At 46.9% G+C, this 141,329-nt stretch overlaps 10 protein-coding genes across 12 annotated transcripts; 6 read left to right on the top strand and 4 right to left on the bottom strand.

The window, feature by feature from the left end:
* The first annotated feature begins 16,941 nt into the window (after positions 1-16,941).
* LOC120966777 (uncharacterized) lies at positions 16,942-18,550 on the top strand. The gene is made up of 2 exons (XM_040393307.1): positions 16,942-17,016; positions 18,305-18,550. Exons 1-2 carry the CDS (start codon positions 16,942-16,944, stop codon positions 18,548-18,550), a joined length of 321 nt encoding a protein of 106 aa, XP_040249241.1.
* A 4,889-nt stretch (positions 18,551-23,439) lies between these two features.
* LOC109781691 (tRNA ligase 1) lies at positions 23,440-29,225 on the top strand. Of its 2 annotated transcripts, none has more exons than XM_040391765.3 (17): positions 23,440-23,528; positions 23,598-23,852; positions 24,143-24,193; positions 24,328-24,410; positions 24,485-24,584; positions 24,979-25,057; positions 25,253-25,376; positions 25,847-25,953; positions 26,077-26,202; positions 26,959-27,023; positions 27,126-27,290; positions 27,441-27,601; positions 27,844-27,875; positions 27,991-28,157; positions 28,352-28,431; positions 28,597-28,662; positions 28,750-29,225. In XM_040391765.3, exons 1-17 carry the CDS (start codon positions 23,508-23,510, stop codon positions 28,937-28,939), a joined length of 1,872 nt encoding a protein of 623 aa, XP_040247699.1. In that variant the 5' UTR covers positions 23,440-23,507; the 3' UTR covers positions 28,940-29,225. The 2 variants fall into 2 exon arrangements, with proteins under 2 accessions (XP_040247699.1, XP_040247700.1); XM_040391766.2 differs by having other exon boundaries at positions 23,443-23,528; positions 25,847-25,926.
* A 9,151-nt stretch (positions 29,226-38,376) lies between these two features.
* On the top strand, positions 38,377-42,754 carry LOC109781690 (protein trichome birefringence-like 12). 2 transcript variants are annotated; one of them, XR_012186773.1, is made up of 4 exons: positions 38,377-39,629; positions 41,380-41,510; positions 41,861-42,110; positions 42,193-42,754. XR_012186773.1 is itself a non-coding variant. In XM_020340286.4 (3 exons), exons 1-3 carry the CDS (start codon positions 41,341-41,343, stop codon positions 42,478-42,480), a joined length of 708 nt encoding a protein of 235 aa, XP_020195875.4. In that variant the 5' UTR covers positions 41,249-41,340; the 3' UTR covers positions 42,481-42,541. The 2 variants fall into 2 exon arrangements, 1 of the variants encoding a protein (XP_020195875.4); XM_020340286.4 differs by lacking the exon at positions 38,377-39,629 and having other exon boundaries at positions 41,249-41,510; positions 42,193-42,541.
* A 9,116-nt stretch (positions 42,755-51,870) lies between these two features.
* LOC109781679 (protein trichome birefringence-like 12) lies at positions 51,871-55,226 on the top strand. Its single transcript, XM_020340274.4, has 4 exons — positions 51,871-52,489; positions 53,591-53,728; positions 54,265-54,514; positions 54,599-55,226. The coding sequence occupies exons 1-4, from the start codon at positions 51,972-51,974 to the stop codon at positions 54,884-54,886; spliced, it is 1,194 nt and encodes a 397-aa protein (XP_020195863.3). The 5' UTR covers positions 51,871-51,971; the 3' UTR covers positions 54,887-55,226.
* A 4,779-nt stretch (positions 55,227-60,005) lies between these two features.
* On the top strand, positions 60,006-69,250 carry LOC109781702 (uncharacterized). Its single transcript, XM_020340300.4, has 18 exons — positions 60,006-60,359; positions 61,260-61,384; positions 61,587-61,653; positions 62,118-62,207; positions 62,287-62,374; positions 62,502-62,639; positions 62,927-63,058; positions 63,620-63,840; positions 64,203-64,263; positions 64,764-64,903; positions 65,347-65,757; positions 66,474-66,598; positions 66,726-66,792; positions 67,334-67,423; positions 67,494-67,581; positions 67,720-67,851; positions 68,118-68,249; positions 68,718-69,250. Exons 1-18 carry the CDS (start codon positions 60,219-60,221, stop codon positions 69,047-69,049), a joined length of 2,580 nt encoding a protein of 859 aa, XP_020195889.2. The 5' UTR covers positions 60,006-60,218; the 3' UTR covers positions 69,050-69,250.
* Positions 69,251-70,403: 1,153 nt separating this feature from the next.
* Positions 70,404-72,455, bottom strand: LOC109781689 (putative receptor-like protein kinase At3g47110). The gene has a single exon (XM_045230280.1). The coding sequence runs from the start codon at positions 72,453-72,455 to the stop codon at positions 70,404-70,406; it is 2,052 nt and encodes a 683-aa protein (XP_045086215.1).
* Positions 72,456-72,489: 34 nt separating this feature from the next.
* Positions 72,490-73,119, bottom strand: LOC123494311 (uncharacterized; the record flags this gene model as incomplete). Its single annotated transcript, XM_045229604.1, has 1 exon — positions 72,490-73,119. A coding segment is annotated over one exon (621 nt), but the record flags the coding sequence as incomplete, so codon positions are not given.
* An 8,915-nt stretch (positions 73,120-82,034) lies between these two features.
* Positions 82,035-86,039, top strand: LOC109781699 (UTP--glucose-1-phosphate uridylyltransferase). Its single transcript, XM_020340297.4, has 21 exons — positions 82,035-82,108; positions 82,231-82,278; positions 82,394-82,485; positions 82,585-82,675; positions 82,752-82,812; positions 82,897-82,974; positions 83,081-83,131; positions 83,218-83,291; positions 83,390-83,462; positions 83,542-83,599; positions 83,697-83,743; positions 83,983-84,048; positions 84,165-84,197; positions 84,313-84,365; positions 84,446-84,521; positions 84,642-84,698; positions 84,788-84,871; positions 84,946-85,044; positions 85,149-85,253; positions 85,488-85,559; positions 85,862-86,039. The coding sequence occupies exons 1-21, from the start codon at positions 82,050-82,052 to the stop codon at positions 85,886-85,888; spliced, it is 1,404 nt and encodes a 467-aa protein (XP_020195886.1). The 5' UTR covers positions 82,035-82,049; the 3' UTR covers positions 85,889-86,039.
* A 152-nt stretch (positions 86,040-86,191) lies between these two features.
* LOC109781700 (peptidyl-prolyl cis-trans isomerase FKBP18, chloroplastic) lies at positions 86,192-87,780 on the bottom strand. The gene is made up of 6 exons (XM_020340298.3): positions 87,438-87,780; positions 87,097-87,167; positions 86,943-87,029; positions 86,700-86,849; positions 86,534-86,593; positions 86,192-86,444 (listed from the first exon to the last, which is right to left on the bottom strand). The coding sequence occupies exons 1-6, from the start codon at positions 87,685-87,687 to the stop codon at positions 86,382-86,384; spliced, it is 681 nt and encodes a 226-aa protein (XP_020195887.1). The 5' UTR covers positions 87,688-87,780; the 3' UTR covers positions 86,192-86,381.
* Positions 87,781-88,314: 534 nt separating this feature from the next.
* Positions 88,315-94,260, bottom strand: LOC109781698 (glutamate receptor 3.1). Its single transcript, XM_020340294.4, has 7 exons — positions 94,053-94,260; positions 91,862-92,200; positions 90,422-91,770; positions 90,069-90,346; positions 89,807-89,838; positions 89,300-89,706; positions 88,315-88,969 (listed from the first exon to the last, which is right to left on the bottom strand). Exons 2-7 carry the CDS (start codon positions 92,124-92,126, stop codon positions 88,529-88,531), a joined length of 2,772 nt encoding a protein of 923 aa, XP_020195883.1. The 5' UTR covers positions 92,127-92,200; positions 94,053-94,260; the 3' UTR covers positions 88,315-88,528.
* Positions 94,261-141,329: the final 47,069 nt, after the last annotated feature.

Raw genomic sequence — 141,329 nt, 5'->3', positions numbered from 1 at the left:
CCTGTCGAAGACTACGCTTCAGGCCACCTCCATCTTGCAGCATGTAGAAGAGAGTAGATGGTAAGTTCACCAAGTAGCATCGCATAGCATAAACCTACCCGGCGACCCCTCCTTGTCGCCTTGTTAGAGAGCGATCACCGGGTTATATCTGGCACTTGGAAGGGTGTGTTTTATTAAGTATCTGGTTCTAGTTGTCATAAGGTCAAGGTACAACTCCGGGTCGTCCTTTTACCGAGGGACACGGCTATTCGAATAGATAAACTTCCCTGCAGGGGTGCACCACATAACCCAACACGCTCGATCCCATTTGGCCGGACACACTTTTCTGGGTCATGCCCTTCCGCGGAAGATCAACACGTCGCAGCCCTACCTAGGCACAACAGAGAGGTCAGCACGCTGATCTAAATCCTATGGCGCAGGGGTCTGCGCCCATCGCCCATTTCACACCTGCACGTTGCGTACGCGGCCGGAAGCAGAACTAGCCCCCTTAATACAAGAGCAGGCTTACGTTCCAAACCGGCGCGCGTCGCTCAGTCGCTGATGTGACGAAGGCTTCGGCTGATACCACGACGTCGAGTGCCCATAACTTTCCCACGTAGTTGGTTAGTGCGTATAGACCAAATGGCCAGACTCAGATCAAATACCAAGAACTCGTTAAGCGTGTTCTTATTAAGTATCCGCGGACGCCGACCAGGGCCAGGCCCACCTCTCTCCTAGGTGGTCTCAACCCGCCCTGTCGCTCCGCCACAAAGTAACAGTCGGGGGCCGTCAGGAACCAAGGCCCACCTCTACTAGGATGGAGCCACCTGTCCTTTCAGCCCTCTCATCAGAATCACTTGCGGGTACTCAACGAGTGACCCGACTTTAGTCACCACATGTGTCATGTATATAAAGTATATAGTATATACCCATGATCTGTTGGAAATATGCCCTACAGGCAATAATAAATGGTTATTATTATATTTCTTTGTTCATGGTAATTGTCTATTATTCATGCTATAATTGTGTTATCCGAAAATCGTAATACATGTGTGAATACATAGACCACAACGTGTCCCTAGTAAGCCTCTAGTTGACTAGCTCGTTGATCAACAGATAGTCATGGTTTCCTGACTATGGACATTGGATGTCATTGATAACGGGATCACATCATTAGGAGAATGATGTGATGGACAAGTCCCAATCCTAAGCATAGCATAAAGATCGTGTAGTTTCGTTTGCTAGAGCTTTTCCAATGTCAAGTATCTTTTCCTTAGACCATGAGATCGTGCAACTCCCGGATACCGTAGGAGTGCTTTGGGTGTGCCAAACGTCACAACGTAACTGGGTGACTATAAAGGTGCACTACGGGTATCTCCGAAAGTGTCTGTTGGGTTGGCACGGATCGAGACTGGGATTTGTCACTCCGTGTAACGGAGAGGTATCTCTGGGCCCACTCGGTAATGCATCATCACAATGAGCTCAATGTGACTAAGGCGTTAGTCACGGGATCATGCATTGCGGTACGAGTAAAGAGACTTGCCGGTAACGAGATTGAACAAGGTATTGGGATACCAACGATCGAATCTCGGGCAAGTAACTTACCGATTGACAAAGGGAATTGTATACGGGATTGATTGAATCCTCGACATCGTGGTTCATCCGATGAGATCATCGTGGAACATGTGGGAGCCAACATGGGTATCCAGATCCCGTTGTTGGTTATTGACCGGAGAGGCGTCTCGGTCATGTCTGCATGTCTCCCGAACCCGTAGGGTCTACACACTTAAGGTTCGGTAACGCTAGGGTTGTAAAGATATTAGTATGCGGAAACCCGAAAGTTGTTCGGAGTCCCGGATGAGATCCCGGATGTCATGAGGAGTTCCGGAATGGTCCGGAGGTGAAGAATTATATATGGGAAGTCCAGTTTCGGCCACCGGGAAAGCTTCGGGGGTTATCGGTATTGTACCGGGACCACCGGAAGGGTCCCGGGGGTCCACCGGGTGGGGCCACCTATCCCGGAGGGCCCCATGGGCCGAAGAGGGAAGGGAACCAGCCCTTAGTGGGCTGGAGCGCCCCCCTTGGGCCTCCCCCTGCCCCTAGGGTTGGAAACCCTAGGGGTGGGGGGCGCCCCCCTTTGGCTTGTGGGGGAAGCCACCCCCTTCCCCCCCCCTTGGCCGCCGCCCCCCTTGGAGATCTGATCTCCCAAGGGCTGGCGCCCCCCCCAGGGGTCCTATAAATAGTGGGGGGGAGGGAGGGCAGCAACACACCAGCCCCTGGTGCCTCCCTCTCCCCTTGCAACACCTCTCCCTCTCGCAGACGCTTGGCAAAGCCCTGCCGAGACCCGCTACATCCACCACCACGCCGTTGTGCTGCTGGATGTCCATCAACCTCTCCTTCCCCTTGCTGGATCAAGAAGGAGGAGACGTCGCTGCACCGTACGTGTGTTGAACGCGGAGGTGCCGTCCGTTCGGCACTCGGTCATCGGTGATTTGAATCACGGCGAGTACGACTCCTTCATCCACGTTCATTGGAACGCTTCCGCTCGCGATCTACAAGGGTATGTAGATGCACTCCTTTCCTTTCGTTGCTAGTATACTCCATAGATGCATCTTGGTGAACATAGGAAAATTTTAAAATTATGCTGCGATTCCCAACAGTGGCATCATGAGCCAGGCCTATGCGTAGTTACTATGCACGAGTAGAACACAAAGTAGTTGTGGGCGTTGATGTTGCCAATTATTCTTGCCGCTACTAGTCCTATCTTGCTTCGGCGGTATTGTAGGATGAAGCGGCCCGGACCGACCTTACACGTACGCTTACGTGAGACTGGTTCCACCGACTGACATGCACTAGTTGCATAAGGTGGCTAGCGGGTGTCTGTCTCTCCTACTTTAGTCGGAACGGATTCGATGAAAAGGGTCCTTATGAAGGGTAAATAGAAATTGGCAAATCACATTGTGGTCATACGTAGGTAAGAAACGTTCTTGCTAGAAACCTACAAACCATGAAAAAAAACTTGCAACAACAATTAGAGGACGTCTAACTTGTTTTTGCAGCATGTGTTATGTGATGTGATATGGCCAGAAGATGTGATGAATGATATATGTGATGTATGAGATTGATCATATTCTTGTAATAGGAATCACGACTTGCATGTCGATGAGTATGACAACCGGCAGGAGCCATAGGAGTTGTCTTTATTATTTTGCATGACCTACGTGTCATTGAATAACGCCATGTAAATTACTTTACTTTGTTGCTAAACGCGTTAGCCATAGAAGTAGAAGTAATCGTTGGCGTGACGACTTCATGAAGACACAATGATGGAGATCATGGTGTCATGCCGGTGACGAAGATGATCATGGTGCCCCGAAGATGGAGATCAAAGGAGCATAATGATATTGGCCATATCATGTCACTATTTGATTGCATGTGATGTTTATCATGTTTTTGCATCTTATTTGCTTAGAACGACGGTAGTAAGTAAGATGATCCCTTATAATAATTTCAAGAAAGTGTTCACCCTAACTGTGCACCGTTGCGAAGGTTCGTTGTTTCGAAGCACCACGTGATGATCGGGTGTGATAGATTCTAACGTTCGCATACAACGGGTGTTGACGAGCCTAGCATGTACAGACATGGCCTCGGAACACACGCAATACACTTAGGTTGACTTGACGAGCCTAGCATGTGCAGACATGGCCTCGGAACACGGAGGACCGAAAGGTCAAGCATGAGTCGTATAGAAGATACGATCAACATGGAGATGTTCACCGATCTTGACTAGTCCGTCTCACGTGATGATCAGACATGGCCTAGTTAACTCGGATCATGATACACTTAGATGACTAGAGGGATGTCTATCTGAGTGGGAGTTCATTGAGTAATTTGATTAAATGAACTTAATTATCATGAACTTAGTCTAAAAATCTTTACACTATGTCTTGTAGATCAAATGGCCAACGTTGTCCTCAATTTCAACGCGTTCCTAGAGAAAACCAAGCTGAAAGATGATGGCAGCAACTATACGGACTGGGTCCGGAACCTGAGGATCATCCTCATAGTAGCCAAGAAAGATTATGTCTTAGAAGCACCGCTAGGTGAAGCACCAATCCCAGAAAACCAAGACATTATGAACGCTTGGCAGCAGCGTGCTGATGATTACTCCCTCGTTCAGTGCGGCATGCTTTACAGCTTAGAACCGGGTCTCCAAAAGCATTTTGAGAAACATGGAGCATATGAGATGTTCGAGGAGCTGAAAATGGTTTTCCAAGCTCATGCCCGGGTCGAGAGATATGAAGTCTCCGACAAGTTCTTTAGCTGTAAAATGGAGGAGAACAGTTCTGTTAGTGAGCACATACTCAGAATGTCTGGGTTGTACAACCGCTTGACTCAGCTGTGAGTTAATCTCCCGGATGACGCGGTCATTGACAGAATCCTTCAGTCGCTTCCACCAAGCTTCAAGAGCTTTGTGATGAACTTCAATATGCAGGGGATGGAAAAAACCATTCCTGAGGTATATTCGATGCTGAAATCAGCGGAGGTGGAAATCAGAAAAGAACATCAAGTGTTGATGGTGAATAAAACCACTAAGTTCAAGAAGGGCAAGGGTAAGAAGAACTTCAAGAAGGACGGCAAGGGAGTTGCCGCGCCCGGTAAGCCAGTTACTGGGAAGAAGTCAAAGAATGGACCCAAGCCTGACACTGAGTGCTTTTATTGCAAGGGAAGTGGTCACTGGAAGCGGAACTGCCCCAAATACTTAGCGGACAAGAAGGCCGGCAACGCCAAAGGTATATGTGATATACATGTAATTGATGTGTACCTTACCAGTACTCGTAGTAGCTCCTGGGTATTTGATACCGGTGCGGTTGCTCATATTTGTAACTCAAAACAGGAACTACGGAATAAACGGAGACTGGCGAAGGACGAGGTGACGATGCGCTTCGGGAATGGTTCCAAGGTCGATGTGATCGCCGTCGGCACGCTACCTCTGCATCTACCTATGGGATTAGTTTTTAAACCTCAATAATTGTTATTTAGTGCTAGCTTTGAGCATGAACATTGTATCTGGATCTCGTTTAATTCGAGATGGCTACTCATTTAAATCTGAGAATAATGGTTGTTCTATTTATATGAGAGATATGTTTTATGGTCATGCCCCGCTGGTTAATGGTTTATTCTTGATGAATCTCGAACGTGATGTTACACATATTCATAGTGTGAATACCAAAAGATGTAAAGTTGATAACGATAGTCCCACATACTTGTGGCACTGCCTCCTTGGTCACATTGGTGTCAAGCGCATGAAGAAGCTCCATGCAGATGGACTTCTGGAGTCTCTTGATTACGAATCATTTGACACGTGCGAACCATGCCTAATGGGTAAGATGACCAAGACTCCGTTCTCCGGAACAATGGAGCGAGCAACCAACTTGTTGGAAATCATACATACTGATGTGTGCGGTCCAATGAGTGTTGAGGCTCGCAGAGGATATCGTTATGTTCTCACTCTCACTGATGACTTAAGTAGATATGGGTATGTCTACCTAATGAAACACAAGTCTGAAACCTTTGAATAGTTCAAGGAATTTCAGAGTGAAGTTGAGAATCAATGTGACAGGAAAATAAAATTCTTACGATCAGATCGTGGTGGAGAATATTTAAGTCACGAATTTGGTACACACTTAAGGAAATGTGGAATAGTTTCACAACTCACGCCGCCTGGAACACCTCAGAGAAATGGTGTGTCCGAACGTCGTAATCGCACTCTATTGGATATGGTGCGATCTATGATGTCTCTTACCGATTTACAGCTCTCATTTTGGGGCTATGCTTTAGAGACTGCCGCATTCACTTTAAATAGGGCTCCGTCGAAATCCGTTGAGACGACACCGTATGAATTATGGTTTGGGAAGAAACCAAAGCTGTCGTTTCTAAAAGTTTGGGGATGCGATGCTTATGTCAAGAAACTTCAACCTGAAAAGCTCGAACCCAAGTCGGAGAAATGCGTCTTCATAGGATACCCTAAGGAAACTATTGGGTATACCTTCTACCTCAGATCCGAAGGCAGGATCTTCGTTGCCAAGAACGGGTCCTTTCTGGAGAAGGAGTTTCTCTCGAAAGAATTGAGTGGGAGGAAAGTGGAACTTGATGAGATGATAGTCACCCCTTCCGAACCGGAAAGTAGCGCAACGCGGGAAGATGTTCCTGTGGTGCCTACACCGACTGGGGAGGAAGTTAATGATGATGATCATGAAGCTTCGGATCAAGTTACTACTGAATTTCGTAGGTCCACAAGGACACGTTCCGCACCAGAGTGGTACGGCAACCCTGTCCTAGAAATCATGTTGTTAGACAACGGTGAACCTTCGAACTATGAAGAAGCGATGGCGGGCCCGGATTCCGACAAATGGCTAGAAGCCATGAAATCCGAGATAGGATCCATGTATGAAAACGAAGTATGGACTTTGACTGACTTGCCCGATGATCGGCGAGCCATAGAAAACAAATGGATCTTTAAGAAGAAGACAGACGCGGATGGTAATGTGACCATCTATAAGGCTCGACTTGTCGCTAAGGGTTATCGACAAGTTCAAGGGGTTGACTACGATGAGACTTTCTCACCCGTAGCGAAGCTGAAGTCCGTCTGAATCATGTTAGCAATTGCCGCATACTATGATTATGAGATATGGCAGATGGACGTCAAAACGGCATTCCTTAATGGCTTCCTTAAGGAAGAGTTGTATATGATGCAGCCGGAAGGTTTTGTCGATCCTAAGAATGCTAACAAAGTATGCAAGCTCCAGCGCTCAATCTATGGGCTGGTGCAAGCATCTCGGAGTTGGAACATTCGCTTTGATGAGATGATCAAAGCGTTTGGGTTTACACAGACTTATGGAGAAGCCTGTGTTTACAAGAAAGTGAGTGGGAGCTCTGTAGCATTTCTCATATTTATATGTGGATGACATATTATTGATGGGAAATGATATAGAATTCTTGGAAAGTATAAAGGCCTATTTGAATAAGTGTTTTTCAATGAAGGACCTTGGAGAAGCTGCTTATATATTAGGCATCAAGATCTATAGAGATAGATCGAGACGCCTCATTGGTCTTTCACAGAGTACATACCTTGACAAGATATTGAAGAAGTTCAATATGGATCAGTCCAAGAAGGGGTTCTTGCCTGTATTGCAAGGTGTGCAATTGAGCACGGCTCAATGCCCGACCACGGCAGAAGATAGAGAAAAGATGAGTGTCATCCCCTATGCCTCGGCCATAGGGTCTATTATGTATGCCATGCTGTGTACCAGACCTGATGTAAACCTTGCCGTAAGTTTGGTAGGAAGGTACCAAAGTAATCCCGGCATGGAACACTGGACAGCGGTCAAGAATATCCTGAAGTACCTGAAGAGGACTAAGGATATGTTTCTCGTTTATGGAGGTGACGAAGAGCTCATCGTAAAGGGTTACGTCGACGCTAGCTTCGACACAGATCTGGATGACTCAAAGTCACAAACCGGATACGTGTATATTTTGAATGGAGGAGCAGTAAGCTGGTGCAGTTGTAAGCAAAGCGTCGTGGCGGGATCTACATGTGAAGCGGAGTACATGGCAGCCTCGGAGGCAGCACAGGAAGCAGTCTGGATGAAGGAGTTCATTACCGACCTAGGGGTGATTCCCAATGCGTCGGGCCCGATGACTCTCTTCTATGACAACACTGGAGCTATTGCTCTTGCGAAGGAGCCCAGGTTTCACAGGAAGACCAGGCATATCAAGCGTCGCTTCAACTCCATTCGTGAAAGTGTTCAAAATGGAGACATAGATATTTGTAAAGTACATACGGACCTGAATGTAGCAGATCTGTTGACTAAACCTTTCCCTAGAGCAAAACATGATCAACACCAGGACGCAATGGGTGTTCGATTCATCACAATGTAACTAGATTATTGACTCTAGTGCAAGTGGGAGACTGTTGGAAATATGCCCTAGAGGCAATAATAAATGGTTATTATTATATTTCTTTGTTCATGGTAATTGTCTATTATTCATGCTATAATTGTGTTATCCGAAAATCGTAATACATGTGTGAATACATAGACCACAACGTGTCCCTAGTAAGCCTCTAGTTGACTAGCTCGTTGATCAACAGATAGTCATGGTTTCCTGACTATGGACATTGGATGTCATTGATAACGGGATCACATCATTAGGAGAATGATGTGATGGACAAGACCCAATCCTAACCATAGCATAAAGATCGTGTAGTTTCGTTTGCTAGAGCTTTTCCAATGTCAAGTATCTTTTCCTTAGACCATGAGATCGTGCAACTCCCGGATACCGTAGGGGTGCTTTGGGTGTGCCAAACGTCACAACATAACTGGGTGACTATAAAGGTGCACTACGGGTATCTCCAAAAGTGTCTGTTGGGTTGGCACGGATCGAGACTGGGATTTGTCACTCCGTGTAACGGAGAGGTATCTCTGGGCCCACTCGGTAATGCATCATCACAATGAGCTCAATGTGACTAAGGCGTTAGTCACAGGATCATGCATTGCGGTACGAGTAAAGAGACTTGCCGGTAACGAGATTGAACAAGGTATTGGGATACCGACGATCGAATCTCGGGCAAGTAACTTACCGATTGACAAAGGGAATTGTATACGGGATTGATTGAATCCTCGACATCGTGGTTCATCCGATGAGATCATCGTGAAACATGTGGGAGCCAACATGGGTATCCAGATCCCGCTGTTGGTTATTGACCGAAGAGGCGTCTCGGTCATGTCTGCATGTCTCCCGAACCCGTAGGGTCTACACACTTAAGGTTTGGTAACGCTAGGGTTGTAGAGATATGAGTATGCGGAAACCCGAAAGTTGTTCGGAGTCCCGGATGAGATCCCGGACGTCACGAGGATTTCCGGAATGGTCCGGAGGTGAAGAATTATATATGGGAAGTCCAGTTTCGGCCACTGGGAAATTTTCGGGGGTTATCGGTATTGTACCGGGACCACCGGAAGGGTCCCGGGGGTCCACCGGGTGGGGCCACCTATCCCGGAGGGCCCCATGGGCTGAAGAGGGAAGGGAACCAGCCCTTAGTGGGCTGGGGCGCCCCCCTTGGGCCTCCCCCTGCGCCTAGGGTTGGAAACCCTAGGGGTGGTGGGCGCCCCCCTTTGGCTTGTGGGGGAAGCCACCCCCTTCCCTCCCCCCTTGGCCCTCGCCCCCCTTGGAGATCTGATCTCCCAAGGGCTGGCGCCCCCCCCCAGGGGTCCTATAAATAGTGGGGGGGAGGGAGGGCAGCAACACACCAGCCCCTGGCGCCTCCCTCTCCCCTTGCAACACCTCTCCCTCTCGCAGACGCTTGGCAAAGCCCTACCGAGACCCGCTACATCCACCACCACGCCGTTGTGCTGCTGGATCTCCATCAACCTCTCCTTCCCCTTGCTGGATCAAGAAGGAGGAGATGTCGCTGCACCGTACGTGTGTTGAACGCGGAGGTGCCGTCCGTTCGGCACTCGGTCATCGGTGATTTGAATCACGGCGAGTACGACTCCGTCATCCACGTTCATTGGAACGCTTCCGCTCGCGATCTACAAGGGTATGTAGATACACTCCTTTCCCTTCGTTGCTAGTATACTCCATAGATGCATCTTGGTGAACGTAGAAAAAATTTAAAATTATGCTGCGATTCCCAACATGATCACCTCCCGAAGTGATCAAGGCCCAGTAGTATAGCATGGCAGATGGACAAGAGTGTAGGGCCACTGATGGAACACTAGCATCATATACTAAGAAGTAGGATAGAAGGTAAGGGTAACAACTGTAGCAACAATGACAGGCTATGCATCAGTATAGGATTAACCGAAAGCAGTAACATGCTACACTACTCTAATGCAAGCAGTATAGAGAAGGAATAGGCGATATCTGGTGATCAGGGGGGGCTTGCCTGGTTGCTCTGGCAAGAAGGAGGGGTCGTCAACAGCGTAGTCGGTCGGGGCACCAGCAGCGGCATCGGTCTCGTAGTCTACCGGAGAGAAGAGGGGGAAGAAACAATGAATACAATGCAAACAGATGCATAACGATGCATGACATGACAAAGCGTGATGCTAGGTGTGCCCAAACGCGGTAGTAGGTGATACCGGTGAAGGGGGGGAACATCCGGGAAAGTATCCCCGGTGTTTCGCATTTTCGGAGAGATGAACCGGAGGGGGAAAGTTGCGAGTTCGATAGGTTAGGGATGTGTGGCGGACGAACGGGCTGCGTATTCGGATTCCCCTGTCGTTCTGAGCAACTTTCATGTAGAAAGTATTTTCATCCGAGTTACGGATTATTTTATATGATTTTCTAAAGATTTAATCATTTTCTGGAATTACTTAAATTAACAGAAAAGGAATATGACATCAGCATGACGTATGAGTGACGTCAGCAGTCAACAATCCGGTTGACTGGTCAAAACTGACACGGGGGACCCACCTGTCATAGACAGTGGATTAAAGAGAGTTCAAACTAATCTAAATTTAGTTAGTAAAACTACTGGGCCCACCTATCAGTGTCTAATTAACTAAACTAATTAGTTTTAATTATTAAAATGTTTTAATTAGAGGATTAAGAGGTGGGACCCGCACGTCAGTCTCACTGGGCAGCCCAGTCAGCAGTTGACCCGGTCAGCAGGTCAACTGGACCCACTGGTCAGTGGCACGGCGGGCCCCAGTAGTCAGTCCAGGTCAGCGGGGGCCGGCGACCCGCCGCCGCCGAGCGCGTTCGCGGCGGCGCGAGTATGGGCACCGGTCGGAAACCGCGCACAGGCCACTGTTTTGGTCGCGGTTGGGTGCATTGGAATGGTGAGTCGACGGCGCGTCCACTGGCGGTGGTCGGAGTGGCTGAAACGACCGGAAACGAGCGACACGACCTCGTCGGCGACGAGCTTGTTCGGGAGCTCTACGGGGAGACTATTTCGGCGCGCGAACGAACGAAAGAAAGAGCATAGGCAGGTGCTACGTAGTGCGGCGTATCTAACGGGCACTCGCCCGTGACCATAAGGTCACCGGAGACTCGCTGGCGATGAGCTCGCGCGGCGTCGTGTTCGGCCACGGTGGGAGAGACGGCTAGGGACCGCGCAAGGGCAGACGGAGAGAGGGACAAGGAAGCTGGTGGCTCACCGCGCGGCTATGGAAAGCCCTTGACGGCTTAGGAGCAGAAGCGCGCGCCGGAGAGGAGGAAGATCGCCGGCGACCGAGGTGGAAGGGGCGGCTCGATCCGTGGCCTGCGGTGCTCCTCGAGCTCGATGGCGAGGCGTAGTCGAGGTAGGTCGCCGGCGCGTCTCGTGGACGTGCGGGCGAGGCGCGGGGTGGCCGGTGGTCGCGGCTATGGCGCAGCCATGGCGACGGTGGCGCTCGGTGGTGAACGGGGAACGAGGGGGAAGGCGAGGTGGATTTGAGGGGAGAGTGAGAGGCGGAGAGCGGGGCGAGTGGGAGAGGGGCCCGAGGAGGCGGGGGCGCTGGCGACCTTATCCCCTCCTCGACGCCGGCGAGGGGGTCCGGCGGGGACGCGCCCCTGTTCCGACCCTGGTCGGGGGAACAGGGAAGGGGAGAGAGCGACCGGGGGAACGGGCCGGTTCGGCCGGATGGGCCAGGTGGGCCGGCTTGCTGGGAGGTGGGCCGCCTGGTCCAGTGGGTGGGGGGGGGGGGTTCTCTTTTTTTTTGGTTTTGTTTTTCTATTTTTTGTATTTTCTTTTCTTTTATTTATTTACTTTTCTGTTTTAAATCATTTTAAATTATTTAGGCATTTTATAAAAATGTGTTTACTACACTACATTTATCTATGTAATATTTAGTACAAACCGAACATTTTTATTTTAATGTTTGAAAACTTTTATTATTTACCAAACTTTGAATTTGAATTTTGGACCGGTTTTGATCTAACGATAGATTAGCAGCAGTAACCGTGGTGACGTGGCACCATTAGCGTGGGATCACTGTAGCTTAATTATCCGGGCGTCACAGGCGGGTGGGGAGGCTAGGAGGCCGAAAAGTGGGATTACACCGTGCATCGATATGCAGGAGCTATTCACAGGCACTAGTGCTGATGGTTCTTTGGCCATGAACCAGCATACATGCACAATTGATTCTGGTGACTCGGACAATGATGAAGGGTTGTATTATCTTAACTGCTATCCACAGTATGAGGGCCCTCTTGAGGAGGATTTTGACACTTTGCCAACAACACATTGACCTAAAAGACCTCCAGTACCTGTAGGTGGTGATAATTCATCATCTAGCACTAGCCGAGTTGGTAAGAAGCGCCCAAGAGGTAGCAGGTCGCCTACTAAGAAGCCACCAAAAACCAAGAGTCGTTTCGTGGAGTCCGCTGAAGAAATCAACTCTACATTGAGGTCACTCCAGCAATCCCTTGTTGCCGCTCCTCCTCCAATGCCCCAAGTCGTTGATCCTTATGCTAGTTTATGGAAGAGGTTGGAGGAACTCCCAATTACCACAGATCAAAGAATTAATGTTGGTGTGCACTTATCTTGCAAGGACAATGAAGGTTTGCGAGGTTGGTTATGCAGTGCAAGTGACAAAACTTTTGAAACTTGGGTTTGCAAGTTCTTTGCTGACAAAGATCATCTTTAGAAGATAGCAACCTGTGAAGTCTCTAGTTGTTAACTTGTGATGTCTAGAAGTTGGCAACTTGTGAAGTTTAGAAGATGGCAACTTTTGGTATTTAGGAGATGAACTTGTGCTACGGCTACTACTTTTGGGAAGTAGATCTTTTGATGTGTGGTGAAACACTTTAATGTAACTTGGCCAGAACTTATGCTATTGCTATGACTATCACTTGACTTTATAATGATGGCCGGAACTTGCACATATCTATCTTATTTTCTATCTTGATTATGAATTTGTAGTTTTGAATTATTTTGTACAGATGGAATTAATAGAAAATGCTCCATGTTATTTTTATGGTTATTATTATTGCGACAGAATCTTCTTACATTTACTGGAGCATGTTGTAGTATGATTGCTTTGCAAGACAAATGGCAAGTAATCTCATCACTCCAGCAGTAAGGTGATTCTAACCACCTGTGGCAGGAAACCAAACGCAAACCATAACTTTTTGCCAAACACTTATGGAAGCCATCCAAACACACGCCACACAAAATCTGCCACACCTAACCTAAGGCATGGCTACCAACCAAACAGTTTGATTTTGCCACACATCAAAAGATGTATGTGGTAGAAATTTTGGCAATGGTAGCTGGAAATGTGCCCAAAAATGGACCTTCTTCGCTACGGTCAACAGGAGCAAAGCGTGCCGGGCAACCGGGCCTAGCCCCAACCAGATTGTCACCCTCCTCCCGGGGTGGCGCTTTCCCCGCCGACTTCCACCTCCGTCCCCGCCTCGCCCTCGCAATGCCTCCTCGCCGGGACCGCAACCGTGGCCACATACGTCCGCCTCTCGACCCTCCGCCTCTCGGACTCCTCGAACCCTAACCGTGTCCCACCTTGCAGTCGTAGGGCAAGCAGGAGCAGGAGTCGGCCACTCCCACCCCCGCCCCCTCGTCCACGGCCGCCGGGGGCATGGAGAAGAAGACGACCCTCTCGTCCCGCAACACAGCAGGGGCGGCGTCTTCGTCCCCCATGGCCGCTCTCCGCTATGTTCAAGGAGTTCTCGTTAGACAGCAACGCGCGCCTTCGCCGCGGCGCGGACCCGGGCCACCTTCTACCCCAAGTTCAAGAACGAGGAGTCCGATCAGGAGGTGCGTGCCTGGTTTGGGTTCCCCTGACTGATCATCCGGGTGTCTGTTGAAAAATTGCTCGTTGCTTCCATCACCGCGTGATAACACAGATGTCTCCTGAGTAGCTGTGGGGGAGGGAACCGTTCGCTGTTCATGCATGGTCGTTTGATGCTTGTGAGCTGTGGAGACCTTGATGGGTTTGATTAACACAATCTCATCTATTGTTCTTAATGAAAACATATTAATGAACTGACCACACAGTAGATATTTTTAGTAACAGTGGGTTTTGGCTTGTGGCGGTCTCTTATTCCCATTTGGTAAATGGAATATTAGCTCTAAATTTTTACTGTGCGTCTGTGACCCCACCTGTGCTATTGGAGACAAGAACCCGAATGATTGAGATGGTGTCACATGGATTACCTAGCATGGAGGTATATCTAATTCTCATTTTATCCCATCTAATTATTTCTTGGTTCTAGTTTGGGAACTAAATCTAGAGCCCATACTGATTGTTCGATGTTTTACCCTGCTGCCTAAAAAGAAGAAGTGTTTATCCCGCTTAAGATATTTTGTTCTCTTCAGGTTCCGCTCAAGCATTCAGGGTCTCTGTGTGCATGTATGCTGCTGGTGCATATGCCAAGAACGGCTTTGGAAATATGTACGTTCTGCTCTTTTATCTGCATTAATTCTTGAGCTATTTGTGTTCTGACTGATGGCAAGATTCTGCTTATAGCTACACTGATGTGGGTGTTTTTGTTCTGGGTCGCTTTTTGTCATGAAGCTTGTGGGAGGGGGCTTGGTGGGCCGGGGCGATCAGAAGCGGGCATGCTCGGTGGGACGACAACAGCGCGGGCGCCACCGTTTCCGTCGGCGGCGGTGCGTGGTTCGCGAGCGAAGGATGAGGGGGCTTGGTGGGCCAAGGCGGTCAGAAGCAGGCATGGCAATAATTTAGACTGCCGCAAAGCCCCCTGTTTGTCTCCGGTTTGCGAGAGAAAAATGCTCCCGGACCATCATGCAGACCGATATTGGTACACGTTAGATGACTTTCACTGTTCGGACATATGCAGGCCATATGAGGTCGGCGTTGGAGATGCCCTTATTGGATGGAGAGAAAAATGGATTATATATTTTTTGACATGGAGAAAAACGGATGGTTTTGAGTGTATGTGTCTATTTATATGGAAATATATATCCTACCACCTTGGTAGTTATCCTCATGTCCCATATACTATCATGTGGTAATATATGTACTACTTTATCATTCTAAGTATGTTTATATACACTATATATGAGATATTTCAAGGCAAACTACACGAAAAATATTTGTGTGAATCCATAGTTTTTGTATATTTTGAAAATACCTTCATATTTATATGTATAAAATAATATAAAAACAGTGCATACTACCTAAAAAGTATCCAAATGATAACGCCCACACGTGTGGCATGTTTGCACATCGCCCACACGCCTTGATCCACGTTGATTCTGTTTTGCACGAATCCTAAAGGAATCTGTTAGAATCTGAGTGCCACGTGGGCATCTTCGTGTGTGTGGGCGTTGGAGAGTTCGCCCACACGCCCCGCAACATGCTGTTTGCCAGCTGCGCTGTGTGGACGAACTAGTTTCTGCGCACACAGGCACCACCTAGTCCACGCGCGTGTGGGCGAACTGCTTTTCGCCCACACAACACACGTACATTGTTGAATTGGCAACTGCACTTGCGCGTACGTGGCAACTAGGTAAATACACATTGCAACTATGATTCGTTGCTACACGGCAACTGCAGTTGCGCATATGTGCCAACCAGATAAACACACATGGCAACTGTGATTAACCATACATGGCAACTATGATTGGACCATACGTGGCAACTAGGTAAACACACATGGCAACTATTGTTTGACCATATGTGGTAAGTAGTTAATCACACACGGCAACTATGGTTTGATTACACGCGGCAACTACCATAAATTACACATGACAACTATAGTTAACCTAAACAGAGAGAGTTGCCATGCTTTTACAACTACATTTGCCATCCCGGATAACTACATCTGCCATCCCGCATGGCAACTAAATCGTCATCCCACGGGTACCTAACGTAGCTGCGGCATGACATGTGGGCATGTTTGCTTTGTGCCACACGCGGGGGTGGGAATGAGTAGTACTTTGTTGGGCGTGTGGTACGAAGTAGCTGCGCCCACACGTGTGGGCAACTCTAATGTCCACCCACACACACAGCCCGTGTGGGCTGCCTCCTGCTCACGTCACACACGGTGTGTGGGTCGATGTCTAGCATGCCACACGCGTGTGCGTTATCAGGACCCAAAAAGTATGATATATACTATCCAAATATTCTTATATAATATATACTACACGTACATACTCTCGATTTTCATAGACACTAAATACAACATATAAAACTCATGTGAGCATAACTATCGGTGGTAGAAAACATTTAAAGGATGATATATATTCATCACCCAGGGTGCAGAATAAGTTATTCTTCACCCAAGGTAATTTTACAATCGTTTCATAAATAAATTACGTTTGAAATAAAAATAGTTACATTCATCTTGATTCACTACGTAAAATTTGGCATAAGAAAGCAAAAATATAGGTCATAAGATAAAAAAATGCATTTTATGTATATTTTACACTATGTTTTTACGTTTGTAATTTTACGTAATATAAAATATTTTTTACGGTGACTATATATTTTCTTACGATCTATTTTTATGTATAAAATAAGAAAAAATTTACGGAACGTAAAATTATGGTGCATTGCTATTAAAATAGAGGGGGTGAAGAATAACTATTCCTCACCCAGGGTGATGAATAGTCATATATATATACATATACATATTTAATATTTTCTAAGGATATATACATATAATTAATGTATTGTAAGGATATATATTGCTTACAATTAATGTATTCTAAGTCCATGCAAAAAATATTAATGTATCCTAAGTAATCTTTTGTATTGGTAGACATATATTTGGAGGTTGGTATTCTATCCCTAAATTGAATTTCCTTCTCTCTCTCTCTCTCTCTCTCTCTCTCTCTCTCTCTCTATATATATATATATATATATATATATATATATATATATATATATATATATCTCTATCTCCCACTCTCTCATATATATAGTGTACTCCGATCAGAAAACATACACACACACTCCCCAAGGAAGTATTTGCAATTTCAATTGCATCGTCTTGATGGCCAAACGCACCGGCCTTGCTCATGCACCAACACTGTTCTCGCTGCTGCTTCTGATGTGCTTTGCTACCCATGTACATTGTAAGCCACGCCATGAGTTACTAGTATTTTCCCTTCTCGCAGTAACAAGATCTTTTGCTAATACTATAGCCGCATCAAAATGATACAACTGAAAAAGAGCTTAACCCTTGTATATGCAAACTAGTATGCCCTACTCGTGCATATTTGCCTTTATAAAAAATGCTAGCTTGTTCTCTAGTTGATTGTGCACTACCACAAAGTTTGTTCATAGCTTATTCCTGTTCCGATTTAGGTGTGTGCATACACCTTGCTAGATCCATAATCGTCATTCAACTTGGTAACCAACGGAGATTTATGGATATTAACGGTTGATATATATTTTTTGTCCTGTAGGCCGAATCATGGATGACAAAGTCAACAAGAAGATTAATTTACCACATGGATTGTGCGTGCATAAGCATGGTATAGACTGCTCAGGCTCATCTTATTGCGATTGTTGTTTAGCAAACAACCTCTGCTATGTTTCATTGGACCAATGCATGGATGCGTGCAAAAATACATACCCTTATTCAGGCGCATTGGCCACGTCGGCCCATCCTCCTTTGCCATCCCATACATCCTGATCAATTTGATGATGTTCCAAGTGATCGTGCCAATGTGCCAGCTGATGCGCAATTTGGAAATAAAGAACAATGTTGTGATTTTTTTACTGATGAAGTTCAACCGCTCATCGTTACCATTGTATATATTGTGTTAGTTTTGTTGGAGTCAGTTTCACCGCAACCATAAATCGTCTCCGAAACAAACAAACAAAAAATATGATGCTAGAACCGCTTATTAATGACAATCAACAAGAGTCTACATGCAATAGTCTTAATTTTGTTTTCAAAGGCATTATCAGTTTTTTTAAGAATTATGCATTATCAGTTTCGAGATATCAGGGCGCAAAAACTATATACTATGTATGTGGTGTGTAATAATGTATGTACTGTCTAAATCATCAACAATTAATATGGATCGAACATGTGCCCATAAATGGACCAGCCCAACCCAACCCGATTCTCTGGCCCTCCCCTGGGCCCTGGCCCTGCAGCTCGCAGCCCGTCGATCCGTGCCCGCCCCTTTGCCAAAATGAAGAAAAAAACAGTCAACCGAAGGTCCTTACACCGCCAAATCCTCCGGAACACGCCGTGCGCCGCGCCGGTGGCGCCGCTTTCCCCGCCGACTTCCAGCCCCGCCCCCGCCCCTCGCAATGCCTCCTCGCCGCGAACGCGTATGCCGCCTCTCGACCCTGCTCCTCCTCTCCGGCTCCCCTAACCCTAACCGCATCTCTCGTCACAGGGCAAGCAGGCGCAGCACAGGGCCGCTCCCACCCCCGCACCCTCGTCCACGGCCGCCGGGGGCATCGAGGAGAAGATGGACCCTGTGCCCCCCACCACGGACGTCGCAGGGGCCGCGGCCGGGCAGGGCGGCACCGGCGACGAGCTCTCCGCTCTGCTTAAAGAGTTCTTGCTAGACAGCAGCAGCACCTTCGCCGAGGCACGGATCCGGGCCACCTTCTACCCAAGTTCGAGAACGAGGAGTTAGATCAGGAGGTGTGTGCTTGGTTGGTTGGGTTCCCCTCATCATCTCGGTGTTTGTTGAATAGCTCGTTGCTTCACAACACAAGTGACAAATCTACTAACACTGTTTAGTAAACCTGATCAATATTCTTAGACTCGCCTCTAAGAATAGCTCAAGTGTTGTTTGTGATCATGTTTTCCGGATCTTGAGATATCGTTAAGTGTAATGATAGTATCAAAACAACATTAAGAATATGACGTTAGAAGAACGATCGTACTGGGTCGACCCAAGACTTGTTTGTTATACTTTGAGATGCAATCGTCAGAAGTCAATTGTTATAGCACGAGGTGTTAACGTGTGATTTAGTTCCTTAGACCATGAGAGTATCGCAGTCACTTCTTGCCATACGATGGACCTTGAGGTTTCTCAACCGTCATCTGTAACATGATGATCATTACGACAACTTACAGATTCATCAAAAAGTTTGACAAAGGGCTAGATAGCTCAAGAGTGAGATTTGCTCCTCCGACAATGAAGAGATATTCTTAGGGCCCTCTTGGTGTAACGACATCCATCATCGTCTAGCCAGACACAGGTGACTAGGTCACGGAGATGCCACAACATGTCAACAAGAAAGAAGAACAAAACCAGTAATGAGGAGACCGGCATAGTGAGCATGAGAATGATTCAATATGATATCAATACATCTCACCTCGGGTTTTGTAAATTATCATGAAGCAAAGGGAATAGCACATTATAACCAAAGGTTCACTCGAATGTCATTCTTGTATTCATAGGGATCGATATGTATGTCCCCAGTTCCGCTATCGATCATTGAATGAATGGTGTTTTATACATGTCTATGTTTTACCGAACCTATAGGGTCACAAGCTTAAGGTAATCATGATCTGCTGAGTGTTAGTACGATGGTAATAATGAGAATACATTTTGTGAAATAATTTCACTAATATTTGAAATAGTTTCGAGAGGAACCGGAAGCGTTTCAGGGTCAGCGGAAGGGTTCCAGAGTTTATGGGTAATATCGGGTATTTCTCGTAAATAATATATAGGTGGAAATTTTTTTGGTGATATTAAATTAATAATAAAAGGGTGTATCAATAGTTAGGAGGGTTTTATATTTAACTTAATATCAACAGGCCTTAAAAGGCCAAGTGTTGGAAGGAATATTAGGCCGCAAGTGCTCGATATAGGTGGAGCCCCCTCTCCCCATGGAAGGGAGAGAGGGGAGGCCGGATTGGAGGGGGAAACACCCTCCTCTTGGCCGGCCAAGGAGGGAACTCCCTCCCTTGTGGCACCCCTCCTCCTCCTCCTCCTCAAATCTATATATACTAGAGGTTTTGGTGACTTTAGTACATAGGTTTTGGAGCATCCTCTAGTTCTCTAGTCTACTTGTTCCAATTAAAGCTAGATTTAGTTTATCTAATCCTCATAATTAGAAGCCAAGTGTGGTTCTAATCTCCTCCCTCTAATTTTTCGACAATGATTAGCTCTGGACGGCAAAGCGCTGCCGGATCGTGAAGACCGTACGCTTGCAATCTGTGGAGAGGCTATGCTTTCGGTCTTCTGTTCGAGGGACTGTTCGTAGGCGATTCAAGGGATCGTTCACCTACGGTTCGAGCGACTCCAAGTACGATCTACACCGACTCGACTTCTCCTACTGCAACTCGAAGTCGGTAACGATTTGATCAAACCGTTATTGCATCTTCATAGTGTTCCTGGTTGATCGTAGGACGATTTTTTTTGTTTTCTACCACGTTTCCGAACTATGGCATCATGAGTGGTTCTATGGGTAGATACAGGTTTTCGTCTAGATCAAGGGTTTGATGAGCTTGGTATGCTTCCTCCCGGGTGTTTCTTCGGTTTAGTTCATTGACGGCATGATGTAGTTTTCTACAAAGTTTTGACACTCAATTGGCTCTGGTTGTCGACGATCTGCTAACAGTTCTTTTGGCTTCATCATGGTCAAGAATAGTGAACTGTCGCAAACATGAGAGGGCGATGAAGATGTTCGATCTTCTTGGGGGTCACGCGTATTGACGAAGTTCAGTGTTGGGCTAGAGATTTTTAATTAAGTCTCTTCCCTCACACACCTAAAAAATTAATCTAGCAACAAGAATTATTGCCTTAATGATGGTTTGTGTTTGTGTCTATATATATATATATGTTGTATTTTTCTATATATATAATTAATGTAGTCTAAGAAAAAATAATATGATTAATGTATTCTAAGGATATACATTGGTTACAATTAATATATTCTAAGTAATCATATACTTCTCTCTCTCTCTCTGCTTCTTTCTCTCTCTCACACTCTCTCTCGTGTATATATATGGAAACAATATGTAGATAGAGCAAGCATATTGTAGTGTACTTCGATCAGAAAACATACATACACACTCCCTAAGGAAGAATTTGCAATTTCAATTGCATCATCTTGATGGACAAGCGCACCGGCCTTGCTAATGCACCAACACTGCTCTCGCTGCTGCTTCTGATGTATTTTTCTATCCATGTACATTGTAAGTCACGTCCTGAGTTACTAGTATTCCCTCTTCTCGCCATAACGAAATCTTTAGCTAATATTATAATTGTATCAAAATGATAGAAATGAAAACGAGTTTAACCCTCGTCTCTGCAAACCAGTATGCCCTACTCGTGCATATTTGTCTTTACAAATAATGATAGCTTGTTCTCTAGTTGATCGTGGACTACCACAAAGTTTGTACGTATGTAATTTATTCATGTTCCGATTTAGGTGTGTATACGCCTTGCTAGATCCATAATCGTCATTCGATTTGGTAACTAACGGAGACTTGTGGATATTAACGGTTGATATATATTTTTTGTCCCATAGGCCGAATCATGGATGACCAAGTCAACAAGAAGATTAATTTACCACATGGACTGTGCGTGCATAAGAATGGTCTAGACTGCTGTTTACTAAACGACTTCTGCTATATTTCATTGGACCAATGCATGGATGCGTGCAAAAAAAGTACATATTCTTCTCCAGGCGCATCGGCGACGCCGGCCCATCCTCCTTTGCCATCCCATACATCCTGATTAGTTTTATCGTGTTCCAAGTGATCATGCTAACGCGCCAGCTCATGCGCAATTTCAAAATAAAGAACAGTGTTGTGATTTTTTTCTGCTAATGAAGTTCAACCGCTCATCGTTATCATCGTATATATTGTGTTGGTTTTGTTGGAGTCCTTTTCACCGGAACCAGTAAATCGTCTTTGAAAAAAAAAGATGATGATAGAACAGCTTATTAATGACAATCATCGATAATCTATATGCAATAGTTTTAAATTTTTTTCCAAGGCATTATCAGTTTCGAGAGGTCAGGACGCAAAAACTATATATTATGTTTTTTTAGTGCTATATATTATGTATGTGGTACGTATGCATGTAGTAGTACACTACAATAGTAGACTTTAAGTAGGGTATAGAGGAAAGAACTGCCTCCCGGATCGCACGCTCGGGCGACTCCGGAGGCCCCCTCGAACCTAGCCAGCAGCACATCCTTCCCAGATCTGTACTCACCGCCGTCGTTGCCGGCCACAGATACAGCGGCGGCGGCGCTGCCCTTTCACCAAAGGTGGAGGGTGTGTGGTGGCTCCAGCCTACCTTCTCCGCGAGCGCAGAGGACAACGGCACCGAGAGGAGCTGTTTGGCGGAGGCGGAGGCGCTCGCCACTGTGGGGCTCTATGCCGTGGCTTGGATCATAGCCCGTCGCCGGCGCGCGCCATCATTGGGAGTGTGACCTGGGCGTTGTCCTCCCGCGCGCGGTCCTGCCCAAGGATCTGGATCCGCTGCCCCTGATCCGTGATGTGTGGGAGGGGCCCAGGGACGGGCATGACCGGCGGCTAGTGGTAATCCGGCTAATGGCTGGCGCCGGGAAGCTCGGTCTGCCCAGGTCATCGCTGCCCTCACTGCTGCCGCGACCACGCGGGAGTCCAGAAATCCTCGTCCATGCGGACGGCGCGGCGGTCAGGTCTGTTGTCTGGCAGCCACAGCTTCGGCATCCTTCATGATTGATCCGATGTGACTACCTTGATTCAGATCTGGACAGCTTGGTTGCGGTGATCCACATCCAATTGGCTGTGTGCTATAGCGACTCCTACGGCTCCACGATGTCGACGGTCAACGGAAAGTCTATTTTCCAGGCTAATGGTTGACTTCGATGGTGAGATGCAAATTATGGGTAGCGACTTGACGCAAAGGAATGGTTGTGCAACGACAACAATCACATCGCATGTAGTTGTTGGGATCGTGGAGAAGTGGTATACCTGGGTGAAAGCCTAGGTCTGGCCAATTGGTATACCTGGCAATGATGATGTTTTTCTTATATTGTTACCTTGTTGAAGCTCGGTTATGCTCGGACTGATTTTTAGGGTGAAAATCTAGATTCTAGCATTTGTTGTTGGATCCGATGACGACGGTGCTTGAGCGCCGCTCCCTTTCTGAAGGCGTCGCTGTTGAAGAAATTCGTTGTCTATGTGGTGTCATGAGATAGTTGGTGCGGATATGGTCATTGTCGTAATTTGCCGATCGTGGATATGATCGCTTGGGTTTTAATTTTTCATCGCCTACGCATAGCTTTGGTCGCATGTGACTTTGCTATTTGCTGGCGTGTTGTGTGTGTTGGTGTTGACTGTGTGCATCCTAATTATGCAGAGGCCGGGTGTGTGCTTATTGTGTTTGTATCCTCTTGATGCTTCATTATGAGCTAATAAAATCCGCCCTTTATCAAAAAAAAGTAGATGTGCCCAGAAATGGGCCTTATTCACTATGGACAACAGCCCAAACCCAACCCGATTCTCTCGCAGCCCATCGATCTGTGACCGCCCCTTTTTGCCTGAAAAGAAAAACAGTCAACCGAAGGTCCTTCCACCGCCAAATCCTCCAGAACACGCCGTGCGCCGCGCCGGCGGCGCCGCCGCCCCCGCCCCTCGCAATGGCTCCTCGCCGCGACCACGTGCGCCGCCTCTCCACCTCCTCCTCCCCTCTCCGGCTCCCCGGACCCTAACCGCGTCTCTCCTCGCAGGGCAAGCAGGCGCAGCACAGGGCCGCTCCCACCCCCGCCCCCTCGTCCACGGACGCCGGGGGCATCGAGGAGAAGATGAACCCTGCGCCCCCCAACACGGACACCGCACGGGCCACGGCCAAGCAGGGCGGCGCCGGCGACGAGCTCTCCGCTCTGTTCAACGAGTTCTCGCTAGACAGCAGTAGCACCTTCGCCGAGGCGCGGATCCGGGCCACCTTCTACCCCAAGTTCGAGAACGAGGAATCCGACCAGGAGGTGCGTGCTAGGTTGGGTTCCCCGCAGCATATGGGTGTTTATTGAATAGCTCATTAGCTCGGTGCTTCACAACACAAGTACTGTATGTCTTTAACAGAGCTGCAGAGACCTTGGGTTCGATCAATACAAACGTATTTATCGTTCTTAATGAAGTTATATTGATGAACAGACTGTACAGTAGACCATTTTAGTAACAGCGAGTTCTGGCTCATTTGGGGTCTCTTATCCCCATTCAGTAAATTGGATATTAACTCTAGAATCTGTACTGTGACTCCCCTGTGTGATTGCAGTCAAGAACCCGGATGATTGAGATGGTGTCGCATGGATTAGCTACCATGGAGGTATATCTAATTCATCATGTTTTTCCTTCTTATTAACTGTTCTAAAATTAGAGCTTATACTGATTGTTTGATGTGTTTACCCTGCTGCCTAAAAAGAAGTGTTTTTCCTGCTTAAGATATTTTGTTTTCTTCAGGTTACGCTCAAGCATTCAGGGTCTTTGTTCATGTATGCTGGTAACCGTGGTGGTGCATATTCCAAGAACAGCTTTGGAAATATGTACGTTTTGCTCTTTTATCTGCATTATTCTTGAGCTATTTGTGTTTTGACTGAAGGCAAAATTCTGCTTATAGCTACACTGCTGTGGGCATTTTTGTTTTGGGTCGCTTGTTTCGTGAAGCTTGGGGGAGAGAAGCTCCTAAGATGCAAGCGGAATTCAATGATTGTCTCGAGGTATTCCACACCCAATGCAGGTTTTGTCAAGAATTTAATGTGTTGACTTCTGTTTTCCATGTTCATGTGTCTGTTAGCCTTTCAGTACTTGATACACGTCAATTCTTTAGCACACAGTATGGGTGCAACTAGGGGAATATTATTTTCTTATATATATTTTTGCACATGTATTTTAGTCAGCATGGCTCTTTAATTTGTCATCTTTCTTAATTAGTACAAACTCACATAAGCAAATATAAAATCTAAAGCCTAGCTATTAAATTACAACACGATTTGGTGCTTAGTTGACTGTTGGAGCTAGTTTGTTGGAATTAAGCACAAACAATCCTTTGTGCCTTTTGTTGTCAGCAGTTCTCTTAAGATTTTTGATTTTGCCTCTGTTTTGTGCTTCTAGAAAAACCGAATAAGCGTTTCAATGGAACTTGTCACGGCTGTACTAGGAGACCATGGGCAAAGGCCTAAGGATGATTATGGTATGCCTATTTTTCTCCTGACTAAATAGTGCTCAGTGTATACTTTGTTTGCCATTGTTAGTTCATTCTGATATTGTATTCAGGCTATAAATGATGTATTATCCTTTCATTTTCCTTCTGAACTATGAAGTCATTTGCTGCATTTGTTCCAGTTCATCAATTTCCACATTATCAATTCTATTTTGGCTTTTGTAGCTGTGATTACAGCTGTGACGGAATTCGGTCATGGCAAGCCTCAGTTCTACTCTACTCCAGAGTTGATTAAATTTTGTCGGGCATGGCGCCTACCAACAAACCATGTCTGGCTATTCTCCACGAGGTGCCTATCTGATAACTTTATGTGGGAAGTTTTCTGTCCAGAGTGTGTGGCTGACTTGCTTAAATGGGAGACACCTCATGTAGTTGCACTATACAGAAGACCTCCTAACCACTTTTTAATTTTGACATGTCATGTTTTGCAATCATCCAATGTTTCGAAAACAAATGCAGTGTTATTATGTTTCCACAGTAAGTGTTGCTTGAATACGATGATCAACCAATGTTACTGAATTCTTTACATTGATGTGCATCCTTTGAATTATAGCCTATTGGAGCTCTTCAGTGCACTGTCTGTATTGCATTATTGCTAGAAATTGTTCAACAGCTAGGTTCTTTTTTGTGTCTATGTCACTGTGCCGCTATTTTCATGTCATTCATCTATTTGATTGCATGCAAGTATCACTCTCAGATGAACGTACATATGCATTCCGCTCATAACATTATTATGCTTTCTGTTTACATCTCCATTAGGAAATCTGCCACTTCATTCTTTGTTGCCTACGACGCATTGTGTGAAGAGGGGACGGCCACACCCGTTTGCAAAGTCCTTGGTAAAATTGCTGATATATCCGTGCCAGGTATGACTATCTCGAAAATGTATTTTTTGTTTGCCTGGCACTCTTTATCTTTTACTGCTGCTCTAAACTAGACTGTACATTTTCATCTCTCCCCATCATTGAAGTACTGACTATTTGTTCTAGGGTCAAAGGATCATGTAATTGTGCAAGGTGAGATACTTGAAGGTCTGGTTGCCCGTATTGTCAGTCGCGAAAGTTCGGTTCAAATGGGAGTTCTGAGGGACTTTCGACAACGTTCATTAGACGGAGGTAGGCCACTATAATGAAGTTGTCTTGTTGTTTGAGTGAATATATGAGTTGTTTAAGGAGATTTCAGTTTATTTATAAATGACCTTGGCCAAGCTTTCATCTCTAATTTAATTTTCTTTAATTTTTTGAAGTCACCTAGTAAAACTTCCTCTCATCTGAAGAAAACCAGGCAACCTTTGTTGCTTTTATATTATACCACATGGTAGTGCTTTTCCTGTTAGTCACTTAGTCTGCTTCTGACTCTGAGCATGGTAAACTTTCAAACACTGATGCATATAGTCAATACATATTGTTGACCTGATAGTCCGATACATATACGGAGATTCACCATTTTCCAAATAAGTGCCTACGCAACTATATGTATTGTAACTATTTTTAATCAATAGCAAATATCATGGTTGGAACTGTAGATCACAGCGGTTGATCACATTTGACCAATTCTGCATAAGTGAATACAAAAGAAGTGATTCCAGCAAACATGAAAGTATGGAGTATGAACTTATGTTCAGCGGGTGGTTTTAAGTTCAACCTATCATTGGTGGTTCAAGTTCATATTAACAAAAAAGAGGAAACATCCACTCCTGGAAATGGGTGTCACTGATCTGGGAACCTTAATGTCAGTACACTATGATTCTATCCTAACAAAGATTTTCTGATGCATTTAAACATGTTCCGAGATTGTTTGATGCTTCTGAGCTGTGAATTTGTGAACACTTTATATGTTCTACTGATTCAGAAAGTTGCTATTATATGCAGGCGACTCTGATTTAGGACCAAGTTTACGAGAAATATGCGCTGCTAATAGGTCAGATGAGAAGCAGGTATTATTTAATGTTGTGAAGTGGTATTCCCATCTCCTTCATGACTTGTCTTAACTTTTGTATTGGTTCTACCTTGCTGTAACTTATATTTTTACATGACAGCGAATTAAAGCACTTCTGGAAAATGCTGGGTCATCATTGTGTTCAGACCACTGCGATTGGTTTGGAAACAGTGGTCTTGACGCTCAATCTCGAAATGCTGATAGATCAGTTGTCACTCATTTTTTGCAAGCACATCCCACGGACTATGCAACTAAGAAATTACAGGTTAGCAGATGTTATTGGTTCTTGTCCAACAATAGATTCTTCTTGACTGTAATAGGCATACTTCCATTTTAAATGCATGATAACTGCAACATCAGTAAGTCGATAGCTTGTTTGATGATAATTCGGTTCTTCATGTTCTGGACTGTACAGGAGATGATTCGTCTGATGAAGAAGAGAAATCTCCCTGCAGCTTTCAAATGTTACTGGAATTACCAAAAAATTGATTTTCTTTCAAATTATAACTTGCATTACAAGATGGTTATCCATGTGCACAAGGATTCTGCTTTTAGACGTTATCAGCAAGAGATAACGTAAGATTTTGCCATAGTTTATCTCTCATCTCCCTTCGCCATTTATGGTTACATACGCATACTAACTATTTGCTCTGCTTCCCTATACAACAAGTTCCTGTCTACCATGGTCATTTTCCTATACTATTAATGGCTTCTTAGTTCCCACGCCCGCCTTGTAATATGAAATGGAGAAAGTGTCTCATTAGCTTTCTCTTTTTGATATTTATTAGCTCTCATGAATCCTGCATTTTTCTTTCTAGGAAAAATCAAGAGTTGTGGCCACTGTACAGAGGTAAGATGAACATTTCGTTTCATAAAACTTTCACCTCTTTTGACAACTAATTCTCAGCTCTTGCAATTAGTACCTGTACCGATGCACCTTTGACTGACCTATGTTTCATTGTTAGGTTTCTTCATTGATGTAAACCTGTTCAAGGCTGCTGAACTTTCCAAAGACAGTAACGCTTTACCAGAAAATATCAATGGTGTTTTGAATTCAAGATCGTCAACTAAGGATGGTCTGGTTGATGAGGATTCAAATTTGATGGTTAAACTAAAATTCGTGACCTATAAGGTACTTTGCCATTGTTTTCAGCTTATTTTGGCACTTTGCTCGGTGGTCACTTGTTGAAATATGAACACTATGCTCTTTACCCTGGATTGGTTACTTTCTCTTTGGACTTCCTTTTCTTAACTAGATTTTCTGTTCCTGTGCATGGAAGATGAATATGTATCTTCTAACAACTTTCTTATATTTCTACCTGACAGATAAGGACGTTTTTAATTCGAAATGGCCTGTCCACCCTCTTCAAAGATGGCCTGTCTGCCTACAGAACGTACTACCTGAGGTATGTTGTGTAGGCCAATCTACTATACATGGCCACACAGATGTCTTTGAAATGCAAGGAATTTTCCTTGGGCAAGTCATGGTTTCATGCTAAGATTATAGACATATGCAATTGATGTAGCTGAGTTGTTTCCCCTGATATCAATGTTCCTGGATGTGTTAATAGGCAAATGGAGATCTGGGGAACATCAGCAAGTAAGCAAAAAGAGCTTGCCAAAATGTTGGACGAATGGTACATTGCTAATCCCCCTCCCTCTCTTCATAGCATATGTATCCTTACAAATGGTTTTGTTAATTCAATTGCTTTACCGGTTGGCAGGGCTGTCTACATCAGACGGGAGTGCGGGGATGCGCAACCGTCATCCTCGACATATCTTACTGAAGCTGAACCTTTCCTCGAACAGTACGCAAAGCGCAGCCCTGCAAACCTGGCTTTGGTAGGGGCTGCCGGTGGCTTGGTTCAAACAGAAGATGTCCTGGCCATACTCGATGCACGAAGAGACAAATAGGATGACCTTAAGAAGCCAGAACTTGGGGCAGCTCCTTCTAGTTTGCACTGACAAGAGACAAGCTCGAGAGTCTAGACGCCGTTGGTGAGGTAGCACCAAGCTTGCGGAATAGCGTGGCCGTTATAGAATCTGAGCGTCAGGTGCGGAGAATGGAAGAAAGAAACTTGGGCCGTCTCGGATGGGAGATGAGTGTGGCAGCACAGATTCAGGTAGAGGGATCTGTTCCCACTCCACCAAACATATAATCCTACTAACAGATGGATATAAAACATGACTTTTGCGGTAACGACCTAAGTCTTATCTGTTTCCAAATCTGCACAATGTTGATTACATGGCAACCCCTTCAAGACTGTCAGTATTTGATTAAATGAGAAACTTAAGACATCCCCTTCAAGCACAACCAAATATACTCCTCTCTCCGGTCCATATTAATTGTCGTTGATTTAATGCAAAGTTGTATTAAATCAATGACAATTAATGTGGATCGGAGGAAGTACATACGTCACCTAAAATAAATTACTTCATAGTATATGTCAAATCAGACCATCATAAACAGACCACAAAAAAAGAGATGAGGATGAAGTGAATCTGAACATCAAAGCCAAAAACTACACTAGCCCAAACTCAGTAAACACCTTCTGAACTTGCAAAGATACTTGACTGTCTTGTAGCTTGATCTTCATAACCAAGTAACACAGTGATCGGTGATGATAAAAGTAAAACAACGCAAGGATAATTCATCTACGTAGCTAGTTGGTTATGGTGGCGGAGAAGCCCCTCTTTAGCTAGATTGGGCTTCTTTACTACTTTATTTAACCTGGGGTTATGCCTAAAACCGGTATCTTATGACCATATGTCTGGATAAATAGGGAAGACTCCAACAGTTAAACATGAAAAAAAATACTATTCCCTTTATACAAACTGTTCTGCATTAAAATTAAATGAGATAAATACACCAGAGGTGCCTAAACTTGTCCGGCGCGGTCACTTTAGTGCCTAAACTTGTAAAATGTCAAAAACTGGTGCCACAACTTGTCCATTTGGTTCATATACGGTGCCTCGCTCGTACGCCGCCGTATTTGCTTGTCGCGTGGCCTGACAGCTGGCGTGTGGCCCACGGGTCAGTGGGTGGGAGTGTAGGAAGAGTTGAGTCGGACGAGACCAGCGGTTATTTTTCAGAAAACCCCCGGAGCTTTTATTAATTATCGCAAAAAAGTCCTTGATCTGTATAACCGTCCATACCCAAACCACCCGCCCTCGATTCAGAAAACACGAAACCAAATCCCTAACCCTATGTAGGCGGCGGTGGGGAGGATGTAGTTGATTTGTCGCCGGTGGCGGCGGATGTAGTTGATTTGTCGCCAGCGGCGACGGCAGATGTAGTTGATTTGTCGCCGGCGGCGAGCTGTTGACCGAGAGTAGGCGGCGAGGCCATCGGTGTTATTTCTCTGCTCTCCCTTGTCCTCTGCTGCTCTTGTCCTCTGATGCTCAGTGAGATGGCCGGCGCTGGTGGTCAGAACCACATCATGGAGGAGTGGAAGCAAAGTAGCGGTCAGGTGATGATCCCCATTCTTTCTGGAGGCCTCTTCTTTCTGCTCGCCATGTTCCCCCTGCTCCCCTGCTCGCCGTGTTGCAAATGAAGGCATGGACTATGGCAGAAGGTTGTTGGGTTGCCAATATGAGGTACATTTCAGAGGCTTGTATGATTTGGCTTCGAGCAAATGTAAGGTTCCTGTCTTTCACACTGAGTACTTTTTTACATTTTCAGGATTTCAGGGCTTGCGAATATGTGAAGTGGATAGATCCAGGATGGGATGGCCAGGCAAAGACAATCATTTGTGATCTGGCTATGAAGAACAAGCTGTTGCAGAAAGAACTTGAGAAGAAGGAGGCTGAGAAGCATTGTGATAGGGAGAAGAAGGTCATTGCTAGGATTAATAAGGAGCAAATGATGTGCATACATAGGATTTTGGTACTTGCCATTAGTATGTGTGTTGGCTTGTGTGTCATTCTGTTACCAGTAGCAGGGAAGAATTAGGAAGATATTGAGTAAAGAGATGAGTTTGGTAAGAGGAAATGAAATTGTATTTTGAACATGATCTATGTTTAAATGGCAAAGTATGTGACTGCCCTGTTATTTGAAATGTGGCTTATGAGAATTGAATTTTCAGTTGCATATTACTCTGAAATATAAAACCTTGCTGACCCAGAACGACTCGCCGGCTCGTCTGACTCGAAAACCTTGCTGACAACATGATAGATTTCACACAGATTTCAAACAAATATAAAATACACAGAGATTGCATATTTCTCTGTAATGCACTTGTACTCTGTAATGCGCTTGTAGATTGCGTACATATTCACATATAAATAAGACCTTGGCAAGAGCATTCTTAATGTTCAGAGATGAACAGAGAATTTCATAGTGATAGCATATACAACACCATTTGGAATATAGCTTCACAGTGATAACATAAACAACAACATTTTAAATAGAACTTCACAGTGAGAAGAGGATTTCCAGTGATAACATGGATAGTAGTATTTCAAACAGAACTTGACCAAATCCAGTACATCTGAAACGAGAGCAAAACATAAAGGGTTTGTTTGGTATCTTGGTCTGTTAACTCGAACAAAAGGAGCAGTTCATTCATGAACTCAACTAAGATGCATGAGAAGTTCATTCATGAACTGAAACTAGGTGAGATGGAAAAATGGCTATAACAGTGAGAGGAAATCATCAAGGTCATCAGGCCATCCTTCATCATAGAGACCATTTGGTGCATTCTGGCTAACAAGAACCTCCTCTTCTGCTTGCATGAAGTGTGGGGCTTGGTGTGCACTTGCTCCATCATTTCCAAAGAGACGGTTGTAGGAGCCAGGGGCAGTAGCTCTAGCTCCTCTTGGAGCACTTGTGCTATCTCCTGTTGCATCAGGTGTTCTCCCTCCCCTTCCAGCATTTGCCCCTCCTCTTGCACCCCTTGAAGCAGTTGTTCTCCCTCCCCTTGCAGCAGGTGTTCTTCCTCCCCTTGTAACATTTGCCCCTCCTCTTGCAGCAGGTGTTCTCCCTCCCCTTGCACCATTTGTCCCTCCTCTTGCAGCAGGTTTTCTCCCTCCCCTTGCAGCAATTGGCCCTCCTCTTGCCTGCTTCTTCCTGGGTCTTGGTGCAGCTCCTTGCTCAGATTCAGCTGCAACACCTTCTGCTCTTCTCACCCTTCCACTTGTCATTGTTGTAGTCACTCTACCTACTGGGATTGAGTCCCTAGCATTAGCAATAAAGCTTGATTCAGGTAGTGGACCATAATCTCTAATTGTTGGTGACCTAAACCTCTCCTGCATTGTAAAGCAATGAGCATTGGAAGGAGATTATTCAAAGCATTGGAAGCAAATTATTCATAGTGTTGCAAGGAAATGATTTATAGTACAGAAGAAAATTACCCTTTCCTGCATCATGAACACCATGGAATCTTTAGTTTTTGTTGGATCCGGCATGGGATTTACTCTATGTGGCATAATGTTCTGCAAATGCAGCGATACTATGATCATTGGAAGCAAAGTAAATTAAGTCATGAATGTAAAAGGCCGAATGTAGAAGGCAGTAAATTACAGCAATGATGCTTGGGTCATCATACTCTTCTTCTGATTCCTCTGCTCCTCTTGGTTTCGGTTCATCATTTACATGGTTGTGGTGACCTTTTTTATTGTGATCAGCAGCTCCACATATAGAACAATGCATAGTGACACCATGTTTTGTTACTTTCTTCAGACCATCCTTACCCTTTTTCTCTTCTGGCTCTTTCTTCCTACTTTTCTTTGGCCTTCCCATGACTTTTGTGTAAATAGGTGGATATACATCTATGCCATTCATTTTCTCCCAATGCTTCATGTCCCTCATAGGCATAAGGTTCCAGCCATAGCAACTCTTGTAGTTCTCAACACTATAACAGTCATGCACCATGCTCTCTGGCTCAATCCTTTCATGTCTGAAACATGCAATGGCATGATGGCATGGGATGGCTGAGAGTTCCCATCTGTTGCAGTCACAACTGTTCATGTTCAAATCCACAACATATGTATTATTCAGAGACAAAACCTGGAAAACACCTTTCCCATACTCGGTAACCATGCAGTTCTTTGCCCATTCTATATATTTGTCTAGTTTCTTCTTAATTTTGGGGCACAGCCGGCCAGTCCACTTCTCAGATTCCCTTTGTTTGCCAACTATCCTGTTTGCTAGTTTATGGAAAATATAATCTAACATGGACTTTATTGGCAGATCTCTTCCATCCAGAATATAGCTGCATAGAAAATTCAATCAATGTAAAAAGACAGGGTGTAAGTGGCATGCTGTTGAGAACAAAAAGAAGAAGAAATTGCAGCATACCTGTTGAACACCTCAGACATATTATTGAGGAGGATGTCACATTTGCAGAAAGGGTTAAAGAAAGCCTTTATCCATGTTCTTGGAGACAACTTCTCAACCCACTTGTAAGCATCTAAACTGTGTTCCTTTATTTGCTCCATGTTTTTGTGGTAAGCAATTTTGTTTGTAGATCTTGCTATTGCCCATAAATCATTCTTCAATGTTTCACCCTTGTGTACTTTGTGGAAATTCTGATATATGTGCCTCACACAATGTCTATGCTCAGAATGAGGGAACACTTTCTGCACTGCAGCAATCAAACCCTACAAAATTCATGTCAACTTAGACCAACTTCTGCAATCACAATATCAGAACCAAATTATATAGATAACAATGCTTACCTTTTGCTTGTCACTCATTAGTGTGTAAGATGATGAGTTGGAAATGTTCAGGTCATCCTTCAATGAAGCCAAGAACCACTCCCAACTACTTGTCGATTCTACTTCACAAAGACCAAATGCAATGGGGAATATGCAGTCATTGGGATCGACACCAACTGCTGTAAGCAAATTTCCTTTGTACCTAGTTTTAATGTGGCAGCCATCAAGGAAAATTATTGGTCTACAAGCCTTAAGGAACCCTCTCTTACACGCATCATATGACTAATATAGTGTTGAAAAGTGATTTTTTGTCTCTTTAGTTTTATTGTCAAAAACCTCCTTTGTGCACAAGAAAAACTTGCTTCCTGGGTTAGTCCTTCTAAGCTCTTGGCCATAATCCCACAACATCTTGTATTGGTCATCATCCTCTCCTCTGATCGACCTAACTGCCGCTCTTCTTGCCCTTCCTAGCTTACTTCTCTTAGCAATCATGTTATATTCTGTCTGCACCTTCTCTGAAAACTTCCTCAAAGGCATTTTCTCATTATCTCTGAATTCACCTCTGAATTTTGCAGTCAGAAATGGGGCAGTGAGAGCTTTAAGGTCCCAAGCTTTGGTACATGTGTGATTATCAAGATATTTCTTGATCTGAATGCTACTACTCCTGTTATCTTTGCCTGCCTTCAAATACCAAGTACATCCAGGCTTGCAAATAGCTTCTAATTTAGTGGCCGTATTCCTTGTTTTCTTCACCTTCACTCTGTTTCTCACACTATAGGAAACCAGTGCAAGCCTGAGCTCTTTCATGTCACCAAATACCATGCCAACTTTGAAAGCAGGAGCATTAAGATCAGTGCATGGATTGAATGTGCTGAACCTATACTTGAGCTTATCTTTCTCTTCTTTTGAAAGTTCCAAGTGACTATCATCTAGGACATCTTCAGGAAGTTCTCCTTCATAATCAGGCAAAATCTCCTTCTCTCTATGATCATCAACATCTTTATCTACATTACTATCAAATAGGTCGTCATTACCATCTGCTACTTCATAATCACTCTCGTAGAAGTCCTCGTCTGTTACAATTTCTTCTGTGTTCTGATGTAAATCATCATCATCTTCAGAGCTTGTACTGTCACCATTCTCGCAGTTGTCAAATTCAGCCTCTAATTCTTCATTACCAACACCAGAACTACAACCTTCACCAAATGGGATGAAACTCTTTGCTCTGATATAACTAATATCTCCTGCACTTTCTGGTATTTCAGACCAGAAAACATTTTCTTTGCCCTTTCCAGACTTAACTTGAGTTATTACTTTAGTTGGTTCATTCAGTCCATGCAGCAACACATCATCATCATTGTTTAGTAACTGCAGAGTGTCACCATGGTCTACCAGCAGGACCAAGTTCTTGTGTTCTACTGTTGCAGCAATCATGAGCACTATATCTGCATCACATGACATCAGGTGAAGCCCATCACAAAAAGATTTATCGGGTTGGCACCAATGCACATCCATCTTGGAGTTTGCTCTGTCATGGCCCAGTTGGAGAAGGAAATCATCTATCCATAAATTAGACCAAGTATCACTCTGACAGTAGTCAAACCAGTCCACTTCATGATCTATATACTTCATGTCGCTACCAGATCCACAAAAAAATCCCTTGTGATGGATTTCAACTGTGAACAGACCATCAAATAGCCCTGCATTATTAAAATAGAACAAATATTCAGATAACTATGCTGCACATATATTCAGCACAGATTTCACTTATGTACAAAAGAATTAGTTACCTATTCAGTACACAACATGTCAACATCCATATATTTAGTTTACTAAACAGATAATTATTTGGTTTAATAAACACTTAATTATTCACTACTTTACATACAACTGCACACATTCAGTACATCTGTACTGCATAGCACAAACTAAGCACATATGTTCAGTTTTGTGCAGTGCACACATTCAGTAGATAACCTATCACCAAAATTCAGTTTAAGTGTACATCAGGTGTCACCAAAATTCAGTTTACTGTACGATAACTGAAGACAAAATTCAGTTACAAATCTTCTGAAAAAATTAGTTCGAACAATCTACAAATCTGAGGTGCAGTGACCAATGACCAACAAGACAAATAATCATAGATCAGAAATATTGTAGCCTAATTTGTTGCGCACATAAGCATGAGCAACTGCTGACAAGAAAGACGCCTACTTTCAAAAACCCCAATTAAATCCTAGCGAAAATCAGGATCAATGCACCCATATCTGATCCGCAACAGTCCACATACACATCACGCATACCATGGAAGAAAGATGAAGATCAAGCAAGGCAAAAGAGCAGGCAAACCCTACCCGACGCATACGCATGGACGAAGAATAGAGAATCGGGATGAAGAGAAAACTGGAAGGGTGTGACTTACCATACGTAGGAGCTGCTTCGCCTGGAAGACGACGGCGAGGGTCATCCATCGCATCCGCCGCCGATCGCCGTGCCGCACCACCTCTGCCACCTTCGCCTCGGATTGATCGTGAGAACGCAGAGACAAATATAGGCGCAAATATAGCAGGCAATCAGTTCCCGCGGTTGGAGAGACTTTTTTGCGATAATTAATAAAAGCTCCGGGGGTTTTCTGGAAAATAACCGCTGGTCTCGTCCGACTCAACTCTTCCTACACTCCCACCCACTGACTCGTGGGCCACACGCCAGCTGTCAGGCCACGCGACAAGCAAATACGGCGGCGTACGAGCGAGGCACCGTATATGAACCAAATGGACAAGTTGTGGCACCAGTTTTTGACATTTTACAAGTTTAGGCACTAAAATGACCGTGCCGGACAAGTTTAGGCACCTCTGGTGTATTTACCTCTATCAACATTAAGCTTATCCGACAATACTCACTCGCATCTGAATAGGCTGGTGAAAATGGATTTCAACAAGGTATTCCATTTTGTGGTCCACTCCGATACATACATGCATATCAGGTGATACACAACATGAGATGATCATTTTTAAGACTGACTATTAAATACAAAATGATCACTGCACAACAGGCATTGCTATTAAAAATTGCATTAGCTCAACTTCTTGATGGTACATGACATAATACGATTCAGTTGAGCTTCATGTGCAGCGAGAGATGGCACCAAACAAATACAATTCATTTGAGCACACACATGTCTGTGTAGGTGTATGCTCAACAAAAGAATTACAATTATCTTGCCCAAAATTGAGTTTTTCATGGATGCAGGATTTTTTTGGGGTTCTTTATTAATCTAGCAACAGTCTGTAAACATCACCAGCCATCCAAAACATTGTAAATCACATTCCATATCAAAGATAAAAGAATAACTTTCCTCAGCACCATACTGCCCTCAATCTCCTTTTTTTATTGGCGAACTCACCCTCATGTTAAACAGAAATTTCTCTTGCGCAAACATCACAATCTAAGAACCATCTTCCTTGTTAAGAAGTCATCATCCTAGTGAAGGGTGACCAACACACATAGCCTGGAGCGCGACGTGGCCTGCAGTTCAATGTTTGATTGAGCACAACACGCTGGAGGAGGCAGCCAATAGCTGAGCAGCAGGAGCCTGGAGTGAAGTATCAGATGTAGAAACTGAATTTGTATTTGTGAAGAATCTAGAACTCAGATTCAAATGGGTGTAAATCAAGGTTCTCTATTTAAGATGCTTGTCAAATTGCGAGGAGAATACTCGCTGATGATCTGGGCTAGCTGATGTTCTTCAGTTGTGCACCTGAGGTAGTGTGGTATTTTTTTTAACACAAGGTAGTGAGGAATTTAAACTCTCTCTTTTCTGCCAATATAAAGCGCCACGAGATGCTGCAACCAGCCGTCGCAATTGCTAGGACCGGTGTCTTCATTTGCTGGAACCAGCTTTCTTCATCGGTGGTGACCATGGCAACCGTGGGACGACATTGTTGCCTCTCCTTTTTTTTTGCTAGAATTAGCGGCGAGGCTGGAACCATTGCCGGAAAAAGCTTCAACCTCCCATCAGCAATGCTGGAACCGATGTTAGGTGAAGTCGTGACCAACACCGACGGCAAACTGTCAAGGGCGGCACCGCAAAATACCGGCGGTAGACGAGCTGCAACCGATAGTGCCATATGCTGCAACCGGCTGAGCATAGAGCTGCTACAGAAGAAGTTGAAAGCTAGAACCGGATTAATTAATTAAAAAGCTGGAACCTACAAGGATGTTGGAACCAAGAGACCAAAAATGCTTCTACCGTCATATGTTTTTGCTGGAACCAGAGGTTGGGGGTTGCGAGCACACACATCGTCTCCGGCGATGCTGCAACAGAGGTTGGTGAAGCAGTTCTCGTGGCAGGCGACCCCGCGGCGCTACCATGGATGCAACATGGGAGCAGGACAAAAAACTGCTGCTTCGACGTTATTTTTTTGCTGCAACATGGCGAGCGCCGGCGGCGAGTATCAGCAGCAAACGTTGACGGCAAGTCAAAACGGGCAGGGCAGGAATGCGCGCTGCGACCGGGGACGGGCGGCTGCCATGTATTCTGTTTTGTTTGGGAGAGATAACCGAGAGGGATCGAACAGTTGGATGCTGCCAAATCGGACGCACGCGCGGTGACCGCCCAAATTTGGGTCGGCTGACCGGCGCCTATCACTGGCCATATAAAGAGCAGTGCTCCTGCCAATATTTTGGAAAAAAAAGGATAAAAATAATTTGGGAGCAAATCATGGATGTTGTCCATGTGTGAGCATATCAATGGATTGGAAATCATGATAATATTATGCAGGTGGAAAAGAGACCAATCAACTATTAAACTGAATTAAACTGTGGCGCAGAATTAAACTGAATTTTGAGAGCAGATCAATGATGTCGTCAATCTGTGAGCCTATCAGTAAACAGCTAGTAGAAAGCATTGTGAGATTAACTAAATTGAATTGAAGTGAACTATGAGCTGTATCACTAGATTAAAATCACTGTAATATATAATGCATGAAGCAAAAGAGATCAACTAAACTGAACTGAGGTGAACTATGGCCCAGAACTAACACATAACATTACAGAATGGAAATTGTGCCGGTTTGGATCTCTCAAGTTAGAGATAATAAGGCTATTAATTAAAACCTATTAAAGTTATTAAAACCTTACAAATCTTCTATGGAAAGCACTTAAAACCTTACGCAAAAAGAAAAGAAAGCTATTAAAACCTCACATAAATTCTATGGAAAGCTATTAAAACCTTACGCAAAAAGAAAAGGAAGCTACTATTGAACCATATCAAAATCGATTAACTCATGTCAAGAAAAACAAAATCTAAGGATGTATAAAATGAAACAAATTCCTTCTCCCCCATGCGTCTGGCAATGGATACTTCTCTCGTGAAAGCTCTGCCCTTCTCATCCGCCTGGCTGCCGGGGGATCGCTGGCCGGAGACGGCCCTCCGCCTGCCTCTGCTGCTCCTCCTCCTCCCATTAGCTCTCATTATCCTTCTCCTCTTCTTCCCTTCCTCCCCACCCCTGCCCCTGCCGCACCCCAACATCCCCTGCGGCGCCGCCCCCGCCGACGCCACCGCCGGACGCTGGGTCCGGACCCCGTCTCCCTCGCCGCCTGCACTCTACAACCAGTCCTGCCCCTTCCACCGCAGCTCCTGGAACTGCCTCCGCAACGGCCGTCCCCCGGTCGCCGCGTTCTCCTGGGCCCCCTCCCGCTGCGGCTCCGGCGCCGTCGTCCCGAGGGTCGACCCCGCCGCTTTCCTCGCGGCGGCCAGGGGGCGCCGGATCGGGTTCGTGGGGGACTCGCTGTCGGAGAACATGGCCATCGCGCTGCTCTGCGCGCTCCGGTCGGGCGACGCCGGCGTGCGGAAGTGGAAGCGGCGCGGCGCGTGGCTGGGCGGCCACTTCCCCCGAGTGGACGTCGTCGTCGGGTACCACCGCGCCGTGCTCCTCGCCAAGTACACGTGAGTCCTACTACCGTGTCTGCTAACTGCTGCTCCTATACAATTTCACGTCCATGCCTCCATGGATTTGTGCGCAAGTGCATGTTCACCGGCCACACGCAAATATGCATTGGGCATGTTAGTCATGCAACTGCATGTCCACCGATCGGGCGCAGCTGCAGTTGCACACAACTGCATGTCCACCTGCCATCAAAATTGCAGCTGCAAGCAGCAGGCTACGCGTAACTACATTTATGTTTTTTTAAATAAAATATAAATATCAAGAAAGAAAAAATAAGATGAGAAAATAAAATAAAAGTGAAACAACAAGAGAAAAAAACTAAAAACATATGCTAGGGTCACCTAAAAAAGACATAATAGTTAATTCTCATCAAGATGAGAGCTAACCACGACCATAGAATTATTTGGTGTCCATAGCTGCTTATAGGAATTCAATTTTCTTGGTTTAACTGTTTGTGATATGTATGTAAAATAGAGGATCCTCGGTTAATCACGGGCGGTTACTGTAATGTGAGATGTCGAAGCATGAGTAAACTATATGTAGTTTTGGGATATTCTCAGGAAATAATTCGGGAGATGCATATTTTTTGGGAAAGTAGTGGCTGAACCCCACCTTGGTGTACCCACGCAAAAAAACATACCAAAACATTTCGAAAAAATCTGAAATTTTGTGAAAATGATTATCAAAAAATGTTAGAGAGGCTTGCAAAGTTTGGTGGTCAAATGACATCCGAGGAGAACTGTAAGAAAACAAAATTACAAAATTTTGGTCAAACAGTGCACGTACATTTTGAGTAATTTTGTCTTTTGTATAGAGCTCCTCAGATGTCATTTGACCACGAATATTTGCAAGCCTCTCTAACATTTGTTGATGATCATTCTCACAAAGTTTCAGATTTTTCAAATGTTTTGGTATGTTTTCTCACGTGGGTGCACCAAGGGTGGTTGTACAAAAACCACTTTCATATTTTTTACCCTCTAGAAATCTGGATGAGTTGCACTTTTAGTTATTTTGGTTTGGATGATCTGTGCCTGGCTTCATGAATCATGATCATTGGTGGGCAAAGGACTGAAACTTAACTGAAATGTTGGTTCCACTCTCTGTGAAATCAGGAATTATTCCGTAGCAAATGGTGTTGTGACGCTGCATTGTTAATCTCTGCAGTGGTTGAGTACAATTCTGTAGTGTTGTCTGCTGAGCAGTGAATTCTGGCGCTATTGCTTTCGTTTTTCTTTTAGGTTGCAACACATGCTTTTGTTTTGTTTTGTTTTTTCTCTGAGATCTACACCCACGAAAATAGTTTCTGGACACAGAAGTATATTAATGAGTAAGAATACCTTTTTTGCCATTTCTACATTTTGATGAAGAAACTGAGATCTACCTATAGAAACATCCAAGCATTTTTATTGTCTGGCACATGGTTAGCTTTCATGATTTCTAAGTACATTTTATCATTTCGTCCTACTTTGATTGCGTGTGTTATTTTATATATCCATATGTTAAAGATGCACGAACAGTTTCGTCACTTTCCTGATGTATAAACTTCAATAATGTGGATGTTGATGCCGATAATTTAGAAGCTCATACTTGTTAGACTTAAGCAGATAGCATCTGACATTTCAACTGCAATACTGCATGCATTTGTGCTTTTAGACACAACAGAAGTGTATCCTTACTTTTATACTTTTATTATACTTCCATAAAACTCACATGGCGATAACTAATGATACGATTATACGAAGGTGGCAGCCTGTAGAGAATTCTGAACCTCGGAAGGACGGAATAAAGGGAACTTACAGAGTTGATGTCGACATTCCTGCTGACGATTGGATAAATATCACCAAGTTTTATGACGTGCTCATTTTCAACACTGGACACTGGTAAGTGGTTAAGTTATTTACTCTATGCTTTTGTTATTTTCTTCCCCTCTTTTATGTGCAGGTAGCATAGGGTGAAATTTTGTTTCTTTAATTTCGTTCAAGGGCTACTGAGATTGCTCATGAGTTTTGTTTGTATCGAATTTTAACACTGCATATTCTCTATGTTGGAGACACTTGGAGACTGAGCCGTTTGTGTGTAGAAAGAGCTTCATTTCAGTCTTGAAATGTTATTTATTATGTGACATAATAACCCTGAGTTAAAAAGTGCCTAGTGATGTGTACTGAACTACATTTACTTTATCATGTGAAAGCTATATTTGCAGTTTGGTCATTGATTGTCTCTCTATCAGGTGGGGTTCGTATAAATTCCCAAAAAAGATCCCCCTTGTTTTCTACCGAGGAGGAAAACCAATTGAGCCTCCACTCAGCATCTTTGATGGGCTGAAGGTAGCCCTCAAAAGTATGGGCTCCTACATCAAAAGGGAGGTCCCAGGTAAAACCCTGAAGCTGTGGCGCACACAGTCACCCAGGCACTTTGATGGAGGTGAATGGAATCACAACGGCAGCTGCGTGTCTAACAGGCTCCTACAACAACATGAGGTACCATTCGAGGGCCAAGCTTTTCATGATCTGACGTTTTCCACAAAATTTCGTTTCATGACCCCCCTAAAATCCTGTGCAGCTCGATTCCTGGTTCGATCCGAGGTTTGGGGGAGTGAACAAAGACGCGAGACTGGTGAACTCATTGCTCCAGGAAGCGCTAGTCGAGACGGACATCCAGCTGCTCAACCTGACCTACATGAGCGAGTTCCGCGCCGACGCCCATCCGGCTGTCTGGCTCGAGAAGAAGGATGAGGCGGCTGTCTGGGGGCAGGACTGCATGCACTGGTGCCTGCCCGGCGTAGCGGACACGTGGGTCGACATCTTGGCGGCAAGGATCTTGTTCTACTTCAAGCAGGGCAAAGGTTGATGCCGCGTCACATCGAAGCTCGGATTATGATCATGACTGCCCCGTGGATGTTCTGTTGTTACCAAGGGCATGCTGAGCTTGGTAATTGGAACAACATGAACCCAGATGTTCATCCTAAAGCTAAGTTAGGGAGAGATGAGATCATTCACCGGAGGGCGAGCTGACTTTGTCATACCAATTTTGGGGTTTTCCTTTCTATTTTTGAATACTATTTCATGATAATCTCTTGTATACTTCATTCATCATTAATATAAAGCGCTGTCGCTTCCCAAAATTTATCGTACCGCCAAGATTTTGTTCTTACACCCGTGGTACACAGACTTGGCATGTGAGAACACCAAATCAATTCCCACAACGTGTTTTCAACACTGCAAACTTGGCTTTCAAGAGCAGCACACACAGTCCAAATTTACAGCAGTGAAAGCATGTTACAAAAGTGCTCTCGCCTGCCAAGTTTATGTACCGCGCATTGTTTGCTCTTATATTTCACATTTTAGGCACTCTGCATTAATTTAGATTTTTACTTCATCTGTTTAACTGATTCATAATATGCTTCAGAAAGGAAGGTCAAGAATTAAAATCGACAAATCATAAGTTATAATGATGGCGCTCCCCGTCTGAGGTACACGAAAACTCGTGAATCTGTTGAAACAAACTAAATATATTGTTTGGCAGGCATTTATCATGCCAAATAATTTCACAAGTTTTACCCACACAATGGAAACTTGTCATGAATAGTCTGTACGTGGGCTATGTTCAAAGCCCAGTAAGAATGAGCACAATATTCGTAGTCATTTTACACAACATTAGTAATCATGTGCGTGCAACATTTGTCCAATTTGATAGTATCTTTGAGGAGTTTGCCTCGACGTCTCCCACTAACTGACTCTCCCATGTCGGTACACGGATGTTGTCTAAAGTTGGCTGTTTGGGAATCTTATGGTTGTGGTTATTGCATCGGTTGCAAATATTTGCGCCCTCATTTCTTCACTCAAAGGATGTGGTGCGGGCTTGGGCTCAGCTTCTCATCACAGCAAGGTCCTGTGTCAAGAATAAGGTTGTCGTCCAAGGGGAAGTTGCTTCCCATTTGCTGCATGAACATAGTACTTCACCACGCCCACCATATTCACAATTGGGCATGGGTTGATAAAATTGAAGGGGTAAAAAACAATTAAGGAATATTTTTACAAATATAATTTGTGCAATTAATGTTGTTCCGAGATCAATTGCAGTAAATGTCATCAATATCGTCCCTAAAAAAAGAGATTTTCTCCCATAATTCTCCCATAATCAAAGATTTTCTTCAATTGGGTTATTAGAACCTACATATGTGCTGCCAAAGTTCAGTTCAAAGTCCAAACTCATATCCTATATATCTAAATAGTTGATCTCACTTGCATGATTTGAGTCAGTACGGTGAAGCATAGGATCGAGTGGATTGGCACCCAACAGGCCAGATTTTCCTATATTTGATGGGTAACTTTTTTATTTTCTGTGGGTGTTTGTACTGCTTTTTTTTTCGAATGTCACTCAATGGTGGAGTGTTTGCTCCCAGAGCACCAAAGGGCAGGCCGCTGCTGCTGCCTACTTTGCATGGCACATTTCGAATGAGAAGAACCGGAGGGTTTTCAACACTAAGTCAACCTCGGCGAATGGTGTGGTTTCTTTTATCAAAGCTGACTTAGATTTCCTGAGACTAGCGTTTCAGTTTTGGACATGAAGTTTCTAAGTCCGAGCTCATATGAGCTTGGATGAACAATAAAAAAAATTCAAAATATTCTGAATTTTTTACTAACAAACACTGACAAAAGTTTCCAAAGCTTGCAAAATTTCATCGTGAAATGACATTTGTAGAAGCCATGGCTAAAAAAACAAAATCGATGCTCCAAAAATGTCATTTACAACAGCAGTGATTGTTATTTTTTGCCACGGCTTCTACAAATGTCGGTTCACGCTGAAATTTCGCAAGCGCCAAAAACTTTTGTCAATGTTGGTCACAACAAAAATTCAGAATTTTTTAGAAAAATTATAATATTTTCTGATTTTACTGTTCACCCGAGATTATTTAAGCTCGGGTTAGAAGAGTAATTTTACTTAGTTCTTCCCTTTTGTATATGCAGCGTTTTCGGACGACTGCGGACCCCATTGTGAATTTCTAATGTTTAATGAAAAGGCAGAGCACCTGCCGTTTGAGTAAAAAACATTTGCAAAATTCATTGATTAGAAAGAAGCATTATAAGAGCATCTCCTATAAAAGATGTAGATGTAAAAATACCTAGCTTTTGCATCTCCAGAGCCAAAAACACTTCTCCAGCAGATGATGTAGATGCAAAAAAATTACATCTCCTCCTCCCGAATATGTTAACTACAACACTTCGCGATGCAAATATACATCTCCACCTACAGGAGATGTATATTTGCCAGCCGTGCGCCAACCGTTGTTTCCTTTCACTTCCCTCCCTTCTTCCTCCCACCTCCCGCCACACCGCCGCCGCCGGCCGCCCGCCCGCCGGCCCGCCCCCGCGCCAGATCTGACCCCGCCGACGCCGCGAATCGGCAGATTTTTCCTCCTCTTCTCCCCGCCGCCGATTCAGCCTCGTTGCCGCCCGATTTGTTGCCCCCGCTGCTCCTCCGCCGGCCCCACTCCGTCGCCGCCCCACCCCACCTCTGGCGGGGCGGAGTTTAGCGACGACGGCCGCCACTTTTGGCTAGGCACCTACCCCACTGTCCACGAGGCCACACGTGTCTACGACGTGGCGGTGTGGGGTGCCAGGAGGACGAAGAAGGACCTCAAGTTCCCGGAGATTCGAGACCCAGGCGGATGCGGAGTTGCTCGTGGCGGGGGGCATTTGCATGTAGGAGATCAGGATGAAGAAGACAAAGAAGAAGAGGCCCGCCATTGCCGTCAGTCCCGGCGATAGCGACGAGGCGGCGATGGCGAGATTCGTGCATGAGCATCCGGAGTATGGCAGGCCGATCAGGAGTTCTTCTGGAAGCACGACGCCGAGCAGAAGAATAAGAAGGAGGAGGAGGACGAGGCCGGCCCCTCGACGATGATCCCCGTTGAGTCCTCGGAGGAGGACTGGGGTGACTCGGAGGAGGAGGAAGAGGGCTTTGACGGCCCGGACAAGGATGAGTTCTGGGAGCAGTTCGAGAGCTCCGATGACTAGGAGTAGTTTTATCTTAGGTGTAGTTCAAGTAGTAGTAGTTCGAACTAGTAGTAGTAGTAGTAGTAGTAGTAGTAGTAGTAGTACACCTCGAAGTAGTAGTAGATGAATGCAGTACCTCGAACTAGTAGTAGTTGAACTAGTGCTATGTTTTTATTAATTAGAACTATGTTTAATTATGTTTGAAATGAAGTAGTAGTTGAATTTGCTATGTCTGAAGTATAGGTTTCAAATGAAGTAATAGTTGAAGTATAGGTTTACATCTCCATTGGCATCTTCTATTGGAGTTGCGGTTTTACATCTTCAATATATATGTAAATTCTTACATCTTCAAATTTGCATCATCTATTAAAAATGCTCTAAGAACACACCAAGAGGAGGAAGGCACCGCAGAAAGGTAGGGCAAAAAGAAAAGAAAGAAAAGGACCCTGCTGGCAGCATCACAATCCCAATGCAAGCTCACCCTCAAACATGCACACCATCGGAATTCATTGTCGCGATCTCCAAGGTGACGCCTAGGTCTTTACATTTACGATCGGGACAGCTAGAAGACATCTTATGTCCTTTCAGTAGGGTGGATGAACTGTAAATAGATAGTACTGCATGTGTCCATAGCTGCTATGGGAATTGAACTTGCTTGATTTGTTTGTCATACATCAATGTAAAAGAGAGGATCCTTGGTAGCGTCGCAAAATGAGTGTGCAATACTAGTAGTTTTGCGATATTCTTAGAAGATGATTTGGGCGACGCATTTTTTTTTACCCTCTAGTAGTCACTTGAGAGGTAGGGTATCAAGACGAGAGGAAGAAGCCAGACGAGAGGTCGAAGGAAGAACACGGTTCAGTTCATTTCAGTTCCTTTCCTCCTCTGTTGCGGCATCGCTGCTTTTGTAGCTGCATGTCTGGTCGGCTGACCCATGTACATGTAACCCACGTCCCATTAGCATCTGGCCTAATCCGGTGGTAGGTGCGGGTGTTACACTACCGCCCCCAGAAAACATTACTAGTACTCTGCCGCTTCCACATCCTCGTAGAACTCCGTATCCCAGTTCAGATGTCTGACAACTATAATAGTTCCTCAACAACAGCTTCAAACATCCACCAGGATCACATGCCATTCCATCAGGTTTGGAGTTGCTGCACAGATGGAAGTAGCAACTAGATTCATCTGCTTCTGGATCTCGATCGTACATCACCAAGCAAAAAGAGAAATGCAAGCCATCCGGGTTCCACTGTACCCAGCTGCCTACAATCATCTCACAGGGTTCAGACCCGGCAAATTGAAAAACAGGACCACCTGGATCCCAAAGGAGCTGCTGGTACATGGCCGCATTTCCAGTTCTTAGAACCAAACCACAATTACGCTTCTGCACATGAGTTTTGGTTAGCTGGTAAAGATTATACCCAGAGAATAAACCAGAATCTAACCCTCTTTCTCCTAGATCTAAACAGAGGATAAAATGCATTTCAGGTGAACTAAACGAAATCTGGAGGAGGGAAGAGATCAACTCCAGACAGAGATCCAGAGATAGAGACGTTCTGGAAGGAGAGCAAAACACACGGTATTTTCAGGCGGTGGCTAACCAAAAAGAAGGAAGAAGCAGATACTGATGCTGGAAAGTGAAGATGGAATGGTTACAGACACTCCAGGTATTTTGAAAACTGTGTGGATTTTTATCGCAAGCTTTTTGGTTTCCAGGATAGACTAGATATTAATCTAAGCGATGATTTCTGGGACCATAGTAGTAAAGTTACGGATGCTCATAATGCTAGGCTTGATGCTCCCTTCTCTGAAAAAGAGATTAAGGAGGCTGTTTTTGGCTCATATGCTGAAGGTTCTCCGGGTCCTGATGGGTTCCTTTTTTGTTTTATCAACAATTCTGGGAGGTCATCAAAGATGATATTTTTTCTTTATTTAGAGATTGGGAGAAGGGGGAATTGGATCTTTATAGATTAAATTTCTCCCTACTTACTTTGGTTCCTAAAGAAAATGAGGCTGTGAAGCTGGAAAAATTTAGACCTTTAGCTATGACTAATTGTAGCTTCAATTTTTTTTCTAAATGCACTAGTAATAGATTTGGTCCTGTGTGTGATGATATTATTGCCCAGAATCAAGCTGCTTTTATTAAAGGCAGGTTTATTGCGGAAAGCATAGTAGCTGCTCATGAAATTATTCATTCGGCTGCTAAGAATAATAAACCAGGCTTTGTGTTTAAGCTAGACTATGAGAAAGCTTATGAAAAAATTAATAGAGAATTTTTGCTTGAGGTTATACACAAAAGGGGCTTTAGCTCTAAGTGGATGAGCAAGATTAAGTCTCTATTAAATAAAGGTTCTGTTGGGGTCAGGATAAATGACACCAACAGTGATTTCTTTCTGGTTGGTAAAGGGGTTAGACAGGGCGATCCAGCCTCCCCTCTATTGTTCAATATAGTTGCAGATGTCTTTACTAGAATACTAGTTAAGGCAGATGGAAATAACTATATTTCTGGTATTTTTTTCTCCTAACACACCTGCTGGAGTGGTCAGTATGCAATATGCAGATGACACACTTTTGTTCTTGGATGATAAACTAGAGAATGCTAAGCATCTCAAGTGGTTGTTATCATGTTTTGAGCAGATGTCAGGGATGAGGATTAATTTTCATAAATGTGACTTGGTTCCTATTAATATAGAACATGATGAGGCTGTTAAATTTGCCCAGTGCTTTGGCTGTAAAATTGGGGCCTTCCCAATTAAGTATTTAGGATCCCCCCTGCACCACTCTAAAATTAGGAGAGAGGACTTGCAGCTTGTGATTGATAAGATCATTAAAAGAGGGGCTGGATGGAGAGGAAGACTACTATCTTATGGCAAAAGGCTTATCCTAGTTCAAGACTGTTTAGCCAGCATCCCCTCTTACCTGATGGGGATAATTAAATTCCCTAAATGGGCTTTAAATATGATCAACTCCCAACTGTCCCATTGCTTTTGGGATAACTATGAGGGACACCACAAGTACCACTTGGCTGCTTGGGGGGGATGTTGCTCTTAGGAGGGAGTATGGTGGTTTGGGCATAACCAACCTAGCTGATTTTAATCTCTGTATGCTAGCCTCCTAGGTCAAAAGATATGCCTTGGGAGATGGTAAGATCTGGAAACAAATTATTGATGATAAGTATGATACCCACAATCCCAACATTTTCAGTTGTACCACGGATGGTGCTTCCCCATTCTGGAAAAATGTTATATGGGCTGCTAGAGCAGCCAATATTGGATACTCCTGGAAGGTGGGTAATGGAGAGTCTATTAGATTCTGTGAGGATAAATGGTGTGGCCAAGTTAGTCTGGCCACCCAGTTCTAGGATCTATACAATATTGCTATTGAGCATAATGCGACTGTTGCAAGTGTGTGGGATGGAACTAACCTGCAAATTAATTTCAGGAGATGTTTCCCTCGGGACATGATGCAGTCTTGGAATGCACTGTTTGAGTGCATTAAAAATGTTCGTCTTTTGAGTGGTGCTGATACGTTAGTTTGGAACTATGAGGCTAATGGTATTTACTCAGTTAGTTCTTTGTATAAGATAGTTAATTTTAGAGGGGTTATTCCTGGGAATGGGCCTAAAGTGTGGGAAGTTAAAATCCCACATAGGGTCCAGATTTTTATTTGGCTAGCTTTTAATAATAAGCTGCTCACTAGAGACAATCTCAGAAAGAGACATCATGTAGATGACCTCTCCTGTCTGTTTTGTGCTGAGCATGAAACCGGGAGGCATCTGTTTTTTGAGTGTGTGGTTGTGAAGGAGATCTGGAGAAATATTAATGAACTAGCCGATACGGCTAATATTACTGATATTACCTCCATGATAGATTGGCGGCATAGTAATTCAAATACTTCTCTTAAGATTTACTAGGCTGCAGCTATGTGGACCTTATGGAAACTTCGCAATGACATGTACTTTGGCCGCGTTATGTGGTCTGATATGCAGGGGATGTGGAGAAAGATGGCGGCTATGCTGTCTGCGTGGGAAATCCTATACTCAGGGCCTGTCAAAGACAGAGTGAGATGGCTGGTGGCAAGACTGGAACAAAAGATAAGAGAGCCTCCTCTGCTTATGTGGCCGGACCCTGGTTAGGACAGAGTTGCTGCAATGTGATGATCCCTGAGCCTATTGGGCAAGATGAACGCGAAGGGCATCCTCTTCCAACACTGGTGGCCCGCGCTACATGGCCGGTGAGCCTGAAGAAGATGATGTAACACCATATGTGGTGTTTTTATTATGTGTAATGTTCAGGCGATAACATATTTGTAAGCCGTGAGTGTGCGTCCCTGTGGACCTTTTATTTCCTGTTTTAGTTTTGCTATTAGAGGAGTAGTATGAAGAGGGTATCCTCTTTAGCTACTGTCTGATCGAGACTTGGGAGTGATGTAAAACTGATGTTGGACTGGTTTCATTGATCAATGCAATGGAGCCGGGGCTCTCGAGCCCTTTTCCTCTAAAATAAATAAACCGCTGCACTTCAGAAGGATTATGTATCAAAAATGTCTTGAATCAAGTTCCGGTGTTGCTGAGCATGTAGAATCACTGGCGGAGCTATATGCAAACCTGAGGGGGCCGATGCCCCTCTCCCCCTAGCCATAGGAAAATTACTGAATGAATTTTTTAGGGGCCTAAATTCGTCCCCCCCAAAGCTTCATATTTTCTATTCCGCCCACCCCCGCATCCTGTGCTAGCTCCGCCACTTTGTAGAATGTCTGGACAACTAATACAAACAACACCTCCAGGGTCCCATGGCAAGGTTGAACTCACATCATGGTCAACAGATTGGAAGAAACCCATGAAGTATCTGATGAAAATAGTGTTGCATCTAGAACCACTCCATCTCTGTTTAGGACTAAAACAAATATGGCCCTGCTTGCCATTGCATCCATAACTGGAGGCATTTTGTGGCATATTTGCAAGTAAGAAATAAGTACCTTCCACACTAGCACTCGATGGGAGTTTATCAGGAAACACTTGATGAGAAGGAGGTACACTTAGGTCCAGATCGAACTGAAGAAAAAATGACCCGCCGCCAACTGCAGTTTGCATCAGGTCGGCCATACATATGTTACAACTTAAAGTCCATGTCCTTGACACCGCATGAGTGAGCACCGGATCAGCACTGTCCCCATTGCAAACTACATCCTGCTTAGATTCTACAACCATCTCTAGGAAAAGTGAAGACCCACCAACATGAGAGTTCCCCTGCACAACGTAACGGAGGATGTCTCTCGCTCCCCCTTCCCTTGCCTGCGCTCCGACCATGTGGTCGCCGACGCCCCGTCACTTCATCCCTCCTCCCTGGCCTCTATTTCTCTCTCTACTTCTCCCCTGCACCCTGCTTTCTGCCATGTCGTTGCCGGCGCGATTGGTTCTCTCGTCGGTGCGTGCGAATTGCTTTTAGCCTCTGGATGGGAACTAGTTTGACCCGGGGTCAGAGTGTGGCGACGTTTCTCCGGGGGCGGGGCGGCTGGTGGTTCCTTCCCTGCGGGTGCGGAAAGTGGTGAGGGGCGGGAGTGGGAGGAGCACGGAGGGGGGAGGGTGGCAATGGAGGTTGCGGAGGGCTCACCGCCATGAGGATCGAGATCGGGTCCATGCCACGCACAAGTGGTAGCGAAGGGGAGGAAGGAGTCGGAGGATGACCACATCGGGCATGCATGCGAGGTGTTTGTGATAATGCTAAAGAGAGAATAGAAGGAAGAAGACCAAGTTCAAAGGGTCTAGATGGTTTATTTTTTATTTTTTGCCAACTTAGCCAGGTGTGTGAGCCCGGCCAAATGGTGACGTCATCAAAGTCACTAGAGTTTTCTGTTAGTGTTTTTTGCCACCGTCAGAAATTCGGGTTCGATGCAAAATGTCACGAATCATAAAGCGATGGTTTTTCACTGATCGTGACGACACGAACGTGGTGGTTTTGTGCATTTAACTCTGCAAGCTGATGTTGTCCTTATTGAGTTAAGTCAAGTGTGTAATGCATGCGTAAATGGACACGGATTTTTTATCCGATACTGAAAGATCAAAACATGTGTACTCCCACCGTAAATTAATATAAGAGCGTTTAGATCACTACTTAGTGATCTAAATGCTTTTATATTAGTTTTACAGAGGTGATCTAAATGCTCTTATATTAGTTTTACAGAGGAGTATTTGTGAACGAGTGAAACGTACCTGAGCGATTTTTTGATAAAGGGAAAGCTCTGCCCAGCGGGAAAAAGAACAGAAAAATCTTTTCTTTCCCTTCTCTCCTTCGTCTCATCCGCCTCGCCGCCGGGGGATCGCCGGCCGGACCCCATCCCGCAATGCCGCGCCTCCGCCTGCCTCTGCTGCTCCTCCTCCCCGTCACCCTCACCATCTCCGTCCTCCTCTTCCTCTCTTCCTCCCCTCCCCCGCCCCCGCCACAGCCCCCCATCCCCTGCGGCGCCGCCCCCTCCGACGCCACCGCCGGCCGCTGGGTCCCGACCCCGTCTCCCCCGCCGCCTCCCCTCTACAGCCAGTCCTGCCCCTTCCACCGCAACGCCTGGAACTGCCTCCGCAACGGCCGCCGCCCCGTCGCCGCGCTCTCCTGGGCCCCCTCCCGCTGCGGCGCCGTCCCGAGGCTCGATCCCGCCGCGTTCCTTGCGGCGGCCAGGCGGCGCCGGATCGGGTTCGTGGGGGACTCTCTGTCGGAGAACCTGGTCGTCGCGCTGCTCTGCGCGCTCCGCTCCGGCGACGGCGGCGCGCGCAAGTGGAAGCGCCGCGGCGCGTGGCGGGGCGGCTACTTCCCCCGGGAGAACGTCGTCGTCGGGTACCACCGCGCCGTGCTGCTCGCCAAGTACACGTGAGTCTTGCCACCATGTCTGCTCAGTGCTGCTCCATGATTCTTGTAGATTTCAACACAAGATCAATGCTTTATGTGAGAAACTTTGATTAGGATGAACTCTAGATCTATCTTGCTTAGGATAGTTGCATTTAGGATCCGGACAGCTAGAATGCATCTTTGTGTTTTCTTTAGTAGGGTGGATGAATTGTAGGTAGATAGACTAGATGTGTCCATATATAGCTGCTTATAAGAATGGGATGTAAAAGAGAGGAAGTTTGATAATCAGGGACAGTTACTGTGACAGGGGATGTCGCAAACTTGAGTGTGCAATACTAGTATTTTTGAGATATTCTCGGAAGATAATTAGGGTGATGCATTTCTTTTAGTTTTAGCCTCTAGAAATCTGGATGAGTTGCATTTCTAGTTATTTGGTTTCGAAGATCTGTGGTTGGCTTCATGATTCATGATCAATGGTGTGTGAGGGACTCAAACTTAACTGTGGCGGTAGTTCTGCTCTCTTAAGACAAATCAGGAATTATTCCATAGCAAGTGGCGTCACGGTGCTACATGCTTAATCTCTGCAGTGGTTGGCTGCTGTGCACAACTCTGTAGTTTTGTCTGCTGAACAGTGAATTCTTGTGCTATTGTTTCCGTGTTTATTGTAGGTTGCAACATATGCTCTTTACTCTCAGATCCACACAAGAAAAGCATTTTCCAGGTGCAGAAGTATATTAATGTATAAGAATACATTTTTGTCAATTTTATGGAATTGAGATCTACCTATCGAAACATCCTATGATTCTGATTGTCTGCCACATCCTTAGTTTTGATGATTTCTGAGTATATGGTTTATCCTACTGTCACTGCATGTTCTGTTTCCTATATCCATATGCTAGGAAAGCACGGACAGTTTCGTTACTTTTGTGATGTATGAGCTTCAGTAATGTGAATATTTGCATCAATAAATTAAAATTTTCATATTTATTAAACTTAAATTAATAGCATCTGACATTTCAACTGCAAAACTTCACGGATTTGTGCTTTTGTACAATGAACAGGAGTATATGCTTTATATGATAAAATCTTAAAACTCACATGGTGATAACTAATGATACGAAGGTGGCAGCCTGTAGAGAATTCCAAACCCCAGAGTGATGGAATAACAGGAACTTACAGAGTTGATGTTGACATTCCTGCTGACGATTGGGCAAATATCACCAAGTTCTACGACGTGCTCATTTTCAACACTGGACACTGGTAAGTATTTACTCGATGCTTTGTTACTGTGTGCACGCTAACATAGGGTGAAACCTTAATTTCGTTCTAGGGGTACTGAGTTTCTTCATGAGTTTCATAAGATATATTTAGTACTCCCTCCGTCCCAAAATGAGTGACTCAACTTTGTACTATCTTTAGTACTAAAATAAGTATCCCAAAATAAGTGACTCAACTTTGTACTAAAATAAGTGACTCAACTTTGTACTAACTTTATACTAAAGTTAGTACAAAGTTGAGTCACTTATTTTAGGACGGAGGGAGTATGTGTTAACACTGCATATTCTCTATGTTGGAACCACTTGGAAATTGAGCTGTTTGTGTCTAGAAAAAGCGTTTTTCCTTTCAGTGTTGAAATTTTATTTGTTTTTAATTTTCTCGGTATACTTACCATTGTGAAATAAGAATGCTGAGTTAACTAGCATCACGATGTGTATTGTTCTTATACATTTCTTCTATTCTGCGGCAACTATACTTGTAGTTTCATTAAGAGTCATGACCGCGTTTCTCATTATCAGGTGGGGTCCGGATAAATTCCCAAAAGAGACTCCCCTTGTTTTCTACCGAGGAGGAAAACCAATCGAGCCTCCACTCGGCATCTTTGATGGACTGAAGGTAGTCCTCAAAAGTATGAGCTCGTACATCGAAAGGGAGGTCCCAAGTACAACAATGAAGCTGTGGCGCACACAATCACCCAGGCACTTTGATGGAGGCGAATGGGATCACAACGGCAGTTGCTTGTCTAAGAGGCTCCTCGAAGAACACGAGGTACCATTCTAGGTCCAAGCTTTTCATGATCTGATATTTTCCTCAATTTTTTTTTTGTCATGACCCCCCTAAAATCCTGTGCAGCTGGATTCTTGGTTCGATCCCAGGTTTGGGGGAGTCAACAAGGAAGCGAGATTAGTAAATTCAGTGATCGAGGAAGCTCTAGTCGGCACGGATATCCAGCTGCTCAACCTGACGTACATGAGCGAGTTTCGCGCCGACGCCCATCCAGCTATCTGGCTTGGGAAGAAGGATGCGGTGGCCGTTTGGGGGCAGGACTGCATGCATTGGTGCCTACCAGGCGTACCGGACACGTGGGTCGACATCTTGGCCGCGCGGATCTTGCACTACTTCAAGCAGGGCGAAGGTTGACGCCGTGTGCGCTGAAGTTCAGGCCTGTACATTGTCTGCTGGAAGGAAGATAATGCTGAGCTCGGTGCTTGGAACGATACGAACCTGAATTTTCATCTGAAGGCGAGATGAGATCGTTCACTAGAGCGCCGCGAGCCGACTGCTGAGAATCTTGTTTTGAGAAACAATGCTGGTGTAGTTGGTCTGTCACATACTGATTTTGGGATTGCGCTTTGGAACAAATTGCAGCCCTCACAATTCCAGACGTAAAACTGGACTGCAACTAGGCATCTCTCTGTAACTGTAAATGCGGCATATTTTTGCCACTGAATGTTGAGTGTTGCATGATTATGTTCTTCAATTTTTGTTTCCCAATTGCTTAAAAGTGCAGCTGCACGATTTTGTATTAGCGGGCGCACACGCTATACGACAAGGGATCACACGCTCTTGTCATTTGTCCTTTTCTTTCTCCAGCTCAGCAACACCCCACAACATCCCACGTGCGCATTTAATTTACATTTTAAAAATTTAAAAAGCTATAACTTTTGAACCAATCATCGAAATTAAGATCTGCTCTCACCATTAGGTTCTCCGCGACGAGCTCTTCAAGACTAGATCTCATATGAGTAAGTTGTGATTAACTTTTTTTACGAGCAACTTTGGATGAAAGGGAAGCAACTTTAGTGCTATAGGAAAGCAACTTCCTGTTAGTCTACGTTGGATGACTGCCTATCATCTAAAATTTCTTCGAAGTTGGCTACAATGACTACCAAGTTAACTAACTTCACCTCTAAGTTCCCCACCAAACTAGCTTCGCCTCTAAGTTGATAGTCTTGTAGGCAACTTAGGTTTTCGAGGAAGGCTAACATTATCCTAAGTTGCCTTTCATGACTGAGGAGCAGCTTAACATCATACTTAGTTGCATAAAATGATTTTTGGATGATAAGCAACTTAGTTTCATAGATAGACAACTTAGCAACATTAATGGGCAACTTTTCCATGTATTCTGGGCAACTGAAATGATAATTATAGGCAACTACACATCACCAGTAGGCAACTTCATTGTGTTTGTGGACAACTTAGACAAAAAATGATAAGCAACTTCACAATATTGTAGGCAACTGAGCATCAATGGTAGACAACTAATTATCAATATCAAGCAACTCGGCATCAATGATAGGCAATTTCATATTATTTATAGGAAACCGAGCAGCAATGGCAAGCAACTAATTACCAATAACAGGCAACTAGGCATCAATGGTAGGCAATTTCATAGTATTTCTAGGCAACTGAGCAGCAACGGCAGGCAACTAATTACCAATAGCAGGCAACTAGGCATCAGTGGTAGGCAATTTCATAGTATTTATAGGCAACTGAGCATCAAACGTAAGCGATTGAGCAGCAACGATAGGCAAGTTGGGATAATGTTAGCAAAATTCACATGTACACATAGTGCAATGAAGTTGCTTGCATGTAGTACTAAAGGTGCCTCATGTTTCATGTGATTTTCTCGTTTTTACGTAAACTAACCTAATAGGCGGTTCCACTAGACCAAAAATCGGAGTTTGCTTCCCTATAGTGCTACTTAAAGATGAAGCTAGTCAATTGGTAGTCGTGTAACAAACTTCGAAGGACTCCTCGTCGATAGGTAGTTATACTATGCAAAAAAATAAGGAGTTGCTTTCCTATAACACTGACGTTGCCTTCATTGCACCCAAAGTTGCTCTAAAAAAACTTTGTCGATATATGTGATCTAGTTTTGAAGAACTCGTCACGAGAAACCCAGTGGTGGAAACGGATCTAAATTATGAAGCTCAAATCAATAGTTATAGCTTTTTAAACAAACTGATACCCCAAATAAATGCATGTGCGCTCTTGACTGAGGTAGCGTTTGGTTTGGGGATTATATACTTTCCTTTTTTAACAGACTAGGATGACGTGGTACAACAGTTTCCTCATATGGAGAGTATGCTCGAGCATTCCATCCAACGCCCGCACGCTCCCTATCCACGTCCTTTTTGTTTCTCTCGTTTACCTCTGACACTGCAGTCATGCTTCCTAATAAGCGGTGTAGTCCGAAGGGCCTGAAAAAACTTACGCAAATTGCAAAAGAAACAAACACGAATTAGCACCATTGGAATGCATGCATGCAAAAAAAAACTGAAATGCGTTGCAGCGCTGTGTCAAGTCTAAAGTCTCTTTGGATTAGAATTTCATTCCTAGTGGTGGCAATGGTGGCTAAGAATGATGCTTCCCCGACTCTGGTCCAACTTGTGTTGGCATAGACCTGTGGTTGGATGGTTAGAAGGACAATAGTATTTTTTGCCCACCAGAGTTTATGTCTCAGACTTAACATTGGTGCTCGCATTTTTTTGGATTTATTTCAAACCTTCCAGCGAGTTGCTGGCATTTTTTTGGATTTATTTCAGCCATTCTAGCGATGTGCGTCCAGTGGAAGGAGACGTTCTCATCGACTACGAAGGCGTTTGTGACGACTTTGTCAATCTCAAGATGACGTGCCAGCTCAGTCTCTTAGAGGTGTTCATAGGGGTAGGGTGTACGTGCGTGCATTCATAGGGATAAGAGTATCTCTGTTTGTATGAGCATTTGCGTCTGTACTATGTTAAAAAAACTCGTGGCGGCATAGAGGGTGGGGGATTGTCTTATCGCTGCTTTTTATGGAGCGGGGGACCTGGTTGCATCTTTGTGTTATATAAGGGTGGTCACTGAAGGTGTCTTATGGCGGAGTGGATAACGCCGTTTCGTGTTTTGGTTCTCTGGCTCGTTCTCCGATCGGTGACGTCTGACCAGTTTTGAGTTTGTTAGGTTACGTCTCCCTTGATCTATGTGGTTGGATTTGGGACACCGCCTTCTTCTTTGAGAGAAAGGCCAATTTCTCATATTATTGTCGCTGGCATCTTCCGTCTTCGACCTGGAATATCTCGGCCACAACATCAACAAGGTTTCCCTAACTTTGATTTGATGGTGTTTCAAAGGTCCAGAAGCGGTGTTGAGCTTTGCTCATGGCATACCGCCGACATGGAGACCCGAAGCAACGTCAAGGACAGAAGCTTGAAAAAATAAGGCCGGACATTTCGACCAATAGCTAACCAATATCCGACTCTTAATAGAAGGTTGAAGCCCTCAGTAGAACACCGCTCAGAATGTCATATCCATGTGTGACCCAATGTCCGACCAATATTCAACTCTTAACAGAAGGTTGTAGGTTTTCTCTCTCCGAGCCAGGCTAGAGGTTTTGACTTGTTGGACGAGATTTTGAGTCATTTCCTTGTGTATAGAATGTGAAATTGATTCAGAAAGGTAAGCAAGTTAAAGTGAAATTGATTCAGAAGGTAAGTAAGTTAAGCCGATTTTGTAATGACTTCCTCATTCCTGCCCGTGGTTTACCCATATTTTGAGCAGAAATTTGATACTATGAGGACGAGATTTTAATATACGGAGTAAGTAAGTTAAAGTGAAATTGACTCAGAAGGTAAGTAAGTTAAGCCGATTGATTATCATACGGGAAAGGTTGGACGAAGGTGGGACGAAAAGAAAAGTGAAACAGGAACCTTACGTTTTTTTAAATAGTAGATATTTACCCATATTTTGAGCAGAAATTTGATAAGTAAGTTAAAGTGAAATTGATTCAGAAGATAAATAAGTTAAGGTGATTGATTATCATACGGAGAATGTTAGACGAAGGTGTGATGAAAAGAAAGATGAAACAAGAATCTTACGTTCTTTTTAAGTAATAGAGATACAAAATAAGTTTAGTTCGATTCGCGTGAAAGCACACTTTTCGATTGTAACATTAACTTTGTATGCTGAATTATCACGTATATATGATTATGACTGTATGCATTAACTGATCCAGAGGCTGGGGGGCTATACTCCTTTTTGAAAAATAAAAGCATATTGTTGGATGTGTTAGAGCATTTGCAGCCGGTAAATCCGACCCCTAAAACGTCCGCGGATATTGACCGGGCACCCCTCTCAAATAATGTAATCCATATTCGAACACCTCAATTATCATATCTCAAATCCATACAAACTCATACAACTACGTCGATGCACACACATCGTCCGGCTACTCCATCACTACTAACTAAACATGCCGTCAGACTACCAAAATTTAGCATGTTTGGCTATGGTGGAGTTCATCCACGGCTGCCCCTGCTCTTCCCGGTGCCCTTGTCGTCCTTCTCGCGGAAGTACCGGGCGAAGACGCAGTACGGATCGAGCTGGATCTGCTCGTCGCCGTCGCTATCCTCCTTCTTCTCCTTCGGTGGCAGTCTGATCATGGCACGGACCAACCGATTCTGCTCTCGGGCGAGGGCACACGTATTCCTCCGCCGCCGTTTCTTCACAATGCGGGCGCAGATGGCTTCCTCCTCTGCGGCCGCCCGCGCAGCCGCCATTTCAGCCGCGATACGGGTCTCAGCGGCCCTTATCCTCTCCATCCTACGGCGGGCAGCCCGTTCCCGGTGAGACTCATAGTCTGCCCCACCGGTGATGGGGAAGGAGAGGTGTTCCGGCTGCCGGGACCGTGAGGGTCCAGCACCAGAGGACCCGAGCGCCCGGTGAGCCGACGCTATGGCATTGCGGCGGACGGATCCGTCCGTCGGCCGGGCGCTGTCCTCCTGGGAGCGGCGGAGTGCAATGTGGACTGCCATTGCCTCCTTCAACCCACACAGGATGACACCCCAGTCGATGGATCCGGACTGGTCAGAGTCCGATCCGCTGTCTGCCATGCCGGAGAAGGCCGAAAACCGCCGGAGGTGAGCTCGGGTGGCGGAGGGGAGTGGAGTGAAATGGCTAGGGTTTGCTCCGTCGAGCGGATGGGAACGAATATATGTGAGGTCGGGTGGGCCCGCATGGGCCGGGTCCAATGTGACGGGCGCGCCCATATCCGCCTCATATTTGGGCTGGATATGCCGGTCAGCCCGGGTGTTTTGAGGCCCGTTTGAGGCGTCCGTCTGGATCGAAAAATTGTGACCGGTCAATGACTGAGCGGTCAGCCTGAATGTATGATGCGGATTTGAGGCGCCCGGCTGTAGATGCTCTTATGTTCGGAATTTACGTTCAGAGTGGGACGGCGGAGATAGAATCAAATCCACCGCGATGACGTGAAGAAAAAAACAAATCGGGGCCCGGCTCCAACTCCTCCCTCTCTCTCTCCAGAACAGCTCAGGAAAAAAAATCCTCTCTTCAAGCAGAAGCAAAGTATCCAGACTTCCGAGGCGAGGCAGATTGGTTCGCGGGGCGGCGCGGGAGGAGGCATCGACGGCGGCGAGGTCGGCGGAGTCCACCGCGCGCGGGACCGATACGTCGTCCTCCACCGGCGCGAGCAATGGCGGCGGCGCCGCGGGGCGAGGAGGCGGCGGCGTGGTCGGAGGAGGCGGCGCGGCTGGTCTGGGGCGGCGCCGTGCCGCTCCAGGTCCACCTACACGACGCCGACGTCACCGCGCTCCCACCGCCCCCGCCCTTCCTGGTAACGTCGCCCCCCATCGACTGCCTGCCATCTGAAATCCCAAATCTCGGTGCGGCGCGATTCTTGATTTCTGGATGCTAGGATCACGGCTGCTGATATGTACTAGTTCAGATTGCTTGCTCTCGTAGGAATTTTAGACCCTTAGTTGAAGATCTCGTGGTCTTCTGGCCTGCCCGCGAGCTCCAAAAGCCTGAATTTCAAGGCAAACCCTCACCAAAGTTTGGCACTTTTTTCTTGCATATGAGCATGGGGTTGATTCTGCTTGTGCTTCATCATAAGCATGAAACTATCAATCTCAGAGCTTACAGGGTCTTTTCTAGTATGCCCCACATCCTGTTTATGTAAGAAGCTGAGTTTGCTGCAGGCATGCTCTTCATATGTTTGATGTGCTGAAAAAAAACATTTACAAATTTCACTTGCTGCTGTATGAAACTCTTGTGTTCCTTTTCACATTGCTATCTATTTTAGGGCATGTGCAATGGTTGATAAGGCAGTCTTATCTTAATCCCGCCATGTAATCTAGAGATGACAAAGAAAGTATGGTGTGCAATGGGTTGTCTCATAACCTTATCTCTATTAACTAGATTTTCTTAAAAATGCGGTGAGAGATTTTTTGCTAAGAAACCATCTCTTATATCTATTTTAGCTCGCAGTCCAAGCTGAAAGCCATGTGAGATCATTGCTGCTCGTTTTTGTTGGCATCTTGTGTTACAAAGAGTTTCCACATGATTGCCACTATTTCCTTTCTTCTTATATCCGCAGATGCAACAAAATAAAACGACACCTCTGTGTGCAGCGCGTACATTACATTACTGCTATTTTCACTCCTGCCAAAGCGCTTATCTTCCTTTCCACAGGAGCATCTGTTTCATTTATTGACCTTTATTTTGTCTACAACAGACTTTAGGGCCAAGAGTTGGGTATTTTCCATTGTTGGTGTCGACTATAAAGGCTCATTTCAGCAGCTCACTCCCACCAGGTGTTGATACTGTTTGGTTTGAGTATAAAGGGCTGCCACTGAAATGGTAACATATGTTATCTCCTACTCCCTCTGTCCCATAATGTAAGACGCTTTTTGACACTACACTAGTGTCAAAAAACGTCTTACATTATGGGATGGAGGGAGTACTAATATTAATGATTGTCTATGACCTTATTAAATCTTGAAAACCCATGTTATTCCTGTCGCTTTTTTGCTGACAGCCCTTTTTATGTTCGCATTGTTAGGTATATACCCATTGGTGTTCTTTTCGACCTTCTCTGTGCAGATCCAGAAAGGCCATGGAATCTAACTGTAAGGCTATGAGTCCTCTAGCACTTCTGTTTAGACACGTTTTCTTTTATGATTTGTTTAATTCGCAAGGTGTTTTTCTGGTGTTGAAGGTTCATTTATGCCTTAATGGGACGCTGGATTAGTACAAACCTTTTGATTAACCATGTGCATTTTTTCTTAACGTTTAACTTTGCTGGAAATACTGTTAGATATTTATGCCATAATGTTCTTAGGATATAGTTAGTTACTTAACTCAGCAATTAAGTTCAATAAATTACCAATTAGAGTGCAAAAATATTTATGTGCATGCCACACATTATGTAATCCTTACAGGCACATTTTTTATTGTATTTTTTGAAAAATTAGTCTTTCTGAAAACATGAGTCATTTGCATGAATCTGCTATTCCGTTTCTATATGTGGTCTTCCCTGTTACTTGCTCCAGTTGTTCGCCGTATGCACACAACTTACGGATAAAGTTTGTAGGTTCATTTTAGGGGGTATCCTGCAGATATATTATCACCATGTGAAGGTGAAGATAGTGTAAAGTGGAACTACAACAATTCCCTGAAAGAGGTTCGTTTTGAGAACTAGTGTTACACGGCAACCCTTTCTCCCAATCTCAAACAGTATTGTAATAATTTCTCTTTTTCAGGCTGCTTTCATCATAACTGGAAACAGTAAAAATGTGATGAATATGTCCCAGGCTGATCAACTTGCTATGTGGGAATCAGTGAGGAAAGGTATGCTTGCCAGAAACAACCTTTCTGTACGAAGTATACCTAGTTTCTACCATTTGTGGACGATACACTCTCAATGCTTGTAACTTTCGTGCTTTGACTACAGCGTGTTATTTTGTTATTATTATAGGTGACTTGAATAGTTATATGAATATCTCTACCAAGCTTAAGCTTGGACCGTTTGAAGAGGACTTCTTAGTACGGACTTCCTCGCTAGGGTCTCGACAAGGTTCTGATGAGCCTGAATCTCCTGGATCTGTCAAACCATGTATGCTCTTCTGTCATTGAACTGTCTACTTCTGTATTAGTTGAACGTTTCATACCAAATTTATTTTATTTTATTTTTGTTCGAGCGTTTTTTTATATTAGTTAATTGATGCATGCTTTTCACATTCGTAAAACTTCACATACACTTTCATCAAGTTATACAATAATGGACCTATACATTATTGGAGTCGTATGACATTAAGATACATCAATGATAAAAATGAATTTGTGTCACATTAAGAAATCACCATCTGCTCTGATAGATCTATTCAATTAATATCTGGTTAGGCAGGGTACCTGTTCGATTATACGTGCGCAGAGTTCAACAAGACCTTGAGTATTTAGAAGATGCGATTCCTGTCAGTGACTGGGAAAGTGTATCCTATATAAATCGGCCATTCGAGATCCGGAAGGAGGGAGGTATGTAGCTCTGCTGCCAACATTTATGTTATCATTTGAATGCTAGTATTGATTGAGGAAGGATTTTGCTTGTTGTAATCACCAACCATGTAGTAGTGCTTTTCAGAAAAATATTAAATATTTTGTATAACCGTCGTCTGAAGATTATCCCCAAACTGAGAAGCATGCACATGTACATTTCTTCAGTTGGAAAATTGGTGCAACTTCTATTTATCCATTTATTTTGAGAGGATATGTATCTACGTATGCTACTATTTTACTGTCTGCTTTGCGACATCTTTCGAGAAAGCCAGGGTAAAGGATTTAAGATTTCCTCTTTAACGAGAAACAAGTGTGACTGTAATCAGAGTTCACCCCTGAAACTGTGCAAACTACTCCCTCCGTTCCTAAATGCAAGTCCTTTTAGAGATTTCAATATCTCTAAAAAGACTTACATTTAGGAACGGAGGGAGTGCATGTTTACAACTGCCTTCCACTCACAACCTTTGTTTCACGGTGGTTATGGTCTTGCGATAACAGTATTTCTTCTTGACATATAGTTCACTTTGCTCTGTTCTGCAGGTAGAAGCTACATCGCCTTGGAACATGCCTTGGAGACGTTGCTACCAGAGTTCTTCAGCTCAAAGGCCACAGCTAGAGCTGCTGATCCTGAACCTGAGTCGACGACACCAGACTCAGAACCCCACAATTCAGATACCAGTCCAGGCACTCCTCATGACGAGAAGCTAGCTTCGGCGGGTCCGCAAGAGACAGATGTGGCCAAGAAGATCAAACTGAAGCTGGTGAGAGTGCAAGGCATCGAGCTCGACATGGACATACCGTTCCTTTGGGTGGCCAACAACCTGAAGAACCCCGAATGCTACCTCCATGTTTGTGTATACGTTGGGGCATGAATGTAACAGTGACACAAGAACAGTAGGCGAAAGGTTTAGATACCATAGAAGGAGAGTGCCTTCCAGACCAGGCCTGCTGGTCTTGTTCTTTGGTTGTACATACAGATGGTAAAATCCTGACCGTTTAGGTGTGTTGATGTAAGATCTGCAGTGTTGCGGGGTCTGAATACCATGTTGAATGGAATGATTCCTGTTCCACAATTCATGATGTTGTACTGGTGGTATGGACTATGGATATGGAATTGTCGCAGGAAGAGTATTCGGTGCATGGTGGTGGTGTGAAATTCATATGCAATCTCTGCCAAATTCGAGGTAACTCGTTTCATTGCTTACAAGTTAAGTTCACATTTTGTAGCACAGCTAATTTATTTCCGTTACACGTACATCTTCAGTACATTTTGAGCAAATGTGCTGCCGCAGTGTGCGGATATCGTATATAGCACAAATACCATCTTATTGTTGTTGTGTCACTTTGTCCACAAAAATTGTACGTACTAAATACATTTATTTTTATTCATTTTAATGATAAGTATTTTCGAACAGAGGGAGTACAGCAGAGTAACCCACTATCCTCATCCTTGTACAGTTTGGAACTCACAAATAATAGTGCATTTCTTTTGCTAGAATGTGCACTCTACTCTGCTCCCATACTCTTCTACTCCCTCCGCTCCTAAATATAAGTCTGTTTAGAGAATCTAATATGACTACATACGAAGCAAAATGAGTGAATTTACACTTTAAATTATGACTACATACGAAGTAAAATGAGTGAATTTACACTTTAAATTATGTCTATATACATCCGTATGTAGTTTATATTGAAATCAACATGTGCAACTATAGTTTATTCGTCAGGGCAGCAGCTAGCGCGCGGAGATTGAAGGTCAGAGTCGCTTTCCTGCAGATAGAAAACCGTCTTCGTATTAGAAACATAGTTCGTGGCAATGATATCGTAAGAGTACAGAGTACATGGACGCTGAAACATACCGACGAGCTTCTCGACGCGTGACACTCCGTGCTTCCCCTTAAGTGTATGTTGGAAATATTAGCACGTTCCTGATGAATTTAATCCTAATCAAACAATAAACAGGGCATTAACAATATGAAGCTCATACCGATAACTAAACATGTGAGACTGAACTGAACATAGAACCGACACATCTCTGGATGCAACATATCCGGCTAGCACATAAACGAGGAAATAGGAGACGAAAAGATCATATCCTCCGGTAGGCCAGGTTACCCATGTAGTATATGTGATTATACTATGTGCATCAATGGAGGTAGAGGTCGGGAGTTTATCCTTTTTTTTTTAAAGAAGACGTATATGTGGTTGGATCTGTTATGTATGGAATTTTTGGAGAAGAGACTTGATTCGGATGAACTACGTTTCAGAATCGGACGGTGGATATCGAATCAAATCCATCGCGGCAACGTGAAGAAGAAAGAGAGGCGCCCGGCCCCGACCCCAACTCCTACTCCCCCCTCTTCACAAGAATCCTCCTCTCCGCAAGCAGAAGCAGAAGCAGAGCATCCGAAGTTCCGAACTTCCGAGCTGAGGCAGATTGGTTCGCGGGACGGCGGTGGAGGAGGCGTCGCCGGCGGCGAGTTCGGCCGAGTCTACCGCGAGCGGGGCCGGTCCGTCGTCCTCCGCCGGCGCGAGCAATGGCGGCGGCGCTGCCGGACGCGCAGTCGGCGGCGTGGTCGGAGGAGGCGGCACGGTGGCACTGGATTGGCGCCGTGCCGCTCCAGGTCCACCTCCACGACGCCGACGTCACCGCGCTCCCACCGCCTCCGCCCTTCCTGGTAAGATGTAACTCCCCATCCACTGTGCCCGCCGTCCGAAATCCCAAATCTCGGCGCCGCGCGATTCGAGTTCTGCATGCTAGGATCACGGTTGCTGATAGGTTATAGTCCAGATTGCTGTCTCTCCTAGGAAGTTTAGACCCTTAGATGAAGATTTCGAGGTCTTTTGGCCTGCCCGTGAGCTCCAAAAGCCTGAATTTTGCCCAAAAAGCCTGAATTTTAAGGCAAACCCTCACCAAATTTTGCATATGAGCATGCAGTTGATTCTGCTTGTGGTTCGGCACAAGCATGAAGTTATCAGTTAGCTTGCATGATCTTTTCAAGTATGTTTTGTATCCTGTTTATTATGTAAGAGGCTGAGTTTGCTGCAGGCATGCTCTGCGAATGTTTGATGTGCTGAAGATGAATATATATTTGCTGTATGAACAACATATATTCATGTATCCCTCTTTCACATTGCAATCTATTTTAGCTTAAAGCCTGAGATGATAGTGTTATGATAGATAATTGCTGCTTTTTTTTTGTTGGCATCTGTTGTTGCAAAGAGTTTCCACATGATTGCCACTGTTTCTTTTCTTCTTATCCGCAAGCGTAACAAAATAAGACGATACCTCTGTGTGCTACACTGTTGCTATTTTCGGCCCTGCCACAGCATTCATCTTCCTTCCCATAGGAGTATTTTTTTCATTTATTGATCTTTATTTTGTCCACCACAGGTTTTTGGCCCAAGAATTGGGTATTTTCCACTCTTGGTGTCGATTATAAAGGCTCATTTCAGCAGTTCACTCCCACGAGGCGTCGATACTGTTTGGTTCGAGTATAAAGGGCTGCCGCTCAAATGGTAACATATGTTATCTCCTAGGAGTACCAATATTAATGATGGTCAATCGCCTTATTAAATCTTGAGAACCCATGTTATTGCTGTCGCTTTTATTTGCTGACAGCCCTTTTTATCTTCGCATTGTTAGGTATATACCCATTGGTGTTCTTTTCGACCTTCTTTGTGCTGAACCAGAAAGGCCATGGAATCTAACGGTTAGACTATGAGTCCTCTAGGACTTTTGTTTATACACCTTTTCTTTTATGTTTTGTTTATTTTTGTTTAATTTGCAAGGTGTTTTTCTGGTGTTGAAGGTTCATTTATGCCATAATGTGAATTATGTGATACTGGATTAGTAGAAACCTTTTGATAAAAAATGTGCACTTTCTCTTAATGTTTAAGTTTGCTAGAAATACTATTAGAGATTTATGCCATAATGTTCTCAGGATCTAGTTAGTTACTTAACTTAGCAATTAAGTTCAATAAATTACCAATTAGAGTGTACAAATATTTATATGCATGCCACACATTTTGTAATCCTTGCTTAATTGCAATCAGCCATCCATCAGTGTACGAATATTAGAAACCAAGTCTATAACCATCTATTCCTACAGGGTACATTTTTTATTGAGAAGTTAGTCTTTCTGAAAACACAAGTCATTTGCATGAATCTGATATTCCGTTTCTATGTGGCATCCCCTGTTACTTGCTCCAGTTGTTCGCCATATGCACACAACTTACGCATAAACTTTGTAGGTTCATTTTAGGGGGTATCCCGCAGATATATTATCACCATGTGAAGGTGAAGATAGTGTAAAGTGGAACTACAACAATTCCCTGAAAGAGGTTCGTTTTGAGAACCGGCAACTTTTTTTCCCAATCTCAAAACAATAGTGTAATAATTTCTCTTTTTCAGGCTGCCTTCATCATAACTGGAAACAGTAAGAATGTGATGAATATGTCCCAGGCTGATCAACTTGCTATGTGGGAATCAGTGAGGAAAAGTATGCTCGCCAGAAACTACCTTTCTGTATGAAGTATACCTAGTTTCTACCATTTGTGGAAGATCCATTCTCTCAATGCTTCTGACCTTCATTCATGCTTTGACTACAGACGTGTTGTTTTGTTATTACTTGTTATAGGAGACGCTGATGGTTATATGAATATCTCTACCAAGCTTAAGCTTGGACCGTTTGAAGATCACTTCTGGACTTCCTCGTTAGAGCCTCGACAAGGTTCTGATGAGCCTGAATCTCCTGGATCTGTCAAACCATGTATGCTCTTCTGTCACTGAGTTGTCTACTTTTGTATTAGTTGAACGTTTCATACCTTTTTTTTGGTCTGGGCATTTTTTATATTAGTTAATTGTTGCATGCTTTTCACATTTTTAAAACTTCATATACATTTTCAAGTTATATAATGATGGACCTATACGTTATTGGATCCGTATGACATTAAAATACGGCTATTGTAAAAATGGATTTGTGCCACATTAAGAAATCATTGCTCTGATAGATCTATTGAATTAATACCTGGTTAGGCAGGGTACCTGTTCGATTATACGTGCGCAGAGTTCAAGAAGACCTTGAGTATTTAGAAGATGCGATTCCTGTCAGTGACTGGGAAAGTGTATCCTATATAAATCGGCCATTCGAGATCCGAAAGGAGGAAGGTATGTAGCTCTGCTGCCAACATTTATGTTATCATTTGAATGACAGTATGGAGGGAGGAAGGATTTTGCTTGTCGTAATCACCGACCATGTAGTAGTGCTTTTCAGAAAAATATTAACTATTTTGTATTACCACCATCTGGAGGTTATCCCCAAACTGGGAAGCATGCACATGTACATTTCTTCCATTGGGAAACTGGTGCAACTTCTGTTACTTTGAGCGAATATTTATCCATAGATTGTAAAGACCCTGCTACTATTTAACCTTCTGCTTTGCTACCCCTTTTGAGCAAGAACGTTTTGTTATCTTTAACGAGGAAACAAGTGTGACTGAGTATAATCACCCCCTGAAACTGTCCAAACTACATGTTGCCAACTGCCTTCCGCTCACATTCTTTGTTTCGTGATGGTTATGGTGTTGCGATAACAGTGAGATATCCTTAACATATACACATCGTGCTGTTTTGCAGGTAGAAGGATAACTACCCTGGAACATGCCTTGGAGACGTTGCTACCAGAGTTCTTCGGCTCGAAGCCCACAGCTAGAGCTGCTGGTCCTGAACCTGCGGCAGCGACGCCAGACTCCGCACCCGACGATTCAGATACCACTCCAGGGACTCCTCGAGACAGAGAACCAGCTTCGGCGAGTCCGCAAGAGATGGATGTGGCCAAGAGGGCCAGAGTGAAGCTGGTGAGGATACAAGGCATGGCGCTCGGCCTGGATACGCCGTTCCTCTGGGTGGCCAACAACCTGAGGAACCCCGAATGCTTCCTCCATGTCTGTGTATACATCGGCGCATGAATGTAACGTGACAGAAGAACAGTAGATGAAAGGTTAGATACCATAGGAGACCAGGAATGGCCTGCTGGTCTTGTTCTTTTGTTTGTACATACAGATGGTAAAATCCTGATCGTTTAGGTTTGTAAGATCTGCAGCCCCCGGTGCGGTGCGGTGAGGGTTTGAATATGATGATGAATGGAACGGTTCCTGTTTCTCAGTTCACGATGCTGGTTTATGGTGGTATGGAGTTGTTGTTGTGCCCTATGATTTTCCTACTTTGTTAACAAACAGTCCGACTGACCACTGATTTGCTTGGACTGACAGATTCATTCATGATGCTAGAATACTGGAGACTGAGGATGCGATTTATCGAATCTTTTAATTTTTTAAGAACCCAATGTAATTGCTGAAAACTGCCATTGCACAACACCAGTCATTTTACATTTCTTTTATTTGACATATGCAAAGAAAACAAGTGCTTGCTAACTGAAGCGGCTTGTATTTATTGCAGGGTCATATCACTCCAGCTCGAATGTCTCGAGCCGAGGCTCCTCTTTTGCTCCATGCTCTTCCATATGCTTACCGGCAAACATGAGGTACGCATCTCTGCCGCTGCAGCTCGTAGCAACGCCCCGCTCTCGAGGCAGTGCCTTTGAGCCTCAACACAGAAACCAAGCACCCCTGCATCCTATCCTTATGTATGTACCTAGGACTAGGACGGAGTCTTGTTGCTGGCTTCAGGTCTGCCTGTATTGACAAAGATATGCAGTGACACTGTGACAGTAACCAGTGCATACACACTTGCCTTGGTGATATGAACATGAGATCTCTGCAATGCAATTTAATTAGCTTCTTTATTGACTAGTCCGAGGCAAGCAGATAGCCATGCATGCCGTCTCAAGTCCTACCAAATTGTATCAGCGTTTTCAAACCTCCCTTTCTTTTTATTGTTGATAGGCCGAGGCGTGTGCTTCGATTAGCCTTCTTGTTAATGTTTACTACTGATTAATGTAGGAAGGAGGCTTGGTCACCAAAAAAATGTACAAGTCTGTTTTTTTTTTTAATTTACTTGACCTGATCCGATGCATTTTGTTTTAGCTACATAAACAAATAAAATAGGATCGTTTTTCTTAGAAAACAAAGAAGAATAAGAAGAAGAAAAAAAAAGCAACTTTTGAAACTCTCTAGAACTTCAGGTCCACTGTTACACTGTTACAGAACTTGCTCTAGTGCTACTGTTGCAGAACACCATGGCTCTGCATTCATTTGATACAGTTGTAAAGAAATGTTGCTCTAAGAAAAATTACTAACTGAAACGATACACAATTTTTTTATTATGCAGGATCATGCCTTATACTAGTTTGTTTATTCAAGGCTATTCTGGATTTCTTGAGTCGAGGCTTCTTTTTCTGCTCCATGCCCCCCTATAAACTTGAGGTGAGCAGGATATGCCAAGCCTGAAGACTGAAACCAGTAACTCCTGGATTCTAATACTTGTACTGTTATCAGGTTGTCCGTTGTGCAGCCACATTGTTGGGTCAGCTATCTCCAAGCTTCTATCTGGAAGAGCATCCTCAGCAAACTTATGCAGACCCAATGAATCTCTGAATGTTGCTTCTGTTGGGCTCCTTCCGGTAAACATCTCAAGTAGCAGTATGCCAAGGCTATAAATATCACCGGCTGTTGAGACCGCAGAGCCTTCTCCATACTCTACAATTATGCAAAGCTTTCTGGTTAGCATGCCATATTCGAGTGAAAAGGACAATATAAAATTAGAAGAATTTCGGTCACCTGGAGCAACATAGCCTATGGAACCTCTAATTCCAGTTGAGCTATATGAACTTTGCATCCCCTCGCTTGTATTTTCTTGAAGGATCCTTGATATGCCAAAGTCTCCAACTCGTGCACTCATGTCTCCAGCAAGAAGAATGTTGCTCGGCTTAAGATCGCAATGGATTACCAATGGTTGACAGTAGTTGTGCAGATATTCTATTGCGTCCACAATATTAGCAGCAATATCAAGCCTCTGTGCAAGGCTAAGCGTGTTGTTTGTAGTGAGTTCTTGAGATTTTGGATGAAGCCAACCATCCAAGTTACCATTGGGCATGAACTCAAAAACTAATGCCTTGAACTCTTGACCTTGGTGGTTGACACTCGAACAAGAAGTAATGATCTTAATGAGACAACGGTGTCGTATCCTTCTCATGGCCTCACATTGAACCTCAAAACTCTTGGAATACCTAGATTGACCAAGATTAAATACCTTGACAGCAAATGTTCTATCTTCATCAGTGTCCAAAACACACTTATAAACCGCACCATAACTTCCTCTCCCAAGCAAGTTGGCTATTGAAAATCCATTGGTTCCCCTCAATAATGCATGATATGGGATTCTCTTGTAATGGTCATCAACAGTTGCATTGTGTGCTAATGTCTTCTGGCTTGGTTCGAGCTTCTTGCAAAATATCCAAAGAAGAAGAATGACTGAAAGTGGCAGCAAGATTGCTCCAGCTGTTGCTAGAGAAACTACAAGAGACTTTGGCATCCTTATTCTGTTCTTGCTTGAGGGACTTGTGGGGCATGGAGCCAAGTGAAGTTGAGGTGCGCCACCACACAGATTAACATTCCCAACAACCGCTAAGTAAGTGATGTTTCTGAAAACACCTTCATCTGGCACCTCACCATGCAAATTATTGAAGGATATATCCAGTTCAGACAGTGATGTCAAATTCTGTAGGACTGATGGGATCGACCCTGAGAAGTTGTTGTGTGCTATGTACAGTTCCCGCAGGTTTCCAATATTGCCAAGGGCATCAGGAATATTACCAGAGAACCTATTCATGGTCAGGTTCAATACTCTGAGCCCCTTTATATTTCTCAGTGACGGAGATACGCTTCCCTCGAACGAATTGTTGTCCAATGATAGCCATTCCAACACTAAGCAGTTCTGAATACTATCAGGTATCTTGCCAGACAACCGGTTTCCCGATAGAGTCAGTCGGTTAAGATCTGCCAAACCACCAACTTCAATAGGAAGGGGACCAGAAAGGGAATTGTGTGACAAGTCCAAATACCAAGAAAGGCTGGGTAATTTGAAAATCTCTGTGGGTATTGAACCGTTAAGATGGTAATTCTTTGACAGATCAAGAACAAAGAGGTTTTCCAACGCTCCTAGGCTTGCCGGAATTGGCCCCTCCAAGTTGCCATAATATGCATAAAGCCTATTTAACTGTGAAAGGTTTCCTAGCGATGACGGTATGAGCCCAGACAAGCTATTGTTGTACAGGCCTAGCTCGACCAAGTTCTCTAGCTTACCGATGCTCTCTGGAATCACTCCGGATATGGAGGTATTTGCTATCCCAAGCACTTCCAGACCAACCAGATTGCCGATGTCCGCAGGGATACTCCCAGAGATCCTATTGTCCATTGTGGTCGAGGCCAATTGTTTCAAGGGAAGATATGTTGAGATCCTATTGTCCATTGTGGTCGAGGCCAATTGTTTCAAGGGAAGATATGTTGGATACTGAGGAAGGGATGGTTCCTGTGAAGTGATTGGTGCCCAAGCCAAGATAATACAACTTGGGGAACTTGCTATCAATATCGTCCGGAATGTTCCCATGCAACATATTAAACCCTACTTCAAATGCTCCCATCGACGACCAATTGTAGAGAGAAGGTGGAAGCATACCGGAGAGGTTGTTCCCAAAGAGATTGAAAAAACGCATGCTCTGGATGCTGCCGAGCCCCGGCGGAATCGAGCCAATGAGCTGGTTATCGGAGAGGTCCAGGACCTGTAGACGGGACAGATTGGCCAGTGACGCCGGGATGAGCCCCGTGAAGCTGTTGTTTCTCAGCGAGATCACTGTCAGGGACGTGAGCTTCTCGCCGAGCTCAGCCGGGATGCGCCCGCTAAGCTTGGTGTTGTAGAGCCCAATGTTGGTCATGCTGGTGCAGGAGCTCAGGTTCACCGGTAATGTGCCGGAGAAGGGGTTTTCTCCCAGGTAGAGCTCTCGCAGGCGGCGGAGGCGGCCGAGGCGGCGGAGGCGGTAGCATTCCAACAATGTATAGAGGAAATTGCTCTCATTTCCCAGTCAGCAATAATTAATGTAGAGTTTGTCCTCTCTTGACGACTTGGAGACTGACTTAGGTCTCAGACCTGTTTCCAGACGCGGCAGGGATGAAGGCTGCTAAATAGAGGAGTTAATAATGTGGTAAGTTGGTAAGCTATGCGTGTCAATCGTCTGAACTCCCTCTATATGTTAGTAGTAATTAAGAGTTATGCTGTCCTTTTATGCCTGTTTAATGAATAGTAAGCAAACATGTTTAATTAAGAGGAACCAGTAGAGGGACCCTCTTGTCTAGTTTCCAAATCAAATTGCTCTCATTGAATCTCTGACTCTGTATATCGATCAGTTTGGCTTGCAGTGGTAAATTAGTTCATTTCATTCAGTATTCAGTAGAGGGATTTGCATCATTCATTTCATTTCTTTCTCCAGTGGGAGAATTTTAACATTGCTCCCTCTGACCCCTCTTTTTACATGTGAGGTAAGAAGGTAAGAGTTAATCCGACAACGGCTCAGATATATTCATATACTCTTACCTCTCATGTAGAAAGACTCCGTGATACATTAGTTCTTGATTAGTACTGCATGAACACTAACTAGTTAGTGGTATGAACTAGCGTTAACTGCCATTGAATCCCTGAGTGTAGTTGGTACAGCTAGCACTGTACAGCCAGTATGACTTAGCGAAACTAGTACTCCAAGCAGTGGAGCACTATGAACTAGTTAATACTCCCTCCTTTTCAGTTTACAAGTCCTACGCGTATATCTAGGTTGTCAATTTTATCACCCTAATATAACTATACAACACAAAAATTATACCGTTTGAAAATAGAACATCTGAAGTTTATATTGGTATATTTTTTGCAATATATGACTTATATTAGGTTGGTTAAATTGACGACCTAGGAATACGCGCACGCCCTGAAAACTAAGAGAGAGGGAGTATAACTAGTACTCCAAGCAGTGGAGTTTGTCCTCTCTTGACGACTTGGAGACTGTCAGTGCTAGCACTGTGGAGTACTATGAACTACGTCGTTAATACAGCTAGCAGTGCTACCTATTATATATAATGGCCTTGCTCAGAAATCCTAATGGCAGTTAATGCTAGCTCAGCTAGCACTGTATGAACACTTACTCCCTCCGTCCAGGAGCATAGGGCATCTTACGAAAATTTAGTATTCCAAATATGTAAGTCACCATGCATAGGAGCTCCTTATTCCCTGTGATCATTAATTTTGATTTTCCATGTTTCTATTTTCATTGGTTGACACATTAAATAGGATTTGCATGCTACTCTAGGAATTAATGACATGGAAAACTAACATAGTGGTTGGCTTCTCCTAATTTTTCAAGCGGGTCAAATAGGAGTAATTATTGCCATTGAGTTTTGGTTTAATATCCTTCTTCCAATATCCACACACCTAGGTTGCGATGCAACTACTCCCTCCGTTTCAAAATATAATGCTTCCTCTATTTTCGTGCTTCAACTTTGATCATAAATTTAACCAACGAGACCGACTGCGGCGGGAGCAAAAATTATACCAATGAATTCGTATTTAAAAGAAGTTTTCAATTATATAATTTTTTTTTCCGCCGCAGTCGGACGGGTTGGTTAAATTTATGGTCAAAGTTGAAGCACGGAAAACTTGGGTGCACTATATTTTGAAATGGAGGGAGTACTAAGATGCCCTATGCACCCGGACTGAGGGAGTATGACTTTCCAATAGTTGGTGGCAGTTAATCCTAATAGTTGGTGGCAGAAATCCTAATGGCAGTTAATGCTAGCTCAGCCGGCCCGGTCTGCTCCCGCCCTCGTGCTCGCGTCGCGCAGTCCGTCCGCATGCACCGCCGCGAGCTCGCCGCCACACTCCACCCCCGCCTACGTGCTCGCGCCGCCGCTGCGAGCTCGCCGCCGCGCTCCACCCCCGCCTGCTCCAGCTCGGTCCGCGTGCACCGCCGCCCAGTCGCCCGTCCCGCGCTGCCGCAGCCCCGCCGCCGCCCGCCCGCTTCGCCGCACCCACCCCGCACGGTGAGACAGGGGCGGCGAGCACGGGGCGACGCGAGGCACGAGGCCGGTGCTCCAACGACGACGCCCGAGGCAGAGTGGGACGGGGCGGAGCGGGATGGGGCGGGGCGGGGCGGCGCAGGGCGTGCCGGCGGCGAGGCGGAGCAGGACGAGGCGGGGTGGGTGCGGCGGCGAGCGAGGCGGGGAGCACGGCACAGGCGGCGAGCGAGGCGGCGTGCCGGTGTGGTCAGCCCGGCGCAGCGCAGGCGCACACGCGGGCAAGGGCGCGGCGCGGCGGCGAGAGGCGGCATGGCATGCGCGTGGGCGAGCTCGGCGGCGGGGGCGGGCGCGAGCTCTGCCGCAGGCGGGGCGTGCGCGTCGCGGGGCAAGGGCTGCTCCAGCGGCGGACGGGCCCTAGGAGCGGGCACGGGCGGCGAGCTCCGGCGAGCGCGGGACGGCGGTGTTTGGGGCGGACCGTTTGGGGTTAAGGCGACGCATGCAGCGTTGGGCACACCGTCCGCCCGGACGTCCGCGCTTTTCGATACTCAAACGGACAAATGTGGACGTCCGGATGGGGTCGCGCGGTGGAGTTGGCCTGATAGCTAGCTAGCTGCCCGCCGTGTGCGACGGTTGCTGCCGCGTGCTAGCTAGCTAGCTGCGCCCGTACGTGCTAGCTAGCCAGCCGGTGGCCGCGTGCTAGCTAGCTAGCTCGCGCGCCCGGCCGCCTCGCCGCTCGCGCGTTGAGCAGTGGAGCTCGCACGCTAGGCCTCAACCTGCTGTCTCCGCTCACGCGTCACCGCGTTGGAGCTCGCGCGCCCGGCCGCGCCATACTTGCCGCGTCTAGCCGCCATGCTTGCCGCGCTCGCCGTGCTCGCCCTGCCTCGTCTCGCACCTCGGCTGTGCCTTCTCCGCATTGGAGCTCGCGCGTCCGGCCGCTTCCGGCTTGTAGCTCGGCTCGCCTCACGCCCGGGCGGTGCTGCTGGAGCAGGTGGTCGCGGCCGCCAGGCGCCCCTCATACGAGCTCGCGTGTGGGATGCAGCTCGTCCCGGCCATGGTCAACGTACACCGGCGTCCCTGCCTGCTACGTGTTCGATGAAATGCGGGGATACACCTGGACAAAAATGCGTACGCCTCCTGTTGGACGCACCGGCTGATCCAAATAAAAAAGTGGACACAGTCGAGCAGAAGGGTGACCCAAGCGGACAAAATTGGTGTTCGTTTGGTTCACCTTGTTAGAATTGCTCTTACAATCACCACATTATATATCCCTCTTCTGAAATCATGGGCCCTCACATGCATGCATTTCAACTCTTGTCTTGTTACGTGCTCCCTGCGTTACTAAATACTCTTTCCGTTTCTAAATATAAGTCTTTATATAAATTTCATCTAAACTCTAAAATGCATCTATATACATCCATATGTGGTTCATATCAGAATCTCTACAAAGACTTATATTTAGAGACGGAGGGAATATAAATCGTTTTAGATATTCTAATATGCCCTCTTTGTATAACCTCAATCATACAAACAAAGACTCTTAACCAACACATATAGAGTTCAGACGATTGACATGTCCAGAGTTGCCTGTCTCACTTGCAGCTGCATTTTCTGTGTGCTGGTGGAGCGGGAGATGGACTGTGCAAACGAGTTGTCATGGATATTTCATCGACTTTGAGGCTCTTCTCCTCATGCCGGATTTGCGCCGTCGGAAGGGATCAAAACACACTGGCACGTGAGCTCGCGGCGCTGGTGTTCCTGCATGCCTGAATGAGCCGATGATGGGAGAATGTAACGCCCCCAAAGAGTAATTTAGTTGCTCTTTATTCTCAAAAAAATAAATACTCCTAGTACTTTTGATTGCCCTTATTTTGAAATTGTGTAGAGTTTTATATGCTGGTTTCATTGCAAAAACATTTTGTATTTACATAAGTATACAAGTTAATTAAATACCTCCTCTGTAAACTAATACTCCCTCCGTAAAAACATATAAAAGTGTTTTTTTTGAAAAGGAGGTCATCCCTTGGCCTCTGCAACGGAGGATGCATGCGGCCATTTTATTAGAAAAAGACGAATCAACAAAGTTTGGTCTGCAAAGTACAGCTCACAAAAGGAGCAAAAAATAAAGAGTGCATAACTCAAAGCCATAGCCGGCTGGACGGAAAATCACTAAGGACCTATCCTATGAAGCGACCGCCATCCAAACCGATTGAGAGCATCTCCAGCCGTGCCCCAGAAAGGCCTCCCCAGGCGATTTTTTCGCGCTGGCGTAAAAAAAACGGCCCAGTCGCGCCTCCAGGAGCCCAATTTTCGCCGGCCTGGGCCGAAATCAGGCCGGCGGACCCAGGCCGAACCCGGCGCGCTGGGGGGCGCCCGGGGGCGTCGGGGCGAGCGGTTTTGGCGCGAAAGAGCCACGGGCCAGCCGCGTCAGTAACACGGCGCCTCGTCTCCCCCAACGCCTCGGTTTCCCGCGGGGAATCAATGGCAAGGTCAGCCTTGCCATTGATTCCTCACGGGCGGCGTGTCACGGGACGGCGCGCCGATGCCTCCCCTCCCCCTCCCTCGCACGCGTACACACGGGCACGGCGCAGCTATATAAGCCGGTGGCCTTGCTCGCCTCTGGCCACAACAGCCCTGCCCTAGCCGCCGAGCTCTACCTCTCCCGAGCGCCGCCGCCGAGCCCTCCCTCTCCCTCTCCCGTGAGCCACCGCCGAGCCCTCCCTCTTCCTCCTCCTCTCCTCCCGATGGCCGAGCGTTTCCCCGGAGATGAGGCGACGGCCAACGGCTTCGGCCGCCGCACGCTCCGCGAACAGGAGTCGTGGCTCCTGTTCCAGGCGAACATCCCGGCGCCGCCGGACATTCGCGCCGGGCCGACGGGGTGGAGGCTTAGCAACGGGGTCCATTCCCCCGTTGCCCGACGCCGTGGCGCGCCCCTCCTACTTCGTCGACGAGGTCGAGGTCGTGCGCGCCTCCCTCACCGACGCCCAGCTCGCCCTCCCCCAATACGCCGCCGACAACCACGCGGCTTGGGCGGCGTACTTCGAGCACCGTCAGCAGCAGCGTCTGGCGTCCACCAACGGCGCGCCGGTGGTCGGCGGCCTGAAGAACAGCGAGGGGCGCCACCTGTGGTGGGGCGTCCCCGGCCGCACACTCGAGGGCGTGCTGACGCACCTCGAGGGTGGCAACAACCCGCCGTTGGCGTACCCCCCGGCGAGGGCGGCCGCCCCGGCGCACCGCCGACGCGACGGGCAGTGGATGCCAAGGAGGTTCGGCTCCTCCTCTTCTTCCTCCTCGCGCTCTTCCTCCCACTCCTCCGGCTCTCCGGCACTGCTCGGCATCAAGGCCGAGCCCGCGGCGGAGACGCCGCTCGGCCGGCGCACTCGCAGCGCCGGCATCGTCATCAACGAGAGCGGCCGGCGCGCCTCCTCGTCGGCTCCTCCTCCGCGCTTCGTCAAGCCAAAGACGGAGCCGGGGCTCACGTCGGTGAAGACGGAGCCGGGTCTGCCGGCCGTGAAGACGGAGCACGGCGACGTGGAGCTCGACGACGACGCGGCCCTGGAATGGGCACGCCAGGACTCCCTGAAGATGGCGAGGGAGCGCCAGTGCGCCGCCCTGCGGCGCTTTGCACAGTGCCGCCGGGGCCTCGACGAAGGAGGAGTCGTCGTCATCGACGACAGCGACGACGACGACGACGACGCGCCGCCGCCGCCACCAGTCCGCCATGGCGACGCCAGGTCCAGCAGGGGCGCCCGCGTCAAGGAGGAGAAGGCCGACGATGACGATGGCGGCGACGACGGCGACTACTCGGCGTTCAACCAGTTTCTTTTTTAGATTAGTTATATATTTGGTATGTAATGAAAATCCGCGAACATGTCTAATATATGCCCAAGTTTGCCGAAATTTAGTCGTGTTTAGCCGAACTTCGCCGAACTTTGCCGAAATTTGCTATATATTTTTCTTTTTTGAACGCGCCTGGGGGCGGCCCTGGGGCCGCGACTGGGGACCAACTCGCCCCCAGGCCAATTTTTTGCGCCGGCTCACCCCCAGGCGGCGATTATAGGTGACCCCTGGGGGGCCAACGGCTGGAGATGCTCTGAAAATAACCCGTGCTGCCATCTCCCATCGGTTGCACCCAGTAACCAGCTGCTCCCTGGAGGCCGTAGGAGTGAGTAATGACCATGTACGGATCCATGTCGTAGCCCTGAAGATAACCTGCAAGAAATTAATCATAGGTTTTCTGTTAAAAATCATATCATTCCTGCAGTTCCATATAGCCCAAAGAAGTGCACATATTCCAATCCGAATACTAGACACAATATGAGTAGTCATTCCATTTAGCCACGTTCCAAACAACGCTTCAATGCTATCCGGAGGGATAATATTAAAGGCTACATGAACAGACCTCCAAAGTAACTTCACGAGAGGGCTATCAAGAAATAAGTGTTGTATTGTTTCATCATGAACACAAAAACAACAACGCGAGCTACCTATCTTAATAAGTTATCTTTGGTAAGGATCACTTGTTTGTGTACAAACCACATAAAAAACTTAATTTGCAAGGGAACCTTAACTCGCCAAATGTGAATCGATCGTGGGATTGGGCCAAAATTTATAAGATCTAAGTACATCGATTTAACTGTGAACACTCCGTTACTCGTTAGCTTCCAGTTGAAAGTTTCACCCTGATCTGATAGGTGAACTTCCATTAACCTCTTGACTAAGTGTAACCAGGAGGTCCATCGTTCCCCTACTAGAGACCTCCTGAACTGGATATTCAAAGGTACCGTCTGCAGCACCGTTGTTACGTAATCTTCCTTATGTTGAGCAATATGATACAGGGAAGGATATTGGAGAGCTAGCGGCGTGTCGCCTAACCATGTATCCTCCCAAAACCTTGTTGTTGTTTCATCCCCAACAATAAACTTCACCCTATGAAAGAAGGTTTCTTTCACTCTCATGAGTCCCTTCCAAAAGGTGAATCATTTGGTCTTACGGTAACCTGGGCTAGAGTTTTGGAGTGCAAATATTTATTTCGGAGGATTTGTGCCCACATACCCTCGGAATCCTGCGATAACCTATAAAGCATTTGCTCAAGAGACACTTATTTTTCACCTCGAGGTTCTCGATCCCAAGACCCCCCCGGTCTTTTGGTCTACAAATAATATCTCAGGCGATACTTTGTATTAACCTCGTCAGACTGCCAGAAAAAAGCGAGATCGATAGAAGTCTAATCTCTTGCGTACCCCCTTGGGCACCTCGAAAAAAGACAGAAGGAACATTGGCATACTTTAGTGATCTAAACGCTCTTATATTTATTATAGAGGGAGTAGAATTTATGACCGCACAATCTCTTGTCTAGTCGAAGTTTCTTTCTGCAGTCATGCCTTTTCCTATGTTTTTTCAGCCATGCCTTTTTTTTAATCATTAGTGAAGCCTTTTGAGCTTTTTCTCCACCCACCTCTTAGGATCCTGTTTTCTTTCCTTAGAAAAGTACTAAAAAAATTAGTTGCACTTCTTTTTTCAGGATGCCTGCAAGTACGTTTCCACGTCCGCTTATCGGCACGCGAGTATAGTCGCACCCCTTGATTGTTTGCAACTGCATGTCCACAGATCGCGAACAACTAAAGATGCACCCTGATCTACGTGTGCAAGTGTCCTTGCGTATATTTTCAAGAGAAGAAATAGAATATAAAAAGGTTAAGAAAGAAACAAAAATGAGGAGAAAAAAAAAGTGAAAGAAGAAAAAAATGAAAAAAAAAGTAAAAGGCATTTTTTACGTTGATGTTATTTAGATGAGACTTGGTTAATCTCGTAGGTAACACAGAAACCTTAGCCACCACCCGACATTTTCCACTCTCACCGTTGGGCAAAGCCCCGTGTGGCGCCAGCTACAGAGGGGAGGTCTAGATCAGGGCCTGTTGTCGAAGTGTTGGAGGGTTGTTGTGAGACGGCGAAAGAGATATGTGCTCTAGCGGTGGTCTTCGTCAGACGGTGCGCGACAGCGGCGTTGGTGAAGCCGGAGGGATCCAACGTGAAGATCTTCATCGGTGGCCCGGTCTGGCTGGATCGTCGAAGAGGAGGGCATCGCTGCTGGTGGGGCGATGAATCGGCGGCCGGTCGACATCAAACTCCGACCTGTCGTAAATGGCATGGTGATCTTTTTGTCAAATTTTCTTTAGGGAGTCATCGTGTTTGTTGTGGGGCGACGAATCGGCGGCATTGACCCAAGTTAGGAATAATGTTCTCCTCACGCTTTTTACTTGGTGTGCTTTTCACCGGCAGATGGCAGGTGGAGCTGTGTCTCAGGCGAGACTTCGAGGACCCTTTGGGTTTTCGGTGGATTTGTCTAGATTCGACCCCTTTAGTGCTATTTGGAGTTTCTACAAGCCATTATCGACGATTTTTTTTCTCCGAGGCGACGATTTGCTTGGCAGATTGTGGTTGTTCGCGTCGACGGCTTCTCGGCCGCTAATTCTACAAACTCCTGGGTTTCAAAAGGTTTGCTCCGTTAAGGCGGAGGCCCAGAGGCAGCATCGAGCTATGCTCACGGCACGTGCTCCGTGGATGCAAGAGAAAAAGTACCGAGGCACCCCATGATGTTAAATCGTATTTCTATTTTTTGTAAGGGTGTTTTTTTAAGGAATTGTGATGCTTAATATATGGCCGTAGGGCCTTTTTTAAATAAGAAATAGATGAGAGCTTGTGGGAACCAATATTTTTTTAATTTAATTTTTAGTACTATTAATTTGTAGCCGTCAAGATTTTTTTGTAGGGGCAAAGCTGTTGACGGTCCGGCCGTTAACTTCGCGCGCGTCCCCCTCCTTTCGCGTCCCTGTTTCCCTTGTATAAATAGCCATCGCCATCTCCTTCTCCTACCTCCGACCGTCCTCGATCCTCCTCTTCTCACGCACATCTCTCCCCGCACACGCGCCAAGCTCTCTCTCTCGCAACGACAATGGCGGACGAGAAGCTCGCCAAGCTGCGCCAGGCCGTCGCCGGCCTCGGCCAGATCAGGTCGATCGCTCTCTCCCTGTCAATCGGACGCCAGCCGTCGCCATTGCCGCATGTCTTTACCTTTATGTATGTCTTGTCCGATGGATCGCTTGCTTAATTTCTCTGTGCTGCGTTGCGTGCAGCGACAAGGAGAAGTCCGGGTTCATCAGCCTCGTCTCCCGCTACCTCAGGTAATTTCTCTTTCTTTATGTCGCATCACCGATGGTTCTGCTCCCGTTCATCATCCATGGCGTGGATGCTGTTCTGAGTTCTGACCATGGTTGGTTTTCCTTTGGCGGCGAGAAGCGGCAACGAGGAGCAAATCGAGTGGGGCAAGATCCACACGCCGACCGACGAGGTGGTGGTGCCATACGACACCCTAGCGGCCCCGCCGGAAGGTGCGCGCCGATGAGACGGCCATCTTCTTCTCCTCCGTCGTCTTGGGCATGAAACTGAAATTTGGTGATGACCCTGTCTGTTGAATCAAAAAATTGCAGACCTGGCGGCGACCAAGGCGCTGCTCGACAAGCTCGCCGTGCTCAAGCTCAACGGCGGCCTGGGGACCACCATGGGGTGCACAGGCCCAAAGTAAGCTGCCACATTCATCTTATCAACATACATGGTGCTGACAATTAGCACATTGATCTCTGGATGAACATTTCAGGTCGGTCATCGAGGTGCGAAACGGGTTCACCTTCCTCGACCTGATCGTGGTCCAGATCGAGGTAGGGGCCGGGGTTGAGCATCATGCATTGTCCTTTTCTTTTTGAGATCCAAAGCAAATGCTGTTGTTCTACCTGTTTTTGCAGTCCCTGAACAAGAAGTATGGCAGCAACGTGCCGCTGCTCCTGATGAACTCCTTCAACACCCATGACGACACCTTGAAGGTAGATCAATCGCCACCGCCCGAATCTCTCCCGACATTCGTGGCTGGAAGCCTGTTTGAAAAACATTTTCCCCTCATCGTGCTGATTAGTACATTTTGCGCCGCAGATTGTCGAGAAATACGCCAATTCAAACATCCAAATCCATACGTTCAACCAGGTATGTCAAGACAGATAGATTCTGTTTTGGTGTTTCCGTCAGGTATGTAAGCTCATGACATCTACCAATTCTGTTCTGATATGCAGAGCCAGTATCCTCGTGTCGTGGCCGACGAGTTCTTGCCGTGGCCTTCCAAGGGGAAGACTGACAAGGATGGCTGGTAAGACATTCACGCGTCACCGGATCAGCAAATTCTGGTATAACAATAATCACAGTGTAATTTTAACCACATCTTCTTTGTTACACAAATATATGAAGGTACCCTCCTGGCCATGGTGACATCTTCCCATCCCTGATGAACAGCGGCAAGCTCGATTTACTACTCTCACAGGTTTGCAATCATCTGGGGAAAAGTTCTCATCAAGTTTCCAACCATGTAACATTATCGTTATGTTTTTACACTATTGCAGGGAAAAGAATACGTTTTCATCGCAAACTCAGATAACTTGGGCGCTATCGTTGACATGAGTATCCTTACATAAACATGATATTCAATATTTACTTTGACAAAAATTCCAGCTGTAAGAAAAAGGATACCTTGCTTATTTACTTAACTGTTGAATAGAGATACTGAACCACTTGATCCACAAGCAGAATGAATACTGCATGGAGGTATGTAAATCATACTCCCTCCGTTCCTAAATATTTGTCTTTCTAGAGATTTTACCAAGTGACTACATACGGAGCAAAATGAGTGAATCTACACTCTAAAATATGTCTATATACATCCGTATGTGATAGTCCATTTGAAATCCCTAAAAGACAAATATTTAGGAACGGAGAGAGTAGTATACATTGAAGATAGATTAAATTTGGTTTGTTGCTAAAGAAGATTAAGAGCCTTCCTTCAGGTTACCCCGAAAACTTTGGCCGATGTGAAAGGTGGCACACTGATCTCATATGAAGGGAGGGTTCAGGTTAGCTTATGTTTCTTCTTTGTAGTTGCATAAGTTTGCAAACCAATTTCATGAATGATAGTGGGGATTTGCGTCTGGAAACATAACGACAACAATTTTCCCTTTTATTTTTTCAGCTTCTGGAGATTGCACAGGTTCCTGATGCACATGTAAGTCATAAACTAGAAACTGCAATGGCATAATAAATGATCAAAAACCAAACAGCACCGCAGCAATTACTGTACGTCTTTCCTGAGATTGTTTCCACATTTTTCTGAAACCTAGGTCAATGAGTTCAAGTCAATTGAGAAATTCAAGATCTTCAACACCAACAATCTGTAAGTGAATTCATAGTTTTTCATTTCAGTTTTATAAAGACCATTTCAGTGTTATATAACACTACTACCTGCTTTTATAGATGGGTGAGCTTGAAGGCTATCAAACGCCTTGTCGAGGCTGATGCACTCAAGATGGAGATCATTCCAAACCCGAAGGTAATAATGCATTTTAGAGAATTATTTTCACGCCAGGATTGCTCCATGAGCTTTGTTAGTTGTACTTACGATTTATGAAGAATTTAACAAATATTGTGATGGGCAACAAAATCATTTCAGGAAGTTGAGGGCGTGAAAGTCCTTCAGTTGGAAACTGCAGCTGGAGCCGCGATCAGGGTACTAAAAAACTACTACTAACCTATATACCCATAATCATAGCCTTATGCTACATATAAATATGACAAATCATATATTTTTTGAATCAGTTCTTTGACCACGCAATCGGCATGAATGTTCCGAGGTCCCGGTTCCTACCGGTGAAGGCAACATCAGACTTGCAGCTAGTACAGGTTTGTGCTATATGCTGAACAAATTCTTGAAGTTAACACTCCTAATTCTAACTCAAATTACTTTTGCCCTGCAGTCTGATCTGTATACCCTGGTTGATGGCTTCGTTACACGTAATGCAGCTAGAACAAATCCATCAAATCCCTCAATTGAACTTGGCCCTGAGTTCAAGAAGGTCAGGCTCCAACACTAACTCCTCGCCAGAACGAAAGAGTTTTACCATTAACTTTTAAACTCCAAATATAAATAAGCCGATCTTGTTTATACATGCACTGGCAGGTTGGGTGCTTCCTTGGCCGCTTCAAGTCGATTCCTAGCATTGTTGAGCTCGACAGCTTGAAGGTTTCCGGTGATGTTTGGTTTGGTTCTGGCATCGTGCTGAAGGTATTCAGACAAAGTTGTTGAATTATTACAATCTTTACTGTAGTTGCAGTTCTTAGACAACATGTTCAGACTATTTATGACCTGCTATTTTCAATGGATGCATTACCTGGATAATGTGTAGCTTCGCTTCTCATATGATTGCTGTTCTGACCTATGGCTATTTATGAAGATATATATCTCAAAGTTTAAAAAACTTGGAGTAAAGATGTATGTTTTCTTTTAAAACTTTTGTAGGGTAAGGTGACCATCACAGCAAAACCTGGTGTTAAGCTGGAAATCCCAGATGGAAAAGTGATTGAGAACAAGGTATCTTTCCAAGATGCATGTTCTCATTGGTGTTTCATGAATTCAGCAGTTTAAAAGCAACAGAGATCTTAGTTCTTGTCTGTTTACTTGTTTATCAGCGTTGGAATAGTTTCAAATTAAACAAAAGAATTACTGACATCATTAAAATAATCAGAAGTCTTACATAATTGACTAATTTTCATCATTTAGTTTCTGGTAACAAACTAAAACCTTATTTGAGATGCCCATTTATGTCCCAATCAAAAACTAAGCTGCTAGCACCTTTCTCTTTAACAAAATATTTTTTTTCTCTTTTATTTCAGGACATCAACGGCCCTGAGGACCTTTAAATGAGCATCAGAACATGCTGACATCACAATGGCAGATCAATTTTACTATATAGAATCTGCTATGAGTCATACATGCACCATGACATTGTGGTGAATATCTGTGATACAGTTTGCTTCAACATAAATACATTGAAGTGAACATTTCTACCTACTTAAGTTTTGCTTCTAATCTTAGATTTTACTCCCTCTGTCCCATAATCTAAGACATTTTTTGACTCTAGTGTAGTGTCAAAAAACGTCTTACATTATGGGACGGAGGGAGTACTTGTTAGAAACAAGCCCTTTCAGGGGAAACAAGCAAAATCGACAAAACGCAAAAGCTTTGCGTCCCAACGTTTCGATATATGTCCAGCCAAAATATAATATTAACATATTCTCGGTTACAGCTCTCGTTTGATAAGAACGAAAAAAGTATAAAGCAAATACATCCCTCTAAAATTTGTGAAGCTTCACAGGTACCTCATCAGTATTTTCCATGTGTAAGCAAAAATGGTCAACTATCTGTAGGAGGGATCACTTCCAAAAGCTCTATATCCAGTTCAAAACTAGCATCAGCCTGCAAAGCAGGATGGAATTAAATAACGCATCCGTAGCTGAATGCACTCAGATGCTCAATCATCAAACTAGAAGAAACCGAGGTTTTACCGGTATCTCGCCCTGCCCCTTTTTCCCATAACCCAGGTCTGGAGGGACAATCACCCTCCTCTGCATATCCAACACACAAACAAAACAGTAGATCAGGTCAGTTATCATACCGAAGACAGAAAACACCAGATTATTCTCCACTCGTGCTAGTTCTGCTTGCCCATACCTTCCCCCCAACTTTCATCCCCTCGGTTATCATGTACATTGCCCGTGGAGGCTTCGGCGAAGCCTGCGCGGAGAACAGCCCATTGGCGGTGTCTGCGAAATCGCGCTTCCGCTCTTTTCCAGGCAGCGATCCGACGGTGAACACATAGGGCTACTAGAGGAAGGCAGACAAAAATCTTAGTTCCTACCGCGCCAAACCAGCAGCGCTACCATATATGGTGTCAGGAGTATTTTGCCACATAACCTGTGCGATACTCCGGTTCCCTGCGAGGAGCTTGGCCTCGCGGCTCGACACCACGGTGATGCTACGGTATATGCAGTCGAAATGAACCTTGAGAAGAACAGCAGTGACAATCAGTTTCAGTTAAAGACTGAAAAGCAGGGTTGAATTTGATTACCTGGACAGTTGATCCCTTCTCGGCAGTTGGGCCCTTCCCTTCAATGAGATCGTAGTACTTCAGGCCATCAGCTGCCCCCAATAGTTTTCACATCAGATTACTCGAACACCGAGTTTAATTTAACCAATGTAATAGTGACGATTCATGGAACGGAGAGTCTATAACTTCGCTTGTAAACATAATTTGCAGTTCTTAATATCACATGGATCAATTGACAGCAAAAGAAAAGAAACACTGTATGAGACTAATCAGTTTCAGAACTCAGCCGGAAAGGGCCAAACTTTTGGGCGGAAATCTGAGCAGGAACCAAGCGCACGGGGGGAGGAGGCTCGGTGACGTACGTGTGGACGCGTAGTCCTCCGGCGCGATGGTCCGGCGGCCCCTCCTGGCGGCGAGCGCCGGCGGCGAGGACGAGACGGCAGTCAGGAGGCCGGCCGAGAGGAGGAGCTGCGCGGCGGCCCGCCGCCGGGAGACGCAGCAGGGGACGGTGGCCTCCCTCGGAGGAGGAGGGGCCTGGGAGCGAAGGGAGTGGCGGTGGGAGGTTCTGGAAGGCAGGGCGGAGGGCGCCATGGACGGCGGAGGAGGAGGCATGGGGAAGGGATGATGGTGGGTCGGAATGGCGCGCGCTCGGCCGCCTGCCGCCACCACATCAGCATATCCATAAACGGTACGGTACACAAAAATCAGAATATTCCATTTTCCCCATTTTATACCTTATTAATTACTGCTCCATTATTTTTTAGATGTCTTTTTTAAAATATTTTCTTACAATGTTCAGAAACCACATAGTGCGGTACTTATTTACTTTCCCTTTTTATGCATTCATATTTATTTTATTATATCACTCGAGTTTTTGTATTTGCTAGTTAAAATAGTTTAGTAATTCTTAAAAAATACAAATTGTGTTATTTGTGATGAGAGAAAAAAAAATCAGTGTTCAAGACAAGCTACCTGTGATAGTTCTGTATGAGAACTTCTGCATGCTCAGACCATTGCCTTGTAACTAATTGCAAGCAGTGAAGGTGGTTTTATTTTTTTTACAGAATGTATCCTTGTAACTAATTGCACTTCCAACCAAGAACATCAAATAAAATCTGGGATGCAGAAGTTCAAATCTCTGCAATTTCACAAAAATGAAATTAAATGAAAGACCTGCCTTCTCACATCCATTCAGTGCCAAGGCAGGCAACAGCAGAAACTCTGAAGAGAAAAAGGCACTCAGACAAACACATTCCTTCATTTCACCACAACACCATCAAGGACAACAGCTTATATACAAGTTTCCAGTTGCCAGGAACCTACAGAGTAATCTCCCCTACACAGCCTCTGAATCTATCCCCCCCTCCATAAGATCGGCTAAACCGACCCGAAGAATAGCGTACCTCGGGTCGAAACGTGTATATATATAATGTCTTAGCTTTGTACACAAGAACTAGCCTTCTATATCGATGACGCTGCCGTTCCTGACGGGCCGGGCCGGCCTCTCTACGTCGAGGGCGGTCATCGGCGCGGTGGCCGTCGAGCTCGCAGGCAGGCTCATGGACCGCTTCTTCCGGTTCTTCGGCGGCTCCTTGTCGTCGACGAACGAGATGAACCTTCTAAGGCTCTTCTTCGGCTCGTGTCTCATGTACTTGCGCAGCATGATGCCGAAGTAGATGAGCAGCGAGATGACGCACGCTACGCCGCAGATGAGGAACAGGCCCCAGAAGCTCTCGAGCCGGAGCTGGTTCGAGTTGATCATCTCGCTTTCGTCGGCTGCGCACTCGCCTGTCTTGAGCCACTTGTCGTGGATCCGCTGCAGCTCCCCGTTCTCTGACAGTGACAGGATCGCGGTCGACAGGTCCACTTGCAGAGGGGAGTCCCTTGGAAATGCCTGGCAGAATGAACTTTTGTAAGGTGCTAAGTATTGATTCGTGAAATTAAAGCAGGTGTAGATTTTAGATTTCACCAGTAAAAGAAGTGCAAGAAAGGTTGCATAATAGTGATCTAAACGCTCTTATACTCCCTCTGTCCCAAAATATAAGTGTCTCAGGATTTTGGGACACTTATTTTGGGACGGAGGGAGTATTTGTTTACAGAGGGAGTACTAGACAGCATACACAACTATTGGAAGTTAAAACTGTTGTTTCAGCATTTCAACACCAAAATATTGTATCCTTGTATTTCAAAGCTATGTTAAATAACTTAGTTTAAATGTACTTACAAAGCCCCATCCTCTGCTGGTGAAATCTGAGCCGGCTACCGCAATCTTGCAGTAAGTTGACAAAAACAATTCAACATAGGGGCGCTCGTCAACGATGGCCATAACACCTCCTTTCTTAGGGCCAAGCTCGAGGGCTTTAGCATATTCTTTTGGGGAACCGAGAGCTCGTAGCCTTGACCGTGAGATGTTCAGTTCATTAACCATGTAGTCTTGTGCAAAAGAACCAACTTGGAAACCAACAGGAGCATCACTATTTTTCAGGTCATCAATTCCTTTTATAGAAGTATCAAGTTGTTGCACGGTCAGGATGGAAGTAAGACTCGCGGTATAGCTGGATTGAATGATCAAAACAACAAACAGCCATATGATTAACACGCCGCGCCCTAAGGTGCTCATAGTATTTTCTCCTGGGAACAGATACAGATGAAAATCACGAGTCATGTGTCAGAACAAAATTACTTTATATATATAGCCAAAAAAACACGAGAGATAGGTTCATTTACTCACTGTGTGCAAAGAACAAAGTCGAAAAGCTGAACCTGCAGATAACAGAAGATTGAGATTATAATCACAGTTTTGAGAGCAAGGAATGACTGTCATAAGAGCATTTTGCAAGAGTATGTGAAAAAAGAAGACAATAAAACCAATGCATCATATATATATCTCACCACAAGATAATAGTTATTGATAATCACTAGATGCTTTATTTGGGTGCATTAACTGGCTATTGTTCTAGCGAGGATACAAAAGATGCAGCTAAGCTCCTTACCAGAAAATAGTTATCATTTGTTGTCGTGGCGAGCCGCGGAACTCATCATTGATTCGATGTTCAAGAACCCAAACAACCACACCCACAACAAGAAAGAACAACCCTGTAACACACCACATCTCCAAAGTAAATGGCTGCAAGAATGCCCAGGACGTTGTTATATGCCTTTTAACCGGAGCCAAGATAACCAATCCTGTTTCAATGAAAGGCTGGGTGAAATCAGCATTTACTGTGCGCTTCATTGTAACTGCGATATCCCCTACAGCTCCATCAAGCTCCTGCAGAATAAGATAACCCTGGTCAGTACGGTATGATGGAATGTGTAGAAAAAGGAAAAAACAATTCATACTTACATTTGATTCAACCATCTCTATGAGTTTGTCATAATGAGGATTTTCAGTACCACTCCCAAAAGGTACGAACTTGTAGGTAACAGGATAAGGAAGCAAAGCCAATGCCTGAGTAAAGACATCGATGCAATAACCCTTCATTGACCCGGTAACATTGTCTTTCGTGACAAACTCCCTGAAGCTGAATCTGTTGGGAATACCAATTTTTAACTCCTTGGCATTAGAAGGAAAAACCCATCCTCGAGGCCTCTGTGCAGTCTCCCCAGGCCAAATAACATCATAGAGTTGCTGATTGGCTAGAGAAGTATTTGGGGGCTTTGAATATAGAGCCTCTGGAGGGACAGTTGACAACAAGCCAGAATAGTTTGACCAAAAACCAATGGTCCGCATGCCATTTCCGATGACATTTATGATCTCATATGCAGGATGAATGAGGTCACCTGAAGCATCGAATTGCACGTGCCCAGACGGCCCAGTGAAGTTTACCTTTCTAATCTTCTCCAATAATTTCCTTCCCTTGTCAAAAATACTCATTGCTTCAAGGTGAAGAGTTCCCCCAGTTGCATCACGCAACCGCGAGTCATTTGAGAAGGAAATGCTACCACCATCATCGAAGAAGGCATCCAGAGCCCGAGCTACTGTCCATACACTATCATAAACATAAAAGCCATAAGTATTTACACGAAGATCACTATGGTTGTACTTCTGACTTTGTCTGCTCCACTTGGAGATCAAATTACTCTTCATCTTTGAGTTGGGGATATGTGGCCGTAAAGTAAGAACACCTTGCATACCAGATATAGTCTCAGCAGGAGCTGATGAATTAGCATCAAGATATGCAGAAAGCCAGTCGGTTGCAATCCATACATAGCCATTGCCCATCATGTTTAGCCGGTTTGCCATAGAGAAAAGCTTGAGTCCAGGTTCACCACCAGTATGGAGGATGATAACACGAGACTCCATATAACTGACACTAACCAACAAATTAATGAGCTCACTCTTTTTAGCATTTGCAGGAAATCCAATCTTGTAGGAGATTTTGCAGCGCTTCGCAGTGAGTGCGTCATCCAAAGCAGCAATGCCATTTCGACCATAATCATCATCAACATATATGGCAGTCACTATCTTCCAGTGGTTGTAGTCCACAACTGCTGCCACAGCCGCCATTTGATAGAGATCACTGGGAGCAGTCCTGACAAAGAATGGGAACTGTATCGATGAAAGAGTAGCATCAGACGCAAAGGACATCAAGGGGACTCGGAGCTCATTTGCTACATATGAAATGATATGAGCAATTGCGGAGCACTGGGGGCCAACGATTGCAATAACATCAGTCTCCATGAACTGCAAAGCTGATACAAGGAATACGATATCATTGTCACAACTCCAGAACAGAAGCAACTATTTTAACAATACAAAATGATGACGTTAAAGCTAGTCTACCTTGAACCATGCCAAGGAAACCATCAAAGCAATTTGTATCCTTGGTTTCAACCTTTAACGTTGTTCCATTTAGAACTGTTGGATCAGAGTTGATATCCTCCAAGGCTGCATTGATGGCAATCGCCGCAACACCTCCAGTGGTGGAGTTCAATTGAAGAATAGACCCAATATTCACAACTGGAGGCCTTGCAGCTAAGCTCTTGGAGATGCCATTAGTGTACAGGAGCAGAGAGAGAACCAACACCATGGGAAAAGCTATCCCCATTGTCCCTCAAATGGTGCAAAGGCTACTGGATGCTTATTCGCATCTTAGAAGATTATTAATGAGTTCAGATCCCCCTGTAAGAAAAAATCACAGAGCAGATGTTATTGTGATACAAATGCATAGTTCTTGTATTCCCTAATGTAACATAGTCGGTGTAGACAGTACCAACATTTGAAGCCTCGGTTCAAACATCCAAAGGAAAAAAAAACAGTACCAAAGAAGCAAATAATAATTTGAAGGATGCACTAGCTGTAATTAAGAAACAAATGGACTGAATATTGCAAAACAAAAAGTAACTGAACTGAGCAACAACAGATGTTTCGACCAAACACGTTAAGAATGAAAACAATCCATTTGTAGTAAGCGAAACAACATTTCGGTTTGTGCCATTGATGTTATCTGCTTATACTGCTCCTAGAAAGAAGATACAGATCGTAGGTTGGGCCGGCAAGCATCCAGCATTTTTGTTCACATATACTCATCCAAGAAAACCAAAAATCATTATGGTCCTTGAATTAAAAGCCAAACGTGTGGTGTGGACCAACTGCTCTCAACAGATTTCAGTTTGAACACACTATTGCTATGCAGGGAACAAACTTTGGATTATGCAACGTATAAGGTATTTATTCTTATCCTTAACCCCTTGTCTTAATCATCAGACAGCAAGCAAACAAACAAACAAACATATTATACCAGGATACGATGCTTAAGGTTAAGGGAGCTTCCTGCAAAAAGGAAACCCTGCCTAAGATGCCAGCCGAGCAAAGTACCAAACCAGCTAACCACAGATTCCAGCATTTCATCCATTTAGCAACTGACGATAAACGGACTGAAGAACTCAAAGGAGACCAGGACGGAGGACACCGTAAGGAGGCAATCCGCCGAACACTTTGTGAGCAGGCTAAGACCCAGTGGTAACACCGTCACAACAACCAGGGCCGCCATTACCGGGAGATGAATCCACAGGCCACAGCCAGTAGGGGGTCAATCCAAATGTTGAAAGAAAAACAGTAACAAAGAAGCAGGTGTCAATCTGAAGGAAGCAATTAAAAAACCAACGGACTGAATATCGCAAAGAAAAAGCAACTTAAAAGAACAACAACGGATGATTCAGCCAAACTCACTCGTTAACAAGAATGAAAAAACACCCATTTCTAGTTTTTTTTTGAGAAAAACACCCATTTCTAGTAAGAAATGAAACATTTGGGTTTGTGCCATTTATGTCATCCACTCATACTGCTCCTAGGAAGAAGATACAGGTCCTAGGTTGGGCCGGCATTTTTGCTCACATGTACTCATCCAAGAAAACATGTGGCGTGGACATACTACTCTCTCAAGCCCCAGCAGATTCCAGCTTCCCCACACTATTGCTACGCCGAGAGAGAGAGAGAACAAAAGCCGCAGGTGCCGAACTTTGGATTATGCAGCAAGGCATCTATTCTATTCCTTGCTTCACCCCCTTTTCTCTTGTCAATCAGACGGACAGCAAGCGAACAAAGAAACGCCAGGATACTAATAGTAACGCTCAAGGTTGGTTCTTACGAAAAATGGAAACATTTGCGTGCACAGATTTGGGCCGAACCAACTGAGCACGGATTTCGGCATTTCGTCAGCTGAGCAACTGACTGTGAACGGAATGAAACCCCAGGGCCAGCCCGACCGACACCGTACGGCACGGTACGGCGGCAATCGGCCGAACACCTCGCGGACGCGCGGGAGCAGGCCCGGCGGCGGCGGCGCCCGGGCCCGCCATTGCCGGGGGATCAGTCCACAGCCAGTAGGGGAGGGGAACTGGGGAAGACCACAGCTTGACCTCGGATTCCTCGGCCAGAGGACCCAAGAAACGGGGGAATGGGGGGCATTGGTACCGGAGAAGGGGGTTGCAGAGCAAGAACAGAGAGAAACGCAAAGGAGATTTGGACTTACGGGGCTGGATGCGGCGCCCTCGGAGGAGGAAATCTCCACCTCCCCCGCGGATGCTGCTGCTGCGGCGGCGCTCGATGGAAGACGGCTTGGGGAAGGGCGGGATAGGAGCAGGGGGGAGCAGGCGGAGGAGGAGGACCCCACGACGGCGACCGGGAGCTGCTTCCGTCGAGCTCGTCATCATATTATTTTTAGGTGAAGGTATTATAGCGGGGAGGGGACAGGGGAGAAAGAGGGAGATGGAGATGGTACCCGACGCCCTGACCGGCGGGACCCACCCCCGAGGGGAATGCGAGCACATGGCCTGCCATGTCGGCCATGGACCTATTATTACTGAGATTTAGATAGATGGCAAAGCATTTTGTGATCTAGTATATGTTTGATTTCTCTATGTACACTTAAATAAATAAATAAAGAAAAATAGTTTCAACAACGGCTTGGTTTGACGATGCTACCGCGGTTGTCTGCCCTAACTCTCGGGGTGATCCCCTCGCTGATATGCTTGGCGCGATTGCCAGTCTCTGTCGTAGGTGGTACTTTACTATTGCGGCGATGGACGTGTCCCTCCGATGTCTTTGCGGGTATTTCAGTGGCTGGATTTCTTCATGCTGTCCATTTACGTTGACGGCATGATGTACGATGGTGCAACGACGACAGGTTCACTCGCATTTTCATTTCAGAAACAACATCTAATGTCTCTAGTTTCAATTGCCCCCGTATCTGGTTGTATCTGATGTTTTATTGATATTGTATAAACCAGCTTTTGTTTTGGAAAGAACATTAGTATGTCTCGAGCTCTCAAATATGCATGGGTGTCCGCTAAATTCCCTTTAGTGTTTCAAAGAAGGGTTGCTTTGATGGTTTCGTCAGGAGATTGATTAAACATGAGGACCATTTTCGTTTGTCTTGTGAGAATTCAACATTCGCTCGTAACTTACAAAGCAAATACGCCCTTGTCCTTAAATACTACTCCCTCTAGCACTAACTTGGTATCTAGCACTAACTTATCCTTCAAATGAATATATCTAGCACTAACTTGGTGCTAGATACATCCATTTGAGAGACAAGTTTTTTCAGACGAAGGGAGTACAAGCCATGTTTATTTTGTCTTAAGTCAAACATAGTTAAGCTTAGTCAAAAATTGGTCTTAAGTCAAACTTAGTTAAGCTTAGTCAAGCTTGGCCCCCATTTTCAATATGTAAATAAAGTCTGTGAAACAACAAAAGTACAACACCCAGCTACTACTACCCTTAAAATGAACGCACCACCGCACAATTATGAAATCATGAAAAAGATACATAAAGAATTCACGCAATCAACATCAACGAGTGCATCATGAAATGCGCTTCTTTTCCCGGTGTATTTTATGCGCTGCTCTAGATGTGACAAAGAAAATCATATGAACCTTGTCAAGCTTGAACGAGTTTTGACAAAACTGAGAGGGGAAGCGTGATGCACGTGGAAGACCGGATCGAGCTGAGGTCACCATTGCATGGGGCCACGTGGCGGGATGTCGCCGGTGAAGACGCATGCATCCGGCCGGCCGGCCGGTCCAGCCGACGCGGTTTCTCCTTGTCCCGATCGTCCGTTGCGTACGGTACGTGACATTGTACGGTGGTCCAAGATTTTTTTGTACTTGGCTTCTGCGTGCGGATGCAACCTTGCTAAAAAGAAGAACCATGGCTAGAGTGCGTGGCCGGGCAAAGGAAGGCATCTTTGCAAGCTGCGCACATTTTTTTTTAATAAAAACATATCTGAAGAATAGACAAAAAAAAGCATGTGTGCGATTATTTCCTGGTCACGTCACGATGATTGGATCCTCGTGTGCTCGATTAGATTAGATTAGATTAGATTATGGTGAAATGTGGATTAGCATCCATGTAAGTTGGTTGTCGCTCTCTTGCCTCATCAGTCGTTGCTTAATTGATTCCTTTGACAAGATTGAAGGCTTGGTTTGGAACTTGGACTATGTTGCGTACGCAATCATTGTTTAGGTCATGACCGAGACAAGGGTATGCAATTTGTGTTCTTACTGAGATTTCCGTTAACATGATTTGCGATTTCCTCGCTATAAAAGAACATTTGCCATTGACACGATTTGTAAAGTACAATTTTTTGGGGGGAAAACAGACAGCGTTCTTGCTTACTCTTTGCTTTCCATAAATGATGCTTGTGAAAATTATTGAAAATGTAATGACATGAAATTATTTTTGATGGAATATCTGTAGGCATCCTAGCTAGAGTGTGTGACAAGGCAAAGGATGGTATTGAATAGATTTTCCGAGAATGATAGAAACCCGAACAGTGAAAACAAACATAGTGTGTTCTTTCCTGGTCATGTCACAACAATTGGATTCTTGTATGCTTGACTAATTAGATTATCGTAAGATATGATGGATCATTGGCATGATGCAAGTTGTTGGTGGATGCCTCTTGTCTGATCTGATTAGCTGCTAGTATGTATTGTTGCTTTGAGAATATGAAAAGTTTGGGTTGAAAAACCTGGAACTAAATGATGCACAAATGGAAGAGCATAGTCACGTGTCATGAGAAAATTACTAGTAGTAGTACTATTTTGGAACGAGAGGGACTTCGACCTGATCAGCCCGGAGGTCGACTACATGATGTGGACACGCGCGTGCAGACGGAGATGCAGCAGCCCTAGCCTTGAAATCATTTTCAGCAGTAACCAATCTTAGCTGCCGACTGGTCATTCAAGTCAACCTCAGTTTCTGTACAATATCAAACGTGTACCACAAGGTCGGCAGGAAGACGAAACGTCACCCTCTCACATATCTATCTGTTGGTCATGTACCTGCTATGCTTAGGAGCGACCTGGGCCTGTCTTTAATTAGCTAGGTGGAATAATTTGTGATCTGAAACGTTTTATAAAAGTTTACAGAGAGAGTGCATCATTCTCCTATGACATAATTTAGGATTGAAATTGGTAAGTAATTGATCTGGTGCCCTGAGGTTTACGTGCGTCGTCGCCGATCTAGATACAACTCTCTTCCTTTACGTACCCTGTAGAAATATATAGAGCCTACAATATTTGTTGTATTGATCTGACCCTTGTGTAGGGTATACATAGAAGTACAAGAGGGGTAGAGACTTGGAGTACAAGACAAGTTACATGTGGTTTAAACTAATTCTATCTCTACCTTCTTATCTCTAACTTAAACCCAATTATATTTCTAACATTCCCCCTCAGTCGTAGCGGGGAGTGAAGTGGACGAGTACGACTGAATTTGAAGTCTTGAGCTTTCGTCGTCTTCTCCGCTACACCATCATCAACTTCGTCTCTGATGGGTTGGCACCTAGGGGGTGACTGTGTCCCCTTCTGGTGCCTTCCCTATCTTCTCCTCTATTCCCTCCCGCAGTCACAGCGGGAGTGGCGTGGATGCTAGTGACGACGCGGACGCTGTTGACTGGAGTTCCTGCCGATGAGTTGCTGTAGACGTAGCCATTAATGTCGATGTCGAGGTAGCCGTGGTCGAGGTAGTCGTGGTCGATGGTGTAGTCGTCGTGGATGATGAAGCCACAGAAAGCCGGAGGCGCAAAAAAAAATGCGCTATGACAGAGCTGCTGACGTGGACGATGCACCTTGCGGATGTCAGAGGGTGTCGTCGGCGATGAGTCCACCGGTTTTGCCATGACCGGAGGAAGCCCATCAAGCACACATCGGTTTTGCCAGAACCGTGTGACCGTGTAGGGGTCGTCATTGTAGTGACGCTGTGTCGATGCAGTCGTGTTGTCGTGCATGACGCGGTCGATGCCGGCGTCGTGACGAGGTCATTGCCGTCGTGGTGGTCGCGTCTTGCAGAAAAATCTGTCAGAGGACGCTAGCTGTCCATCTTGTGGACGAGGCGGCGGCGGTGTGTCGACGATGATGTTGGTGAAGACCATGTTGATGAAGACCTTGGCGATGTAGTGTCAGCGATGACGTTGCAGCGGCGTGCCGACGATGATGCGGTCGCTTGGAGGCGTCCCCCGTGCCGACGAAGTGTCGATGCCGTGTCGTGCCGAAAAACTATGTTGGCTCGTAGCTTGGTGTAGTCGTACAGCTCGAAGCAGGGATTCGGCTCGATGAAGAATATCTGGTGCAGATCATGATGATGTAGTCGTGCTTGGTGTAGGTATAAATCGGCGGCGTAGGTTGATGCAGGAGGTGATGTAGCTCGGCTCGGGATGCAGGCATGCAGCGCTCGGTGTAGACGATGGTGTCGCGGCGTCGTAGTAGGATGCGCGGAAAACTGCCCTTCCGTGATCTGAGACGTACATGATCTGCGAGGCGGTCGGTGCAGCTTGAATTGGAGTCGAGGCCGTAGGGTAGCTGCAGTGGAGTCCGTAGTGGCGGTTGCCCGCATCGAGCATGAGTCCGCGGCTTCGCGGGCGATGGAGTCCATCTGGTGGTTCCCCGCGTGCGTACAGCAGAAACCTCCGTACGGACTGGCATCAATTTGCATGCGCGTGCATCACATCTAGCCCATCTAGGCCACATGTATGCATGCATATGATGAAATCCTCTGGGCGTCCTTGTACCGCGTGGCTTCCGTCAGTGATGCAGCCTGCGCGTGGGTTGTGGAGGTCGATGTAGGCGTGGGAGAGCAACGATGAAGCGCGGTCGATGAAGCCGTTCGGTAGAGGCTGATGTCCGGCGGCGCGTATCGAGTAGAGTAGATTGGATCGCACTCGTATCGCCCGCTGGGTGTCGACGTGCTCGTACGCGCGGCCGCATGCTAACAGGGGTCTTGTGTAGATTGCGTCCCGAAGATGTCGAGCTGATGCGCTCATCCCGCTCAAGTCTTGCGGGGCTCGAAGTGAAGGAGGTCGTCGCTCGTGGCTGGTACTCCTGGCGTGCACGCGCGTGGCGTCCGCTGGTGGAGTTCTGATCTTGAAGCCGGCCGCACGCAGTAGTGCCTGGTCGAGCCCACCGTGGCCGCCGTGATTTATTTGGTGGCTAAAAAAAAATCTACTTGATGAAATTTCGACTTGATCTATGAGATCGATCTAATGGACTCGAAAATTGGATCTAAACTACGGGACCAATCTGATCTTTGATCGATTGGGTGCCGCGTCCCCGGGGAGAGGAGATTAATCTCCCCGGGGGCGGCGAGCTGCGGAAGTGGTGGAAGGTCCTAAGATCGCCGTCGTTGGACAAACTGCTCTAATACCATATTGAATTCATGCTCCAGCCAACTCATCCAAAAGTCCGAACTGATGGAGAGAGGTGGACAATATATTTCAACACTCACCCTCACATCTACGCTATTTTATTCCTTAGACGTGGGATCGATGTAGGCCGCAGAATCATTTATTTAATACTGCGTTGGCAGGGTCTTGAACACAAGACCTCTCAACTTCGTCTCTGATGGGTTGGCACCTAGGGGGTGACTGCGTCCCCTCCTGGTGCCTTTTCTATCTTCTCCTCTATTTACCCTACTGACTGATCATATATTCCTGAAATTCATATTTCCGAAGGAAATCATACGTATGATGGAGGGAATAGTGGGTGATCAAACTCGATCCTTGTGATGCACCGAGCAAGATTGCAATTAGGGCGAAGTTTATATTATATGCTGATTGCACCCAGGAATTTGGTTGCTTTTACGTGCATGCATGCAGCGTCCTCTGATGCTTCGTCGGCCTTGCAAGCTACGCATTGCATCTAGCCCTGCAGCAGCTACCATACCAGGTGATATATAAACAAGCCAGTACGTAGCTGCTAGAGTCATGTGATCGGTTCCGTACGTACGTCGTGATAATCCAGCTTTGCTTCACATGTAAACTCTAGCACAGAAAAAGGGCGCATTTCTCAAAAGTGAAAAAAGGGATGGAACGAACGCACGCAGTACCCAGTGAGGCTGACATCTCCGCCACATGCGATAGGGCATCTGATGCCGCCTGGGAAAGCTCTCTGGGCTTGGCTTTACATTCGTATAATTCCTTGCGAAACGTACGTTTTGTTTTTTGAAAATGCGTGCATGGATCTTTTTTCTCTCATCTGTGTGGCTTTCGGCTGCCAAAATGGTGCGATCGTGCGTTCCACCGAACAGATAATATGCTCGAATGTTGATGTCTCGCACATCAGCAAGAAAAGCACCGTGGAAAAGTGATGGCATGTTTGGCTCGATCGCCCTGGGCTAGCTACATTGTCATCTCACACCATTCACACCCACTGGTCAATTGTCCGAATGATTCTCTGGTTACTAGAATTGGTTACTCCACTAGAAACCTTTTTTAGGCAAGATTGTTCTACCGTTTTTTCCCACTGTATTTAATATTAAAAAAATCTCAGCCAGTAAACTAACAAACTCCCGTTTTTTTCAAAGCCAAACATGGTCAACTAATAAGAGAAGAGATCTGGAATTGTGACAAACTCATGATAGATGATTTTGTTTCAGGTGCTTCAGATTTACGCAAAGGTTCAATGGCGACGACTGCGGCTCCATGGTGCTGGTCCTTAGGGGCATGTGCACAAAACTTTCCGGGCTGTCATCAACAAGGTTAAGCTGGCTCGGGTAAGGGAGCGGCAACTGCGGCATGTAGGCGGCTTGTTCTGGTGGAAGTAATGGTCGTTCAGTGGTCTCAGAATCTCAATGTAATTTTTATTATGTTTGAGACGCTTCGTACTTTTGATGAACTTTTATAATAGATCTGATCATTTTCGTAGAAAAAATCCAGCTTTGAAGACAGCCGTCATTCTTTCTTTTCACTCTATGCTTCAGTAGGATCAAATCTTGCTTCAAAAGATGCTTCAAGAGATAAGAGCGGGGGCTCCCCTTTTCAAGATCTTGCCATTTCTTTGAGACCATATGTTCCAACATCCAGAATAATGACATCAAAAGCAATTCCTTCAGGCGGGAGTTGGAAGACTTGCAACACTCAATCATATATAGAAAACTAGTAGAACGCCCGTGCGTTGCGACGAGCTTTTGGTAAATTTTAAGATGCTACCCACGGAGGTAAAATAACCAAGAATAATGCCGTCTCAACTAACTCACATCTTTTTCTTGACAATCAGCTAACACACATCAATACTATCGAAGCCTTCCCCACCTTCGGCCCTCAGTTGGTCATTCACAAGAGGGCGTGCCCCAGACTTGGTCATCTATGGCGTTGCCGCAGCCGAACATTGAGTTGGCTCTTGTTGGGCAGAATGGAGTTCCAATTATTTTTAGCCATGTCACAATTCCAGAAAAGAGTCTTTCTAACATTTTCATTGCGTACAACACAATTGTAACAACCAAGATACATGTATTTTCTTTTAGTCAGATTTCATGTATTAACTCTGTCATGTAACAAGAGCCAAAAGAAAATCTTATGTCTCAGTCTGGCAACACATTTCTATAGCCACTGCAAAATTGTGTGAGCTTTCTCAGGCCCCATTCAACTTTATACATATTGCTGGAGGAATAATGAGGGCCTTTCCATCTGTATATCCATGTATCCTTCTAATCAGAGATTAATTTGATGAACTAAGTCAATGATCACAGTGAATTGAGCATGAGCTTGCAGGGTCGTAGGCCTATGAAAATGGAGAGCCAGATCGTCACTATGAGTAAAATCAGCCAAAGAGAGCTTTTCCTTGAGTGGCAAAGAGAACAGTTCAGGGGACTTTAGAGACAGAGGCAACTCATGCCAAAAAAAATGGAGTCTCCAGACCCAACTTCTACCTGGCCAATATCAAGAGATGCATCTTGAAATATGTTTTGTCTACGGTGTATTTGTATGGTATTGTAGATATGAATTCTTTCCCTATAAGCTTCATTAAACTTGACATAGATTTGAACTGATACAAAACTAACATGATGTATGTTTTTGGAATGAGGGGCCAAGTGAGATGTGCGTTAGAGCATCTACAGTCGGACACCTCATATTATCCCTATACGTCCGGACGCATAGCCCGGCCACTTTCCAGACAGGGGAAAGAAGGAAAAAGATGACCCAACCGGACCCCCACTTCGTCCCGTACGTCTGGGCCGTTTGCAACCCTCATTCATGACCATATATGGGTAGGATATGAGGGCGCGTCGGTCTAGTCCGCCATGTAGGATGCGGCCCAACCGGACCACATTTTCTCTTTCTTTATTCTTCATTTTTCTTTTCTCTTCATCTCCATAAATCACATGCAAGTGACTGGGCATATAAGAAAGAAAATGGCTAGCATGGTTGCATGCACAAGTAACGTTTGAGGGCTCAAACTTTCAAAGTCCAGCTGTAAATGCTCTTACAACTATGTATTGAGCTACCACGGTAGGGTTGTTGGGTTTGTTCAAATGAAGTGTCCATCCGATACTCAAAAATGGTCTTGGCAAAGTCTAAGATATTATCCATGATCTTGTCTTGTAGTACCACTACTAAGTTGTTTCCTTTTGGATTTAGAGAGCGATTTAGAGGGGTAGCGTGATGCACGTGGTATCCTAGATCAGCGGAGGTCATCATTGCACGCGACCACGTGGCGGGAAGTCACCGGTGAAGACGTACCCATCCGGCCGGTCCCGCCGACGCGTTTTTCTACTTGTCCCGATCGTCCGTCGCCTACGGTACGTGCGGCCTTGGCTATTCTATTCTCACGGTAGGGTGGTCCAAGATTTTTGTACTTAGCAGGTTGACGACATTGCTGCTCATGCATGCAACCTTGCTCCACGAACCCTAGCTACCTAGAGTGCGTGGACGGCCAAAGGAAGGTATTGATCTGATCCTTCAAGCTAGCTGTGCGTTTTTAAAATAACCAGATAAGGAGAAAAAACCAAGCTAAAATGAGGAAAGTGCGCTCTCCACCACTGATCATTTCCTGTTCACCCACGTCACAACAATGATTGGATTCTCGATGTTATGCTTAACTAATTACAAGGTTGTGGTAAGATGTGGATTACTTTATGGGCATGCCATACACGCAAGTTGGTACTCCCTTTCTTTCGGTTTATAGGGCTCGAAAATTGCTTCAACCAAGGTCGATGATGAATGATAGAATTAATTTTTTTACTCCCTCCGTCCCATAATATATGACGTTTTTTTGACACTGGTGTAGTGTCAAAAAACGTCTTACATTATGGGACGGAGGGAGTAGTTTGTAAAAGTACTTAATTAGTACGTTCGTTTTACTCAAAAAGTTACATATACCAATGCATTAATTACAACACATGCATACATGACCACTAAGAGCAAGTATAATAAGGTGACGTGGGCGGGCTGTAAGACTTAATTAAAATAATATATTATTGCTGAGTTGGCAGAGAGAGAAGAGGAGAGAGAAGAGAAGCGGGCTACTAAGAGCATGGTTAATAATACATCCAACGGTCGGCTATAAGAAGTTGCCATGTCATTTACAACCAACCTCTTAGCCGGCATGTACAATAGTAAGTTTTAAATATATACTAGTTTATCAATAGTTGGCCCACTTTACATCCTCACAAAGTGTCTTGGGTCTCGTGTTGTAGCGGGCTACTAACCAAGAGCCCGCTTCTCTTCTCTTTCCTCTTCTCTTTCCTCCAGCTACTCTTGATTCATTACTCATCCCGGTACACCGCCGGAGGCATTCATATAGAGTCATATTTTGTTCTAAGTATCGAGTTGTAAGTAAATAAAAGTGTGATGATCTTTATTTTTAGAGCATTGTCCCAAGTGAGGAAAGGATGATGGAGACTATGATTTCCCCACAAGTCGGGATGAGACTCCGGACAAAAAAAGAGGCCAAAAAAATGAGAGAAGGCCCAAATAAATTAAAAAAAGAGAAAAGAGAGAAGGGACAATGTTACTATCCTTTTTGCCACACTTGTGCTTCAAACTAGCAACATGATCTTCATGATAGAGAGTCTCCTATGATATCACTTTTATATACTAGTGGAAAATTTTCATTATAGAACTTGGCTTGTATATTCCAATGATGGGCTTTCTCAAATTGCCCTAGGTCTTCGTGAGCAAGCGAGTTGGATGCACACCCACTTAGTTCTTTTTTGAGCTTTCATAAACTTATAGCTCTAGTGCATCCGTTGCATGGCAATCCCTACTCACATTGATATCTATTAATGGGCATCTCCATAATCCGTTGATACGCCTAGTTGACGTGAGACTATCTCCTTCTTTTTGTCTTCTCCACAACCACCTTCTATTCCACCTATAGTACTATGTCCATGGTTCACGCTCATGTATTGCGTGTAAGTTGAAAAAGTTTGAGAACGTCAAAAGTATGAAACTATTGCTTGGCTTGTCATCGGGGTTGTGCATGATTTAAATATTTTGTGTGATGAAGATGGAGCATAGCCAGCCTATATGATTTTGTAGGGATAAGCTTTCTTTGGCCATGTTATTTTGAGAAGACATAATTATTTTTTTAGTATGCTTGAAGTATTATTGTTTTTATGTCAATATTAAACTTTTGTTTTGAATCTTACGGATCTGAACATTCATGCCACAATAAAGATAATTACATGGATAAATATGTTAGGTAGCATTCCACATCAAAAATTCTTTTTTATCATTTACCTACTCGAGGACGAGGAGGAATTAAGCTTGGGGATGCTTGATATGTCTCCAGCGTATCTATAATTTTTGATTGTTCCATGCTATTATATTATCTGTTTTGGATGTTTTATATGCATTAATATGCTATTTTATATGTCTTTTGGGACTAACCTATTAACCTAGAGCCCAGTGCCAGTTTTTGTTTTTTCCCTCGTTTTAGAGTTTCGCAGAAAAGGAATACCAAACGGAATAAAACTTTCGCGATGATTTTTCTTGGACCAGAAGACACCCATGAGACTTGGAGTGCAAGTAAGAAGAGCCATGAGGCGGCCACAAGGGTGGAGGGCGCGCCCAGGGGGGTAGGGCGCCCCCAACCTTGTGGGCCCCTCGTAGACCTCCTGACCTAGATCTTCCTCCTATATATACTCTTATACCCCAAAAATATCTAGGGGAGGCACGAAAAGACTTTTCCACCGCCGCAACCTTCTGTTCCCGTGAGATCCCATCTTGGAGCCTTTTCCGGCATCCTGTTGGAGGGGGATTCGATCACGGAGGGCTTCTACATCAACACCATTGCCTCTTTGATGAAGTGTGAGTAGTTTCCCTCAGACCTACGGGTCCATAGCTAGTAGCTAGATGGTTTCTTCTCTCTCTTTGATTCTCAATACAAAGTTCTCCTAGCTGTTCTTGGAGATCTACTCGATGTAATACTCTTTTGCGGTGTGTTTGCCGAGATCCGATGAATTGTGGATTTATGATCAACTTATCTATGAATATTATTTGAATCTCCTCTGAATTCCTTTATGCATGATTTGATATCTTTACAAGTCTCTTCGAACTATCAATTTGGTTTGGCCAGCTAGATTGGTTTTTCTTGCAATGGGAGAAGTGCTTAGCTTTGGGTTCAATCTTGCGGTGCTCGATCCTAGTGATAGAAGGGGAACCGACACGTATTGTATTGTTGCCATCGAGGATAAAAAGATGGGGTTTTCATCATATTGTTTGTGTTAATTCCTCTACATCATGTCATCTTGCTTAAAGCATTACTCTGTTCTTTATGAACTTAATACTCTAGATGCATGCTGGATAGCGGTCAATGTGTGGAGTAATAGTAGTAGATGCAGAATCATTTCGGTCTACTTGACACGGACGTGATGCCTATATTTATGATCATTGCCTTAGATGTCGTCATAACTTTGCGCTTTTCTATCAATTGCTCGGTAGTAATTTGTTCACCCACTGTAATAATTCCTTTCTTGAGAGAAGCCTCTAGTGAAACCTATGGCCCCCGGGTCTATTTTCCATCATATAAGTTTCCAATCTACAGTTCTAGTTTCCTATTTACTTTACTTTGCAATCTTTTACTTTCCGTTCCATAAACCAAAAATACCAAAAATATTACTTTACCGTTTATCCATCTCTATCAGATCTCACTTTGCGAATAACCGTGAAGGGATTGACAACCGCTTTGTCGTGTTGGTTGCAAGTTGGTGTTTGTTTGTGCAGGTATTCGGTGGCTTGTTGCGTTGTCTCCTACTGGATTGATACCTTGGTTCTCAAAACCGAGGGAAATACTTACGCTACTTTGCTGCATCACCCTTTCCTCTTCAAGGGAAAAACCAACGCAAGCTCAAGAGGTAGCAGGCAGCAGGAGTGGTTCCATATCATCGAACCCCGCAACGCCAACTGGGCTGCCATGCCTGACTTCAGATCTGGAGCCCCACTAGGCTCACCTCCTGGACCGCTAAGGGCCTTGACTCGGGGTTCACGGCCGAGGTGCTGATGCTGCAAACGCGCATCACCAATATGATAGGTAAAAACACCGGTCTCACTAACGTGATTCAGGTGATGCTCTTCCGCCGGACTCTCCCTTGCCAACTCCGGGCCTCTTACATGTGGGAGCTTAATCCGGAGGAGCCACGGACCTTGAAGCACTTCTTCGGCACGACGCACGAAGATATTTGGAAGCCGCTCTTCAAGGCCCAAAAAACGTGGTCGAAGAAGACTGAAGACATCTGTCTCAACATCGAGAATCCGGCCTCGCCGGTAAGTGTGATTTTCCTGAATACCTATTCGGCGAATAAGTTTAGATATAATATATTGCTTGTCCTTCGTACAGGGCTGGACGACAAAGGCGGAGCGGATCAAGTGTCTGGCACCGCTACCCGAAGACCCGACCACACCCCAGCTGACAGAGATGCTGGTCCTGGCGCCCTATCAGGCGCCGGAGAAGAAGGTCAAGAAGAAGAAGGGCAAGGAGGCCAGAGGTGGCCTCCGCCAAAAGGGTCCTTCGGACGCAGTGTCCGGAGAGACCGAAGCCCTCTCTTCCCATGAGGGAGATGAGGAAGAAGAGGAGGAGGAAGCGAAAAGCGACTCCCCTCTTAAGGGGAGAAAGAAGAAGAGGGTGGCCTCCACAGACCCGGAGGGGGAGGAGTCCAAGAGGGAGAAGATGGCCCTCTTGGATGGTTCGGACTCGGAGTCCGAACTAGTCCCCAAGAGACCTCCCAGGGTGAAACCCCTGGCCGAATCTTAAGTATCAAAAGATCTACTATTTGTCTTCGGTCTTTTATGTTTTCATTATATAACTTATTACACCATGTGCCTTTCAGCCCTCCTCGCGATCTCCTGAACACTTCGCTATCGAAGGGGAGTTCTCTGCCACCCGAGATGGCAGAGAGCGAGATGCCACCGCAAGCCCCCTCGCCTGTCACCATGGAGGACACTAAGGTCTCGTCCCTAAGGACCTCTCCTAACCGAGGGGGGGGGGGTCGAGCGAAGCTGGCGAGAAGACGCCCGAGGGTAATACCTCGGTTGCCGAAGACCTAGGGGAAGCGGCCCCTATGGCAGGCGACGGTGGGGGCCCCCAACAATCCGGGCCTCTGCCGGACACCGTTCCAGAGACCAATGTGGCCCCGGGATCGGGTGAGCAGCCCCCTTCAAAGGAGGGGGAGCATCAGCTCCAACGGCGACCTCCACTAATCCTGAGGCGCCGAACACTCTAGTGGAAGCACTGCAACATGCTTCCATTGTGGAGGAGCACCGCACCCTGATGGGTGTTGTGGTAGAGAAGGTTCAGTCTGCCAAGAGCGGACTGAACAAAGCCTTTACCAGCCTACTGACAGGCTTCAAGGTATGAGACGTAATGCTCTAAACGCTTTTTCATATAAAGGATAGATAGTAGCCCCTGAGACTCTGTCCTGTTTTGAGAAAAGCCGGACAGAGGATCCACATAGTATTCGGGAGAGCGAACATACTGATGTATTGTTGTAACAGTCTTCCCTGTTGGCGGCAACCGCCCCGGCCGCCGAAGTTTCCGAACACAATCGGAAGCTTAAGGTGGCTGATGATGAAATCGATCGCATTAACAAGCGGTTCGACGAGACGCAAGGTATGCACATAATTTTAGGAGCCTAATCATATATCAGGAGTGATATGCATATTTAGAGATTAACTCATGTAATGCTTTGATTATGAGTGTAGTTGACGTGGCCGAGGTTGAGACCCTCCAGAACGCCCTCGCCCAAGCCAATAAAGAGGGGGAGGCAAATAAGGCAGCCGCTGACAAAGCGGCTGCAGAGCTAAAGACCGAACAGGTCGCCCGCCGCCAGCACGAAGATCGGGTGGCCGAAGTTGAGCAGGAGCTGAAGGACGCCATCGGCAAGTGCGAGATTTTGGAGGAGAAGACTTCGGCCCAGGCGACCGAACTCGCCAAAGCCCTCCAGGAAGCTAAGGAGGCGCGGGTCGAGTCCCGGAGTGCTCGTGAGGAGATCCGGCAGGCAAATCAGATAGCGACTAGTAAGGCCTTTCTTTTGCAGAGTATATATGGAGGTCAAAGATATGCTTTGCTCACTCGAGTGTGGAGTTCTCCAAACGCATTTGCGGATCTTCCGAGGAGTGCCGCCGATGCCGCACAGTAGTTCTTCCGAGCCCACGAGGGGAACTCGACCGAGAAGCTGTTCTGGTCACAGTTTTTTTGCGCTGGAGCACCCGACGCCACTGAACGACCAGCTGAAGCAGCTGATGGAGCTGCATAGGGTGTCCGGCTTGGCCATGAAAGATCTAGTAATCCAGCTTTGGCTAGCCGAGCCAATTCCCAGTAGCTACTTCAGTTTAGTGAGGCGGCTCGTCGATGCACTGCCTCGAGCTGATGCTGTGAAGCGCTCGACATGCATAGAGGGTGCTCGGATGGCCTTCGCCTGTGTCAAGATGCATTGGGCAAAGATGAAGGCCACCGACGTGGCGACCGCGGGGCCACCCGAAGGCAAGGACCACCGCAAGCCAAAGTGATACTTCGAAGACGTCCTGGCAGGGGCCCGAATAGTAGAGGGCCAATGCTCTAAGGACGTGATATTTGAGTAGAGGTGTGCGGGTTGTAAAAACTATGCTGTGAACCCATGTTTTGTAATATATTTGTGCCTTTTATTTTAAGCAATTTTTCCTCCTGTGCGGCTATTTTTAATTCTGAAAGTTGCCAGTCATTAGCTTCAGCCCCCACGTAGATGCTACGGGGGGTGTTCGGCATAGCGCGTGATCACACTTTATCCAACGTCTTGGTCCGTGACGGAGGTGTCCGCGAGGTGAACCAGGCAATCGGACTATGCGGCTTTATTACTTTCTCTTAGCCATAGGACTTTGACAGTGGGGTTGAATACTAGCCCCTTGTGTGTGTGCGGCAATCCGAATTAAGGTGCCTTTTCCGCACGGCTGGACGAAGACCAGCCCCTCGTATAACACGGAGTAAATCACGAACGATTTGTAGTAAGTCACCGAATCGCTGACCAGCTCTCGCTCTATCATGACAGTCAATTTTCGGGTTTTTCTACTAAGGTATTGAAGGAAATATGCCCTAGAGGCAATAATAAAGTTGTTATTTATATTTCCTTATATCATGATAAATGTTTATTATTCATGCTAGAATTGTATTAACCGGAAACTTAGTACATGTGTGAATATATAGAAAAACTAAGTGTCACTAGTATGCCTCTACTTGACTAGCTCGTTGAATCAAAGATGGTTAAGTTTCCTAGCCATAGGCATGAGTTGTCATTTGATTAACGGGATCACATCATTAGAGAATGATGTGATTGACTTGACCCATTCCGTTAGCTTAGCATTTGATCGTTTAGTATATTGCTATTGCTTTCTTCATGACTTATACATGTTCCTATCACTATGAGATTATGCAACTCCCGAATACCAGAGGGACACTTTGTGTGCTATCAAACGTCACAACGTAACTGGGTGATTATAAAAGTGCTCTATAGGTGTCTCCGAAGGTACTTGTTGGGTTGGCATAGATCGAGATTAGGATTTGTCACTCCAATTGTCGGAGAGGTATCTCTGGGCCCTCTCGGTAATGCACATCACTATAAGCCTTGCAATCAATGCAACTAATGAGTTAGTTGTGGGATGATGTATTACGGAATGAGTAAAGAGACTTGCCGGTAATGAGATTGAACTAGGTATTGAGATACCGACGATCGAATCTCGGGCAAGTAACATACCGATGACAAAGGGAACAACGTATGTTGTTATGCGGTTTGACCGATAAAGATCTTCGTAGAATATGTAGGAGCCAATATGAGCATCTAGGTTCCGCTATTGGTTATTGACCGGAAACGAGCCTCGGTCATGTCTACATAGTTCTCGAACCCACAGGGTCCGCACGCTTAACGTTCGGTGACGATCGGTAATATGAGTTTATGTGTTTTGATGTACCGAAGGTAGTTCGGAGTCCCGGATATGATCACGGACATAACGAGGAGTCTCGAAATGGTCGAGACATAAAGATTGATATATTGGAAGCCTATATTTGGACATCGGAATAGTTCCGGGTGAAATCGGGATTTTACCGGAGTGCCGGGAGGGGTTATCGGAACCCCCCGGGGGTTAATGGGCCTTGTTGGGCCCTAGTGGAGAGAGAGAGGGGCCGGCCAGGGCAGGCGCCGCGCCCCCTCCCCTTTAGTCCGAATATGACAAGGAAGGGGGGGGGCGCCCCCCTTGCCTTTCCCCTCTCCCACTCCTTTCTTCCCCCTCCTAGTGGGACTAGGAAAGGGGAGTCCTACTCCCACTAGGAGGAGGACTCCTCCTCCTAGCGCGCCCTGCTAGGGCCGGCCGGCCTCCCCCTTGCTCCTTTATATATGGGGGCAGGGGGGCACCCCAAGACACACAAGTTGATCAGTTGATCTTTTAGCCGTGTGCGGTGCCCCCCTCCACCATAATCCACCTCGGTCATATCGTAGCGGTGCTTAGGCGAAGCCTTGCATCGGTAGAATCATCATCACCGTCATCACGCCATCGTGCTGAAGGAACTCTCCCTCGAAGCTCTGCTGGATCGGAGTTCGTGGGACGTCACCGAGCTGAATGTGTGCTGAACTCGGAGGTGCCGTGCGTTCGGTACTTGGATCGGTCGGATCGTGAAGACGTACGACTACATCAACCACATTCTCATAACGCTTCCGCTTACGGTCTACGAGGGTACGTGGACGACACTCTCCCCTCTCGTTGCTATGCATCACCATGATCTTGCGTGTGCGTAGGAATTTTTTTGAAATTACTACGTTCCCCAACAGGTATTTGACCGGACGAACCAGAAATACAATCGCAGTAGTTCTCCCTTTACTACCTTAGCCGAACAAGCGAAACGTAAGGTGGTAAGCACAGGAGCCGGGCAACCCAACTATAGACCAAAGAGATGATTCGGAGCCGATGCATATAGTGCAATATTCGGGACGCCAAAGAGTACCCTATAGGTGTTCAGACTTGAAAAACGTGCAGAGCCGAATACAGCCCCCGGTGTTAAGGCCACACTAAAGCACGTGTGGCAATCTGAAGTAAGTAGGGAATACAGATGGCAAAATAAATTAGCACCAAACAAAAGTGGTGATTAACTGTTTCCTTTATAACCTGGTTAATACGTCGAGACGTGCTATTACAAATAATACCATGAATATCAAGGCTATTTTACATGCCGAGAGTTTACACAAGGGAAGGTTTTACTCAGGGCCTAAAAAGCAGTGGTTTTGAAGATCCCAGTGGTGCCCTGCCGCACATCTGCGCCATCTCTCCTTGGTGAGAAATCCTTTGAGAGGAAAAACCGATGGTCGTTTATAAGAAAGGGGAATCTGGGAAGGAGCCCCTGTACAACCGTAGAGTGGGTAGGTTTTTAATGAACCTGTAATGAAAAAGAAAAAAGAGAAAATAGGTTAAGGTCCAAATAGGTTCAAGCCGTACTATAGACCTTTTCCACAGTGTGCCTCCAGTGCTGCCCAAGGTATTTTATGTGCGTAATTATGCATGCGCGATACGTATGCCACAAACTTATGGGGCGATCGGCGGAGGCTGAACTGCTATTCAAGCTCCGGATCCGCCGAGCTGTCGTGCTGTAATGTGGAGCAAACTCGTTTAGCGGTGCCATGGGTCTTAATGACCGACGAGATGTTCGGCTTGATGAATCCGTTCTGTACCTTGGCTGCTAGGGCCGCGGTGTGCCCCTCTGTGCGGAGGGAGCGCTCCATGTTTCCATTGACTGTGATGACGCCGCGCGGTCTGGGAATTTTGAGTTTTAAATAAGCATAATGTGGGACTGCATTGAAGCGGGCGAAAGCGGTTCGTCCGAGCACTGCATGATAACCACTAGGGAAAGGGACGATATCGAAGATCAAGTCTTCGCTTCAGAAGTTTTTCGGAGAACCGAAGACTACTTCCAATGTTAAGGAGCCCGTACAGCGGGCCTCCACGCCGGGTATCACTCCTTTAAAGGTAGTGTTGCTGGGCTTGATTCTTGAAGGGTCAATGCCCATCTTATGGAAAGTATCTGGATAGATCATATAGAGGCTGCTGCCGCCGTCCATTAGGACTCTGGTAAGATGGTATCCGTCGATTATAGGGTCGAGTACCAGGGCCGCCGAGCCTCCGTGATGGATACTGGTTGGGTCGTCCCTGCGATCGTAAGTGATCAGACAGGATGACCAAGGGTTGAATTTTGGGGCGACAAGTTCTACGCCGTAGACGTCTCTTAGTGCGCGCTTGCGCTCCCTTTTGGGGATGTGAGTGACGTATATCATGTTCACAGTTTTTACTTCAGGGGGAACTTCTTCTGTCACCCTATGTTTGGAGGACGGGGCTCGTCATCGTCCTCGCTTTGAGGTCCTTTCCGCTTATGTTTGGTATTTAGTTTACCGACCTGTTTGAAAACCCAGCAGTTTCTGTTGGTGTGGTTGGCAGGCTTGTCGGGGGTGCCATGAATCTGGCAAGGCCTATCCAGTATTTTTTCCAAACTGTGTCGGTGTACAAAAGTAGGGGCTCTCCTTTTGACCCCTTTACTTGTGCACGGGAGTCAGAGCCACGCGCCACGGTCACACTTAGCAGGGCAGAGGAGGGAAGCCGGAGAGAACCCGAAGCACAAGACAAACGAGGCAACGCCAAGACCAGAAATGCAGGAGAGCAAGAGGGCGAGGTGGACTCCCTCGGCAAGATCCTTGCCGAGGCAGCCTCCACAGCCCCGGCAAGAGCCTTGTCGGGGCCCTTGAGCCCACGGGTTCCAACACCACCAACTATCCACGTTAGGACCAAGGCTCGGGAGGCGCCTCTGTGGTGGCATGCAGATCTTCATTAAGATCATAAACGTGTGAGATCAGATGAGGATCAGAAGACGGCGGCCCTCGGCGGGATCCTAGCCGAGGAAATCTATAAGACCCCCAGCAAGCGCCTTGCCGAGGACGACTGCAACGCCACGGCAAGACCCTTGCCGCCCCCCGGCAAGACCCTTGCCGAGGGCATCAGCGGGGCCACAGCCAGGCCCGCGCCTGCCAAGACTCTACCGCCGTCCCCAAGCAGCTGCTAGCTCAATCAGCTGGGAAGGCACCTGCGTGGCGACGGGCGGCCTCTACACCAACTCAGCAAGCACCTGCGTGGTGGCATGCAACCCTTCATGAAGGCTCCACCAGCGCGCCAGCCTAGCGGCCAGCCAACGTGGCGCCACAAGGCCTCGTCAGCTCGGGCGTGTGTCAAAGCCAGGCGAGGCGGCGACAGCTGGGACGTGCTTCCTTGCCGGCCCCGATAAAGCGAGAGGGACACATCGGAGCGCATTAAATGCGTTTGTCCGACGAACCCAGAGGATAGGCTTATCGACTGTAGACCTTTCCACCTCCCGTTTGCCACTGTGGCAGCCACTTTTTGCCTATAAAAGGAGGCCCGAGGCGACCAGGAGGAGGATTCGGATCTTTTGGGCAAGTTACACCCCGTAGCTAGCTCAAGAACACAAGAACACTCTAATACATCCACCAAAGCAGGACTAGGGTATTACGCATCTTCGCGTCCCGAACCTGGGTAAACGATCCATGTGCTTCCTGTCAGACCCGCTCTTTGCACAACCTCGCGCCCGCCAACCGTAGAAGGGATCTTAGTGACCCCATAGGTGTCGTTTCCACCGACATCTTTGGCGCGCCAGGTAGGGGGCGCAATTGTGAGAATCTGGTCTAGTAGTTAGCCTAGCAGTTCTTCACCGTCATGGCTCCCAAGAAGAAGGCGGCCACGGCGGTCGGTTCGTCGGGAGCCGGACGGCCCGTACCGGTGCGGGCGAACAACGGGCCAGTCGCGGACAGAACTCAAGGCGCGGCCCACGAGCACCAGCATCGCTCTGGCAGTCAGAGCCTGGCGAGCGGCGTCGTTCGTGCGCGAGACGACGGGCCACACGCCGCCAAATCCAGAGACGGAGCCGGGTCCCCGCAGGCGGCACGGGGCCCTCCGGGATCGGCGTCGTACCACCCACGGGCGGCGCGACGGCCTCCAAGATGCCCACACCGGCGCCCACAGCGCGCTCCTCTCAGGGTGTACGCGACGAGCAGCGTCACCACGTTGGAGACCCCGGACGCGGCCATGGGAAGAGTCCTGTGCATCATCTACGGGACGAAGGGGGCCAGCATGCCTGCTGAAGCGCTGGCGAAAATGGCACGCAGCCACTGGGCCGTGATATAGCTCCTTCTAACAAGGTTAGGAGTCGAAGCGCGCCACGGTCCACGCAGCTTTCGCCGCCACCCACGCCAGCAGAAGCTTTGGCGCGCGCGCAGCTGCTCCTCGACTTCCCTCCTGCTATAGAAAAGCTCGATGAGTGGAGGGACACCATCCAGAGCCTCGTCGGCGTCGCCAACAAAGACGAGCCACGGCCAGGGGGCCCTCAGGCTGACGCTTCGTCGAGCCACCGCACACCAGCGGTGGAGGGGCCGGAGGTGCCGCGGCCATGGTGCACTCGCCTCCTCCACGCCAGCCACCACGGGTGTCGATCCGTCATGATGACGCTTGTGATAACGTCTCCATAGCGTAGTCCGACCCACGGACCCACCGCGACCAGCGCCAAGTTCTTCGGGAGCGAGCCCATGAAGACGCTCGAACCACCATCGAGCGCCGGCGCGATACACGCCACCAGTCAGATAGGCGGGCGGGGCGCGCTATGGACCACCCAACACCGGGAGGCTCCGGCGGCCTACCTTGATGGGGATCGTAGCAGAAATTAAAATTTTCTACGCATCACCAAGATCAATCTATGGAGTTTACTAGCAACGAGAGGGGAGGAGTGCATCTACATACCCTTGTAGATCGCGAGCGGAAGCGTTCAAGAGAACGGGGTTGATGGAGTCGTACTCGTCGTGATCCAAATCACCGATGATCCAAGCGCCGAACGGACGGCACCTCCGCGTTCCCATGCCTTGATCCAACAAGGAGGAGGGAGAGCTTGAGGAAGAAGGCTCCAACAGCAGCACGACGGCGTGGTGGTGGTGGAGTGACAGTTCTCCGGCAGGGCTTCGCCAAGCTTGTGCGGAGGAAGAGAGGTGTTGGGGAGGGGAGGGGCTGCGCCTTGGGAAAGGTGTGGCTGCCCTCCCACCCCTCCACTATATGTAGGGGCAACGGAGAGGGGGGATGGCCCCCTCAGACCCCATCTGGTGGGAGGGGCAGCGGCCAGGGGAAGGTGGCTTGCCCCCCAAGCAAGGGGGGGGCGCCCCTTTTAGGGTTCCCCCCAAACCCTAGGCGCATGGGCCCTAAGGGGGGTTGGCGCCCAGCCCACTTAGGGCTGGTTCCCTTCCACCTACAGCCCATAAGGCCCTCCGGGGCAGGTGGATCCTCCCGGTGGACCCCCGGAACCCCTTCGGTGGTCCCGGCACAATACCGGCATACCCCCGAACACTTCCGGTGACCGTATGGTGACTTCCCATATATAAATCTTTACCTCCGGACCATTCCGGAACTCCTCGTGATGTACGGGATCTCATCCGGGACTCCGAACAACATTCGGTAATCACATACAAACCTTCCTTATAACCCTAGCGTCATCGAACCTTAAGTGTGTAGACCCTACGGGTTCGGGAATCATGCAGACATGACCGAGACACCTCTCTAGCCAATAACCAACAGCGGGATCTGGATACCCATGTTGGCTCCCACATGTTCCACGATGATCTCATCGGATGAACCACGATGTCGAGGATTCAAGCAATCCCGTATACAATTCCCTTTGTCAATCGATACGTTACTTGCCCGAGATTCGATCGTCGGTATCCCAATACCTCGTTCAATCTCATTACCGGCAAGTCACTTTATTCGTTCCGTAATGCATGATCCCGTGACTAACTACTTAGTCACATTGAGCTCATTATGATGATGCATTACCGAGTGGGCCCAGAGATACCTCTCCGTCATACGGAGTGACAAATCCCAGTCTCGATCCGAGCCAACCCAACAGACACTTTCGGAGATACCTGTAGTGTACCTTTATAGGCACCCAGTTACGTTGTGACGTTTGGTACACCCAAAGCATTCCTACAGTATCCGGGAGTTGCACGATCTCATGGTCTAAGGAAATGATACTTGACATTAGAAAAGCTTCAGCAAACGAACTACACGATCTAGTGCTATGCTTAGGATTGGGTCTTGTCCATCACATTATTCTCCTAATGATGTGATCTCGTTATCAATGACATCCAATGTCCATGGTCAGGAAACCGTAACCATCTATTGATCAACGAGCTAGTCAACTAGAGGCTCACTAGGGACATGTTATGGTCTATGTGTTCACACATGTATTACGATTTCCGGATAACACAATTATAGCATGAACAACAGACAATTATCATGAACAAGGAAATATAACAATAACCATTTTATTATTGCCTCTAGGTCACATTTCCAACAGACCTTACAAGGTGGGTTGCCCAGCCTTTACCCGTGAGCTGCGGCAGTTCCAATGGCCGTCCCACCGCATATTCAAGCCCGACGTCGGCGAGAAGTACAACGGCAAGACCCACCCGTCGGAGTTCCTCAACATCTACACCATCGCGATGCAACACTACTGGAATCAGGGAATTTTCCATCAGCTTGTTCTTTGCCGTCTGCTAGCTGACGGCAAAGAGGGTCTTTGCCGTCTGCTTTCAAAAAGCAGACGGCAAAGAACAGGCTCATGGCAAATATACAGTTTGCCGGACCAGAAGGCAGACGGCAAAGAGTCCAACTGGGCCCCACTGGACCCTGCGGCTGATTAGGGCAGACGGACGGGCTGGATGCCATCTGCTAGATCTTTGCCGTCTGACTTTGGGACCTTTGCCGTCCGCCAGCAGACGGCAAAGGGTCGTTAAGCAGACGGCAAAGAAACACTCACGGCAAAGAGAAAACACAGCACGCGGATCAATCACCTGGATCGATGAGTTGGCAAGATCTGAGACGCACGCTGATCACTCCGTCGGACGCATAGCCAACCTACCCATGATGCACGCGCCCCCAGGGAAACACCCACGCGCCCCACGTCTCACCCCACCCCACAGTCTGCCTTATCCACGTCTCATCCCCACCCCACCACGTCTCTCTCTCATCTCTCTCCCTGCTCTCGATCCACTTCCCCCGCAAGCGCTCGCCATCACCTCGCTGGCAGTCCCCGGCCTCGCTGGCCGCCATCGCGCCCGCCGGCCATGGCCCGACCCCGGCCTCGCTAGCCGGCCCCGGCCTCGCTGGCCGCCATCGCGCCCGCCGGCCATGGCCCGACCCCGGCCTCGCTGGCCGCCATCGCGCCCGCCGGCCATGGCCCGACCCCGGCCTCGCTGGCTGCCATCGCGCCCGTCGGCCATGGCCCAGCCCCGTCGCCCGTTGCCCCCGGCTGATTCCTCTGCGCCCCGTCGCCTCTCGCCCCTGTCGGCCTCCTCGCCCCATCGCCTTTCGCCCGGGTGACCTCCGCGCCCCGTCGCCTGTCGCCACCGGCGGCCTCCGCGCCCCGTCGCCTATCGCCCCCGCAGGCCCCGGCCCCGTCCCCCCAGGCCTCTGTCGGCCCCGGCGCCGTCACCCTCCCTCGACGCCGCACCATATTCTGCCTCAAGGAGCAGCGGCAGGTCCTCGGGCGTCCATGGTGGCGGTGGATACTGTGGTTTTGTGTGTAGATGGATAATGTGGTGTTCATGTAAATAGAGTAATTTTGTGTAGATGGAGCCGATGCAAATCTATTCTGTGTAAATATACTAATTTGGTATTGTGAAATTTGTTCATTCGTCGTCGATTGTTGGAACAAAGCGTAGATGGATACTGTGGTGCAGTTGGGCTGCTGGTTCACTATATTTTAATAAACAAAATCCTTTGATGTCTCTGATTTTAATAAACGTGTAGATGGACATTTTTGCCGTCTGTTATTAGTCGGCAGACGGCTAAACATTAGTTTGGCGGACGGCAAAGCCTCCGTTAGCACCTAACGTGGCTAACACCAACTATTTGCCATCCATTTTCTTTGCCGTCTGCCACTGACAGCAAAGGCCTCTTTGCCGTCCGCTGAAAAAAGCAGATGGCAAAGAAGGTGTTTGCCGACCCTCTCTTTGCCGGAGCTGTTTGCCGTCCGCTGCGGACGGCAAAGCTCTTTGCCGTCCGCCGTCTGTGCCTTTGCCGTCCGCCGTGGCAGACGACAAAATACTGGATTCCTGTAGTGCAAGCCGCTGGAGCTCGTGACGAGAAGGTGCTTGCCAATTACTTCCTATTGGCCCTGAAGCCCAATGTCATGTCTTGGTTGATGCTCTTGCCGGCGGATTCCATTTCTTCTTGGTCGGATCTGTGTCATGAGTTTGTTGGTGCCTTCACTGGAGGCCACCAAGCTCATGGCCAGGTGAGTGATTTGCACATCATTCCCCAGAAGGAAGGTGAAAACCTGCGCAAGTACATACAGAGGTTCAGCCGGGTGCAATACAACATCCCAGATGTTCACCCCGCCGCCGTGATCAGCGCGTTCCATCAGAATGTGTGCAATCGCAAGATGCGTGAAGAGCTGGCGATGAACAAGGTTAAAGATGTGGCCGAGCTTTATGTTCTGGCCGACAGGTGCGCCCGAGCTGAAGAGGGGAGGAAGTACCCCGGCGAGGACGCTGAGCGAAACCCCGGCCGGATCTCCTTGCGGATGGAACCCGAATAGGCGATAAACCTAGACTAGAGTCTTGTGTGGTTAGTCAGGTCGTGGCCGACACCCTCGCCAGGCTTCCGCTTGAAGGTTGCTGAGATACATGATGTGTACATGGCGATAAGTGGTGAGAGCGTGTGTGAAGAAGTACACCCTTGTAGGGTTATCATGATCTATTCGAATAGCCGTGTCCTCGGTTATGGACTTCTTGGATGCTTACGTGGTACATAGACAACTTAAAGTGGATACTCTAAAATGCTCAAGACAAATGTGAGTGCTATGGATGGCCTTCTCGTAGAGAGACGGGGATGAATCCATAGTAGTGTATTGATGTGGTGATTAGTGGACTCGTGTGCGCTGCTTGACCTCAAAGAAGTTTCTCGTAGTCGTAGAACAGGATAGCCACTGAGTCAAAGCTGGCTTGCTGCAACTAAACCCCACATTACCTTCTTGATACAAATGCATGTATGATAGGATCTGATGTAAGTCTTGCTGAGTACCTTTGTACTCATGTTGCTTAATTTATGTTTTTGCAGATGAGACTTCTGTCTTAGTAGTAGTTCTGCATGGACTTACGACTAGCTTATTACCTCAGCTACGATCTTGTACCCTTGGGAGGGTCTTGTAGATAGTCAGGCTTCTCTGCCTTTTTCCTTTGTAGTTGTCTGTACTCAGACATGTAATGCTTCCGTTGCTTGTATGCTCTGAATGATGGGTCATGAGACCCCTGTTTGAATTAAATGCTATGTGGCTCTTCTGGGCCTTTATCTATATGAGTTTGCGTTATGTTGTGATGCCATGTTGTACAACACATACTTGCATGTTATGCATACGTGTAACGTGTATTGCTATGTGTGGGATCCGACAACCTAGTTGTCTATCCTTGGTAGCCTCTCTTATGGGGAAATGTAGTCTAGTGCTTCCACCGAGCCATGGTAGTCCGCTACAGCCCGGTTTACTGGAGTCCTGCTAGCCCAGCACTATTGCTCCGGAACACTTAGACTGGCCGGCATGTGATTCACTTCGTTCCTGTGTCTGTCCCTTCGGGGAAATGTCACGCGGTGACATCCGGAGTCCTGTCTAGCCTGCTACAGCCCGGGTTCCCAGAGTCCTGTTAGCCCAGTTGCTACAACCCGGATTCACACGCTGCTGACCGACATGCTCGATGTTGTCACAGCCCTGTATCAACCCTTGTTTGACTTTGCTTGATCTCCATGCTTCATGTCTAAAATTTACTTAAATTTGAATTGGGGATGTTCAAACCCTAGCATCTAATGGAATTCAAATAGGTTCAACCTAAAATTATTTTCAATGAACCTGAAATGCCCTTCTAAAATGTTCATCATCTTTGCCTTGGTCTAGAACCTCTGTCAAAATGGTTCACATTTTTCTAGGACAGCATTGGGTCACTGGATTAAATCATAAGCTATTTGCATTTGGGCATTTAAGAGCTATAACTATTTTAAAATGTCCAAATACTCTTCAACTTAAATGAGGGCTGTTGGAAACATTCCAAACAGAGCCCATAATTATTTTCAGGGTTTTTGAAAATGCCTTAGCATTTTATTTAAGTGAAAACAATTACAGACAAATAGAAAACAGAAACTAAATTAGGAAAGAGAGAGAGAGAGAGAGAGAGAGAGAGAGAGAGAGAGAGAGAGAGAGAGAAGTTACCTGGCCACTTACCTGGCGCAGCCCACCTGGCAGCCCACTGGCCGGCCCAGCACTGTGCTGGCCCGTGCTAGCCACCTGCTTCCTCTTGCCAGGCAGGCAGAGAGGAGCGCGCCCGCGCACGCCGAGCTCGCCACGCAGCTCCCTGGCCGCCTGCCCCGCTTGGACAGCGTGGCCACGCCTCGAAGCCACTCCTCGGCGCTGCCCCGACCCCGCCGACACCCCCATTCTCCCCCTGGCTCTCTCCCTCGTCCTCTCCCGCTATGGCCGACGCGGCCGTAGCCGCCGCCGCCGTAGTCGACGCCACCGCCTCCCCCTTGACCCCCTCGCCGTGCCTGCGAGCTCCGCCTCGACGTCCTTGACCTCCTCGGTTCGCCACACGTATCCGGACGCGCCCCTCTGCCCTCACCGAGCTCGTCCCCGACCGCCATCGCCGGAGATCCCCCTCGACGCCCCGAGTGCCTCAGGCCCTCCCCGAGCTCGCCGTCCACTCCACGAAGATCGCCGTGAGCTTCTGCCCGTCCTCCCCCTCTCTATTCTCTTCCCTATGCACCGTAGCCACCGCACCTAGGTCACCCGCATGCGCCGGCACCTGCGCTCGCCGCCGACGCGCCCCCGGCGACCATTTGGTCCACTCGGCGTGTCCATCGCCCTTGCCGCATCGCGCACGCACATACTAGCGCTTCAGCCGAGCTCCGGCCGCCGCGACTGAGCCCCTCGCTGTCGCCTCCGGCCACACCAGGCCCGACTAGTGCCACCGCCCGACGCGTGCTGGTCTGGGCTCTCGAACGAGCCCAGTCACGCTGCGAACGGGGCACCACAGCCCGTACCCGAGTGCCCCGCTGCGTCTGCTGCCGCCGGCGGCTAAACGCCGGTCTAGCCCCGGCCGTCCTGACATGGCGAGGTTATTTAGGCGTTAACCACCTCCTAATCAAACCCCTAGAGTCACAGACAGCCGGGCCCCACCCCGTAATTAACCACAGGGTTTTTCCCTGCTTAAATTAACTAACGCTTTGACCCGCCACCTCAGCGTTGACCTGGCCCCACTGTCAGTTTTGACCGGGGCCGGCCCTGTTGACCAGCTGACGTCAGCCTGACCTAGTGCTGACGCAGTAAAGCCTTTCTGGATTTAAAATAAATCATAAAAGGTTTAGAAATTCTAGAAAATGGTTTAAACTTCTAAAATTCATAGAAATAAATCTGTAACTCCAAATGCAAAGATTTATATATGAAAAATGATCAGAAAAATCCAATCTATCCATCTGTACTGGTTTCATGCATGTTAGAGCAACTTAACCTTGCTGTTTAGGTCAAACATGCTAATGCACTTATATGAACCCATAACTTGAGTTTGTATTTGAATCTTTGGTTCAAATAAGCTCAAACTCATCTGGTTGTATTTGCATTAGCCCAACACAATCATATTGCCATGTCATGATCATGCATCATATTGTGCATTGCATTGATTGTGTTTCCTCTCTGTTGCCGGTATTTGTTCCCCCCTTAGTAGACGTTGATCCGGCGATGAGTTCGATGAGACCGATGAAGAGCTATACTATCTTCAGAAGTGCCAGGCACGCAAAACCCCCTTGTTCATTCCGATACAATCCCACTCTCTCGCTCCTGCTCTCTTTTACTGCATTAGGACAACAACGATTGAACTGTTACATGCTGCGGTAGTTGAACCCCTTTCCTCTGCATGACCTATCATTGCCACAGTAAATAGATGAAACCCACTAGTATGAGTAGGAGTTGTTTGAGCCCTGATGTGCCTACTCATTCATGCTTGTTGTCATGCCTGCTATTGCTTAGAGTTGAGTCAGGTCTGATTCATCGGGGATGAGTTGGAAAGTTGTGAACATGTCCTACTGTTGAGAGCTAAGTGTGTGAACACGATTTGGTAAAGGTAGCGGTGAGAGGCCATGTAGGAGTACATGGTGGGTTGTCTCATTGCTGTCGTCCTCAGGAACTGAGTTCTGTGTTTGTGATCCATGAACAGTTACTACCACACATTGGGCTCCGGGCGCTCCAAGCTCTCTCGACTTATTAATCAACCTGATCTCGGTCTAGGAGTTGCAACTAGTTTCTGGTGTTTGTAGGTAGTGTTAGTAGTCTACCAAGTGGCACCCGGTACAGGTGGGCTTGGGACAGACTAGGCACAGTGGCACGGTGTACCAAGTGGCACCCGGATGGTGGGCTTGGGAACCCTGCTCACATCGTTTGGGGCCGTGAGCGACACCCCGGCCGGATCTCCTTGCGGATGGAACCTGAATAGGCGATAAACCTGGACGAGAGACTTGTGTGGTTAGTCAGGTCGTGGCCGACTCCCTCGCCAGGCTTCCGCTTGAAGGTTGCCGAGATACACAACGTGTACATGGTGGTAAGTGGCGAGAGCGTGTGTGAGGAAGTACACCCCTGCAGGGTTAACATCATCTATTCGAATAGCCGTGTCCGCGGAAAAGGACTTATGGGTTGCCTGTACAGTTCATAGATAACTTGAAGTGGATACCCTAAAATGCGCAAGATAAGCGTGAGTGCTATGGATGGCCTTATCGTAGGGAGACGGGAGCGGATCCATAGTGGTGTATTGACATGGTGAATATGTGGACTCGTGTGCGCCACCTCAAAAGTGTTACTTGCAGTCGTAGTTCAGGTTAGCCACTGAGTCAAAGCTGGCTTGCTGCAGTTAAACTACACCACCCCCTTTATTGATACCGATGCATATGTAGATAGTTCTGATGTAAGTCTTGCTCGGTACATTTGTACTCACGTTTGCCTATTTTATGTTTTGCAGAGATACGTCAGTCTCGCTAGTAGTTCCGTGTGGACTTCGACATTTAGCTTGATACCTCAGCTACGATCTTGTGCCCTCGGTAGGATCTGGTAGATAGTCAGGCTTCTCAGCCTTTTTCATTTGTAGATGGCTGTACTCAGACATGTTAAGCTTCCGCATGTGCTTTGACTTGTATACTCTGAATGTTGGCTCACGAGACCCATGTTTGTAATATCTCGCTCCTCGGAGCCTAATGAATAATACTTTGAGTCGTAGAGTTTTGTTGTGATGCCATGTTGTATTTACACATATCGAGCATATTGTGTGTATGATTGAAATGCTTGGTATGTGTGGGATCCGACAACCTAGTTGTTTATCCTTGGTAGCCTCTTTTATGGGGAAATGTAGTCTTGTGCTTCCATGAGCCATAGTAGTCCGCTACAGCCCGGTTCACCGGAGTCCTCCTAGCCCAGCACTATTGCTCCGGAACACTTGACTGGCCGGCATGTGATTCACTTCGTTCCTGTGTCTGTCCCTTCGGGGAAATGTCACGCGGTGACATCCGGAGTCCTGCCTAGCCTGCTATAGCCCGGTTCACCGGAGTCCTGTTAGCCTAGTGCTACAGCCCGGATTCGCATGCCGCTGACCGACATGCTCAATGTTGATTCATGTATGCCTGTCCCCGTAAGTTAGTGCCACTTTGGGTTCACGACTAGTCATGTCGGCCCGGGTTCTCTGTCATATGGATGCTAGCAACACTATCATATACGTGAGCCAAAAGGCGCAAACGGTCCCAGGCCATGGTAAGGCGACACCCGTGGGAATACCGTGCGAGAGGCCGCAAAGTGATATGATGTGTTACCGGCTAGATCGATGTGACTTGGAATTGGGGTCCTGACAGCTTTGGTATCAGAGCCTGACTGCCTGTAGGATTACCAAGCCAAACTGGTCGCAGTTGAGTCTAGAAATGCTTTGGTTATATAAGGGAATTGATTGTGGAAGGGAACGTAAGGCTCTTTTACTTCTTTACCTTATGCCCTTCTGATCTGAGTCAACCTCTTCTTTTCTACGGGGATTAAGAACTAGGCTTCTCATCTTTCTACCAGGATCACGTGTTACTAATCCGTAGACCTATAAGATTGATGGATTCAAGTATCAGTTCAATTCCTACTACTTATGTATGTTCATAGTTGGTCTCGGAACCTTGATATTGTGATGTTGAGTGGTTATGCCACCATTTTTGCAGGATGTCTCAAATCTTTTGAGCATTTACAGCCGTTATGCTGTCCGAGTCATCCCAGGTTTCTAAACTATCTCATGCATTTGCAAATCCCTTCTTTCCGTTCCCGATGTTTCTTTGGGCCAGTTTAACCACACTAATTGGCGAGTTGAGGTACTCTGTTGCCTCGACATATATGTTGGAGCTATTATTATGACCCTAGGTGTCTTAGGGGATCATCTAGTAATCTAGCCATGTTTTGTGTTCCCAGTGTGATGATTCTGGCCATTATTTTCGAAAGCATCCCGTGATGCCATTTAGTTAGTAGGCATTCTATTTCTGGGTTCTTGAACCCAAGATTCACTCTACTTAATTCGTGTAGATAGTGTTGCTCGTTCCTTTAGGATATTAGTAACCTTGCGACAGTCCTCGAGGTCCGTGGTATTTCCTTCTTCCAAATACCATGAACCATTAAGGCAGAAATTCTTTGAACCAAAATATCACAATCAGAGTACTCTTGAGGAGTTCTCCATTTATAATTGTGATTCTGCCAGTTCTACCTTTCTGCATGGGTTATCTGGAAGAAACCTGTTGAACTTGGTTTGACATATTAATCTATGCATCCACAACTCAGAAACATATATGTCCCCTTGAGTTGTCCCTCTTCATTTGTATTCCGACCATCGTTTGTCAATTGATAGTCAGGAGTAATTGTGCATCCGTGTTATCGATTCTTATTATTCTTGTGGTCCGTCAAGCCATCCTATTCCAGAATGACTAGGAGAAACAAACTCCAGAACCTCATCCATATCTAGGATTGGGTCAAAACAATTGTATTCCGCAGATCAAAATGCCAATCCAGCTTTTGCTCTGCTCTACCTTGGAGTGTTACCATCTTTATGTCAGGAGTGTCATGAGAATTGCACCACCTCTTATGAATTCTTGACGCAGTAATACTTTTTGCCATCATTGTTCATTCCTCGGTTCCGTGTTATTGTAACCGGAATGCCGACAAGTGTACTGTGATGTGCGAAATCAGTACTCCTAGCAACTCCGTTGCTTGGTAGTTAATGGACAATACTCTCATTCTTAGCGTGCTGGTTATTGAATCATCATCCTAAGATTGATCGTGCTACCTAGTCCATATTTCCGGGTGCACTCATCGACCAATGAGTTAGGATTGTGACAATCCCTCGCTCCTTGATCATATCGTCTTGCCCTGAAAAGCAAGATTGTTCTCGAGCTTAATAACATATCGGTGGTTCGTGATTTTCCGAATATCTTCTCGGAAGTATTAACAGGTTGTTCCCTGGTCGCTATGTTGAGTTCGTGATCATGTTGGTTTTTCTCTAAACCATCCATTCTCCAAGAATCTGTGTTGGATACCCCGAGCTAGTTGGTTAAGCTAAGCAACAACTTGGAGAGTTGGAAGATGAAAGCTTGTCCGACTTAGTTCATTACTAAGGGATATCCTTGAGTGTGTGTGTGTGTGTTGAAGAAAGATGATATCTTCATCGACTGATCCCCGTGATCAGCTGTTGAATCTATTGTCTTGTCCAAACCTTGATTTGAGTGTGGGCTATCGTCAAATCAAGTTAGAACCAACTATATTCGTAATGTTGTCTTACTCATGGTTGATTCCTCGAGCATACACCATTACGTCTTTTGGTCTGACCAATACTATCACATTGTTCACATAATGGTGGAAGTCCAGTGATATGGAAATTCCGATGAGTTGCTGTTGAGCCCATCAGCAGCATTTTGTCTCCCCCATGATTCATGTTGAACATCAACCTAGTGTTGAAAAACTTTGTAAGCAATGCCTTCGTGTTCCGTTCATGAAGCTTATGCTTGGATGGAAGAAGTGACTTCCTCGGATTCATGTGCATTTGGTGCAAGTTGCCGCTGTGAGTTCGAGAAAGATTGTTTTTGTTTCCTCTGGTACCATCCCAAGTCAGTTATGCATGTGCGAATGTATTCTATGGTTTGGTAGATTAATTACCTCCACTCCATATGTATTCCCTAGCACACCAAGCCACTGATTGACTTGTTTAAGGAAAAGGAGTTGTTGTGCTAATCCTAGGTCATGCACAAGACTTTGTGACCAAGATGATGGTTCCCAACCAGAACTCGGTATTGATTGTTGTAAGACTACTATGTGGTCATGCTTGTCTTGGACAGCGTGTTCACAGGTATGTAGCAGAACCAGCTCTTGTTTTGGAGCTTGCTACCGCAGTTCATTTCCCGAGAATCTTGCAACGTCATCTCGTCGGTTTGTGTTGCAACCTTTCTTTTTTAGACATGATGTCTGAAATATCCTGCTACCAACCAGATCTGAATCTCAAGCAGATATGATGGTTGGAACATTCCCAACATTTGCATTTTGTCCCCAGCTTGCACCTGCCATTGTGCCATTTTACTACGATCCGCCTTCTCAGTAATTGCTGTTCAGGATCATCTTAAAAAGTGGTCCTACCGTGGGTCCCATTCATTTCCGATGATAAGCAAAAATCATCCATTGTGTTGTCTTCAACAAGGTAGTCCACCTCATCCATTCTAGTGAGTATGCCATTCCTTCGAACTCTTCCAAACAATTGATTGTGTTTTGCCTTAGGCTGGTATGGAGAGTTTCAATGATTTCTATATCAAAAGTAATTCTTTTTGCCACTTAAGGAAATAATTCTACGAGTCACCTCTTCTAGGGTGTCCCGTTATGGAATCATGGCAATTAAGTCCTCGCTACGTTGAAACGCATCCACCATTCTATTAAGCGTGGAGTTGTTGCCTACCAAATTGAATCTTTGTCATCTACCTTCCATCACCTCTGATATGTGTTTTGTGTCTCAGCTCCAGAGTTGTTATCATGTCTCATTCCATGAGTTGATTGTGAGTTGCTCGATCTTCAAGAAGATCGATTCTTGTAGAGTTTCTTTTTGTCGTCATCATGTTGGATGAAGATCTCGAAAGCAAAGACGTCAAGATCAATTGGAGTAGTGAATCAACATCTTCAAGAAGGGCAATTGGATCATGAAGATCGTGTCGGCTTTGTGTCCCATCTGTCTTCTTACCTCACGTCTTGAATCTCGGGATGAGATTCTTGTTTAGTGGAGGTGAGTTGTCACAGCCCTGTATCAACCCTTGTTTGACTTTGCTTGATCTCCATGCTTCATGTCTAAAATTTATTTAAATTTGAATTGGGGATGTTCAAACCCTAGCATCTAATGGAATTCAAATAGGTCAACCTAAAATTATTTTCAATGAAACTGAAATGCCCTTCTAAAATGTTCATCATCTTTGCCTTGGTCTAGAACCTCTGTCAAAATGGTTCACATTTTTCTAGGACAGCATTGGGTCACTGGATTAAATCATAAGCTATTTGCATTTGGGCATTTAAGAGCTATAAATATTTTAAAATGTCCAAATACTCTTGTACTTAAATGATGGCTGTTGGAAACATTCCAAACAGAGCCCACAATTATTTTCAGGGTTTTTGAAAATGCCTTAGCAGTTTATTTAAGTAAAAAAAATTACAGAAAAATAGAAAACAGAAACTAAATTAGGAAAGAGAGAGAGAGAGAGAAGTTACCTGGCCACTTACCTGGCGCAACCCACCTGGCAGCCCACTGGCCGGCCCAGCACTGTGCTGGCCCGTGCCAGCCACCTGCTTCCTCTCGCCAGGCAGGCAGAGAGGAGCGCGCCCGCGCACGCCGAGCTCGCCACGCAGCTCCCTAGCCGCCTGACCTGCTTGGACAGCATGGCCACGCCTCGAAGCCACTCCTCGGCGCCGCCCCGACCCCGCCGACACCCCCATTCTCCCCCTGGCTCTCTCCCTCGTCCTCTCCCGCGATGGCCGACGCGCCCGTAGCCGCCGCCGCCGTAGTCGACGCCACCGCCTCCCCCACGACCCCTCGCCGTGCCTGCGAGCTCCGCCTCGACGTCCTCGACCTCCTCGGTTCGCCACACGTATCCGGACGCGCCCCTCTGCCCTCACCGAGCTCGTCCCCGACCGCCGTCGCCGGAGATCCCCCTCGACGCCCCGAGTGCCTCAGGCCCTCCCTGAGCTCGCCGTCCACTCCACGAAGATCGCCGTGAGCTTCTACCCGTCCTCCCCCTCTCTGTTCTCTTCCCTATGCACCGTAGCCACCGCACCGAGCTCACCCGCACGCGCCGCCACCTGCGCTCGCCGCCGACGCGTCCCCGGTGACCATTTGGTCCACTCGGCGTGTCCATCGCCCTCGCCGCATCGCGCACGCACATACTAGCGCTTCAGCTCGCCGGCATGCGCACCGCAGCGTCGCTCGCGCCTCACCCGAGCTCCGGCTGCTGCGGCCGAGCCCCTCGCTGTCGCCTCCGGCCACCCCAGGCCCGACTGGTGCCACCGCCCGATGGTCGTTTATAAGAAAGGGGAATCTGGGAAGGAGCCCCTGTACAACCGTAGAGTGGGTAGGTTTTTAATGAACCTGTAATGAAAAAGAAAAAAGAGAAAAGAGGTTAAGGTCCGAATAGGTTCAAGCCGTACTGTAGACCTTTTCCACAGTGTGCCTCCAGCGCTGCCCAAGGTATTTTATGTGCGTAATTATGCATGCGCGATACGTATGCCACAAACTTATGGGGCGATCGGCGGAGGCTGAACTGCTATTCAAGCTCCGGATCCGCCGAGCTGTCGTGCTGTAATGTGGAGCAAACTCGTTTAGCGGTGCCATGGGTCTTAATGACCGACGAGATGTTCGGCTTGATGAATCCGTTCTGTACCTTGGCTGCTAGGGCCGCGGTGTGCCCCTCTGTGCGGAGGGAGCGCTCCATGTTTCCATTAACTGTGATGACGCCGCGCGGTCTGGGAATTTTGAGTTTTAAATAAGCATAATGTGGGACTGCATTGAAGCGGGCGAAAGCGGTTCGTCCGAGCACTGCATGATAACCACTAGGGAAAGGGACGATATCGAAGATCAAGTCTTCGCTTCAGAAGTTTTTCGGAGAACCGAAGACTACTTCCAATGTTAAGGAGCCCGTACAGCGGGCCTCCACGCCGGGTATCACTCCTTTAAAGGTAGTGTTGCTGGGCTTGATTCTTGAAGGGTCAATGCCCATCTTATGGAAAGTATCTGGATAGATCATATAGAGGCTGCTGCCGCCGTCCATTAGGACTCTGGTAAGATGGTATCCGTCGATTATAGGGTCGAGTACCAGGGCCGCCGAGCCTCCGTGATGGATACTGGTTGGGTCGTCCCTGCGATCGTAAGTGATCAGACAGGATGACCAAGGGTTGAATTTTGGGGCGACAAGTTCTACGCCGTAGACGTCTCTTAGTGCGCACTTGCGCTCCCTTTTGGGGATGTGAGTGACGTATATCATGTTCACAGTTTTTACTTCAGGGGGAACTTCTTCTGTCACCCTATGTTTGGAGGACGGGGCTCGTCATCGTCATCGCTTTGAGGTCCTTTCCCCTTATGTTTGGTATTTAGTTTACCGACCTGTTTGAAAACCCAGCAGTTTCTGTTGGTGTGGTTGGCAGGCTTGTCGGGGGTGCCATGAATCTGGCAAGGCCTATCCAGTATTTTTTCCAAACTGTGTCGGTGTACAAAAGTAGGGGCTCTCCTTTTGACCCCTTTACTTGTGCACGGGAGTCAGAGCCACGCGCCACGGTCACACTTAGCAGGGCAGAGGAGGGAAGCCGGAGAGAACCCGAAGCACAAGACAAACGAGGCAACGCCAAGACCAGAAATGCAGGAGAGCAAGAGGGCGAGGTGGACTCCCTCGGCAAGATCCTTGCCGAGGCAGCCTCCACAGCCCCGGCAAGAGCCTTGTCGGGGCCCTTGGGCCCACGGGTTCCAACACCACCAACTATCCACGTTAGGACCAAGGCTCGGGAGGCGCCTCTGTGGTGGCATGCAGATCTTCATTAAGATCATAAACGTGTGAGATCAGATGAGGACCAGAAGACGGCGGCCCTCGGCGGGATCCTAGCCGAGGAAATCTATAAGACCCCCGGCAAGCGCCTTGCCGAGGACGACTGCAACGCCACAGCAAGACCCTTGCCGCCCCCCGGCAAGACCCTTGCCGAGGGCATCAGCGGGGCCACAGCCAGGCCCGCGCCTGCCAAGAATCTACCGCCGTCCCCAAGCAGCTGCTAGCTCAATCAGCTGGGAAGGCACCTGCGTGGCGACGGGCGGCCTCTACACCAACTCAGCAAGCACCTGCGTGGTGGCATGCAACCCTTCATGAAGGCTCCACCAGCGCGCCAGCCTAGCGGCCAGCCAACGTGGCGCCACAAGGCCTCGTCAGCTCGGGCGTGTGTCAAAGCCAGGCGAGGCGGCGACAGCTGGGACGTGCTTCCTTGCCGGCCCCGATAAAGCGAGAGGGACACATCGGAGCGCATTAAATGCGTTTGTCCGACGAACCCAGAGGATAGGCTTATCGATTGTAGACCTTTCCACCTCCCGTTTGCCACTGTGGCAGCCACTTTTTGCCTATAAAAGGAGGCCCGAGGCGACCAGGAGGAGGATTCGGATCTTTTGGGCAAGTTACACCCCGTAGCTAGCTCAAGAACACAAGAACACTCTAATACATCCACCAAAGCAGGACTAGGGTATTACGCATCTTCGCGTCCCGAACCTGGGTAAACGATCCATGTGCTTCCTGTCAGACCCGCTCTTTGCACAACCTCGCGCCCGCCAACCGTAGAAGGGATCTTAGTGACCCCATAGGTGTCGTTTCCACCGACATCTTTGGCGCGCCAGGTAGGGGGCGCAATTGTGAGAATCTGGTCTAGCAGTTAGCCTAGCAGTTCTTCACCGTCATGGCTCCCAAGAAGAAGGCGGCCACGGCGGTCGGTTCGTCGGGAGCCGGACGGCCCGTACCGGTGCGGGCGAACAGCGGGCCAGTCGCGGACAGAACTCAAGGCGCGGCCCACGAGCACCAGCTTCGCTCTGGCAGTCAGAGCCTGGCGAGCGGCGTCGTTCGTGTGCGAGACGACGGGCCACACGCCGCCAAATCCAGAGACGGAGCCGGGTCCCCGCAGGCGGCACGGGGCCCTCCGGGATCGGCGTCGTACCACCCACGGGCGGCGCGACGGCCTCCAAGATGCCCACACCGGCGCCCACAGCGCGCTCCTCTCAGGGTGTACGCGACGAGCAGCGTCACCATGTTGGAGACCCCGGACGCGGCCATGGGAAGAGTCCTGTGCATCATCTACGGGACGAAGGGGGCCAGCATGCCCGCTGAAGCGCTGGCGAAAATGGCACGCAGCCACTGGGCCGTGATATAGCTCCTTCTAACAAGGTTAGGAGTCGAAGCGCGCCACGGTCCACGCAGCTTTCGCCGCCACCCACGCCAGCAGAAGCTTTGGCGCGCGCGCAGCTGCTCCTCGACTTCCCTCCTGCTGTAGAAAAGCTCGATGAGTGGAGGGACACCATCCAGAGCCTCGTCGGCGTCGCCAACAAAGATGAGCCACGGCCAGGGGGCCCTCAGGCTGACGCTTCGTCGAGCCACCGCACACCAGCGGTGGAGGGGCCGGAGGTGCCGCGGCCATGGTGCACTCTCCTCCTCAACGCCAGCCACCACGGGTGTCGATCCGTCGTGATGACGCTTGTGATAACGTCTCCATAGCGTAGTCCGACCCACGGACCCACCGCGACCAGCGCCAAGTTCTTCGGGAGCGAGCCCATGAAGACGCTCGAACCACCATCGAGCGCCGGCGCGATACACGCCACCAGTCAGATAGGCGGGCGGGGCGCGCTATGGACCACCCAACACCGGGAGGCTCCGGCGGCCTACCTTGATAGTAGGCATTCTATTTCTGGGTTCTTGAACCCAAGATTCACTCTACTTAATTCGTGTAGATAGTGTTGCTCGTTCCTTTAGGATATTAGTAACCTTGCGACAGTCCTCGAGGTCCCTGGTATTTCCTTCTTCCAAATACCATGAACCATTAAGGCAGAAGTTCTTTGAACCAAAATATCACAATCAGAGTACTCTTGAGGAGTTCTCCATTTATAATTGTGATTCTGCCAGTTCTACCTTTCTGCATGGGTTATCTGGAAGAAACCTGTTGAACTTGGTTTGACATATTAATCTATGCATCCACAACTCAGAAACATATATGTCCCCTTGAGTTGTCCCTCTTCATTTGTATTCCGACCATCGTTTGTCAATTGATAGTCAGGAGTAATTGTGCATCCGTGTTATCGATGCTTATTATTCTTGTGGTCCGTCAAGCCATCCTATTCCAGAATGACTAGGAGAAACAAACTCCAGAACCTCATCCATATCTAGGATTGGGTCAAAACAATTGTATTCCGCAGATCAAAATGCCAATCCAGCTTTTGCTCTGCTCTACCTTGGTGTGTTACCATCTTTATGTCAGGAGTGTCATGAGAATTGCACCACCTCTTATGAATTCTTGACGCAGTAATACTTTTTGCCATCATTGTTCATTCCTCGGTTCCGTGTTATTGTAACCGGAATGCCGACAAGTGTACTGTGATGTGCGAAATCAGTACTCCTAGCAACTCCGTTGCTTGGTAGTTAATGGACAATACTCTCATTCTTAGCGTGCTGGTTATTGAATCATCATCCTAAGATTGATCGTGCTACCTAGTCCATATTTCCGGGTGCACTCATCGACCAATGAGTTAGGATTGTGACAATCCCTCGCTCCTTGATCATATCGTCTTGCCCTGAAAAGCAAGATTGTTCTCGAGCTTAATAACATATCGGTGGTTCGTGATTTTCCGAATATCTTCTCGGAAGTATTACCAGGTTGTTCCCTGGTCGCTATGTTGAGTTCGTGATCATGTTGGTTTTTCTCTAAACCATCCATTCTCCAAGAATCTGTGTTGGATACCCCGAGCTAGTTGGTTAAGCTAAGCAACAACTTGGAGAGTTGGAAGATGAAAGCTTGTCCGACTTAGTTCATTACTAAGGGATATCCTTGAGTGTGTGTGTGTGTGTTGAAGAAAGATGATATCTTCATCGACTGATCCTCGTGATCAGCTGTTGAATCTATTGTCTTGTCCAAACCTTGATTTGAGTGTGGGCTATCGTCAAATCAAGTTAGAACCAACTATATTCGTAATGTTGTCTTACTCATGGTTGATTCCTCGAGCATACACCATTACATCTTTTGGTCTGACCAATACTATCACATTGTTCACATAATGGTGGAAGTCCAGTGATATGGAAATTCCGATGAGTTGCTGTTGAGCCCATCAGCAGCATTTTGTCTCCCCCATGATTCATGTTGAACATCAACCTAGTGTTGAAAAACTTTGTAAGCAATGCCTTCGTGTTCCGTTCATGAAGCTTATGCTTGGATGGAAGAAGTGACTTCCTCGGATTCATGTGCATTTGGTGCAAGTTGCCGCTGTGAGTTCGAGAAAGATTGTTTTTGTTTCCTCTGGTACCATCCCAAGTCAGTTATGCATGTGCGAATGTATTCTATGGTTTGGTAGATTAATTACCTCCACTCCATATGTATTCCCTAGCACACCAAGCCACTGATTGACTTGTTTAAGGAAAAGGAGTTGTTGTGCTAATCCTAGGTCATGCACAAGACTTTGTGACCAAGATGATGGTTCCCAACCAGAACTCGGTATTGATTGTTGTAAGACTACTATGTGGTCATGCTTGTCTTGGACAGCGTGTTCACAGGTATGTAGCAGAACCAGCTCTTGTTTTGGAGCTTGCTACCGCAGTTCATTTCCCGAGAATCTTGCAACGTCATCTCGTCGGTTTGTGTTGCAACCTTTCTTTTTTAGACATGATGTCTGAAATATCCTGCTACCAACCAGATCTGAATCTCAAGCAGATATGATGGTTGGAACATTCCCAACATTTGCATTTTGTCCCCAGCTTGCACCTGCCATTGTGCCATTTTACTACGATCCGCCTTCTCAGTAATTGCTGTTCAGGATCATCTTAAAAAGTGGTCCTACCGTGGGTCCCATTCATTTCCGATGATAAGCAAAAATCATCCATTGTGTTGTCTTCAACAAGGTAGTCCACCTCATCCATTCTAGTGAGTATGCCATTCCTTCGAACTCTTCCAAACAATTGATTGTGTTTTGCCTTAGGCTGGTATGGAGAGTTTCAATGATTTCTATATCAAAAGTAATTCTTTTTGCCACTTAAGGAAATAATTCTACGAGTCACCTCTTCTAGGGTGTCCCGTTATGGAATCATGGCAATTCAGTCCTCGCTACGTTGAAACGCATCCACCATTCTATTAAGCGTGGAGTTGTTGCCTACCAAATTGAATCTTTGTCATCTACCTTCCATCACCTCTGATATGTGTTTTGTGTCTCAGCTCCAGAGTTGTTATCATGTCTCATTCCATGAGTTGATTGTGAGTTGCTCGATCTTCAAGAAGATCGATTCTTGTAGAGTTTCTTTTTGTCGTCATCATGTTGGATGAAGATCTCGAAAGCAAAGACGTCAAGATCAATTGGAGTAGTGAATCAACATCTTCGAGAAGGGCAATTGGATCATGAAGATCGTGTCGGCTTTGTGTCCCATCTGTCTTCTTACCTCACGTCTTGAATCTCGGGATGAGATTCTTGTTTAGTGGAGGTGAGTTGTCACAGCCCTGTATCAACCCTTGTTTGACTTTGCTTGATCTCCATGCTTCATGTCTAAAATTTATTTAAATTTGAATTGGGGATGTTCAAACCCTAGCATCTAATGGAATTCAAATAGGTCAACCTAAAATTATTTTCAATGAAACTGAAATGCCCTTCTAAAATGTTCATCATCTTTGCCTTGGTCTAGAACCTCTGTCAAAATGGTTCACATTTTTCTAGGACAGCATTGGGTCACTGGATTAAATCATAAGCTATTTGCATTTGGGCATTTAAGAGCTATAAATATTTTAAAATGTCCAAATACTCTTGTACTTAAATGATGGCTGTTGGAAACATTCCAAACAGAGCCCACAATTATTTTCAGGGTTTTTGAAAATGCCTTAGCAGTTTATTTAAGTAAAAAAAATTACAGAAAAATAGAAAACAGAAACTAAATTAGGAAAGAGAGAGAGAGAGAGAAGTTACCTGGCCACTTACCTGGCGCAACCCACCTGGCAGCCCACTGGCCGGCCCAGCACTGTGCTGGCCCGTGCCAGCCACCTGCTTCCTCTCGCCAGGCAGGCAGAGAGGAGCGCGCCCGCGCACGCCGAGCTCGCCACGCAGCTCCCTGGCCGCCTGACCTGCTTGGACAGCATGTCCACGCCTCGAAGCCACTCCTCGGCGCCGCCCCGACCCCGCCGACACCCCCATTCTCCCCCTGGCTCTCTCCCTCGTCCTCTCCCGCGATGGCCGACGCGCCCGTAGCCGCCGCCGCCGTAGTCGACGCCACCGCCTCCCCCACGACCCCTCGCCGTGCCTGCGAGCTCCGCCTCGACGTCCTCGACCTCCTCGGTTCGCCACACGTATCTGGACGCGCCCCTCTGCCCTCACCGAGCTCGTCCCCGACCGCCGTCGCCGGAGATCCCCCTCGACGCCCCGAGTGCCTCAGGCCCTCCCTGAGCTCGCCGTCCACTCCACGAAGATCGCCGTGAGCTTCTACCCGTCCTCCCCCTCTCTGTTCTCTTCCCTATGCACCGTAGCCACCGCACCGAGCTCACCCGCACGCGCCGCCACCTGCGCTCGCTGCCGACGCGTCCCAGGCGACCATTTGGTCCACTCGGCGTGTCCATCGCCCTCGCCGCATCGCGCACGCACATACTAGCCCTTCAGCTCGCCGGCATGCGCACCGCAGCGCCGCTCGCGCCTCACCCGAGCTCCGGCCGCCGCGGCCGAGCCCCTCGCTGTCGCCTCCGGCCACCCCAGGCCCGACTGGTGCCACCGCCCGACGTGCGCTGGTCTGGGCTCTCGAACGAGCCCAGCCACGCTGCGAACGGGGCACCACAACCCGTGCCCGAGTGCCCCGCCGCGTCTGCTGACGCCGGCGGCTAAACGCCGGTCTAACCCCGGCCGTGCTGACGTGGCGAGGTTATTTAGGCATTAACCACCTCCTAATCAAACCCTTAGAGTCACAGACAGCCGGGCCCTCCCGGTAATTAGCCACAGGGTTTTTCCCTGCTTAATTTAACTAACGCTTTGACCCGCCACCTCAGCGTTGACCTAGGCCCCACTGTCAGTTTTGACCGGGGCCGGCCCTGTTGACCAGTGACATCAGCCTGAGCTAATGCTGACGCAGTAAAGCCTTTCTGGATTTAAAATAAATCAGAAAAGGTTTAGAAATTCCAGAAAATGGTTTAAACTTCTAAAATTCATAGAAATTAATCTGTAACTCCAAATGCAAAGATTTATATATGAAAAATGATCAGAAAAATCCAATCTATCCATCTGTACTGGTTTCATGCATGTTAGAGCAACTTAACCTTGCTGTTTAGGTCAAACATGCTAATGCACTTATATGAACCCATAACTTGAGTTTGTATTTGAATCTTTGGTTCAAATAAGCTCAAACCCATCTGGTTGTATTTGCATTAGCCCAACACAGTCATATTGCCATGTCATGATCATGCATCATATTGTGCATTGCATTGATTGTGTTTCCTCTCTGTTGCCGGTATTGGTTCCCCCCTCAGTAGACGTTGAGCCGGCGATGAGTTCGATGACACCGATGAAGAGCTATACTATCTTCAGAAGTGCCAGGCAAGCAAAACCCCTTGTTCATTCCGATAAAATCCCACTCTCTCGCTCCTGCTCTCTTTTACTGCATTAGGACAACAACGATTCAACTGTTACATGCTGCGGTAGTTGAACCCCTTTCCTCTGCATGACCTGTCATTGCACAATAAATAGATGAAACCCACTAATATGAGTAGGAGTTGTTTGAGCCCTGATGTGCCTACTCATTCATGCTTGTTGTCATGCCTGCTATTGCTTAGAGTTGAGTTAGGTCTGATTCATCGGGGATGAGTTGGAAAGTTGTGAACATGTCCTACTGTTGAGAGCTAAGTGTGTGAACACGATTTGGTAAAGGTAGCGGGGAGAGGCCATGTAGGAGTACATGGTGGGTTGTCTCATTGCTGCCGTCCTCAGGAACTGAGTTCTGTGTTTGTGATCCATGAACAGTTAGTACCACACATTGGGCTCCGGGCGCTCCAAGCTCTCTCGACTTATTAATCAACCTGATCTCTATCCAGGAGTCGCAACTAGTTTCTGGTGTTTGTAGGTAGTGTTAGTAGTCTACCAAGTGGCACCCGGTACAGGTGGGCTTGGGACAGACTAGGCACAGTGGCACGGTGTACCAAGGGGCACCCGGATGGTGGGCTTGGGAACCCTTCTCACATCGTTTGGGGCCATGAGCGACACCCCGACCGGATCTCCTTGCGGATGGAACCCGAATAGGCGATAAACCTGGACGAGAGACTTGTGTGGTTAGTCAGGTCGTGGCCGACTCCCTCGCTAGGCTTCCGCTTGAAGGTTGCCTAGATACACGACGTGAACATGGTGGTAAGTGGCGAGAGCGTGTGTGAAGAAGTACACCCCTGCAGGGTTAACATCATCTATTCGAATAGCCGTGTACGCGAAAAAGGACTTCTGGGTTGCCTGTACAGTTCATAGATAACTTGAAGTGGATACCCTAAAATGCGCAAGATAAGCGTGAGTGTTATGGATGGCCTTCTCGTAGGGAGACGGGAGCGGATCCATAGTGGTGTGTATGGACATGGTGAATATGTGGACTTGTGTGCGCCACCTCAAAAGTGTTACTTGCAGTCGTAGTTCAGGTTAGCCACTGAGTCAAAGCTGGCTTGCTGTAGTTAAACTCCACCACCCCCTTTATTGATACCGATGCATATGTAGATAGTTCTGATGTAAGTCTTGCTGGGTACATTTGTACTCACGTTTGCCTATTTTATGTTTTGCAGAGAGACGTCAGTCTTGCTAGTAGTTTCGTGTGGACTTCGACGTTTAGCTTGATAACTCAGCTACGATCTTGTGCCCTCGGCAGGATCCGGTAGATAGTCAGGCTTCTCAGCCTTTTTCATTTGTAGATGTCTGTACTCAGACATGTTAAGCTTCCGCATGTGCTTTGACTTGTATGCTCTGAATGTTGGGTCATGAGACCCATGTTTGTAATATCTCGCTCCTCGGAGCCTAATGAATAATACTTTGAGTCGTAGAGTTTTGTTGTGATGCCATGTTGTATTTACACATATCGAGCATATTGTGTGTATGATTGAAATGCTTGGTATGTGTGGGATCCGACAACCTAGTTGTTTATCCTTGGTAGCCTCTCTATGGGGAAATGTAGTCTTGTGCTTCCATGAGCCATAGTAGTCCGCTAGAGCCCGGGTCACCGGAGTTCTGCTAGCCCAGCACTACTGCTCCGGAACACTTGACTGGCCGGCATGTGATTCACTTCGTTCCTGTGTCTGTCCCTTCGGGGAAATGTCACGCGGTGACATCCGGAGTCCTGCCTAGGCTGCTATAGCCCGGTTCACCGGAGTCCTGTTAGCCCAGTGCTACAGCCCGGATTCGCACGCTGCTGACCGACATGCTCGATGTTGATTCATGTATGCCTGTCCCCATAAGTTAGTGCCACTTTGGGTTCATGACTAGTCATGTCGGCCCGGGTTCTCTGTCATATGGATGCTAGCAACACTATCATATACGTGAGCCAAAAGGCGCAAACGGTCCCGGGCCATGGTAAGGCGACACCCGTGGGAATACCGTGCGTGAGGCCACAAAGTGATATGAGGTGTTACCCGCTAGATCGATGTGACTTGGAATTGGGGTCTTGACACAGGCGCAGAAACCGACTCTACGGATGAAGACACCGCCGCCCCGACGAAGAAGGGTCGGCGTCGCAACAGGAAACACAAGGGCAAGGCCGTGCTTCCCGTCGAGGGATCTGACGACACCGGCGCTGCCAAGAAGGCCAAGGCAGACGACCCCGACGAGGAGATTGCCGGGTGTGCCGCTTGCCGGGCCTTGGCGGCTGCCGACAAGCCAGGAGGCTCCGACAAGCAGTATTGCAAGATCCACCGCACCAAGGGCCATGACCTCCAGAACTGCCGACAAGTCGAGCTGCTTGCTGAGAAGCAAAAGGCCGAGTATGAGAGGCGGGACAAGGAGAAGGGTCAAGATGGTGACGAAGGATCCGGCAAGAAGCGTGGCGGCCAAGGAGGCCGCCGCGGCAAGGATAACCAACAAGAGAGGCCCGCTCGGGGCCGTGACAAGAAGCGGGAAGACGACGATCATGACGAGGACAACGAGTCCAGCGAGCATGAGTTTCAGAAGGCTACGGAGGCTATGTGCGTCGATGGTGGCGCCTCGCTGCATACTTCCCACCGCCAGCTCAAGCAGTGGGCGCGCGAGCTTACAACAACAGAGCCATCGTTCGACGCTCAGAAGCCGCTGAAGTGGTCCAGCACGCCCATCATCTTTGACGCCGACGACCACCCTGATCGCACAACTACGGTCGGGTGTTTGCCGTTGTTGGTCTCGCCAACGATACGCAACCTCAAGGTGAATAAGATGCTGGTTGACGGCGGGACCACCCTGATCGCACTACACCTACAACACGTTGAAGATGCCTGGCCCGATGACCATCATCACCGTTCCCTGCGACAAGAAGGATGCGTTGATCTGCGCCGACCTACTCTACCGGGAAGCAGTTGCAGCAGCTGCCGCCAAGGCACTTGCTCCTGCCACTGAAGCCATGGGAGGGAAGAAGAAGACCGGCAAGACCTCTCACACCCTCTCCGACAAGCGCACCTCTTCGGAGTGTTGTGCTACCGTCGAGGACGTGCCAGAGAGCTCCACTGGCAAGAGCAAGAAATCCAGAGCTGCGCCACCAGAGACTAACAAGGTGTCCGTCAAGGAGGATGGCACGGGAGGGGCTTTCACCATAAGCTCCACCCTCGACAGCAAATAGGAAAGCGCGCTCGTCACTTTCCTGCGGGCGAATGTCGACGTGTTTGCATGGCAAGCATCCGACATCCCCGGCGTTCCCAGGGAAGTGATTGAGCACCATCTTGCTGTCTGCCCCCATGCGCGACCCGTCAAGCAGAAGGTCAGGAAGCAAGCTTTGGAACGACAGGAGTTCATCACAGAGGAGATCAGGAAGTTGGAAGCAGCAGGCTTGGTGAGGGGAGTGCTCCATCCGACGTGGTTGGCCAATCCGGTGGTGGCGCGCAAGGCAAACGGGAAGTGGAGGCTGTGTATTGACTACACAGATATCAATAAGGCTTGTCCTAAGGACCCCTTCCCGTTGCCGCGCATCGACCAGATTGTTGACTCCACGACCGGGTGTGATCTATTATCATTCCTCGACGCCTACTTGGGCTACCACCAGATCTTCATGACAAGAGAAGACGAAGAGAAGACAACATTCATCACCCCATGTGGTACTTATTGCTTTTTACGGATGCCTTTCGGGTTGAAGAGTGCTGGCTCGACGTTTGCAAGGGCGGTCCAAATTGGTTTTGAGCCCCAGCTACATAGAAACATGGAAGCTTACATGGATGACATAGTGGTTAAAACCAAGGACAAGGCAACTCTTGTACAAGACTGAGAAGAGACGTTTGCCAACCTACGCAAGATCAACCTCAAACTGAACCCTGAGAAGTGTGTCTTCGGCGTTCCGTCCGGCAAACTTCTCGGGTTCTTTGTGTCGCAGTGTGGGATCGAGGCAAACCCGGACAAGATCAAGGCTATTGAGCAGATTGAGGCACCCAAGCGGATCAAGGATGTGCGTCGGCTCACTGGCTGTGTTGCCGCCATGAGC

The sequence above is a fragment of the Aegilops tauschii genome, chromosome 6 (assembly GCF_002575655.3).
Source record: "Aegilops tauschii subsp. strangulata cultivar AL8/78 chromosome 6, Aet v6.0, whole genome shotgun sequence".
Classification (NCBI taxonomy): domain Eukaryota; kingdom Viridiplantae; phylum Streptophyta; class Magnoliopsida; order Poales; family Poaceae; genus Aegilops; species Aegilops tauschii.
Note: the sequence above shows the minus strand (reverse complement) of the source record. Positions and strands in the feature narration are given on the sequence as shown.

Coding starts and splice junctions, on each gene's coding strand:
- LOC120966777 (XM_040393307.1), top strand. CDS start 16,942: ATGGCCAAACGCACCGGCCTTGCTCATGCACCAACACTGTTCTCGCTG. Junction 17,017..18,304: donor TGATGTGCTTTGCTACCCAT/GTACATTGTAAG, acceptor CTCTCGTCACAG/GGCAAGCAGGCGCAGCACAG.
- LOC109781691 (XM_040391765.3), top strand. CDS start 23,508: ATGGCTCCTCGCCGCGACCAC. Junction 23,529..23,597: donor TGGCTCCTCGCCGCGACCAC/GTGCGCCGCCTC, acceptor CTCTCCTCGCAG/GGCAAGCAGGCGCAGCACAG. Junction 25,377..25,846: donor GTCTGGCTATTCTCCACGAG/GTGCCTATCTGA, acceptor CATCTCCATTAG/GAAATCTGCCACTTCATTCT.
- LOC109781690 (XM_020340286.4), top strand. CDS start 41,341: ATGGCGATAACTAATGATACGATTATACGAAGGTGGCAGCCTGTAGAG. Junction 41,511..41,860: donor ATTTTCAACACTGGACACTG/GTAAGTGGTTAA, acceptor TCTCTCTATCAG/GTGGGGTTCGTATAAATTCC. Junction 42,111..42,192: donor GGCTCCTACAACAACATGAG/GTACCATTCGAG, acceptor AATCCTGTGCAG/CTCGATTCCTGGTTCGATCC.
- LOC109781679 (XM_020340274.4), top strand. CDS start 51,972: ATGCCGCGCCTCCGCCTGCCTCTGCTGCTCCTCCTCCCCGTCACCCTC. Junction 52,490..53,590: donor GTGCTGCTCGCCAAGTACAC/GTGAGTCTTGCC, acceptor AATGATACGAAG/GTGGCAGCCTGTAGAGAATT. Junction 54,515..54,598: donor GGCTCCTCGAAGAACACGAG/GTACCATTCTAG, acceptor AATCCTGTGCAG/CTGGATTCTTGGTTCGATCC.
- LOC109781702 (XM_020340300.4), top strand. CDS start 60,219: ATGGCGGCGGCGCCGCGGGGCGAGGAGGCGGCGGCGTGGTCGGAGGAG. Junction 62,208..62,286: donor ACAACAATTCCCTGAAAGAG/GTTCGTTTTGAG, acceptor TCTCTTTTTCAG/GCTGCTTTCATCATAACTGG. Junction 63,841..64,202: donor AGAAGATCAAACTGAAGCTG/GTGAGAGTGCAA, acceptor GAATTGTCGCAG/GAAGAGTATTCGGTGCATGG.
- LOC109781689 (XM_045230280.1), bottom strand. CDS start 72,455: ATGGACAATAGGATCTCTGGGAGTATCCCTGCGGACATCGGCAATCTG.
- LOC109781699 (XM_020340297.4), top strand. CDS start 82,050: ATGGCGGACGAGAAGCTCGCCAAGCTGCGCCAGGCCGTCGCCGGCCTC. Junction 83,744..83,982: donor AGAATGAATACTGCATGGAG/GTATGTAAATCA, acceptor GCCTTCCTTCAG/GTTACCCCGAAAACTTTGGC. Junction 84,872..84,945: donor CAGACTTGCAGCTAGTACAG/GTTTGTGCTATA, acceptor TTTGCCCTGCAG/TCTGATCTGTATACCCTGGT.
- LOC109781700 (XM_020340298.3), bottom strand. CDS start 87,687: ATGCCTCCTCCTCCGCCGTCCATGGCGCCCTCCGCCCTGCCTTCCAGA. Junction 87,168..87,437: donor GGAGGACTACGCGTCCACAC/GTACGTCACCGA, acceptor TATTGGGGGCAG/CTGATGGCCTGAAGTACTAC. Junction 86,445..86,533: donor AGGGGCAGGGCGAGATACCG/GTAAAACCTCGG, acceptor CCTGCTTTGCAG/GCTGATGCTAGTTTTGAACT.
- LOC109781698 (XM_020340294.4), bottom strand. CDS start 92,126: ATGGGGATAGCTTTTCCCATGGTGTTGGTTCTCTCTCTGCTCCTGTAC. Junction 91,771..91,861: donor TTTCCTTGGCATGGTTCAAG/GTAGACTAGCTT, acceptor TCCTTGTATCAG/CTTTGCAGTTCATGGAGACT. Junction 89,839..90,068: donor CAAATGATAACTATTTTCTG/GTAAGGAGCTTA, acceptor TGTTATCTGCAG/GTTCAGCTTTTCGACTTTGT.